Raw genomic sequence first — 144,179 nt, forward strand, 5'->3', positions numbered from 1 at the left:
GACCGTGGTTGTCTGTCGTTTCTCACGAGGTGTCTCAGCTATCGTTGTTGTTCTTCAAGCCACTGCTTGTATTCGACTTTACGACATTATCGATACTAGCCTTATCTGAATCGTAATTCAAGGTTCGATTTTGGTACTTTCTAGTGAGTTTGTGGGTTTTCCTCAAGAAGTTTTGAGTACCCATTAAGTTTCGTCTTGATTTTCACGTTTACCCATTATATTCCAATGCTAGATTTGAGTCTTAAAGGAGTTCGAACCACTATCCAGTTGTTCGGAAGCTCAAATTTAGGCATTTTGGTACAACTTGGGTAAGATTTTAAGTTTTTTTTTCTTGGAGTCGTTCTTGAGTACCCATCTAATTTTAGTGATAACCTTGAATAACTCATGATGTTGGATGTTTGATCCTTGAATTTAGAAGGTGGTTTGGTGTCATCATTTGAAGTTTAGATTACTTTGCTAAGTTCTTGGAAAGTTTGGGAAATTTCGTTGAGTTTTTCTAGAATTCTTGAATGCTCATTAAGTTTAAGTGTTAAAATTGAATTACTCATTTAGTTCTAGCATGAACTTAATATTATTTGGATTGTTATGTATGAAGAATTGAAGATTGGAGGACTTAGAAATATTGATCAACGTTTAAGGTCGTTTTAGACAAGTTTGGGTAAGTCCTTAAGTTTTGACTCGCTAGTGGTATTGAGTTGTTAATGGATCTAAACCTCTTAGGTACGTATATGGGATATAAGAGCATGCAGTTTTAAAATACGACTTAAGTTTGGGTGCTTGTGGCGTAAGAGTTTAAGTTGAAGTTAAGGGTTCAAAAGTGAAATTTTAGCCTAAATTAAAGCATGTGGTGAATGATACAAAGTTAATAAGAAAAGTGGAGTTTGACCCATTTAACCTTAAATAGTTTGAGTTATCACGATGAAGTATTTTAGAAATAGTTGCGATATTTTGATATGCAAAGATCACTGAGGGTCATTGGTCGTTGTTTCAGGCCAAATTGAAGTGAGAAAAGCCTATAACCCCGGGAGATCGAGTTACTGACTGTGAGTGGCTTATTTTCAAGCATTCTTTATATTTATACATGTTATCTCATGTTATGGCTTGGAAACTACTACGACTTAAGCTTAATATGACTTGTTTTCATTTATGTTCAAACAGTGTGTATACGCATCACGTTTTTTTTAAGAATGTGTATGGCTTGAATCTTATAAAATCGTGTTTCAAGTTTTGAGTATACTTAGTTTTGAAATATGTTGAATCAATGTTTATGGTAAACGAGAAGGTGATTTCCCTAAGTCAACGTGAATCTATTTTCGTAGTGCCACCTATGGTTGTTAGGGGGTTCCGGGGCTGAAAGAGGCAGTGACTGAAGATCTGAGAACCTGAACCAAGGTGAGGATGTGGATGGAGGATGGTGATGTGGCTTTGGGCGTAGCTTAACCCTTGGTGGGTGGCTCTATATGCACATATGAGCGGTATGTGTTACTGTGGTAGGTGCTAAGTATGTGTAAGCTCTATTTGGCCACGTGTTTCCTTGTGGATATGGAGCACGTATGAGCTATTCCAGGGCCGTATACTTAGTATGCTATCGTGGTTGGATTGGATTGGTTGGAGGTTGCTATCGTAGCGGGTACTAAAGATACGTGAGCTAGTATTGGTTGCATGATTTTTTATCACGTGCGAGCTATTTTTGGTCGTATTTTTAGATGCCTTGCCATGGTTGGATTGACTATAGGTTTGTTGGTGGATTGATGGCTATGAGTTAATGACTTTTTTATCTAATATTTCATTACTAATGCATAATTACAGTTTTTCTCTTTAAGCATGTTTTACGAGTTTTACTTCTAAGAAACTTGCCACTCACTAGTTTTCGACTTACATTTTTAATGTTTCTTCCTCCCCCTTAGGTAGCAATCAAGGGTCAAGCGTTGGTTGAATTCTCGTAATCGATTATAGATCTCCATTATTCTTTTTGTATATATATATAGTTACATTTTGTAATGCATCATGGAGTGGTTAGATGTAGTGAGAGTAAGGCTAAGAACTTGTGATTGGGAGAGATCCCTCATTAGATTGAAACTATTTTGTACGATATATCTAGTTGAATATGATTTTCTGCCTGAAACTCTGAAATTGTCTGGATAAGTGTGTGATGAGACACACTTGATGTGTTGTGAAGTTCTAAAGTTACATATACATATATAGAAGTGCAAAATCTCTCTCCTTTACAGGTTTGGCTAACCCATATTTTAGGGGAGGTGCTGCCGAAAGTTTTATAGAAATTACGTTTGAAAAGGATTGTTTTAAGGAGTAGATTCACACTAAGATCTAGGTTAGAAGGAAAAACTTAGAGCGGACTGTGACGATATAACTCAAGGTTTTTTTGTTATTTACTTTTAACCAATAGTAAAAAATCAAACCAAAATTTGAAAAATAAAATATAGTTTTCATAAACTTGTTTTGTTCTTGAAATTTGGGAATTCAACCTTTACTTTTATGAAAGATGTAAGTTAGTTCAAAAAAACAAAAAAAATAAGCTTAATTTCCAAATATAGAAAATAAATAAAATAGTAATGAAATTGGACAACTTTTATAATTTAGTTTACTTTAATTCCACATAACAAATGTAACAAATTGGTAGAGTACAATTATATTTTAAAAAAGATATTTAAAGGGTTTTTTTTAAATATAACAAATCGGTAAATTATTTACACTGTATAGAACAATTTTGAAAATGAAAAATGCCCACAAGCCCACGATGCAAAATACAAAAAATGTCCTAGTAAACACGCGATTAATCGGCCACACGCGCGCATGTAATTCTTTTTCTAAATGATCACGATACATGATCTTTTAGGAAATGATACACAATCGTGTAGTTTTTTTCAATGATGAGAAAAAATGCTTCGTGTAATTATTTTTCGAAACAATCATAATATGTGATCGTATAGGAAATGACACGATCGTTTAGGAAACGATACATGATCGTGTAGTTCGTTTCAATGATGAGAAAAATGATTCGTGTAATTCTTCTTCTAAATGATCACGATACACGATTGTATAGGAAATGATACGCGATCTTGTAGGAAATTATTCACGATCGTGTAGGAAATTATTCATGATAGTGTAGGAAATGATACACGATCATGTAGTTCTTTTCAACAGTGGAAAAAATGCTGTGTAATTCTTCTTCTAAACGATCATGATTCGCGATCATGTAGGAAATGATATGCGATCGTGTAGTTCATTTCAACGATGGGAAAAATGTTTTGTGCAATTTTTCTTCTAAACAATTATGATATACGATTGTGTAGAAAATGATATACAATTGTGTAGTTCTTCTCAACGATGGAAAAAATGCTTCGTGTAATTGTTTTTCTAAATAATCATGATAGACAATCGTGTAGTAAATGATACACGATCATGTAGAAAAATGCTTCAAATCTAAACGATGGTTTAGATAATATCAAAGATCATATCAAAGTGATATTTAAACAATTTTGATATTCTATATTCTAGAATATGAACTGTAAGAAAGAAAGAGAAGATGGAGAAAGTAAGAACGAAAGAAAAAGAAGATGAATAAAAATAGAAGAAAAAAAATCTTGGAAGAAACCTGTATTTTAGTTACCCAAAAGAAGATGAACGGAGAAGCTGAAGAAATCTAGAATAAATATAAAAAAAAGAAAAAGAAAGAGCTAAAGAAATCTGAAAGAGAAGATGACAAATCGTATGCGATATCATAGACAAATCTAGAATTTATGAAAAATTTCAATATGTTTCATGTGTTTTTTTTATTTTGTTACAAAAATCATAAATATTTTTAATATTTTTGTTATATTTATGAAAATTAACATTATTTAAATGGAAATCAAATGTGTGTGTGGGTAGGAATATATATGAAAGAAAATATGAAAGTTTTCGTTTAATGGGTTGTTTTAATATTTAATTTTCTACAAAGAAACACTCGTTAAATAATTTAAGAATGAAGAATGGGTAGTTGATATTGATTAGGAGTAGGGAGCGTCGGGTAAAAGTAGACATCGGAAATAATCCTACAATCCCAATCTAAAAATAACCACAATTTGAATTCCAAAGTTGATGTGATTTGATTTGATTTCCCCATTTATTTTTAATAAGTTATTTTCAATTTTTGCTTTGTAATGATGGGATGTAAAAGAAAAAGAAAGAAAAAAAAGAAAAGAATTTGGCAGGCAAAGCCAAAGAACAATCCTGTGATCTCTGTCACAGTTTTGACGTGTTGGTGTTTCCAACCTGAAATAGACGGCTGAGATTTTGTCACCGGACGGTGGAGGGGATCGGGTTAGTTTGTCTTCTTTAGCCTCTGTTTCGTTGACTTTTCTTGTTTATTTATTTTTCTTGAAAATGTAAAAATGAAGATTTGAAAATGAAATTCCACACGTAACGTTAGGGGGGGGAATAATTGCATGGCCTAAACAGTGAAATCCAAGAAATGGGACAAACTGAATGTCCAATCCCCCCAATCCCCTGTCCCTATTCCTATCACTCCTTACTCTTCTTCTTTCCCTTCCCTTCATTTTGACTTTTCTTTCTCCTTACACTTTACCAACAAAATCCATTACTCAAAATTCATATTTACAATTAACCCCCCGTTAAATTATATAAAATATCCTTCAACTTATACTCTTTTATAAAAGTTTCCGATGTGTATTTGGGAGAAAGATTATGTGAGAAGATTACGAGGAGGTTTATAATAAGATGTGTTTTGGAGATGATTATATAGAAAACATTACGAGGTGGTCACTAAAATCTGTTTGAAGGAATAGTTATGTATGAAGGATTATAAAAAATTATTTATTTATTATTATTATTTTAAATTTAATACATAAATATTCGTATATTTAATTTACCAAAACATTATATTTTTGTAAAACATGTTCCAATCGTTTTCTTAAATACGATGTCCATTTTTAACGTCTTTTACGCAAATGTTTCATGCCAATAAATTATTAATTTCTTTTTTAAAAATCGTATTCTAACACCAATACATAAATTATATATATTTAATTTACCAAATTGTTTTAGTTTTCGTAAAAAAATTTCCATAATTTCTTCAAAGACGACATCCATTTTCAACCTTTTTTAACGTTGGGTCATTACATGCGAATAAATTATACTTTTGTTTTTTAATTGATATTCTAAATGTAATACATAAATTGCATATATTTAACAATTGATTTAAACCAATGATTTACAACATAATTTCATTTAAACGGAATGATATACAAAGAACAAAATAGTTTCTAAGAATGGAATTATAAACTGAAGTCAATTACATGAAACACAATACAGGAGCAAAAATTATTAATTTTTTTAAATTATATTCTAACTCCAATACACAAATTTCATATATTTAACTTATCAAATCGTCGAATTTTTCGTAAAACAATTTGCCTAATTTCTTTAAATACAACGTCCATTTGCAACCTTATTTAAGTAATCATTAAGTTTGAATAAATTTGTTTTATGAATATGACACATAACCCATCAACAAGTAAATACATGCAAATAAGAATTGTTTTATATGAAGTATTGGAAATAGAATTTCGTTCAAAACCAAACGACATCGTTGAGCAAAATAGTTTATTGCAAGAGAGTTATAAACTGAAATCAAATGCAGGAAACATAATGTAGGAGCCAAAAAAAAGAAAGAAAGAGAAAAATGCGGGTCAAGTGGTGGAATCACAATAAATTAACTAATTCAAGAGTAGAAGAAGAAATGAAAATTTTAAATTCATGTAATTGTGCCAAATTCATAACTTAAAAACAAGTTATGTTTTTTAAATAAAAAGATTAAAATTAACAAAACTCATGAGTATAGAAATTATAAATGAAAAAATTAAATAGTATTTAAACTTAAATAGATTAATTATAAATAAGGAACGATTGAGGAAGAATTATGATAACCCTTCCTCCAAACGTTGGTTGGGTTTATATAACCCTTTCCTCCAAATGTTGGTTGGGTTTATATAACCCTTTTCTCCAAACGTTGGTTGGATTTATATAACCCTTTCCTCCCTAACCCTCTTCTTCCCCCAAACACCCCATAAAAGTAAACAAAAAAAAAAAAAACAAAAATCTTTTGAATTTCTAAATCGAGTTAAAAAAACACCTTTTAGAACATCTTTACTCTTGGTTTAGATAGAAATAACTATTGTTTTGTGTCAAAAATACGTTTGAACAAAAAATGTTTTAAAATTAAAAAATGAATTTAAAAAATACACTTATTAATATATGATTAGAAATTACTAGTATTGTCGTACCTTTACTTTTATCTTTTTCTTCCCTCTCTTCTTCAATACCCTCTTATTCCCTCTTTTTATTAGGAAAATTTTCATAAATATAACAAACTATTAAAATATTTACGGCCCGTGTAACAAAGAAGTTAGTTATTTTTTAATATTTCAAGTTTATCCTTTCATCTTTCTTCTCCTCTTCGCTGCGATTTCTTTTTATCATCTTTCTTTCTTCCTTTCCACTTCTTTTTTCTTTCTTTTTCGCTGTGATTTTTTTCCAGTCTTTCTTCATTTCCTCTTTTTTTTTTTTACGTCGTTTAGATTTGGGTAATCAAATATGATTTCTTTTTATCGTCTTTCTTCTTTTCCTCTTCTTTTTTTTATATTGTTAATATTTAGGCAACCAAATTTAAATGATCATGTATAAAGAATCTTAAAAAAATCATTTAGATTGGAGTAGCCAAATCTAAACGATCGTGTAAAAGAAAAATAAATGATCGCATAGACAAATTTAAAGTACCAAAAGAATTGAAAAAAATCGTTTAGCTAAATTTAAACGATCGTGTACCAAAGAATCTTAAAAAAATAAACAATCATGTACAAAAAAAAATCTTAAAAAAAATTGTTTAGCCAAATCTAAATGATCATGTACCAAAATAAGAAAAAAAATCGTTTAGATTTGGCCAAATGTAAACAAATCTAAATAATCGTGTAGTCAAATGTAAACGACCAAATCTAAATAATTGAGCCAAATCTAGACAATTGTGTAACTAAATTAAATAATAGAATTGAAAAAGTAAATTATTTAGATTTGGCTATCCAAATCTAAACGACTGTATACAAAAAAATAGCCAAATCTAAACGATGGTGTACCAAATATATTACGTACATTGTTGACGGCGTGGTTGACGGGACATGTTTAGTATTTTCCATTGTGGACCTGTGAGTTTTTTCTATTTTTGGAATTGTTTTATACAGTGTAAATATTTTACCAATTTTGTTATATTTTTGAAAAGACCTCCTCTATTAACTATTTGAAACAATTTGTTTATCTAAAATAAATACATAAATAAATTTGCACACTTTTATTTAGGTATACTATGTATAAACTATTAATAAGAAGAAAGATAATAAATAAAGCATCAAGTTTTTAAGAGTTAAGATACTTAGCTTGGACAAATTTGTATGTTTGTAGTTCAGTCTTGAGAGTGCATTGATTGCCAAATATTCCTTTTATTTAACTATTTATCGTTTTGAAATGTTTTAAAATGATATTTTGATTTTGGAGTTTTATGAAATTTTATGTCTTAATTCAAAATTTTGGTTTTTATATATTTTAGTTGTTGAGAAAATGAGTGTAAACATTTAGAGAAATATGAGATTATCCATATAAAAAATGATGATATTTATATAATTTGTTTTAATTTTTTTTTACTTTTTTTCAACATAATGTTACATTTTTTTACCATAAATTCTATTTAGTTTCTTTTAAAGAATTATTTTCGAAAATATCATCCCAAGTTTGTAGGGACTTTTGTTGTTCTCTTGACTTTTTCTTGCACTTAAATATTTTTGAAGAAGATATTTTTAATTACTTCATCAAGAAGATTCATCAAGAAGATTCTTCAAGATTTTTGACTAGAATCTTTAAAGACTTACTGTAATTGTAAAATCTTTGAAGATTACTTTTCCAATTCCGGTTTCAAGTTCATCAAACTCTATCTATAAAAGGGGACTTTCGCTATCTTTTGAAGCATCGAATCAAATGTATTAAAAAAAGAGCTATAGAAGAATCTTAATTGAAAGGTAAGTCTTTACCTTCAAAACAAATATTTTAATGGAGAATATATGATTTCTTCAAGACCAATTTGAGTGATACGAAGATAAGAGATTAAAAGAAGATCTTAATATTGAATGTTTTCAATTATCTAATTCAAGTGGAGGCTAATAATCTTTGTAGGTTCAAACATCAAAATCAGGGGGAGCCTTATTTGTTTTAGTAAATAACAGTTACTAAAAGAGTACCAATCTGGAGGGAGTGTCATCTAGATAAACATAACTAGAAATAAGATGATCATTGTACCCTACCTAATATTTCACCTTATCCTTACTGTATGACCCCGAGATAAGATGCTCTATTCATGTTGTGTTATCTTAAATAGAATGCCCTATTCATGCTGTGTGATCTTGAATGAGATGCCTCATACTTGTTGTATGATCTGGTATGAGATGCCTTTTGCTTTATGTGTGATCTGACATTAGAAGACACATTATGCATGATGGAATTGATGGACTTACTAAATGCGTTGAGATTATCTGTATAACTGCAACTCAGCGAAAATGTGTGGTAAACGCTTGAGCTGAGGAAGGGTACAAAAATGTAATTAATTGTAAAGAAGGATTTTGTATGACGACAATATGATGTTTTAATTGCATGTGATCTTCTTGCAATTCGCTTCATTTCTTCTTTTCGCCATTCTGCATGTAAAAACACTTAAAAGTATAGTTAATCAAACATGATGACTTATGTAAGGTGCATTCTCTTAACATTATAAATTTACAATAAAAGCAACGCGTTTTGGTCCTTTATCCTGCGTTTTGACTCCATTCTTTTACCTAAAAGGCCATAATAACTTGTATTTGTACAAGTTATCAAGACTGGAGGTTCCATCAAATGCACACAGTCATAAATCTGGGAAAGATGGTGATTACGAGAGACATGATAACTTGTAGAAATACAAGTTATTATAGCCTTTTAGGTAGAATGATGGAGTCAGAATGCGGGATAAAAGTGTTAAAGCGTGTAGCTTTCATCACAAATTCATAAAGAAAAGAGAATGTAACTTACGTAAGTCTTCATGCCTATTTTACCATGCTTTTAGTGTTTGTATCACAGGATAATCAGTGAATCACAAGAGGAGTAGGTGTAAGTACCAAGCGATAGAAAGCTACCTGACGATTAACATCACTAGGCAAGATACCACACCATCACGCGAAGAAATTTACGAGAAGACAAGAATGGAAGTTAGAGTTGATATGACTTGACGCTGTTGCATTCGACACTCTCATGCATAGAAAAATAAAAGTTTCTCACCTAAAGCAACCTATATAAAGCCTCCATTACTACCAAGAAGAAAATAGGTTAGACCTCTGAATAGACAAGGCCAGAGGTCTTGATGGACCAAGAACCTAGAGAGCTCCATGAGAGTTGGTGGAAGAGACTCACTCCTCCGCCTTTTGTAGAAATTCATCCTTTCCTCTTCTGCATTGGTCGAACTCTAAGAGAGAGCTTAGAGAGAGGCCAAAGAAAAGAAACCTCCACCATTTCCACCTAACTTATATAAGAGCTAAAAAATTCTACCTAATGCATTATGCGGCTCGACACATATCTTTCCCTTCCATTTTTATACTTCATAATATATGGTATGAATGTTCTTCATGTCATGGTTGGAAGGCCTACATTGTCAATATAATACATTTTCATCCACAATCTTTTTTTCATTCTTTTACTATTAATTGTGTTAATGTATTTTAAGTCTCCTTATGTTGATGACTAATGCTTGATAAGGACTCTTTAGTTAAAAGGCTCATTGTAATTAGCTCAGCTTAACTCAAAGCACTTGGCTAGCGTTGGTTACTAACTATTTGAGAGGGTAAGTAGCAAAGACATGGCTAAACAAGCACGGGAAGGAGTTTGGAAACAAGCCATGGCTGGTGTTTTGGCTCTTACACATTTGTATCTTAAAAGGAGAACAAGTGTGGTGTTTAGGCGCTGAAAGGCTGCTTACCTTAAATAAGAGAGTCAACGTGATGCTTATAAATAAGGATGTCCAGGTGTATATCCCTTGACTTATTGTCAGCATTTGTGTTTTGAAAGGAGAACAAGTGTGGCCATCAGGTGTCAAGAGGCTGCTAGCCTTAAGAATACGATGGTCGGGAGATTTGTATCGCATCAAGGATAGTAGTATAGTTTAGAGCATATAGAATACTAAGACCTTCCTTCATCTTTCATCATGCAAGTTAGTCCATTTTCCATAATCACACTATTTTCTGTTACCTTCTACAAAATCTCTAGTGTAAATAGTAACACTGTACATACATACATACATACATATATCATTTTATAAATATTGTATACCACTTGGATGAGAAATAGAACTTATAACTAGGTTTGGTAGAAATTTCCCGTGTTCGACCTTGGCTTACCAAGGAAACTTCTCGTTTCGCTTACACTTGGGCAAGCGAGAGAAAAACTTGTCCACATGCATATCATTAAGGAAATGAGAAAACCATAGATAGGAATTGATCTTGTTTTAGCCACCTACTAAGCCGCTCACTTAGAGCTTAATATGACACATCTACGAATGAACGTTGCATTCATAACGAACAAGCAATACTTAATGCAGATGAGGTAGTTACGCGTGGAAAGAATGTGTATCTTTTTTTGCACAATCCTCGCCCATAGACATAGTGAACATGTTGCATGTGATGATCATGTCTTATCGCATAGCGTAGTCGCAGATATAAAGCCTCAATGACATTATTAATTTATCATCAATCAAGTTTTTGGTGCCGTTGCCAGAAAATTTCATTTTTTTTCACAACTACAGATAAGGTTCTACTTTGACTTTAGTCAAATACTCAATTGATGTTGTATCACGCGTTTAACTGAAGAAGGCACGAACAAGTCTGTGGTACTATAGAGATTTGTGATGCATGCACTTGGCTCAATGATTAAGTGTATATTTTGGGGATGAGAAGAGGAACCTTGGTTAATGCAATTAAAAGCAAGATATAAGAGGTCCCTCAGACGCCTGGAGTCAAAAAAATTTCTATCCTCTTATGTGGAGGATTTTCAATTAAAGTGTCATTTAAAAAGGTCCATGGTATTGACATGGTGAAACACTTGATTTTCACTATGCAATGAAAGGACCAAGAAATTATTTATAACATTGCAATGAATGATTGCAAAGCAAAGACTCATTGCGATGAGCAATCATGGAGAATAGAGTCATGTAGCAATTAAGTAAAGTCGTTTAGAAAGAAACAACACATTTAGGGTGATTATGCAGGGTATTGATCGCGACAAAGCTCCAATTATCCACATTTGAGAATCTAGACGTATGGATGCTTTTGTAACGTATCATTTTCCTTAACCATTTTACAAATGCATAATTTTTATATTTATTGCTTTCTTTTATTTATGTATGTTACTCCTTACTTTATTGCTTTTTAGCTTAGAAATTTTTGATAAGTTATGAAAGAGTTTGTAAGATTTATAGCGTGCAAGTTAGGCAAAAAAAGAATAGGATTGTAAATGATAAGACTATTGTGGAAGCTAGGTTTAAGATTAAAACGCGTCATGATTTATGTTTGTACCAGCTCAAGAAATCTTGGAACAAAACATGCAAGTTAGGTTATTGCATTATGTTTATTGATTAGTCGTTGCCTAGAAATACCAAAAGACGATGTCAGATGTCTCATCATAATTAAAATGCAATAACCTAATAGACGTGGCAACCACTAGTTAACCATAATTGATCCTCTCTTTAAAAACGTACACAAAACCCTATTTCCCATTTTTCAATGCTAGTTTATTCCTGAAAAAACTCGAAAATCTCCATCATTTCTTATCACTGTTTTCAACGTTCCTTTAGTGAATTTCTACCCTCTCCCAACGTGTCCTTTGTTTATTAACCCTTATCTACATGACCTATAAGAAAATAAGATCAAAACCTACTTCTATGACCAAGTCGCTTCGATGGTCCTGTGTTAGATCGAGCCCAACCCAGTCACAACCTCACTGCCAGAAATTTGAAAGATACTTTTGGGAATGTAAATAATTTGGAAGGCTTTTCAATAAAAAGGGCAGAGGAAAAAGGACAAGCTAGTGTTGTACTAAAGTCATTGATAATTAATGGGGTGGAGATAAAGGTACATGACTCAGACTTAGTTGCACTATTAATAATAGACGAAGCAAGGAATAAAGCCTGGGAGGATGAAGAAGAAGGATAGGAAAGAAAAAGAAGGAAACGAGGAAAATCAAGGAAGGCTAAGGGAGGAACTAAAAAGCAAGGTGAGACAGAACAAGAAAAATCCTCCTCCCCCATTGCCCCAACTAAATTCAAAAGGGTCACAAGAAAGGCCAAGAAAAAGAAGAAGAGGGTGGCATCTGGCCACCTCAAACTTAAGATGAAAGCACAAGGTGTTAAGGATTTGGCGCAAGTAAAGAAAGAAACCAAATTGAGAAGGTCGGAAGAGCTCCCTATCATAGTAGATAACACACCCTTCACAGTGGAAAAGGACAAGGAGAAAAGAACAATGAGCTAGGAGTACTACGAGGAGCTCGAAAAAGAATTAAAAGATCTGAAGTCTTGTGGACGACGAGGTGGCAAAATTTTCCAAACAGAAAGGGAAGGTTACTATCAAGAAGAAGGTGTTGAAGGAACACTTCTCTAAGAGACGAGAAGAAAAAGAGAAGAAGAAAGCTCTTATGAGCGAATTAACTCAAAAAGAAGAAGAAGATGGAGATATAGGGCTCATCGACGAGAATGCAAATTTCTTCGCCGATTATATGAGTAAAAACTTTAAGGTTAAAAAGGGTCTCTTCCCTTTCAAGGGAGGGTTGCCATCATTTTTTAGACACCCTATTTGTACTTTCAAATGGGAGAAACTTTTTGAAGGAGTTTTCGAAGTTAGGGTAGACGTAGTTAACCGATTCTACAAAGGTTTCATAAATGATGATGAAGACTACGTCATAGTAAAAGGAAAATGAGTTTACTTTGGGGTAAAGTACATCAATGCACCCTTTCAACTGGATTAAAACGTGATTGGGCAAGGCATATTGAAAAAGCCAATGTCGAAGGACATGAAAGAAACGTTGGAAACAATTGCATGGGAAGGGACAAGTTGGGACAAAATGCTAATTGAAAAGTACTAGCTTTTTTCGCATAACTTCAATCACAGACCAACATCTAGTTATTTTTTTTGTAAAGAAGAAGTTAATGCAATGCATCATGATAGCATGACCTCTCTAGACAAACCAATGTTGCTATACTGCACAATATAAGAGATCCCCATTGACATTGGTGAAATTATTTGCGAACACATCCACGCATGGGTGAAACATCCTCGTGGTGCAAGACCCTTCTTGCACCTGATAGAGGAATTGTGTTTCCAAGCTATGCTTGAATGGGCTTCAAAGCACAAGGCAAGGAAGCGTGTCCTGAAGCCAACAAGATGGAGGTTGATGAAATTGAAGAAGAAGAGGTTGAAAAACAAAGTCCCTTTGTCCGCTAGAGGAACATTAAGGATGAGGCTTCTAGGTCGAGAAAGTAAGAGAAACGACCTAAAGTCAATGAATCTAAGGATATTGATCGCGACAAAGCCCCAAGCATCCATATTTAAGAATCTAAATGCGTGGATGCTTTTGTAACGTATCACTTTCCTTAACCATTTTGCAAATGCATCATTTTTATATCTATTGCTTTCTTTAATCTATGTCTGTTATTGCTTTTTAGCTTAGAAATTTTTGACAAGTTAGGAAAGAGTTTGTGAACTTTATCACGTGCAAGTTAGGTGAAGAAAGAATAAGGTTTTACGTGATAAGACTACTGTGCGAGCTAGGTTTAAGGTTAAAATGCGTCATGATTTATGTTTGTACCAGCTCGAGAAAACTTGAAACAAAACATGTGATTGAACGGAGTCGTTGCCAGTGATCAGAGAAGAAGGTGCACTTGCAAGACGATCGTCAGAGGGTGCTATGCGGCGACACTTAGGCTTTAAGAGGGAGGAAGAAGATAAGTTGGGTTTGCATGTTGTACGAGGAGTCATTTATAAAAACAAAAACAAAAACAAAAACAATTATTATTGTAACAATAAAAATAATTATTATTGTAACAATAAAAATAATTATTATTGTAACAATAAAAATAATTATTATTGTAACAATAAAAATAATTATTATTGTAATTATTATTATTATTATTTCTTTTTCCTTTTTTAAATAATAAAATCCAATCTTTTGTTTCCTCATTAACTCCCATTACATCAAACTTTTCTCTTCCTCAAAATAATTAATTATCTTTTTCTTAAATAATTATATTTTCACCAATATAATTATTTTACCTAGTCCCTTCTGAGAGACATCATTGTAAATAAAAAAAACTTTCAAATCCATTTGACATTGTAAGGACTAGTGGAGTAACAAGCTTTTGCTTAAGATCCTGGAAATTGATCTCACAAGCTTGACTCCAAACAAAAGGAGTCTCTTTCTTGGTTAACTTAGTCAATGAACTGGCTATACGAGAAAATCCTTCGACGAACCGTCTGTAATAGCCTGCTAAACCCAAAAACTATGAACTTTACTAACTATGGATGGTCGAGACCGAATGGTAGCAACTTCAATCTTTGTTGGACCCATAGAAACTCCCTCAGTAAACACTACATGGTTAAGAAAAGACACATCTTCAGCCATAACTAACACTTCAAAAACTTGGCGTACAACTTATTTGCTTCAAGAGACTTCAAAATCTGGTGTAAATGCTACTCATGCTCAGCTTTTGTCTTGGAGTAAACCAAGATATCATCAATGAAAACTATCACAAAAGTGTCTAAGAAATCCTTAAATACTTTGTTCATCAAACTAAAAGACATCAAAGTGAACTCATAATGACTATATCTGGAATGGAAGGCAGTCTTGAAATGTCATTGTCTTTAATCCTCAACTGGTGGTAGCCTGAGCATAAATCAATCTTAGAGAATATAGTGGCTCCTTGCAGTTGGTCAAACAAATCATCAATTATGGACAACTGATACTTGTTCTTGACTATCACCTTGTTCAGCTCTCTATAGCCAATGCACAGGCGCATCGACCCATCTTTCTTCTTGACAAACAATATTGGTGTTCCTCAAGGTGACACACTAGGTCAGATGAAGCCTTTGTCCAATAATTTCTATAATCGAACCTTCATCTCTTTCAGCTCGACAGGGGCCATTCTATACGAAGCTCTTAATATAGGAACAATATTTAGCTCTAACTCAATGGTAGAATCATTTCTCTATGAGGTGATAACCCTAGATGCTCTTTTAAAAAACATTGAGATGTTCTCTCACCACTACTCCAAATAACAAAGAAACCTCAGTCTCCTGAGTGTCTACAACATTGGCCAAGATACTCTATGTACTGTGGTCGAGCAACTTACTAGCCTTCATAGCTGAAATGACTTTGGGTAGGACCACAGTCCAAACCCTCTCGTACTTGAAACTTGTCTTTGCAGGATGATTAAAAACTACTTCCTTAACGAAAACAGTCTATGCTTGCATAGTTAGCAGGTAACCAATAGATGCCTAGGATTATATCAAAATCTCGCATGTCTAGAACTAACAGGGTTACATCTAAAACATGATTTGTTATTTCTATCTAACATGCTTTTATCTTTTCTTTTGAAAACCTAAGTTCTTTTGATGTAGTAGACACTGATAACACATAACCCAGAGGCTCTACTTCTAGACACAAATGGTGAACAAAGACTAAAGATATAAAAGAATGAGAAGATTCAGAGTTAAACAGTACTAGTGCATAATGTTCTAGGATTGGAAGTGTACATGTCACCACTCTGTAGCTTTCTCAGACTCTTGTCGATTAGTGGCAAAAAACACTCCTCTGTTGAGATGTGGAACCCTGGTTCGAAACGCCCCAAACAGTTTCTTAGGGCATTTGTTAGCTATGTGCCCCACTTGCTTGCATCTGTAGCAAACTCTGCTCCTAGCCAGACAACGATCTGAATGAGGATTTCCACTGCTACGACAAGTAGGTATCTCTTTCATGATTCCATCTGCCTCAGCGATTTCCTGCTGGTGATGACAAAAAGTGCCACAATCTAATGCATGTAGCAAACAACATATACATGACATGAAATATCAATCATAAAGTCCACAATAATGTAATCCATATAACATGCATAATCATCATCATATATCAACCATCATCAACTATAGAATCACATAATGTAATCCATATTACATGTCCCTATGGTACATTTGCATTTTGCCACATGCCTTTCGACTTATGCAATGCGCTAAGGACATTCTAGAGGTGCATGATGGCTATTCTCAGACTTCCTGGACAGATCAGATCACTTCTCAGTTTTTAGGGACTCCTTCAAAGAATGTTTGGGCACTCTGGAACAAATATTAAAGAGATGTGAAGAGACATGCCTCATACTTAACTAGGAGAAGTGTCACTTCATGGTCACAGAGGGAATTGTGCTTAGACACAAGATCTTTAGTGCAGAATTAGAAGTGCACCCCGCAAAGATTGATGTGGTTAGTAAGTTGTCACCACCTTCAAATGTCAAGCCTCTGAGGATCTTTTTGGGACATGGATTTTATAAAAGGTTCATTAAAGGATTTTTTTCCCAATCACCAACTCTCTTAGTAACTTACTATGTGTCATTCAACCCTATAACTTTAATGAGAAACGCAACCATGCATTCCAGACTTTAAAAGACGTGTTGGCCTAATTGCATATCCTCATCACTCCTGATTAGTCACAACCCTTTGAACTCATGTGTGATGCAAGTGATGTGGTGGTAGGGGCTATGTTGGGTCAAAAGAAGGATAAAGTAATCTACCTCATATACTACGTGAGCAAAACTCTCAATGATGCCCAAGAGAATTATACAACTACTGAGAAGGAATTGCTCATTGTCGTCTTCGCAATAGAAAAATTTAGGAGTTACATTGTTATAGGCTCCAAAGTTATGGTACACTCTGGTTATTCTACGATTAGATATCTCATGGCAAAAAAAGTCACCAAACTGCGGTTGATCAGATGGGTGTTATTGCTCCAAGAGTTTGATCTAGAGATTGTAAATCACAATGGTATCGAGAACCAAGTGGCAAATCACTTATCACGTCTGAACAATGAACCATTCCAATGTGAGAAGAAAAAGATTGAAGATGGTTTTTCTGATGAACAACTTTTCCACGTTGAAGTAGATGAGCCCTAGTATGCAGACATAATCAATTACCTAGTTGCAAAGCATGAATGCAAGACTTCAACAACCAACAAAGAAAGAAGTTGTTTCATGAATGTTGTTTCTATAGACGGGATAAACCATTCCTTTAAAAGTTGGAGTCAAACCAGATACTGAGAAGGTGTGTCCCTGAATATGAAACAACTGAATAATCGTCAATTGTCGTGAAGCACCTTATGAAGGATATTTTGACAGACAAAAGACGACTGTGAAGGTCTTGCAAGAGTGAGTACTTTTGGCCTACTTTATTTCAAGCTACATGGAACTTTGTGGTCAACTATGACTGGTGCCAGAGAATGGGAAACATTTTCATTGCGATGCAATGCCTCGACAGCCCATCATGTAGATTGAACTCCTTGATATGTAGGGAATTGACTTTATGGGACCGTTTCCTCAATCTGGTGGCCATTTGTACATCTTATTGGTTGTGGACTATGTCTCAAAGTGGGTTAAAGCTATCTTCTGCATGAAGAACGATGTGTTAATTGTCAGCAAATTTTTAAAGAAGAATATCTTCACGCGATTTAGAGCCCTTATTAGCGATAAAGGTTCTCATTTCATTAATCGCATCGTGGCTAAACTGCTAGCGAAATACAATATTAACCATAATGTCGCTACTGCCTACCACCTTCAAATAAATGGTCAGGTGGAGGTCTCCAACAGAGAAATCAAGAAGATACTAGAAAAAGTGGTAAATTTATCCCGTAAAGACTGGGTCGATCACCTAAATCAACATTATGGGCATATTGCACCGCGTACAAGATGCCTACATGAATTTCAAGAGTGGCGTTTTCAAGCCTATGAGAACACCAAGATTTATAAGGAAATGACAATGGCCAGGCATGATAGCCGCATTCGTAAACATGAATTGCATATTGGGTAGAAAGTATTACTCTTCAATTCATGTTTACGTCTATTTTTGGGTAAGCTTCGTTCCAGATGGTTTGGACCATTTTTGGTAAAAACGATCTTCCTACATGGTGCTGTAGAGATTTTTTCACAGGATGAAAAGAATGTGTTTATGGTAAATGGCCAAAGACTCAAGGCATATCATGAAAATGAAGACCTTGCCAAATTCTCTTTGGATTTAATGTAAAATTGCCTTCATAAACATTACCATAAACGTATTGATGCATTTGTACTTATCGCACGATTATTCTCAATGCAAATGCATCGCTTTTTTTTTTTTTTGCACTAGTTTTACCGCTTTGTTTTATTTATTTCTTTTCACGTTGTTGTTTCTTTTATTTTGTTATTGCTTTCCTTTATTGATTTCTTTATTGCTTTTTAGTTAGCTTAGAATAGTTGTTTTGTGCCTAAGGGGAATCTAAGGAAAAATTTCACGTGAGTAAAAACTGGACAGTAAAAGGCACGCGACGTATAATTAGGCGATAGCTTACTAACTTTCCCGCCCAAAATTTGGTATCACGTAGGAAGTTGTGCCTCGTATGGTGGAATTCGAAGCATCACATTAAATGCAATGATCACTTCCACTTTCGAAGGGATGCACCGACTTTGTGTCAAATTACATTAAATGGCCTGAACTCGTAATGATGACACTTGCGTCACTCTTCGTCTATAAATAGCGAAGAAAAAGCCCATTCAAACCTTTACTTGTCTTTTGAGCTCTCGCAAAAAAACCAACTTTTCTCTCAAAGTTCCCAAACCGTAGCCAAAAAACTCATCACTTTGGTCAAAAACCTCATCCTTTCAATGCAAACCTTATCCTTTCATTGGAAAACTCATCCTAATATTTATCCCTAAGCGATAACATGACAGATCAACAAAAGAAAAGTTCCAAACGCCTTTAAAGGAATGAGGAATCCACCAAATCCTCACCCGCCAAGAAACCCACTTCCAGCCACACTTGCAAATCCCAAGAGTTCTTCTTGTAGAATCCCAGACTTGAGGGCCTTGCGAGGAAAATCACCTTCAAACCTAGAACCTAAGAACACCCTTCCCGCAGGCGATCTGTTAGACTTGATTAGGAGCAAGCGCAAAAACCTAAGGAAAAAGCCACTGATTCCGTTCTGGACGTGAACGAATGGATGAGGCAGGAAGAGGCAATATATAGGTATTTAACTGACCTGAAGCCTGGATTTTAAGCGTTAGGGGATCGCGGGCAATACCAAAGGTTGAAGTGGCTGAAGAAGATTCAAAGAAAGTTTTGAGGTTCATATAAGAACCAACTAGGATAAGTAGGAGAATAGGTGAGAAAAATAAAGAATGAAAAGGGCTAGATAAAATGAAGGAAGAAAGGGGAATAGACGTCTAAGGCGCGAATGATGGAAGAAAGAAAAAGAAGAGTGGAGGTGGAGACTAAAAGAAAAATAAAAGAACTCGAGAAAGATGAGTGTCTTCGCCAAACATTTAAGGAAAAGAAGAGAAATGTGAAGTCCCTAGTGGGGGCAAAAGCAAAACTGGGGGAAGCCCAAAATGATAAAAAGGGTAAGAATGGGGAGCTTTGCTAAGTTAAGTGAGAGAGTTAAGGATGTGGCAGCAAAGAACAAGGCCACCGAAAAATAAGAAGTAGACTGCCTTGAGGTTGTGGCGAAAGAATTCACAGAAGAAATTGAGAATATGAGTCTATTAGAGACAAAGCTATCGCCTGAAGAACCTAAACTAAGAGAAGCCGCCCAACCTAAGAAAATCAAAAGCAAGTCTGGGACATCAAGACCTAGGGATGCCTAGCAAGGTAGGGCAATGAGTGCCCAAGAATTGGACAAATTGATCAAGACTGAGAGGAAATTATTCTTGTTCAAGAGCGCACTGCCTAAATTTCTTCGCAAGCACATCAAGGCATTTGAATGAGAGAAATTTTTCGAAGGGGAGACTAAGGTTCCCTAGATGTTGTCAACATGTTCTATGTGGCAAAATTCCACCTCATAGACATGTACGCAATGGTGGATAGGGAAAAGGTCTCTTTTAGCGTAGAGACTATTAACAAAATACATGGACTCCCAAACGATGAGGTGGAAGCATACCTTGGCCACCAACTGATCAACGCGCCTACTCAAGGTTTCGCAAGGAGAATGTTAAAAAAGATCGTGTGGCTAGACGCTGAGTGGAAGAAGATACCTATGGGGAGGTTGTAACTCTACCCGCATCAACTCACAACTGAATCCAACGTTTGGCTTTTCTTTATAAAGAAGAAAATTCTTCCCACAAGGCATGATAGTGCGATGCCGTTTGACTACGCGATGCTTCTCTACTCCATCCTCATGAAGCAAGCGTTCAACTTAGGCTATTTAATGCAAGGGGCACTCTTCGCTTAGATGGAGAACCCTAAAGGTGCTAAACCCTTCCCCACAATCGTTGAGAAGTTATGCTTAAAGTCCATCCCCTCCCTCGCACGATTTTAATAGACTACTATGTCTGGAGGGCGATGTAACTTGGCGAGACTCAACAGAGTGATAAACCTCTGCCAAAATAAAGAGGAAGAACGTCGTATCAAAACTTTGAGGAAGAACAAAGTGGAAGAAGAAGAAAATGAGAATACTTCCCCACCATCTCTGCTGCTAAAGAGGAAAGCTAAATCAACCTCAAGTCTACTTGTGAAGAAAGTAACGATTGATGAGGCCAATGAAGACGCATTTGAAAATAACCCTCCATGAAGAAAAAGAAGAAAATTAACCACCAACAAGGTCATTGAACAAGAAACCCCCTCCCCATCAAAATCCAAAAACCTTCAAGATTGTTCCTCCCTGCTTACCAATGATCAGCATGCCCTTCCTTCTCATGAAAAACACCACCTCTTTCCAGCGATAACATCATCTCTCCATCCTCGCCTAAAAAAACCTCTCAATCATCCCGCCTCTTCTACCATCACCACTAACACCAAAACCACCCATCACCCTCAGTCAGTGAAAGCCTCACCTGGTTGTGACTGCTAAAATTACTCTTCCCTACCTTTCATTTAGCCTATCCTCATCACCTTCTTATTCCTCATCCATCTCTAACAATGACCTCTCTCTCATTCTAGAAAACCAAACTCCCCAAGTCTCTCATTCTTGACGAAATTATGTGTCGTATAGCCAATCCTCATCTTTCCACTGCCAACCAAATCAAGAAGATTTACCATGACCAAACCTTAACATCTCAGTAAATCAATTATCTAAAGGGGATGAGGTGATAACAAACGCGATAGAGATTGATATTTTGTGTAACTTGGAAAAATGAATTATTGTTTATAACCCAAGCATCGAGGGAAGACAGCCTGTCCTTCATGACGTTGGTGAGATTAGTGCGGCATAGAGGGATCCAAATGAAGTTAAAGTTTCTTCCGAAACCGAAGGGGATCTTCGTGACTATATCAAAAGCCATGTCGTGGAGCCCTTGTACGAAATCTTTTAGAATATATTCAAACGGCAATACTTCCTCGTAGAGGACAATAATGAAATCACCATTAAGCTCCTAAGAAACTTCAAGGAGAATGTGGTGATGCAAGAACAAATTGCTGAATTAAACACCATGGTTTCCCAGCTATCCTCCATAGTTACACAACTATCGTTCGCGGTCTCCAACCTTAGCAACATGGTCATCACGCATCCTGAACTATCTCGACAATGGGGGAACGTATTAACAGGTAGCTTCGAGCTCAGATGGAATACACCCACGCAGTCTTCTTGCAGCGTGTCTCACAACCTTTGATCTCGTCTAACTTGGTAGCACCTTTCCTGCTAATTCACCAAGCCCTTGACGCACCTAAGCCCCGTAAGGAAGACTAAATTTGGGGTACTATCTTTTGTAATTGTTTTTAGTTTTCCTTTTTAATCATTGTGTTCTTTTTAAATATGTATATACTTTTAGTTAATCAAATATTTATAAGTCCATGTTTCTTCTATATTACACGTTATGCTTTTCATGGCGTGAGTATCATACCTACATTCTTCGCGTTATATCTTTTGTTCTTTGCAAGGATAGCTTTCATGATGAGAATTATGCCAACTTTAATTTAATTTGTACCTAACAATTATACTTTCTTTAGCAAAATGAAGTTAGTAAATATTTTTGGTAGCCTTTAGGCAAGCAAGCTTTACCTCAAACCTCTTTTTTATAAATTTTTCTAAGTTCATCTTATCATTTACTTTTTCGCTATGAGGACCTTGTTGCCTTCTAAATTTAGGGGTGTGCGAAGTCTGAGCTAAAATGTTTGAAAATTCAAAAGAACTTTTCGTTTTCAAGCGATTGAAACTTGAAATTTGAAAAAAAAAACAAGAAAAACTAACTTATATTTGTATTCTAAACAATTGAAATAAGAACTCTTATATTGCCGCCTCTCACAAAAAATAAGAAGCAAAAACTTCCACTAAATCTAAGAGTAAGTAAATAAGTGGCGATAAGAGTTATAGTTGAGAAGAACGGACTCATAGAGTACCTATGATTTTTCACTCAATGACTAACACAAATAAACAGTAATAAGAGTTGTTGCAAGAAATGAAAAGAACCAAGAATTTTCGGAACAACCATTTCGTAAAAATTGAAAATAAGATTTTCTGAAAATGAACAAGGAAACTTTTAGACTTAAGCTTGCCGTGTTTAGAATCTAGAAATATTTTCAAGTTTAGAGTATGCAAGGAAAGGATGAAATGTTGGAATGCGAGATGAATTAGAAACCCATTCTGAGAAGCTTAGTGAAGTTCGTAAAAGAAATCATGCCTAGGATCTTGAAATGATGCTTGAGAAAAAATATTATTTTAAATTTGAGGTGTGATAACTTATAGAAATACAAGTTCTTATGGCCTTTTATGCAAAATAATGAAGTCTTATCGCATAGCAGGAGAAGAAAACAAAGGCAAAAGTAAGTGATTTGATTAACTTGTGTATCGCATCTTGTAAAAGAACTATATCCCTGTTTTACCACATTTTACATGTTTTATTGCAGGATAATAGGCAAAAAGAAGTAGGGCTTGGCGATAGAACGTTATGCGAGGAGACCTGTCCAACCAACACGACGACAAGTAATCAAGCTAGGTGATTTGATGCACTAGTAGACAAATTTGGTTGGCGCTAATGTTAGAGGAAGGACAAAAGGACGTCTACGCGACGCCGATGCAGATTTTTAAGAGCATCAATGGCGCGTGGATGTCCTATCAACATCACTCCTCACATACAAATAGAAGTCTCTACTTCATAATCAAGTGTAAAATCTTTGGCCGGAGAGAATAGAACCCACTCTTTCTTCTTCCCCTCTATTTTTTCCTCAAGAAAAGGAAAAAATTAGAGCTAAGGAGTATAAGAAATCATATTCTGAGGCTTGACACATTTCTTTGTATTCCATTTTTTGTTTATATTGTATTTCTTTGTAAAATGTACTCTATGGCCAAGAGGCCTAAGTTAAGTTTATAATACTAATGCATTTCTTCTACCATTCTTCCATTTCTTTTTTACTATCCATGTTCAATCTGATTGATTAGTTCATGAGTAATGGAATGTGTTTTTAATATTAGAGAATCTTATTGTTTGTTTTATAAGTTTTGTTTAGTTAAATGTGGATGTCAACACATTGTGTATTTGAGAGGAAGACAATGATATTAATCGTAATCACCTGACAAATGAAAGCACGTAACTAAGTAAGGGATGGGGAGATTATAGTAATGCAATCTTTTTGCCGACTTCATCCTTTGCATAAGTTACAAAGATGTTAATGTGTGCAGCAAAAGCACCGAAAAGTTGTCCGCCTTAATTAAAGATAAATTACTGATAATGCAAACAAGACGATTAGATATAAATCATAGTTTAACTTTAAATATTTGAATCCCGAGAGGTGAGCAAGTATGGCAAAGGCGCCGAAAGGTCGCTCGCCTTAATTCTAAAGTTAATACATGCTTTGTATCGCCTTGATTTATTAATGTACAACCCATTGCGATTAGTTAATTAAGCAAGTTGTCCTTCCACCTTGCACTGCTAAAGGCACCTTAGTGTAAATAATTAGGTAAAATTATACTGCTCATATTAATATATTGTATAGATTATACTACATGAGTTTAGCTGCGGATAAGATCATTTAGGATCATTAATTCCCTATGTTCGACCCTGGACTTACCAGAAACCTCTCTTTACTTACATTTGGGCAATAGAAAGGAAACTTTGTATTACATGCATATCATTGAAAGTTTCATAACGCATGAATAGGACTGCACCTTTTATCGCATAATCATATTTTAGTCGCCTGATAGTCGCTCAATTAGAGCCTTAATCTAACATATCCACGAGCTATGCATATGCACAAAAATTAACAAGCAATGCATCATTATATATTTGAATGACAGTCCTTTATTTCATCATCCATCTTTGTACAGAAGTATCGTTGGTGCTTTTCAGTACTGTATTTTGACTAGGCCTGATTTGTGTTTTCCTGTTAACAAAATTTTTTAGCTCTACATGCTTCTACTGTGAATCATTCGACTATTATTAAACGAATATTGCATTAACTACAAAGCACTAGTTCTCTGGATTTGTCCTTTACTAAACCTAGAGATTTATCTCTGACATGTTACTCAAATGCTGGTTGCGTGAATTGCCCTAATGACAGAAGAAGTACCAATGATTTATGCATGTTTCTTGGTTCTAATTTAATCACTTTGTACTCCTTTAAGTAGATGGTTGTTTTCGATCAAGCGTTGAGTCTGAATATAGAGGTTTGTTTAATGCCATTGCTGAAATCATTTAGTTACAATCTTTACTTTATGAGATTGGCAATTTTTCTTCCTTAATTCCACTGTTTTTTGTCATAATAAAACTGCCACACATTTGGCAGCAAATCCAATTTTCCATAATCGTTCCAAGCACATAGAAATTGATCATCATTTTATACGTGAGTGTGTGGCCCACCTTTAGCTTCTTGTTCGTTTTATGCCTTCAAAAGATCAATTAGACGATATTATGACTAAGACCCTTGCTAGCATCCATTTTTGTTGTCTTAGAAACAAGCTCCTTGCTCGACATCAACCAATTTATCTTGTGAGGGCATGAAAGATTATATGTTTTGCTATTTTTCCTGTTGGTTTATGGTATTTTATTTGGTTTTGGTTTGTTATGTTTTCTGTTATTTTCTCAGTCACTCTCTATCCTACGTGTAGTTTGGACATTCTCTATTTAGTCATGGACCTTTGGTCTTCTCTTCTCAGTAAGAAATACAAAACTTACTTAATGAATTGAAAAAACTTGATAAACCAAAATCAATTAGATTAGGTTTGATTTGGTAACTTTTTTATTTTCTTATTTTTGAAAATTAAGTTTATAAAATCTTTTAGTTTCTTTTTTGTTATGTTTATAATACTCTAGTTGTTGGGTTATCATAGGGGCGTTATTATCATTCTTTCATTATGCTTGATGCTCCTTTCGGTTTTAATCCATCTTATATTTGGAGAAAACTTGTATCGGGGTGGGAGTTATTGAAGTTGGGAATTCGAAAGCGTATTAGGTTGGGCAATGAAACACTTGTTTTTTCATTCTTATTAGATCCTGTGAGAATCTCTCTTTAAGCCCATTACTTCTAAACCGACTGAATGGGAGAACTTATTGGTCAACTCTTTGATTCATGTGGATGTGTATTGAGACATTCTTAAGTTGGAGTAGATCTTTATGGAGGAGAATATTAAACCTATTTCAGGCTATTCCCGTTTGCAAATCCTCTTCATGGATTCTTTGGATTTGGCACTATTCAAAAAACGATATGTTTTCCCCTAAGAGTGCTTATAAACTTTTTATCATTCATTCCAATTATGTTTTTTACTCTTCAGCTAGTCAATTGATTGCTTGGTGGAAAAATCATACGGTGTTTAAACGCTTCAAATAAAATTAAGGTTTTTATGTGGAGATTATGCGATAATATTTTGCCCAAATTTTCAATCTATATCTCAAAAAGGTGCAAATTTCTCCTTTGTGTGTATTGTGTAAGAGACAGAAAGTGTCACACCCCACTCCGAGCACCTCCTTGCTTGGCTCGAGATGTGGCGTGAAGTCAACTGATATCGCCTTTTTCAAGAACGACAATAGCTAACCCTTAACTTAAACCCTTAAACAATAAACAACAGTGGAAGCTAACACACAAATTTTAAACACAATTGGGTAAGACCCTTTTCATTAAACAAACTTTATATAAGTTTTACAGACAGAACGTAACCTTATAACCCAAAACTGACCTTTCTAAGACCCAAGTCTGATATAACAAAAGACCAACTAAACATAAATACATACAACAAGATACATACAATAGTAAAACAAAATCCTTCAGCAGACAAATAGCAACGATTCAGGCTCCGAGGGCACTATCTCTACCTAGAAAGTGGAAAAACATTTGAAGAGCATGAGTTAAACGAGCCCAATGAATGATAGTTTTCCTAAACACTTTTCATAAACTTTTCAAAAACAATGATTCGTAAATCCTTTGAAACAATAAATGATAAACAATAACATGAAAGCTTAAACATCAAGGCATTTAAGAAACAGTAACATAAATCCTTGTTTTTCCTACTCGAAACCCAAGTATCTACTCCTAGGAGGTGGTAAAGATTACTCAATACCAACTCCTACCCTTCAAAGATGGGTATCCTCAATCCCTGTTCTTGGAAGATTGACGTCTCTAGCTCCAGTCGTAGAGATAAATGTCTTGACCTCAATTCCTCGACGCCACTTAATCCTAGCCCATTAAGGGATAATTTGAGACATCTTAAATCCAAGAAAAATATTTATAAAACTATAAACTTTTAAACTTCCTTTAAGCATCTTTTTTGCATAAAGAACCTTCAAATCACATAATACCTTAATAACATGTACATTTCCAGTAATCCTAAACATTCCTTAGTAAACAAGATTCTTGAATAAATACTTTAAACAATAACATGCTTGAAAAATTATGTAGAAAACATCTTAAACATTCAATAAAAATCATTCATAAATCATAGCCTAAGAATATGCTTGAAATCACTTTAATAAATCCATTTTTCACTACTGGATACAAGCTCAAGTCCTTGGTCTATAAATTCACAAAAAATTGCCCAAAACACGTTATGACACTGTCTGACGTGCATGGCTGGGCAGTAGAGCCTTGGCCGCGTGCATTGGTCGCACGCGTCGCTTACCTCACACGCCTTGCGCGTTGCCTACCTTATGCGTAGGCTATGCATCTAGCACATGCCATAATGCATCACTAACCTCTAACAACTCAACATGCATACCCATCTTTCCTTGCATAGTCCGTCACTCTCCCAGCCACCAACTTGCCCAAAAACTCATTTCTCGTTTAGAAACAAAACCCAACTTTGATAATTCCTAACTAAAAATTCCTTCTACAAAATTGCTTATAAACGTCTTTTCTTACCTCAAAATTTCAGCTTTGAATTCCAAGGGATGAGCTTTGTAGTCTTCCAGAAGTTCACCTTGCTCAGATTCATCCATAAATTGACATTTTGCGCTTTCTTCAACTCAAACTCAGCCCTTGCTCAAATTCGTCCTGCAGGCATGGCTTAAAATCTAGACTCAATTTTTTTTTTTTTTTTTATCTTTTTCAAGGTAATTTTCAACAAACAAACACAAGTGTTTTGGAAGAAATGTCCATCTGAAGTGACTTATTTATATTGAACCTTGCATGAGCCTTTATTAACACATCCTACTAGCCAAAATTTGACTTAAGCATACAAATGTCACTTGTAAAGTACTTCATTGACTCCACATCTTCATCATCTTTGCCTAACCAAAATGCCCAATGCTCAACAATAGGCCAAAACACCTTGTGCCAAACCGTTGCTAACCTCAAAGCCTTTTTCGCCTACAATGCTTCTCGCTCAACTTTATGCTGTCAGCCTTCTCACCTAGCCCATCAATACCTTAAATAACCTCTAAGTGACAGGCCTTCCTCGCCTAGACAAGCACAAATGCAAGCTTAGCTACCTATGACACCCATTTAGAGGTTCTCTTCTTGCCTAACACACAACTATCAAGCCTTGGCCGCCTAGACATGCTCTAAACGCCTAAAAACCTCATTAGAGGTTATTTTCTTTCCCTTGGCCACCTAATTCACAAGAAAAATAACCTCCAAATACATAAGACTTCCTCCCTTGACACTAAACAAAAATTTCTCTTTTTCAACAACCATGACACACCTTTAATGACACTTTTTAATCTTAACTCCCTTCAACACTTAAACTTCTAATCACTTCCAAGGATGTAGGTTTCCCCAAGACTAGGGATTACAAAAAGAGACCTCTAATCATGTGTTTTTCCATTGTAAACGAGCTAAAAATGTTTGGAAGATGCTTTTGGCTAACTTGAAATTATTTTGATGATATTGGTCGGCTTTCCCTAGCTAATTGGTTCCTTAGACTCCTTCCAATAATATTGATATGATTGGAAAATTTTATCAATTTGGTGCTGGGCTATGTGGTTGGATCACAATAGTTTGACTCACTCCTCTAAGGTTGGTGATGTGCACATTAGAGCAAAATGAGTTTTAAATTACTGTTTGGAGTTTCTTTAGGTTAATTCCTCTCGAAAAAATTCATCACCTTCGATGGTGACGGTTCAACATAGCCTTGTTGGGATGGTTGATCAGTTGATTCCTCCACCAGTGGGTTTCATAAGTTTAACACTAATGTGGCTTGTCGTTCTTAATCTTCTTCTACTGGTGTGGGTATTGTTCTTCATGAGGAGGATGAAGTTCTTATTCACGCGATTGTTGAATGGCTTCTGATGGGGATTGATGCTTTGAAGTTAGAGGCGCTTGCTCTTCTTTGTGGACTTAAAATGGTGGTGAAGTATGGTACGACTCAAGTGGTGGTGGCAAGCGACACCCTTGCGTTGGTATGTGCCATTAATGATAGATCTTTGAGTTTCTTCCCCACTGGTGTGGTGTTGAAAGAAATATGTTGTCAATTTTGTCGGGGTTTTTTTTTAATATAACAATTTAGTAAAATATTTACATTGTATAAAACATCCTAATAGTTCAACAACAAGCCAGACTTAATTATTTATAATTAAAAGAATGTGTTTTCTTTAAATGATTAAACCGTGATTATTATCCAAACTATAGATCTATTTTTGGGATAGGCAGTGATAGTGGACTATCTCTGTCTATCACTTTCTTATCCCAAACTATCACAATTGTATATCAAGTTTTCTAAAGTTCTTACTTTCCATTATATGCTTGCAGATTGATGAAGTTGGAGATGAAGAAGATGAAGATAATTTGGAAAAAATTGAAACCATAAATTTAGAAACACCGAAAACACAATTGTTGGTTGAGGTTTGAATCTTTTTCAAACTATATATCTATCATTATCTATTTGGATAGATAGTGGTCTATCTTTGTCTAGGATAGACGGTGGTAGTCCTCTATTTCTGTCTAACTAGGATATATAGAGAAGATAGATCATTTTCTATCCAAGATAGCAAAGTAGATAGTGATAAAATATACAAAAGGTAATCGAACTAAGAAAACAATAATAGTCTATAGAAGTAGATAGTTGAAATTGTCACACTCGATCCTCATGCATCCTAACTAGCCATGCGAGACATGGTGTGACTTTAAGTATCTCCAACGTTCTAAATGCCAAAGACACTCAGTCTTAAGGTCCTTAAGCTGTGCTTAATCGCCTACTCTTTCCTTTCTTAACTACAATCATAAATTAGGCGATACAATAACCTAACAAGAGGAATAAGACAAACAAATACTTTTATTAACTTGAACCAAACATTCTACAAGTACTCTTTATATAAATTACATAAGTACAACACTTAAGTTTAATCTAAACGCCTTGACAACCTCTTCCCACTTAGGAAGCTCTTCCATCTTTCCTCTACTTGGTCTTAACACAAGGAACCTAGAAGGTAAAACTTTAAAACATAAGTCTAAAAGACTTAGTGAGGTTTTCTGAAATCTTTTTCGCGAAATACCTTTTGTAAACATCATTATTTCGCCAAGCATTTAATCGCATAAATTCATCATTTCATGTATACATACATTTTATATAAGCACACATTAGTCAACAATCATTTCTTTCGTTAGGAATTCTGAATCATTATTTACGCTAAGTCTCATTACTTCGCATTTAGACTACTGTAACAACAACATCCAAGAATATTCTCATTCGATCTTGTTATCCAGGCCACTAAACACAATGCATCCCTTTTCTACATTAACCAGCTTCACTCCACCACGCAGTTCTTTTCTACATGGCTGCCTTTAATCCTTATGTGCACACAACAGTTAGCTCATTAATAGGAAAATAGACTATTGGTTTAAACACCATTTCATAATCATTGAAATACATAAACATGCTTGAAATCATAACATGAAATTTTCATATAATTCTTTTTAGAAAACTTCGTATTGAAATCATCAAAGAATTAATAAATAAAGCTTGATATCATAAAAATACTTTGAAGAAAATGCTGATCACACTACTTGATTACTTAAACCCTATATCTTATTCTTCTTCTCACGTAGACCCTTTGGCAGCACTTCAACACTTGTATTTTCTTTTCAAAATTTCTAAATAAAGTCCTCAATAGTCTGCTTGAAGACTTCTATTTATACTACTTCACAAACAAGCTTAGTCACATTTAGTCTCTTATCAGTTTGCCAGCTTTTAGACTTAGTAGTGCGTGTAAGCTTAAGGTTAATCATGCTTAACCTGAGCTCTACACATGACCCATTAAGCAAACATCAATAATTTATGGGAGTTTCTTTATTTCTTCTCGCCTAGTCCTTCATCTCGCGAAATCCCTTAATCGCATAAAAAAAAATACAACTTTAAAAAATCTTGTCGTATAATCTTTCTTGTGAACTAACCAACCTCTTCTCATGTAGACCACCTAAAACACCTATTTCAGGATACTTAGTTAAATTTTTACTTTTTATCTTTACTACAGGTCTTACAGAAATAGATCGTAGAAATAAATAATGATAAAGTACAATTGGATAGAGATAGATAGAAAATAGAATAAATCAGAAATTTTCATTCATATACTGTAATGTCAATCTATTTGTATATACATGTATTATAACGCAAAAAGAATGATTACATCTTTTGTCTAATTGTTCTAACTTTGCAAGTCCTACTATTGTGACCTTTACGATTACAATCAGAACATCTTGATGAACTTTTAAATTCTCCTACAGATGGAATTCTTTGTTTGACATTGAGTTGTAATATTTTCATAACATCATCTTCAACTCTCCAATCCAAATGAACTCCAATAAGCCGAACACAACCACCATATATTGCTGATAACGCTTTTCTATAATAAAACTCGCCTATATAAGAATAGGTATCTAAATTAAGCATTTGTAGAACAACGAGGACACGTGCACATGGAATTTTCTTAAAATCTTATATTCGACAACAATAAGATCCCAAGTCTAGCTTCACTATGAATTGTTCATTCATTAACTTGTATTCAATGTTGCTAAGTGGATCAACCTAAAAGATAAGATAAGATAAGTAAGAAAAAGTAACTAGTATAAATAAATACATCTTAATATCTATGTTTATCCGAGATAGACATAGGTAGAATTCTCTCTCTATCTATCTCGAATAAACACAAATAGGTTAATATCTGTGTCTATTCGAGATAGACATAAATAGAATTCTATCTCTATCTATCTTGGATAGGTACAAATAGATGCTATTTGTGTCTATTGGAGATACATGCCCATAAACCAAAAAAATAAACAAGAGTTGCCAACAGTCCCTTGTATTACAAATGGCGCAATCAAAGCCATCGAAGCTACATTTGGTTCGACCCCAAAAGCGATCGAACCATCCAGTCGACACTTGAAAAGATCTCGAACTTCCCTTTCGAAACTAAAAACCAAGGGTGTCAATCTTTAAGCTACTGGTATTAGAGAGAATTTTCGATCAAACTGTAAAATCGAACTTGTTGACAAATGTAAATTTAACTCCAAAAGCACGTGACCGCCACACGATGCAACTAGCCAACCATGACGAGTGAATGCAAACATATTTTATCAATATGTTAGTTCTTCTCAAACACCTAATAAAACATGGAGTAAGTATCGGTGGTTAACTACTCAAGAGGGTAAGTAATTAAGATCTCATTAAAGGAGCGAAGAAATGATTTTAGAAATAAAGTTAGTTCTTTGGTTTGAACCATATCATGCATATCATAAATGCAAGTATGTGTGGCATTTAGGCGTCAAAAGGTTGCTTGCCTTAAATAAGGGTCTGTTTGGCAACATTTCTCTTTTTTGTTTTGTTTTCTGTTTCTTGTTCCATGTTTCTCGTTCTTTATTTCTTCTAATTTTTTGAGAACTTGTTTCTTCTAATTCTTTGAGAACAAGAACTGGTACTGTGTTTGATAACTATTCTTATTTCTTGTTTCTTGAAAAAAAAAATAGAAACATAAATTTGTTTGATAATCATTTTTTTCCCTTTCTTTTGTTATTTTTTATTTTCAGTTATCTTTTAGTTTAAATTTTTAATTATGTAAAAGAATAATATATATATATATATATATATATATTATAAAATATATACTTTTAATGAATTATATATATTCATTAAAATATGAAAAGAAAACTAATTATAAAACATTAACATTATCAAATACATATAATCCCGTTGTAAAATTAATAACTATAATACAATAATTTTTATTAATCATATGTTAAAATTTGATTTGAAATATTTCATTCATTTCGCTTAAATGATGTTGATTTAAATTCAACTCAATTATATTATTATGTAAATGTTGTGGCTGTAAAATATTAAAGATGATCTAAATGATTATCTTAGTAAAAGAAATTATATAATATAAAATTCTAACTAATTTCGATGATACCAAAAACAATAAATTTTAATTTAAAATAACATATAAACATGTATATTGCACAATTTGAAATTTAAAAATTTTGAAAAATTGAAAATATTTAAATAAATATATTTACAATTTAAATTTGAAAGATTAAATAATATATAAATTTAAATATTGAATAGTTTAAATTTTAAAATTAAATTAAATATATAAATATAAAATAAATATAGCTAAAAAGAAAAAAAAAAGATAATTTAAAAATCAAACGATACATTAATCTAAATACAAAAATTTAAAATTTAAAAGTAAATTAACATAGAGTTATGAAATTAAGAGAAGAAAAAAAATAAAAACAAAATAAAAAATATTAAACTTATATATGAAAGATTGATAAAGAAAGGAAAAAAATTGATTAAAAATATCAAGCATATAAATACGAGAGATTAATAAAGGAAGAAAAAAAAAGCTAATATATATATATATATATAACAAATTCGTAAAATTAACCATTTTTAAATATTTCCCTTTTTTTCTTTATTTTCCTCCTTTTTTTACATCGTTTAAATTAGGATAACAAAATCTAAAAGATTATGTATAAAGAATTTTGAAAAAATCGTCTAGATTAAAGTAGTCAAATATAAACGATTGTATAAAAAAAAATTAAAAGATTGTATACGAAAAGAATAAAAAAATTTGTTTAGCAAAATCTAAACGATCGTGTATTAAAGAATCTTGAAAAAATAATCGTATAAATAAATCGTTTAGATTTGACTATCCAAATCTAAACGACCAAATCTAAATGATCGTGTACCAAACAATAGTCAAATCTAAACGATCTTGTACCAAATATATTACGTGCGTTGTTGACGAGACATTTTTTGTATTTTTCATAATGGATATGTGGATTTTTTATGTTTTCATAATTGCTTAAGGTGAACGACTTTAATATTCTATTTTTCACAATAGTTTTTCTCCCGTCTTATTTATGAGATTGTTTTTGAGAAGAATATTATTTAAAAAAAATTATATATATATATAATTTCCTTATGTAAGATAACAAGAGGAATAAGGGAGAGAGGAAGAGCAGAGTAAGGATCTTATCCATTCAGGGAAGTGAAGGAAGGGCAAAACCGTCATTTGACAAAGTGATGGAGAGACGAAGGGAGTGTTTAATTCTAGTACTGAGGCGAGCGTTCCAAGATAAAATAATAATAAATAATAATAACAGTACTCTTTTGGAAGGAGAATAATAAATCCCACCCTTTCACAAATTCAAAAAACAAAAATAAAAAATGATGGAAACTTTTGTGATCATGACGACGTTGGCGTATATATTGTAATAGTATTTAATAAAGACAATAATAATAATAATAATAATAATAAAACTCCAATTCCAATAAACAAAGAGAGTCAAAGTGAAGCAGTTGGTATATTTAGATGTAATGATTTCAAAAAGCAAAAAAGAAAAAAAAAAAAAAACAAAAAAAAACAAAAAACAAAAAGACTCGGTTTCTGTTTCTGTTTCTCTCTCTATTATTTTGATATTTGTGTTATGGTAATGATACTTTGTATTTGTTGGTTAGTACACAGAAAAAAAGCAGAAATCAGAAGCAGCACCCTCACCCTCCTATTTCCTCAGAAATCTCTTTAAGGAATTTTCAGAACTCTCCTTCGTCTTTTCCCTTTCTCGTGATCTTTCTTTTTTTCTTTTTTCTTTTTTTTTTCTTCTCTATATAAACCCCCTCTTCCTTCTTCTACGCTAATATCATTTTTTTAGAATTTAGAGAGAAAAAGAAAATGAGTAGTAATAGTTGTGGAAGAAATGGAAGTGTAAGACAATACATTAGATCCAAAGTCCCAAGATTAAGATGGACTCCTGATCTTCATCATTCCTTTGTTCTTGCCATTGAAAGACTCGGTGGCCATCAAAGTATGCCCTTTTTTTCTTTCTTTTTTTCGTTCTTTTTTTTTTTTTTTTTTTATTAAGATAAGATTTATGTTTCTTATTTTTTATTTTTTTGGAATTGTTAGAGGCAACCCCTAAGCTTGTTCTACAGCTCATGGATGTGAAAGGACTCACCATTTCACACGTAAAGAGCCATCTTCAGGTCTTCTTTTTTCTTTTAATTTTTTCCACCATTTATAATTATTTCTTTTGTCTTTTTTTTTCGTTAATATTATTTATGAATTTAATATTATATCTTGCGTTACGCATTTCTCATTTTAATTCATTGTTTCTCGTTTTGTTTGTTTGTGACAGATGTATAGAAGTATGAGGGCAGATATGGGAAGACAAGGTACTAATAGTTTCAATTTCTTTTTTGGTAATTAGATTAAATTAATTTCTTTAAATCTCTGAAATCCTATCTTTTATTACTAACCAAAATTAAACCACTCCATTTATTATATTACCCCACTGTTTCTATTTTTGTTATTTTTAGAAACAAAAAAGCCTTCCCTCCCTTTAATCTCCTAATATTGACAAATTTCCTATACACACAATCACACATTTTCTCTATGTAATAATAATTGATTTTTTTTTTTTTTTTTGATAAATAGATAGAAGTTGCTCTTCAACCCTTCAAAGAAAGGTAAGTAATTTGGACGATGACGAGGGCGAAGACGGGTGTGTAGAGGAAGAAGTGGTAAAGGGAGGTAGAATAATTTATAGATCAAGAACAATTCAAAGTCCAGCTTCAAAAAGGTGGGTATAACTATCAAAGTTGAACATTATTAGCACTACTTTTATATATGTAATTGATGTTTTAAACTAATATTTTATGTTTGAATTTTAGAGTAAAAATAGGGTGGGAAGAAAGAATAATATCAAGAAATGAAGCATATTATGGTAATGGTAATAATGGAGAAAGAGAGAATATAAGGAGAAAGAAAACGTGTGATTCTGAATCAGACGGCTATGCAATCAACCAATCTGCTACGGCTAATCATGCTTTCAAGGTATTTTTAATTTTTATTTTCTTTCGTACGTACTATAACAACAGCTTTATTAAGAAGGGATGTGTGGTAAAGTTTTCCATAATTTCCTTTGTAGTATTTTGTCTTATTTACTGTGGTTTTTTTAGTTTTGTAAAAGTAGAAATTCCCAATCTGAATATATAGTTCAAGCGATTGAAGAAGTTTAGTTTAGAACTTCTCGGATTATTTAGGTTTAGGAGTCTTTGTTGTCAATATAATGTTGGATTTGGTGGTGATACTTAAAAAATGTTGGTAGCTTCTGCAATGTTAACTATTTTAGTTAGATTTAAAAACAGTCCTTACCTGCAGCAAATAAAACTTAAAAACCAAGGGATGAAAGTGAAATTTGTAGGCTTAATCTCTAAATTTCAAAACCAATGGACAAACAATTACGGAATGACATCTTAGTTCTTGGATTTTTGTTTTTAAAAAAATTAGCCGCAAAGACATATATTGTACCTCTACCATTTTTGTTTTGTTATTTAGTTTTCTCTTTCACCTGTAATGTTTTAAATAAACCAAGCAAAAATTTGAAAATCTGTAAATGCAGGTCCTTTGACGCTTGTTTTTTCAATTTTAAAATTAAGTTTATTTTTCCTCAATTTCATTTGCCTTTCAATTAGACATTAAAGTTTACTCTTATTCTTGGTCAAATTCCAAAAGCATAAACAAACTTTTAAAAATAAAGTTTTGAAAATTTCACTTAGTTTCTGAAATATTGATAAAAATAGATAAAACAAATGAGTTATAAATTTAGAAGTGAATAGGGATGTCAAAAATAAAACTATTATTAACTTGGACTCAATTTTTAAAACCGAGTTATTTTTAAAATTTAATTACGGTAGAAATGAAGCGAAAAGATGACTAAATTTAAATAAACATGAGTGATTTAAAAAAGAAAAATAATCAAACGATTAATAAAAGGGTTTAATTTTAGTAAAAAAAAAAAAAAGGAATGTGGAAATGAAGAAATTGGGATTAGGGTTTATGACCAACTACTTGTTTAGGTAAGTAATTACAACCTCACTTCCTTTTTTATTATCTTGTCGGAAAACTGCTGCATTTGTTATGAACAAAAGAAATAAAATATGGTAGGTTTTGAAAATAAAAAGTCAGCTAATCTTTTCTCTTTTATCTGAAACAATTTTTTTCTATATTTTGAAAATTTATTGTGTGGGGTCTGGGAGCTTTCTTTTTCTTCTCTTCTTAAATTTTTTTTATTATTATTATTAGAATATTATCAATATCTTTGGTTCACACTATAACTTTGTACGTATTCATACTAATGGATGATACCATGTTTATATTAATTTTAGGGTGTTAACCATAGTGGAAGTATCTTCGTCTTTTCATTTTCTCGTGGTACTAATATTCATACTCATTTTACTTACTGTAGAAATTATTGTTTTGATAAATATCTTTTCAGTGCAGATATAGCTACACTATACTAATCATTACTATTCTTTTACGAACCCTACAATACTTTTCTTACCAGATTAAACTTCTAAAGCACAATAAATGGGTGAAGAGTGGGTCAAATTTAAGTTAATTGAAATGAGTAATAAATTTTTAAAAAAATTTATTAATATATCATAGTGTATAAATAATAAACCGATTTTTGTTAGTGATATAGTCAACTCTAAAATTTGTACTTTTGACGTGATTTGTATGTGTATATATTGAGAAAGTTTGACCAATTTTAAGATGGGCACCGGGAAGAAAAAAGGTTGAGTTGGGTAATGTCTAAACGTAAGTTCATGCATGAAAAACTGCCTCTGATTACTCCACTCTCGAGGCAAAGTTGGAACAAAGGGACATCTTTGTAACTCGACAGAATCCCCATTTACCTAAGACAATAACTATAATAATAATAATAATATGTATTTTTAAACTAATTTTGGAAGGCTTTATTTTTTACTATTTAATTAAACTTTTTGTTTCACGTCACAGATGATGAAACAAGAGGGCCACGAAAGAGCAGAGAAGATTAAAGAAAGCAAATGTTTTGAACTAACTTTGTCCCTATCTTTACAACACCATTATCATCATTCAAGCAGTGAAATGAGTGAAGCAATTTCATCTTCAAGTTCAAAGTTGGATAATAATAATAATAATAATAATAATAATAACAATAATAATAATAATAATGACAATAATAATAACAATAATAATAACAATGATGATTACAGAGATTGTTGGAGTTGGTCCTATGGAAGGGAACAGCAGAAAATTGGTGTTAATCTTGACTTGACAATGGCACTTTGTGGTAGCCAATGATAATTTTGTATGTAATTAATTTACATTTCCTAGTTTTTCTTTTTCGATGAATATAATGTTGGAAAAGAAAAACTTCATTGTTAGGATCACTCGAATGCAGCTGTGATTTTGTTGGATATAATGTTGTAAAAGAAAAACATCATTTTGTAGTTTGTCCAATTAGATTTTTTTATTTTAAATTAAACTAATCATGTTTGGAAAATGCATGATGTGATTTTTTTAAGATATCAATTAATGAAATGTATTAATTACTTAAATGTTATGTTCTTAATTTACTTTGAAAAAGAAAAAATGGGAGGTGGGAAAGTTTGTAGGGGTTGGATTTATTTTGCATGGGAAATGTGTAATGCTGGAAAATGTTAAGTCTGATTATAGACAACCTAATTGGTATTAGTACTCTATTATGCGTGAATTTAAACCTCAAAATATATATGTCAAAAATTGGAAAAGACAAGAAACATGAGTACAAGATAAACTACGTTTTAAATTGGAAGAAGGATAATCTAAAAAAAAAAAACTCCAACAATTGAAAGAACGAACGGTGAAGTATAGATAAAATACAAAAACACTTCTCAGATGGCTTGAAAACCTAGTTCACTACAACACCAGCTATGCTTCTGCTTTGAGTTTGAAATTATGATATGAGAAAATTGACTAATTATTTGATTCTCTCTCTGGGATACCTGCTCTGGAGGACCTCAGGCCTCCTTTCTTCTTTGAGTTATATGTCGAGATGATATAATGGATATAGAGTTTCCTAAAGATGATTGTTCTCTGGAACTCCAACTCAGTATCGTATCCTAGCTTTAATTTTCCCCCCGATCCTAGTCAATTTTTAATTCTGAGACTTGGTTTCAACAAGAATCTTTTATTGTTCTCAATTTCAAACGAAAACCATTTTACTTGTGATACTTAGACTCTTCCCGTGAGAATTTCTTTGGAAGATGTTGATCACAACAGATCTACTTTAGAAAACACTTCACAATCACAGAAGCTTCAGTCTCGCTGACCAAATTTCAAGCAAAACTCCCCAACCACTACAGAAGCGAATCCACATCCACATTCACTACTTGCCAATATTTTTCTCGAGTTTGTCGTTAATGAGATATCTGAGGGCTGTTCTAATGGGAATGGTCACAAAAAGAGGTGGAAAGTATGATTAATCACTTAAAATTTGATTATCCAAATTGATTATCAATCTTCATGAATTTGGTTGGGTATACCACCATCATTATTTGACTATTGGTTGAAGGTTATCGATGATATTAGTGATACAAGTGATAGAAAGCCGATATATTAGTAGTTTCGGTCTATTATATTAATAATGATATATCATTTAGTGGCGATATTAGTGTGATATTCTATATCAATAATACAAATCTATCACTTATTCATTTTATTACTTTTATTGATGATAGACTTTTATTTCTTACTTGAAATCTATCGCATTACATTGATAAAGTTGAAATAACACAAAATAAATAAACAATGATAGACATCTATTCTTAGTTAATCAGTGTATGGTAGACTTCAATTGTCTTTTTGGCCTCAAATTATCAAGTGGCTACATGTAAAGACAAGTTATCACTTTATTACTTAACACAACCCGTAAACAAATAAAATGTCAAATGAGTATATATCAATGCTAGACTTTTAAAGCTTTCTATCATTGTCCATTAGTGATAAAAATATTATTAGCGGTAAATCTCTATTATTATCTATCACCACTAAACAGCAATAAAACTCTATCATTGATATTATTAGTGACATAAAGTGATAAATATTATCACCAATACTCTTCTTCATTATAATCACTTTAATTGTTGATAAAATTTGTTTTTTACTTCAAGTCTAATAATGATAGAATACAAACCACAAACAAATAAAATATATGATAGGTCTAGTCTACTATATTAGTGATACATCGATAAAAGTCTATCATTATCTATACGAAATCTAGAATTTTAGGTTTTCAATATTTTTTTACCTCAATGGACATTTGGACATTTTCTTTCTATTGAAGAATTTTATTATATTTACCATTAACTTGAAATTTGACTATTTTTAAAATATGTTAGATCATCTTCGTTATGCTAAGCCCTAACTATAATAAATAATTTTAAATGTCAATTTAAGAAGGATCTAAAATCTCTATTTATTTATTACAATTAAATATTTAAAAAATCCAAGATTTCTAAGCAGAACACAAACTTGCCAAACCCCAAATTAGATGTAATGAGATATCTGAGGGCTGTCCTAAATGTCATATTTGATGACAAAAGTTTAGGCCCCATATGTTAAATGAAATAATTAAGTAATACGTCTTTCCACCAAGAACCTGGAGGAAAAGAAAAGGCGTGCAATTCTCTCTTTTTCACCTGCCCCTTTCCCTTGGACCTTCCTCACAGAGTGCTTCCTAGGGCTCGAACATGCTGCAATGCGCCAACTTCTCCTTGAGTGGACTTTACTGAGCTTTTTTTATTCTTTGTTTTCAAAATTCGTCATCAGTTTCCAATTTTTATATAAAAAATCATATATATTTGGTTATTAATTTTGATTTTCTATTTTTGAAGAATAAAGAACATGCTTTTAACTCCCTTTGTTAATCATTACATTCTTTTATTATAGTTTCAGTTTTAAAATTTTTGTCCATTTTATTTTAATTTGCTTCAATTTTAAGTAAAATAGTTATATTGTTAGCTAAATTCTAAAAACAAAAATAAGTCTTTAAAGTCTCATCGGATAACCATTTTAAAATAAGTTATACAGTTGAGTTAAAAAATCAAACCAAAATTTGAAAACTAAAAACAAAATATTCAATAAAAAATTAAAATTAAAAATAAATAAAATATCAAACGTACTTTGCTTAACACTTTAAAACTTGATCAAATAAAAACTACCCAATGTCAAGAGACCAATAAAGGTACTTTTTTTTCTTAAAATTTAATTCAATAAAGTAATAAACGTAGTACTCTTAGTCTCATTTAATACCTTCAATTTGTGAAATTATATCGGAAGTTTTAAAGTCACTTTATCGGTTTAGTTCCATTTCATTTAACATTATCAATAATACTATGTCTGAAATTGTCCCAGGAAGCTGACACATTGTCAAAAAGTTATTGGTTAATCAATATTAAGGGTTTTGATATACCCTTCACCCACTCACCCATCCACTTAAACTTCTCTAGTCAATTGGTGATTTTGACATGGTATCAAAATAGTATGATAGTCATGTTTTCCAACAATAATGTAATTAATTTCACTTCTTGAAATTTTTACAACTTAAAACTTTTTGAGTCAACCGTGATTTACATTATTAAAATACATAGTAATTCAGATGATTATGAAGAGCATATAGATATCCAAAATTCGAGACATTTTGGCAAAGTCCACAAAGCAAAATGATATTCAGGATAATAGTACACATCGACATAAACGTTATTTAATCAAAGAAAACAAAGGATGAAGTTTACACTTCTTTGCTTAAGGGGTAACTTTATTCCAAATCCCGAATCAAGGATTCTGACCAGATTTAAAAAGCTCGGAAAACTATTGAGTTTTTTCAATCGACCAAACAGTATCAAATGCCTTCCCATTGCTCTTGCCGGAAAAGGATGAACCTTCACATATCTCAGCAATTTAATGCTTCCTGTCAGCTTTACCAAAAAAACAATCAACATTTAACTCGTATGCGAAGAAAATCAAGAAACTCTTATAATTTGACACCTAGAAATCTTGAAACTTCAAATTAATGCCAAAATAAGTTCTTTCCTTTTAAGAGACTTTAGTGCAAAACTGCAAGTCCATTTAAGCAACAAGGTTGACAGATCATTTTCTAATCTTCAATGAACTCTGATATAGGCAAACATATGAAAGCTAAGAGAGCAAATGTAGCATTCATGTTCCAATGAGCTTATAAAAAATAATTAAAGGAACATAAAACCATTGGAAACACTTGCAAAATGAATTCCAAGAAGAAGACCACTAGAATCGACTAGTTAGACATGTGGCTATGGTCAGAAAAAATATGGATACAGCTTAATATATTTTTTTCAATATATGTTCTGGAGAACAAAGAAGTGAACTTGTCTAAAAGCTACAAAATTCCTACCCACAAATCTTTCCACAGCCGAATGCAAGCCCCATTATCCACCAAGAATTTGATAGATCACCGATTCTGTTGAAATATGATAAATATCATAGGAGGGATAAAATGGGAATGGCCAATGTAATGGAGAGTGTTTCAGCAGCCAATGTATGCTAGAGTGGTCCCCATGGTTAGTTAGAGGGACAGAGTCTATGTATGGAAAGAGTGAGTCGTGGAGGGTATGTTGTTAGGCCCCAATTATGCATACCTACCGAAGGAGGAAGCAACGGGTGGGTATGTTGGAAAATAAACAGAAAACAGGTGGAGGGGAAGATTTTGGTGGGACCCACTAGGGAGGAATATATAAAGAATGTTTCTGTATTGTCTTTGTCCCTATTTTATGGTTACTCATTGCTTGTAAACATTGAGGTGTTTTCTATTAATATAGGTATAGCAGAGTATATTTTCTCCGTTGTTCGGATTTTGCTATGTTTCAGGGAGGGGTTCTAACAAATCGGTATCATATCCCACAACAATCCTAAGGTAACGAACCATGGCGCAAAAACTAACGGAGGAAAAACTCAAATCAACCGAGAGAGAGATCGAAGAATTGAAGGAAATGATCATGGGCCTAACGAAGAGTGTCAAGAGGTTGGCAGAAGTGTTGGACAACAATGCAAGTAATAAGGAAGAGTCAGGAACATTAGCCGCTTGGTGTCGGAGATGAAAGGAAAACTCAGGGCAACGGATGCGACGACTAATGTGGGGCAAGGGTCTTCGGACAAGAGTAAATATAAGAAGCTGGAAATGCAGATTTTCACCGATGAGGATCCAGAATCATGGGTCTATCACGCGAAGCACTTCTTTGAGATAGATGATCTAGCCAAAGCTGAAGGTCATGGTGGCCGTGGTGAGATTCGCTCAAGACGAGATCTACTGGTTTCACTAGAGCAATAACCGAAAAAAGGTAACATCATGGGATGACCTCAAGAATCATATGTTCGAGCACTTTCAAGCAACGGGAGAAAGGAGCTTGAGGGCAAGGTTGATTCGAATCACAGGATGAATCATATGCAGATTATTTGATGAAATTCTTGAAATACTCGATACCGTTGCCGGAAATGGCGGAGAATGTCCGGATGGATGCTTTTGTGATCGGCCTGGAAGCAAAGCTGCATGCCGAAGTGGTAAGCCATCATCCAAGGACGTTGGAAGAATGTATGAGGGGAGCCCAATTGGTAAAAGATCGTAATATAACGTTGAAGTTGGCTATAACGAAGGAGGAGCCCATGGCCCTGATAAGAAGCCCAAACCAGTAAAAGGCCTTATCGTCAAACACGAATCAGACTGGGTCAAAGAATGGAAGTAACCAAACTCATCAGATTACCATACCTATTAAGGTCAATTACATGAAGAGGGAACCACCAATGAAAAGACTTTCAGATAGTAAGTCTAGGGCAAGATTGGATAAAGGATTGTGTTGCCATTGCAATGATAAATGATCCCATGGTCACCGATGCAAGGTAGAGGAAAATTGCAAACTCATGCTTTTCATCATGAAAGAGGAAGAAGAATCAAAAGTTTTTGTGAAGTTAGGGGAAGAAGTTGCAGCGATGGGGAGGAAAAGCAGTGGGTGGAATTATCACCATTGGAAGTACCAAGGGAGACGAAAGTGGCCTAACAGCGCATTTTGGGATTTTCAGCAAAAGGAACGATGAAATTACGGGGGCGAGTAAAGGGGTAGAATGTAGTGGTACTGAATGATAGTGAAGTCACGCATAAATTCATCCATTTGTTTAGTGGATTAGTTGCAATTGCCCATAGATGAGGAATCAAGATTCGGGGTAACGATAGGGGACGGGATCGCATGGGCAGGAATGTGCATTTGTAAGAGAATTGAAGTAGTGTTGACAGAGTTAACAATTGTGGCCGATTTTCTTGCAAATTGAGTTAGGTAATATAGATGTGATTTTAGGGATGAAGTGGTTACTCACGATGAGGTTCATAAGGGTGTAGTGGCCGTCTATGACGATTTATTAGGCAGGTGGGAAACAAGTGATTCTGAAGGGGGACCCATCCCTAACCAGGGCTGAATGTTCTTTGAAAACACTGACCAAGACTTGGGAACAAGAGGATTAGGGACTCTTAGTAAAATTCCACAATCTAAAAATTGAAACGTAAGAGGAAGATATGGAGGATATCAATGAAATGAGACAGTGGGAGAGCTACCATTAATCAGAAAGCTGTTAGAGCAAATCGCATTGGTGTTGGAGTTGCCAAGACCCACCTAAAAAAACCATCGACCATCACATCCAAATCGTGGAAGGATAGCAACCAGTGACTGTAAGACCATACAAATACAGGTATGAGAAGGCCAAAATTGAGAAATTAGTAATCGAGATGCTGCAAGCTGGGATCATCCAGCCGAGTCGAAGCCCTTAGTTGAGCCCAGTCCTATTGGTAAAGAAAGAAGATGGGGGTGGAGCATTGACTATCGCAAACTCAACCAAGTTACAATGGCAGATAAATTTCTGATACCGATAATTGAAGAGCTATTGGATGAATTCAACGGGGCTGTTCTGTTTTCTAAATTGGATCTGTGTTTGGGCTACCACCAAATACAAATGAAAGAGAGCGATAGAGAAAAAACAACCTTTAGAACTCACAAAGGACATTACAAGTTCATGGTTATGCCATTTGGATTGACAAACGCACCCGCCACTTCTCAATCACTGATAAATCAGGTTTGAACAGGCCATTCCTAAGACGATTTGGGCTGGTGTTCTTTGACAATATATTGATCTACTGTCAGATATAATCGAGCATGAAAAACATCCGGGGTAGTCTTTAACATATCTCAAGAACAAAAAACTTTTTGCAAAGAGAAAAAAGTGTGTTTTTGGGCATTCAAGGATTTAGTACTTTAGTCATTGGATATCATAAAAAGGAGTGGAAGCTGACGGTGAAAAAGTGAACGGTATGGTGAATTGGCCACAGCCGAAAAATGTTACAGAATTGCATGGATTTCTTGGTTTGACGGGGTATCATAGGAGGTTCGTCAAGGGGTTTGGAGATATTACAGCTCCATTGACGAAATTGCTACAAGAAAATGCCTTCAACTAGAAGGAAGAGGCCTTAGAGGCTTTCGAGCAGTTAAAATGCACCATGGTGATAGTCTCAGATTCGACTCTACTAGACTTCGTACTTCCTTTCACCATAGAAAGGGACGCTTCAGAAGTGGGACCGGGGGTAGTGCTTAGTCATAATACTAAACCAGTCACGTATTATAGCCAAAAGTTAGCACCTGGAGCTCAAATGAAGTTAGTCTATGAAAGGAAGCTATAATTGTGGTAATGCCAATGCAAAAACGGTGGCACTATCTGTTAGGCCAAAAATTCACAGTGATACCCAAACATTGAAGTTCCTCATTGAGCAGAGAGAGGTGCAACCACAATTCCAAAATGGTTGACTAAGCTATTGGTATACGACTTTGAGATCTTATATCAACCTGGGTTGCTAAACAAGGCGACAGACGCACTCTCCCAAGTGTCTCATCCTATTGAACTGACAATCATGACTGCCTCGAGAATTATGGGTGTCATTCTTGAGGAAGTGCAGAAAGATGAGGAGCTATGGAGGATAATGAGAAAATTGGAAGAAGATCCAAAGAGAGCTAAATTACCAACTATTGAATCAACGTCTATTATATAAAAGGAGGTTAGTACTTTTGAATAAATCCGCTTTAATTCTCTCTTTTACACAGCTTCCATAACTCGATATTAGGGGGACATTCGGGCTTTATTCGAACTTACAAGAGAATGATCAGTGAACTACACTAGACAGGAATGAAAAGTGATGTTAAGAAGTATGTCGAGCAATGTGAAATTTGCAAAGAAACAAAACTGAGGCGACATCTCCTACAGGATTACTACAACCATTACCCATTTTGGAGTTGAGATTGGAAGACTGGACCATGAATTTTGTGAAAGGGCTCCCAAAGGCTAGAGGATCTGATTCCATAATGGTTGTAGTGGATAGACTCGGTAAGTACGCTTACTTCATTGTACTGATCCATCATCGTGGATTGTGATAAGCTATTCTTGAGTAACTTTTGGACATCTATGGGTACTCTTCTCAAGAGAAGCACAACATTTCACCCCCAAACAAACGGCCAAACGACGAGAGTCAACTTACTTCCACTGTTTCTACAACAAACAACCGACAAAGTGGAACAAGTATATTCCTTGGGTTAGGTTATGGTATAACACCACCTTCCACGTTGCGTCGAAAACAAGCCCGTTTCAAAGTGTATTCGGAAGACCCCCACCTCCACTGGTATCCTATGGGAGCAGAAAAGCCACCAACAATAGTGCAGAGCAGCTTTTAATGGATCAAGATTTGGTGGTACAAGCCTTGAAGGAAAACTTGACTATGGTTCAAAACCGAACGAAGAAGCAAGTCGATCTACATAGGAGGGAGATGAAGTTTGAAATGGGTGATGAAGTTTTCTTGAAACCGAGACCATATTGGCAAAAATTGGCTCCAAAATTCTATGGCCCTTGTATAGTGCCTGAAACCATCGATGAAGTGGCATACAAGTGTTAGACCCCTAATATTACACATATAAGAGAAGGGGTAGAAAAGGGAATTGACATGGGATTTGGTAATCGGGGAGCTGAAGAGAGAGAAAGCAACGCTTGAGGGCCCACTACGGGATTTGGTATTTATATGGATTGTTTTGGGATTGATGTTTCAGGGCTTTTATGTTTTCTTTTGGTGAAAGTTGTTGTAGGCTTCATTAGGAGAGGTTTCCAACCTTCTCAAAGGAGCTGGTTGTTTGTTTTGTTCTTTCCCTAGTATTGTAGGGATCTTATATATATTTTGTGATACATTTTGGTTATTATCATCAATATATTGTAACAGAGTACTGTCTCTGTTTAGTCTTATTGGGATTTTTCTAGTTTTCAAGCTAGGAATCTTAACAAATTGGTATCAAAACCTTAACATCCTTGAAAAATCAAGGTCCATGGCTCAGAAGCAACTGAAAGAGAGGATGAAATTCGGTGAATAAGAGATTAAAGAATTGAGAGAGATATTAACCGGACTGAAAAGAGGGGTGGAAAAAACTTGTCGAAGACATAAGGAAGAATACAGCCAATAGAAGGAAGGAGGAGTCTAGTACTTCTGACGTTTCAGTGTTAAAACAAGAAAGGAAAAATGGATGAAATGGAATCTGAGACGGTGACTGAGCAAGTGGCGTCGAATAAAAGCAAATATAAGAAGTTGGAAATGCCGATCTTTAACGGAGTGAATCCGTAGTCATGGCTGTATCAGGCAGAGCACTACTTCAAAATAAACGACTTAGCCAACAGTGAGTAAGTCAAGGTAGTAGTGGTAAGCTTCGTGCAAGATGAAGTCAACTGGTTCCTTGGACCAATAATCGAAAGGTCATGTCCTGGGTAGATTTAAAACAAAGAATGTTTGATCATTTTCAACCGACGAGGGAAGGTAGTTTAGGAGCGAGGCTGATCAGAATTCATCAAGAGGGCTCGCACGGGGATTATCTAAATAACTCTGAACTATTCAACTCCATTGTCAGAAATGGTAGAGAGCGTTCTGATGGACGCCTTTTAGACAGGGTTGGAGCTGGAACCAAAGGCGGAAGTGATGAGTTGCCACCCTAAAGATTTAGATGAATGTATGAGGGAAGTCCAACAAGTGAATGGCCCTTCCCCAACAGGGAAGCCCAATCGGGGAAGGGCCACATGGCCCAAATGGAAAAGGTTGAAATAAAAGAGAAAGGGACCCAAACGAAGCAAATAACCCTACCTACACGTGGTAATTTTATAAAATAGGAACCAGGTAATTTTGAGAAAAGATAACTGCTGACCAAGAGACTTTCAGATAGTGAATTGATAATACGGCTTGACAAAGGGCTTTGCTTTCGTTGCAATGATAAGTGGTCGCACAGACATCAATGCAAGGTGAGGGAGAACAAAGAGTTCATGTTGTGTATTACAAACAACGAAGTGGAAACTGAAGAAGAGGGAGAGATCGAGCCGGAAGAAAACGAGATTGTGGAGCTAAAAACTACGGAGTTGGGAGATGACGCAGAGATTTCTTTGAGATCATTAAATGGGTTTCTTGAAAAAGGGACCATTAAACTGAAGGGAAAAATCATGGGGAGAGAAGTGGTGATCTTGATTGATAGTGGAGCAACACATAACTTCATATATCAGAAAATCGTTCAGGACTAGACCGGCCGGTGGTGGAAGGAACCAAGTTTGGAGTAACCACAGGAGACGAAACGACCATATGGGCAAGCATGTGTAGAAGAGTAGAGTTGGTGCTGATCAAAGTGACTATCGAGGCTAACTTCTTGGCCACTAATTTTGGGTCGTTGGATGTAGTTCTGGGCATCCCTTGGCAATGTTCAATAGGCTTCATGGGGATACATTGGCCATCGAGATCCATTGCGTTTATGATCGGAAGTCAAACAATCATCCTCCATGGGATCCATCACTAATCACAATTGAATGTTCCTTGAAGACTTTGACTAAATCATGGGAAGAAGGGGACTCAGGATATTGGGTCGAAGTTTAAAACAGGGAGAATGAAGAAGTGATGTGACCGAAAGTGGAACGAGTTAAAGAGGGTAAGAGGAAGGACCGCCAACGATTCAAGCATTGTTGCATCGTTATAAGGATATTTTTGATGCTTCTGTAAAACTACCACTAAAACGCGAAATCGATCACAAAATATTGACATTAGAAGGGCATAAGCTAATTAACGTTAGACACTACAAATATGGACACGCATAGAAAGAAGAAATTGAAAATGGTCATCAGAGTGCTAAAAGCAAACATAATCAGACCAAGTCGGACAAGTCCGTTCCTCTTAGTTAAAAAGAAGGATAGAGGTTGGAGGTTTTGTGTTGATTAACGCAAATTGAACCGAGTCATTGTGGCCGCAAATTTCCAATACAAATAATTAAAGAGTTACTGGATGAATTACACAGCACGACAGTTTTTTTCAAATTAGACCTCAAATCTGGATATCATTAGAAAAGAATAAGATAAGAAGACATTGGAAAGACAACCTTCTGCACTCAAAAGGGACATTACAAATTTTTGGTAATACTGTTTGGGCTCACGAACGCATCTGCCACCTTTCAATCATTGATGAATAAGATATTTCGAACTTTTCTCTGCCACTTCGTACTTGTTTTCTTTGATGACATTTGGCATTTGGGGGTGGTATTCAAAATCCCAAGGGATAACAAATTGTATGCCAATCGAGAAAATGTGTCATAGGACACCCCAGGATTCAATATCTGGTCACTGCATATCAAGTAAGGGAGTGGAAGCCGATTGGGAGAAAATTCGAGCTATGGTGAATGTGAGACCCGAATCCGGAATAGAAGGGTTTTTTTTAGGAAGGATTTTGAAGTAGGCGTTCTGATGATTTGCGTTGAAGCTAGACAACGCGACGAAGGAAGTTGCGTTCAAGAGTGACTAGGAGTTTTAAGGTCTTCATGAGATGAAGGTAGGTGTTAAGAGTTGGGAAAATTAGGAAAAATTTCCTAATTGTGTTTATTTAGTGGGCTACGTGTCAAGGTTAAGCATAAGCATAACTAAGAGAAATGTTAAACCTACACGTGTAACACTACAAGTAAGAGCTAGCGAACTAAGGAAGCTTAAGGAGTAACCAATCCAATTTAGGATTAGTATAAATAGGAGTGAAAGGTCAGAAGGAAGGAATGTTATGCTGAAATTTCTTAAAGTTATTCTTCTGAAAGAGGTCACTAGGCGAGAAGACAAGAATCTCTGGAGTTAGGCGTTTAGAAGAAGGGAACTTAGTTTGTGAGTAATTTTCTAAAGATGAAAAGAGATTTTAAAGCTTTCCTTCTAGAGTGTCATGTTGTCTTAGTAATGTTGTTATACATGTTGATGTTCAATAGAAAACATGATTTCTAAATAAAGCCCTTGAGTTAAAGTTTCATGTTTAATGATTGTATTGTACGTTATGTATGCGTGTAAACCATTAGCTTTATTTAGTCAGAACTTTTGCCCCGAGCTCAAACTAAATCTATCTTTGAAAGAGAACTCATGACAGTGGTTTTATCAGTGTAGAAGTGGAGGCACTACCTATTAGGAAGGAAGTTTACAGCAATCTCTGATCAAAAGGCACTCAAATTCCTAATATAACAACGGGAAGTGCAACCCTAATTCCAAAAATGGTTAACGAAACTGTTGAGATACAACTTTGAGATATTGTATCAGTCCGAACTTCAGAACAAAGCTGTTGATACCTTGTTTTGAATCCCCTATTCAACCAAACTCTATGTAATGACAATTCTAGGGATCGTGGATGTGGAAACAGTAATGAAAGAAGTAGATGAGAATGAGGAACTACAAAAAATCATAGCAGTACTAAAGTTGGAAAGGGAAAACCAAGGTATGAATGGAAGAATGACAAACTGAGATACAAAGGAAGGTTAGTATTACCTTGTTCATAATCTCTCATACCATCTCTTTTACACACCTTTCATGACTCAATCATGGGAGGTCATTCTGGTTTTCTAAGAACATATTAACAAATGAGCTGCAAACTATATTGGGTGGGGATGAAGTTGGATGTAAAAAAATATGTTGAGAGTAGTGAGGTTTGTCAAAGAAATAAAACATAATCTCTTTTGCCAGCCAAACTACTTCAACCCCTACCCATGCTAGAAATGATTTTAGAATATTGGACAATGGACTTCATAAAGGGGCTGCCCAGGGCCAGGGATTTTTACTCTATCATGGTGGTGGTGGATAGGTTGAGTAAGTTTGGCCATTTCATCCATCTAAAGCATCCTTTTACTGCTAAGCAAGTGGCGGAGGTTTTCACCGAAACGATTGTAAGTAAACACGGAACACCAAGATCACTCATTACCAATAGGGATAAAATATTTTTAAGTCACTCATGGAAGGCTTTGTTCACGGCGATGGGGACTGTTGAAGAGAAGCACCGCATTTCATTCACAAACCGAGGGGCAAACCGAACAAGTTAATAGTTGTTTGGAAACTTTTCTAAGATGTTTTTACAATGAACAACCGATAAAATGGAACAAGTGTATTTTGTGGGCGGAACTTTGGTTCCTTAAAAACACCACCATTCCAAGTTGTCTACGGAAGACTTCCACCATTGCTCAACTCATATAGAGAGGAAAACAGTGAATAACGGTGCTGATCAATTGTTGATGGAGAGAGATTTAATAATCAATGCGTTGAAAAAAAACTTGGTGGTGGCCCAAAATAGGACGAAAAAGCAAGTTGATTTACATTGGAGGGAACTTATTTTCCAAGTGGGAGATGAGGTATACATGAAATTAAGGCCATATCAACAAGATCTTTAGCAAAAAAGAAAAGAAGTGAGAAACTTTCACCTAACTTCTATGGACCCTACCGAGTAATGGAAAGAATTGGGGAAGTGGCGTATCACTTAGAATTACCACCGGAAGCATGTATCCACAACGTCTTTCATGTATCCCAACTAAAACTAAAGTTGGGTCAAACAAAAGAGGTCCAACACTTCCCTCCCATACTGATTGAAGAGTTTGAATTGCAGCTGAGGTCGGAAACTGTTATAGGAATCAGATGGAATAGAGAAATAGTCGCAAACGAGTGGCTAGTCAAGTGGAAAGGGCTGCCGAATGGCGAAGCTACATGGGAGACAGCAACAATTTCATGCATTCAACCTTGAGGACAAGTTGAGTTTCGAGCCGAGCGGTAATGTTAGACTCAGGATACAAGAGAAGGGGCAAAAAAGGGAACTGACATGGAATTTGGTAATTCGGGGAGCTAAAGAGACAGAAAGCAACACCTAAGGGCCCACCGCAGGATTTGGTATTTATATGGAATGTTTATAGATTGATGTTTTAGGTCTTATATTTTCTTTTGGTAAAAGCTGTTGTAGGCTTCATTAGGAGAGGTTTCCAGCCTTCGCAAAGGGGCTGGTTGTTTGTTTTGTTCTTTCCCTACTGTTATCTGGATCTTATATGTATTTTATGATACATTTTGGTTATTATCATCAACATAGTGTAACAGAGTACTGTCTTTGTTTAGTCTTGTTGAGATTTTTCTGGTTTTCAGGTTAGGAATCTTAATAATAAGTTGGAGTTACTCCCAAAAGCTGCAATTCATAATGTATCCCACGTTTCTAAGTTGAAACTTAAATTGGGACAATCTCAGAGGGTGCAACACATACCACCGTCCTTGACTAAAGATTTCGAACCGCAGGTGACCCTGGAGTCAGTCTTGGGAATTCGTTGGAACAGTGAGCTGGGAGAAAATGAGTGGCACGTGAAATGGAAGGGTTCCCTAAACAGTGAAACGACTTGGAAGTCCGTCTATTAGATGAACAAGCAGTTTCCTCTGTTCCACTTGAGGACAAAGTGCACTTTGAAGCGAGTGGCATTGTTAGGCCCCCAATTACTCATACCTACAGAAGGAGGAAGATAGGGGAGGGTATGTCGGAAATAAACGGAAAACAGGTGGAGGGGAAGATTTGGGTGGGACCCACTAGAGAGGAATATGTAAGGAATGCTTTTGGGGATTAGAGAGGTAAGTCATCTTTTGGGAAAGTTGTTAAGGGCTTTATGTGGAGAAGAATCTGGCCTTCTCGAAGGAGCCGACAAGCGACAACTAGTCTTTATTTTCCTGTTTCCTTATTTCTATTTCTGTCTTTGTCCCTATCTTATGGTTATTTGTTGTTCGTCGTTTTCTATCTATATAAGTGTAGCAGAGTACTGTCTCTGTTTTCTCCATTGTTGTTGAAATTTTTCTGCATTTCAGGGAGGGCTCCTAACATATGTTTTGTTTTCGCGAAGTCAACTTCTTGTGAGGGAGAGGGCTCTGTTCTCCGAGCAAGAGCCTTGCTTTAGGGAAATCTTCTATAATTGAATAAGACTCCTTTATACCATTTGATACCCATCAGAATTTAGTAATTAATAAAGCAAGGTAAACGATGTGCGACTTTCTAAGGACTTCTACCTGTGCATTAGGAGACCAGAGGTGCAATCAACGTAAAAACTTATGACAATCACGTGACACACAAGATCTAGATCTAAGAGGTGAACCATCCTAAACTCTGGTTAGCTCTTCTGGATTCCCCAAAATAATTTAGACGATTCTGCTCTAATATCTCTACTTCGAATGAATCTATAAAATTACTAACCTACCATAAAAAATCAAAAGTAAATTTCTAAAACAAACGAACCACTTACATGTTAGAAAATACTCCAATTTGAGCTCAGAGCTAGAAGTGCTGCCTGTTAGAGTAAAAAAATTCATGGCTAACTTTGGTAAAATTGTGGTACTGCTGCCATAAAGAGCTCATCATCACGTTGTACACATATTTTGAAATGGTTTAGAAATTTGAAATTTTTAGTTTTAATTATTTCATAGGCGTTATAAAAGTAATAAACAATGTAATTAAACTCTTCATTTTCCTTGTGCTCTTAATAGGCCTAGTTTGATAAAATGCAATTTATTGGTAACACAAAAATGTAAATAAGAATCTGAGAGAGATTTCAAGAACTCCTGTTTCTCCTATTTCCTACCACAAAAAGGTACTTCACTATAAAATGTATATTGACACTGCTAATCGATGAGTTAGGTTCGGAGGAGATTTGGGTGGAGCCCGCAAGTGGTTGGCAACAAAGCCGTTTCATTAAATTTTACTCTCTCACAGTGGGGTTTATTATGCTGAAGTTGTTCATTTAATTGGTGGACTTCAAATATTAGGCCTCAAATATATTCCAAGAGAACTGTAATAGGATGGATCATAATGTGGCAGTCCATGTTTTCTGAGTTCTCATTCTTCTCGTTTATGGACCCATAACTGTCCTAGCTGGCTAAACAGGCTAATTGAGGATGATAAAAGGATGTATGGGCCTTTGGCTTCTTGCTAGTGTTGGAAAAAAATTTCTTTTAAAAAAAATAAATAAAAATAGAAGAAGCTCTATCCTTAAAGAGTGGCTCTGTTAGGTACCAAAGTATATTCCTGCACACAGTAAGACCCAACAAGCATATAAATATAACGCCCCAGTGATATGCTATTATTGATAAAGTCCAAGCTAAAAACAACGATCAATGTCCAGAGCAAGTAAAAACGGAGAAATGACAATGAAAAAGATGGACAAAGGATGAAATTCAAGAGCACCTTCATCTCCTTTGAAGCTTCTAACCTCAAACACTCCAAACCTTTTTCTTTCCTTTAAAACCGAATAAACCCTCCTCCCAGTCACCACAATCGTCACACAAAATCCTCCACGTCTCTTTACTCCAATGGCCCTACTGGCCTAAGAAGCAAGGACATAACGATACATTAATTTCTAAAATACTAGGACAATGATAGGTCCTTTTGGATAGTGAGAAGATTCTTTGATGTGTACAAGATTGAGTTACCTGACCACCTACACATCGATCCTATTTTTAACGTAGCTGATATTTATGAGTATTTTCCACCCAACAGCAGCAAATTCCAACCCAAACTCGAGGACGAGTTTTCTTTAAGGGGAGGGAGTCTGATGTACTTAGCTGCTATGGTTTGACCGAATTAACTGAATATAGTTCAAGAAACAAGGAGTCCAGCAGGTTATTCAAATGTGTAGACCGGTTGTAAAGGTGGTCAATCACCTTTTGTCCTTTTGTATAAATGTTTTTGGGCTGTACAAATTTTAACAGAAATTAACCTTCCAGACTTAGTTTTGTTTTCAAAACCTTTCCCACAATTCATCATTTACTTTTATGCAAATTTACTTTATGTGCATTTTAATTACAAGCAGTGCCAAACCAAACCTCACCTCTCTTGCCTAAGGCTCATAAGCATTACTTCCACTACTTCATAATTCAGAAGGAAATGGGACTATTTAATCTTGGAGAATTTGGAACCCTCCGGTGTGCCAATCACGTCACACCCGTCGTTAAATCACTGGAAGTCGTTGCACCTACCATCGATTCACCCTACGTTGCCACACACATTGTCGATCCGCCGAAGAACTTGCTACCAATTTGCCAAAGGTTGCTAGCTCGTTCGATTTTGTTATTCATGGTTGTCAAGGGCTTGAACAGATCTATGTAATAGATCGAACACAGATCTGGTTGGAAACCTATAATCAATTGTTTGATATTTAATCTCGGTTCAGTTCAACCTCCAAAGTTCAAAAAAGGGTGAAGATCCCATTGGACAAAAGGATTTTTGCCTAAGCATTTAATTTTGGACCCGTAACAAAACTAATCTAAAGCATTCTTAGTCCAACACAACACCACTTTGTTTTGAACAAGTTAAACATTTTTACCAGCAAAGCGACCAAAGACTCCTCATTGTTTTATATAGAAAATTCCAGTTGGGAAAGAGAAAAGAACCAATTATGAAAGAGAGCATAATTTTGAAGGATTCTTTGGATTCTACGGCCAGTATTCTAAAGAGCCTACTCGAGCGCGCACCTAGGCTAAAGGCCCAGATTTGGCACTTACAAATAAGGCATACCTTTTGTGAAGCCCCAAAGCTCAAAGCCCTAAGTCTTGGCCCTTCATTATTATTTTTAAAAATAGAAATAATTAAGGGTTTTCCTTCTTTATTAACTAAAAATGTAAAATTACCTAAGCCTAAATGCAAAATTTATTGAGTTTAGAGGTATGTTTTTTCATATTTCCACTTCAACCATGCTTTTTTTTCTTAATATAGTACTTTTCTATATAGTGCACCACACAAAAAAGGTCCGCACTTTTGTTTGCTCATTGTGCTTAAGCCCAAGAAGACTATTGGGTCTTGAGCTTTGAAAACATTGTCTACGACAAGTGTTTAACCTTTCAAGAGAGAAGATTCACAAAAAAACCTCAACTTTTTTAAGGCAGATGGCCTTCCAAATAAGATCAGATATTTTAATTTCTTTGTTTGATAACGAGGTTGGGAGAGAACAATCTAACCGAAAAGAAGCCACCATTTTCAAACAATCACACAAACATGGCATTGCTATTACCCGATCTAAAAAGCTTAAGCTTGTTCAAAAGAGCAATCACTCCATGTCTTTTTCCTTCGAGTTTTGTCGTCACTTGTCCAACAAGGAAGTGATGGAGTGGCCTCTCTTCTTTCTTTACTGGAGGTGTGTACTTTTTAGGGAGAGGAGAAAGGATGTTCGCATTTGGAGTATGAATCCTAGTGAAGGATTTTCTTGTAAATCCTTCTATAGATTGTTGTTGGATCCCTCTCCCATTGGGGAGTTTGCGTTTAATGTCGTTTGGAGGATTAAGATTCCTAAGCAAGTCAGGTACTTTATTTGGCAAGTCTTGCTTGGTCGTGTGAACACTGTTGGTAGGCTTGCTTCTTATTTTGGTATCTATGAATGTCTGGACCAGCTTACACGCACCTCGACTAATTTCATGAAACAACTACCTGACCCTACAACATTTGAGTGTCAAGAAAACTCGTAGAAAATTAATTCCTAAGTAGGTAGCCGCCATGGATTGAACCCATGATCTCTTAGATATTGAAACTACGTCTCCCTTTTACCACTATGCTTGTTAGGAGAAGAACTTCGCTTGTGGGGCCCTTCTGCTTTATCGTTTGTTCGAAGGCGAAGAAAGACCTAGCTCCTAGGAAGCATGGACACGTCAATTTTGGTGGGTGTTGGTGTCTCACATGTGTCGGACACCGACACACGTTCAACACACTTCTGACACGTATCACGATGTCAGACACGCAAAAACCTGTCCCTTTTTTTGTTATTTTCTTTTTAAATGGGACACGTGATGACATGCATAAGATAGGCCAGGGACACGCATAGGAAAAATCCGAACCTTAATGAATCGAGGACATTGGGAAGAGTGGTAGCAAAAAAAAGGGGGGGCAGGGGTGGAAAGAAGCGTTGACATCGGCAGCAAAGGTAGAGTAGAATCGGTGAGGGAAAAGGGCAAAATCAATGAGGGAGAAGGGCAGAATCGAAGAGGGAGAAGGTGGGTGTGCATGTAGAGGGTGGGTGTACATGAAAAGGGTGGCTGAGAAGAGAATAGTATGTAGGGTTAAAGTTTTTTATTTCTAATTGGGCTTTTGGGCCTTATTTCATCCTATCGCAAGTTTCATTCCCAAGGATATGTAAATAATTAAAAGAATAAAGTGTCCCCAACGTGTCGTGTCTTACATTTTTCAGAAATTGGTGTATCGACATATCATGTCGTGTCGTGTGTCTATGTCCGTGCTTCCTAGCCTAGAGCATCTCTTTTGGGGTTGTCAGTATGCAAGAACGGTGTGGCTTCTTTTCTTGCAAGAGTTCAACTTTAGTTTTGTTGGGTAGAGAGATGTTCGTGCAATGGTCGGGGAGTTCCTCCTCCATCCACCTTTAAGAGAGCAAGGTTGTTTCTTGTGGCTTGTTGGAGTGTTTTCGGTGGTTTGAGATATTTGGGGGGAGAAGAATGATAGGGTGTTTAGAGGGAGGGAAAGGGAACATCAGGAGGTTTGGTCTTTGGCGAGATTTCACATGTCTCTTTGGGCTTCGGTTTCAAAGCTTTTTTGAAATTATTCTTTAGGAAACATTCCCCTTAGTTAGGCCTCCTTTCTTTCCTTTCTTTAGTAGGGGTGGTTTGTTGGGTTGGTTGCTTTTTGTATGCCCTTATATTCTTTTCATTTTTTTCTCAATGAAAGTAGTTTAAAAAAAAAAAAAACGTAAGCCAATCATCAAATTTAGCATCAATGAAATTTCTTCTAAACTTAAATCCTACACATAAAGGGAACAAGACCATCACTAAGAAACCAAATAATCCTCGGAAATCACAAGTCTTCTATTTCTTATAAGTCTTGAAGTTGCTTTATTATTTTAAGCTAAGGAAGATAGTTAAAGACCATTCCCTTTCAATTTGGCACATATAAGTAAGTTGTTTGTATTCGATAAAGGCCTAAGAAGCACGAATACGGACACAGGACACGAACACGGATACGACAAGACACGACGATATGTCAATTTCTAAAATAATAGGACATAAACACGTTGGGATACGCTATTTTTTAAAATTAATTTTTTTATAAGATATGTAAATTTGTCACAAAATACTAAATGTTCTCAATTTCCTCAACAAAAGAAGTACTAAATGTTCTTCACTAAAAAAAAAGCATAAAATGTCATTGTGTCATTGTCAATTGTCAAGTTAATATTTAACCATTGTAGTTTGTGTGAGTACAAAACGTATTATGTATATCCAACATTCAAGCTATACCTAAGTTAGCAATTTAACCTAACAATAGAAAATGGAAAATGATTTTCCATTTAAAGGAATAAAATATTGAAGACTAATAAAAGTCAGTCATTGGAGTTTCTTCCTCCTCTCATCAAAGTTCTTCATCCACGATGAAAGATTCGACATTGAAAAGTCAGTCTAGCGTGAACGCATCAAAGGAAGCTGAAGAACCACAATTAATGAGGAAAGAGAAGGAGATGGTTGTGACCCTTTCAATTTCCAATGAGAATTCAAGAATGAATTTTTCCAATGAAGAGCAACAGTCTCCTCCCTCTCCTATCGTTTTCTTTTCCTCTGATATTTATGTTATGATAAGCCATAGAGAGCAGGAGAGAGAAAGCAAAGAGGTTGGATTTTTAATGTTATGTCATAATGGAGATGAAAGAAGTGAACGTGTCCAGTCATGTCCGAAAAAGAAAAAAAAGAAAAGACAGAATTCAGCATATCAGACACATGTCCCAAACGTGTCCAGACGAATCCGTGTCCCCCATGCATCTGACACCGATATCACCTTTAATACGAAGTGTATGTGCTTCTTAGGTAAGGGCTAATCAATGAATAAGACTTGAAACTTGAGACATAGATTGCATCAAATATGCTTTTTAGGGAAGACAGATAAAAAAGGAACGTCCTTTCCCCAGAGAAAAACTCATGAAGGATGAAGGGAAGCTTCCCAACTCACAACCAACCAAATTAGCCCACCTTTTCAATTTGAAAGAGTCACATTTCATGCCCAAAATTTGACATTTGCCTTTATTAGTCCTAAGGGATGAGACTATTTCAAAAAAGATTGATTTTTTTTATAAGAACAACTGTTTTCCGGGAGAAAAAATTGAAAAAGAAATTGAAATTTGACTGAAATTGGATTCAGATTGAGAAAGGACTCCTCTCTTTCAAAGCAAAAGTGTACAATATCTTCTGCAAACTAGAGGTGCAAGAGGTGAACTTTATCTTTTAACTCTTTCTTCTCCATCTTTTCTTCTATTTTTCCTAACCCTTCCTCTTCCCCCTCTTCTTCTTTTTCCTAACTCTTCCCCATCCTCCTTGGCCCTCTCTTCTTCATTATTTGACTCTCCTCCCTCTTCTCTTTAACTTGCCCCTCCTCCCACTCTTCTTTTTCTAATTTTTCCCCTCCTCTCTCCTTTTCTTCTTTATTTAACTCTTCTTCTGCTTTCATGAGTCAAAGGGAGTGCCCTATTGAACATAATCAAATAGGACACCACTCTAGCAATTAACATGTGCCTCACAACGCCTCTTGCCATATGCAATCACAACAGTGTTCCTTGAAAACACAATGAGAGTCTTGATACGATGAATAGAAACTGAATTTTTAATGTGTGGATAGAGTTGCTTTTTCTACTCTGTTTTAGCAAGAAACTGAATTTTGCAACTCTTTGGGTTTTCTTGGGGGTTTCATCATTCTTTAATAAAAAATATGAAACAATTGTTATGGAAACAAATTGTTCAAAGGAATATAGTCAAGAAGATTTCATTCAATAAGGCCGATTGACCGTATCCTTGAGATGGTATAATGTTGCATAGAAAATTGTTCGATTTTGGGTTACTTGAGAAATAGAGCTCTGTTATTATTTCTCAGTACTACAAAGATTGAACAAGTAGACAAGTCAAATTCATCATTTCCTATTTGGTATACCAAGCACTCTTTTGACCCATATGAGGGAGTACTTAGCAATTTCCTGATATGCAATAGGAATAAGCACTGTGAGCATAGGTTAAATAATGAGAAAGCTCATGCACACTGTGATAAATGATAATAATCCTTTGTCCATAGAAAGACCTATGTAAGTCGTAAGTTTTGAGCATCATTTACACTTAGGACGGACCATCATACCATGAAAGTTTCTAATATTGAAATGGTAGAATAGGAAAATATATTATACTTCTGGGATGAATCATAAGAGCATATACTCTATTAAGTCTCACAAGTAAACACAAAAAGTCCCACCAGAAATTTATTATATACCTATTAGTTTTCATCAAAACACTTCGCCAATTTTAATACTGTTTTCAATAATGAGTAGCTTATACTTTCAGAGCCCAAGCTTGGGACATAATGACCTTATTCGATTTAATTTTAGGTAGCAGAACAGCGCTTCCTTTGACTTAATTGTCAAATTGTTTCACTCCTCGGATTCTAGCTTATATTGCACACAAATGGGTACGTGTAAGTCATTGAAGTATTTCATAGAACGCCGCCATCCACAAGTTTCGGCGTTTTATTATCCGTACCAACATAGTTCAAGCAAGAAATAAATCCTAATCATGCTACGGATCAAATCATGAACCCGAAAGGTTATAGCCCTAAAACAAAAGGAAAAGCAAAACAAAACATGGAATTTTAAACATTCGGACCAAGATTATGAGAAGCCGATGACAAGGTAAAAAGAATAATGCAATAGAATCAAATAATAATGTTTACGAAGATGAGACAGAGATAGAGACGAACCTAATTGAAGAATGAGGTCATACATTGGCAGGTTTGGGAATGAGATGAATACCCTCCTTCAACTTGGCCTGTTCCTCACGGATCTTTTGCATCTGAAGCATCCTCTCCATAACCAGCTCATATTCACACTTCTCGTAGGAATGGCGCTCGTCTTCGCATTTCCATGGGAGGTAGAACTCGGATTGGCGACATTTATTAAGAGGGATCAGCAAGTGAGCGCACTGATCTCTGTAAGGAATTGGAACCCTAGCCTCGACCATCTCAGCCTGGGTGGCTATCATCTTCTTGGAGGAGCCCTGAAATTCCATGATTGATCTGCTGTGCTCTCTCTTCGGCTGTCGACTCCGGTTGCTGAGCTTCACTCGAAATCAAATTATCAATTGCTGTCGTCCTCTCGGAAATTTTGCTAAGCAAACAAATATGAAACAAATAGGAGACTTGGTGCGGTAGCAAATTTTTTAATAAAATCGAGTGATTGTCACCTTTTTTTTTTATATTTCAAATATAACCAAAAAAAAAATCAATAAAATTAAGGGTAATTATAATAGGTAGCAATTTTTAGAATAATTATTAAGTATGTAGCAATATTTTAAAAAAATTGCAAATATAGCAAAATCTATCAGTGATACACTTCTATCGTTGATAGACTCTTATGGTTTATCAGTGATAGACCAACATTTGCTACATGGTCTATCGGTGATAGACTCCTATCATTGATATATTTTGACAGATTTTGCTATATTTGCAATTTTTTTAAAATGTTGCTAGATAATTAATTATTTTGAATATAATTGCTAAATTTGCAACTATCCCTAAAATTAAGCCTATCTCTAGCCAGGTTAACTTATTCCTTCCCAAATTACACCATTTCTTTTTGTTTTCGCGGGCGTCCTCTTCCCTTTTCGTAAGCTACTGCAAAATCAACCTTTAAAAAATATTCCCAATCAAGTGTTTCAATTCTATTTCCATTTAATTTGTTTGTTTCACTCCTCTCCTTTTTTTGGGTTTTTTCTTTCGAATTCAATTTTGTTAAGAAAGTTATTTGTGGCCCACTTCCTTTAGATTGTTACTATATTGTTAGCATTTGATAGTTGGTTAGAATCTTCTTAATTTGAGGATAGTTTGAATGCGACTAATTACTTAGTATTTAAGGTAATGATGAGTATGGAAAAAAGGGGGTTTACCTAGAAAAAGAAATCAACCAAATTAAAAGAGAGGTAAGGAAAAGTTTAATGGTGTTCTGTAATTTGTCGTTCTCAGTTAGAAATCAGATGAAGATTTCACAGATCTGAAGAATATCGAAGGAGTCCGAAACCAGTGATTCAAGGGGAGTACTTCCTCTCATGTTATAACTACATCATTATCTGATTTATTATATCAATTCAAGTTAGAAACAGGACAATATGTAGAGTGTCATAACTTAAATCATGACATTGTAATCATTATGTTTTACTGAAGTAATAGAAATAACTCTTCTCATGGGTTCAATACCCCCAGATGTAGATGGTGCTTCATCTAACTAGGTTACCAAAGCTGATTGTGTTGTTTCTTTATACATAATAAGTCTCCGTACTTAAGTCGTCTGTTTTAACTCGTGGTTCAACAAATTATATACTCAAAATTGAACATTCGTTTTCTCAATTAGTATTAGAGTGGGTTCGAGGTTCACTGTAGCGAGTAATGGAAAGTTAATGTGAAGGATGTGCAACTAACAGGCCACCTCTCCTTGATGGAACCAACTACGGATACTGGAAGGTTGGATGATGGCCTTCTTGAAATCACTAGATCTAAATTGCTGGAGGGCTGTGATGGCCAGATGGCAACAACCTACAGAGATCAGTGAAGATGGAGTGGTTACCCTAAAAAAATGAGCTAAAATGGTAAAAAGCTGATGATGAGGTTGCTCTAGGAAATTGTCAAGCTCTTAATGCACTATTCAATGCAGTAGACTCACATGTGTTTAAGTTAATCAACACGTGTACTTCGGCCAAGGAAGCATAAGACATATTAGAGGTTGCGTAAGAAGGAACTTCCAAGGTCAAAACTTCTCGATTACAGATTCTAACATCTCAGTTTAAGGGAATGAAGATGAGGGAAGATCAAACAATCTCATAATATAATGTCAAAATTCGAGACATTGGAAATGAATAATTTCTCTTAGGAGAAAGAATACTTGAATCAAAGCTTGTAAGAAAGATCTTGCGCTCCTTTACCGCAACGTTTCAACATGAAAGTGACAACCATAAAGGAAGCCAATGACATTACCAAGATGAAACTGAACGAATTGATCAAATCATTGAAAAAGTTCGAACTAACATTAAGTGATGGAGAATCCAGGCGAAAAAATGGAATTGCTCTATCAATAGTCAACGAAGATAATATATCGTCCTTGAAAGAAACTGTGAATGAAGAATCACTTGCTGAGTCAATTACTCGCTTGACTAAGTAGGTGTCGAAACTCAGAAATCATTTCTACAAGCATGTTGGAGTGAACAAGAGTCAGAACTTTCGTGACAACCAGTGCTCAACAAATTCATCTGGATATAACAGCCCAATCTAAACAAACGCAAGGATTATGACAAAGAAGGGTCGTCTTCAAGATCAGACAGAAGTAATCGAAGCATACGATGTCATGAGTGTGATGGGCATGGACATTTCCAGGCATAATGCCCAATATATCTAAAAAGGAAAAAGAAAAGTTTGAAGGTTACCTTATTGGATAATGACTCATCTTTTGAAAGTGACGTAGAAGAATGTGGAAAGGTGCTCATTAGTATAACAACAGCACCTGAGTCTATACCAGAAGAAACATAAGAAAAATCAGAAGTACACACTCCATCTACTGATCACAACAGCACTATCGATGGGACAATAAAAAAATGGAAAGAGGACAAGCTGGCTCTCACTAAATTAAATGAGAATACGAGTGCTAGTTGAAGACAATCACAGATATCTACTGTTCATAGCTACCCTGAAAGTCGAGTTGGAAGAAGTCCGAGGGGAATTTGAAAACTTATCAAAGAATGTCAAAATGTTGACATTAGGAACATAGCAACTCGAAGATATTCTCAAGGAAGGATGATCACTGGCAAATCGAATGGGGTTGGGATTCTTAAAGAATCATCAAGCTAGCACGTCCAACACAGTATTTGTGAAAGCATCAGGAAACTCGGATATTAATACTGAAAAATAAGATAGGTCTCATCAACCACCATAACAAAAGAAGGCACTGGGTATGTCATTTTTATGGAAGACTCGGTCACATTCATCCGTTCTATTTCCAACTATACAGGTTCCGTACTCGGTTCAGAACTGATTCCAGAACAAAAAACAAGGTAGTATGGAGGCGAAAGCAATAATGTGAGAACTATAACGTAGCACTGACCTTATTTTGCGAAACAAGTAAATTTGACTGGTATTTTAACAATGGATGCTCGCATCACATGATAGGTAATGCGACTTTCTAATAGACTTTAAAGAGTGTTTTACAGGTCATGTCATGTTCGGTGATGATGAAAAAGGAAAATTCTTGGCAAAGGGTCCATAAATAAACCTGGTCTTCCATGTCTCCAAGATGTTCGACTAGTTAAAGGCCTCTCAGCAAACCTTATCAGCATCAACCAGTTGGTGATCAAGGTTTTTCTGTAAAGTTTGGAAGGGACACCTGCGAAGTGATCAATCGAGAGAATAATGTGATTCTCAAAGGTACCCGATTATCAGATAATTGTTATCATTGGGATCCAGAGGTGTCCGTTTTTCATCTATCGAAGACTGATGAAACAACCTTATGGCATTGGGAGTTAGGCCACATTAGCCTATCAACTCTTTGCAAGGCCATTAATGCAGATGTTATCCTTGGCGTTTCCATGCTGAAAGCTTATGATGATTCATGCTTTGACTGTCCAACTGGGAAATAAACGAAAGCACCTTATTACTCCCTTGGGCGTCGTACCACCTTTAAAGTCCTGGAACTCATACACTTGGACCTCATGGGCGCAATGCAGGTAGAGAGTCTCTGCGGGGAAAAGGTATGTGTATGTGTGCGTAAATGACTTTTCTAGGTACACATGGGTAAAATTTCTGTGTGAAAAATTAGAAGCCTTCAAAGTCTGTCGAGCATTATTTATTCAGCTTCAAAGAGAGCAGAATACTGGTATCATTCGAATACGGGGTGTTCACAGGCATGAATTTGGAAATAGCAACTTCAATGAATTCTGTGTCGAAGAGAGGATTTTTCATGAGTTTTCTGCGCCTATTACTCCTCGAAAAAATGGAGTTGTAGAGCGTAAAAACAGGACGTTGCTGGAGATGACCAAAGCTACGATGCATGCCAAGTCTGTTCCTCTTTAGTTCTAGGGAAAAACACTCAATACTGCGTGTCACATACACAATAGAGTGTCATTACGTCTAGGTACCTCAAAAACAAATTATGAAATTTGGAAGGGTCAAAAGCCAAACGTGAAATACTTTCACATATTTGGAAGTAAGTGTCACATCCTTGGAGATAGAGAAACTCATTGTAAATGGGACTCAAAGTTAAGCAGCAGTATCTTTCTAGGGTACTCTATAAATAATCGGGCATGTCGTGTGTTTGATCAACGAACTAAAGATGTAATGGAATCTATCAATGTTATTGTCCATGATTTAATTCAGAAAAGAGAAGATGATAATGAGACAAGTGTTAGACGTTCAGTTCGACTGAACATCCACAACCGACTAGCATAAATGGGTTAACTCCATCAGATGACTCACAGGTTAGTAACTCAAACTCTCTTACACTGACTCTAATACTGACTCTTTTGAGATTCTCTTAAGTGACACCTCAGTATATACCTCATCTGGTGAGAACCTCAGATAGACACCATCAGTAGATGCCTCAACTGTATCTAGAGTCACTGCCTCAAGTGCTCCACCACAGCAGTTCTACCTAGTGTCCCCAAGTCATCAATTTTGGCACTGTCTTCGCATGTATCCAAGAATCATCCCATCAGTTTAGTAATTGGCGATGTACACAATGGAGTAACCACAAGAATAAAAGGACGAAAAGACTACGTAAGATGATTACGAATGTGTGCTTCACCTCTCAGATTGAGCCTACAAGTGTGAAAGAAGCATTAATTGATGAGAAGTGGATCCTAGCTATGCAAGAGAAATTGTTACAGTTTGAAAGAAATGCTGTCTGGAAACTAGTTCCTAGACCTACAAATGCTAATGTTATTGGGACAAAGTGGATTTTTAAGAACAAGACCGATGAATACAGAGTCATAACTCGAAACAAGGCTCGTTTAGTGGCACAAGGATACATACAGATCGAAGGGTTTGACTTTGGTGAGACTTTTGCTCACATAGCTAGACTAAGAGCCATTTGTCGTCTTCTTAACTTTGCTTGTCTTTGTCACATCAAGCTGTTTCAAGTGGACGTCAAAAGTACATTCTTAAACGGTTCTCTCTCTAGAAAAGTGTATGTGGCCCAACCCAAGAGGTTTATTGATCCTGCACACCCTGATCATGTCTTCAAACTTCGAAAAGCATTATATGGCCTCAAGCAGGCACCTTGAGCTTGGTATGAGCGGTTCACAATATTCCTGGTTTAACAAAGATACAACCAGGAAAAAGCTGACAAGACAATGTTCATCAAAACATCAGGTTCTGACTTTCTAATTGCTCAAATTTATATGGATGATATTATCTTTGGAGGATCTTCTAATGCTTCGGTCTATGTTTTGTGGAACAGATGAAGTTAGATTTGAAACGAGCATGGTGGGTGAGCTCACTTTCTTCCTAGGCTTCCAGATCCAACAATGTGCGTCTGGGATCTTCTTATCCCAAGGTAAGTACGCTCGTACTCTTATTACTAAATTTGAACTCAATAAAGCAAAATCAAAGCGCATTTCGGCTGCACTTCACCTTAAACTTTTGAAAGATGATTCTGGAGAAAAGATTGATGAAGGTTTGTATAGAAGCATCATTGGGAGTCTACTTTACTTCACTACCAGTCGTCCTGACATAGGTTTTGCAGTAGGCGTTTATGCACGATATCAGGCATCCCCCCGTGTTTCTCACCTTCATTCTGCAAAATATATATTGAAATATGTACTAGGCACTGTAGACTATGGGTTGTGGTATACATATGATACTTCATTATTACTGGTAGGTTATTGTGATGCTAACTAGGCAGGACGCTCTGATGATAGGAAGAGTACCCCAGGCGGCTACTTCTTCTTGGGAAATAATCTCACTATGTGTTTAGAAAAAAGTAGAGCAGTGTTTTGTTGTCCACTGTCGAAGTCGAAATACATTGCAGTTAGCAGTAGCTGAACATAACTTCTCTTGATGAAACAAATGCTCGCAATGTATGAAACTTTTCAAACCTCAATGCTCTTATACTGTGACAACTTAAGTGCAATTAACATCTCAAAGAACCCAGTCCAACATAGACACACGAAGCACTTTGACATTTGACACCATTTCATTCGCGAACTTGTTGACGCCAAGGTTATTACTCTTCAACATGTGAGAAGCTCCGTTCAACTTGCAGACATTTTTACCAAACCTTTGAAAGCAACAATCTTTGAAAGTCTTCGGGCCTCCCTTAGAGTTAGTGCCTAGAATAACAATTATAGATATGGGTTTAGATCGAGATCTTTGTGGTTAATTTAAATCTTTGGGTTGTATCTATATTTCCCGATCCACAAGGAATCAATTTCAAATTTATTGTTATTTATTGGGTATTTAACCAACTGATTCGTCTTCTTCGTTTCTCCTGGCACTCAGTTCAGTCGTTTTAGCTACCATCTCCAACCTATTTCATTTCACACGTTTCAACTATGGTTTCAACTCGCACTACATCTTATCACACGCCATAGAAAATCTCCATGGATTCTCTATCTTCTAATATTGGTCTATCTATTCGTGACCGTCGTATCAAGAGTATTCCCCAACATCACTCTTATCAACGTTTTCGACTAGTAAGGGAGACTGAAGATCTAACCCATCCAGAAAGCTCTTCGCAACAATCTGTCCCTACTAGAAGCACTCTGGGTTTCGAAAGTCATTCAGCTACTCAGAGTTCTCTCAGGTCACTTCTATTCCCTAGACAACTTCTGTTTCTCGACATATATAGTTTGAGATGTGGAATTCATCAGAAATATATAGTTTGAGATGTGGAATTCATCAGAAATAAATATACGATAACAATTAGATAACACAACTAATATCAAATAGAAATTAGACATGTCAAAGAATAAATGTCACACCCTCTCTTAGATCACCTACTCTCGACTCGAGAGACAGCGTGAAGTCAACCGACATCGTTCCTCTCTGAACGACACCAGCTGACCTTTAACCTTTAACATTAAACAATTTGCAAGCAGAAGACAATTAACAGTTATACTAATCAAAACTCATATGCAACCTATTTAATAAAATGATTTTTATAAATCACAATAACTTTACATAAAAATTTAACATATATATTCATGACAGTCATAAAATTACCCACACTTTCTCCTAATTCTTGTAAAGTGATTCAATTTATCTTAACAATTCTTTTTAACAATCAAAATCTGATTGGTCTGACTATAATAAGTCCAACATTTCAAGCCACCCAATCTATACCTGGAATATGAGAAAACATTTTGAAATGGTAAGTCAAAAGGCTTAGTAAGTGACGGTTTTATTAAACATGTTTTCAGAAATAGTTAGCACAAATCTTTGGCTTTATGAATCATTTAGCAATAGAAAATCATTTTTCATAACATTGCATTTGTAAACATTTACTATTAATAACATTCGATAGATACTTTAAGAGACATGATATACAACTTCAAGCAGTATTTAAACATCTTCATCTTAAGACAGAACAGTCAACATGATACAGTTTTCACTATTATCCTCCTTCTTTAAGGTATAATATAATATACCATTGTCAACCCTACCATTAGTATGTAGTTAACCACATATGCACAATAGATCTGTAGTATTCGAGCTAGAATAAAATGTATTTGAAAATCAGCAGGGGCTTGATGCGTGCGCATGGCTTGGGCAGGCGTTGTTACATGCTAACCTCGCAATGAGATGCCTTGTTCATTCTAGTTGTGTGCCTTGTGCGCATCATGGTCATGTGCCTTGTGCGTGTTGTTTTATGCGTGTTAACCTTTGGGCACATGGCCATGCACCCAACCTGAGCGCGTTCTTGTCGCACGACTGTGTTATGGTTGTGCTGCGTACCCTCGAAAACATAGAATAACATTCATACCTTTCTTGCATTGTATATGACCAACCCTTCCACGCGGTGATGCTCGATGATTCAACCCTTGACCGAAAATTAAGAAATTTCCCAAATTTAACAATCAACTTTCAACACCTATAACGTTTGATCCAGACCTTAAAATGGAAAATTTCCTTCTACGAATGTGCTTATAATTGTCTTATTTCAAAATGTCAACTTAAAAATCCAAAGGATGCATTTGAAGGACTCAGAGAAGTGCAGTCTGCTAAGTTTCTCTTTAAAAACAACCTTTCCGCCTTGAACGCAATCCTCCTTGCCTCCAATCTGACCAATCCGCCTTGAACGCAATCCTCCTTGCCTTTAAAATCTCACCATAGGTTAACATGTTCATGCATTAAAAGTATGTTATAATGGTTATAATGTATAGTATGCATGTTAATTAATAATATGGACATTAATTAATATGATTAATTACTTGTTTAATTAATTAAATTAAATTAATTTTGATTAAATATGATTAAATTAATTAATTATTAATTAAATTAAATATAATTTAATTAAAAATTAAATAAACTAAAATTCATATTAATTAATTTCTTTTATATAAAAATGGTTATATAATGTTGAATGTATGTTATAGGTTAGTCTATAAGTTTATAAGTGTTATAAAATCAAGAAGACTTTTAAAATCTATAACAAAGATAACTTGCATGCTCACCTAAGTTAAACATATCGACCCTTTTTTTTATAGAGTTAGGTCGATATTTTGTAAAACTGGTTACAAGAGGCTCACCTGATTTGATCTTGTCAACAAGTCAGATAAGATGACTAAGGTTGGAGGTTCTTAAGTTGACGGTTTACGGAACACCTGATACTTGGAGATCATAATCAGTTCTTAAGTCTAGTTAACCTAGTTTTATAAGCATGCACGTGAGATGTGAGGTAATAAAATTGGTTTATCACCTAGACATCGTAGGTAAAAATCTAGTATAATGGTTATGATCAGATATTTCACATAGACTTAGGATATGTATAAGTTAGCCTAAATATGATCCATATTTATGAGTATCCTTTAAAACTATCTTAGAACACTTTAGCTATAGAAACGTAGCATACTTTAAAATCATCTTAGAACACTTAAGCTTTTTCGAATGCATATTGCATATATTTTTGTTTTTTTTTGTGTTTTTTTTAGCTTTTGATTGCCTCACTTTTTTTTTGTTTTGCATTTGCAAGCCTCCATTTTATTTCTCTGGTAGATAATGTGGTAACTAGACATTACTAGAACTAGTGGGCTAACCTTTCTATGGTTCTAAACTTAGTTTCTAAGTTTGACTACTCCCTTCAGAGTGATAATAAGCTTTATCAATGCCTAATCTTTTCTAAAGGAATCTAGATCATTATGAAGAGGTTTCTAACTCATGTTTGACAAGACAAAAGTGTTAAAACCGTCTCAACTTTTAAAGAGTAGCTTCTATTCTTTTTTAACTCTATTTAGGCTAGATTTGGACTAAGTATATCATAGGTATTTCCTAATAACGCAACAAAGAAGACAAGGCTAGAAAAGCATCCATGCACTTATGATACATGCAATCAAACATTCACAACATACATACCATTTTCCTAATCAAACATTCACATTCGATATATGGTATGGCTAAAAAAGGGCTTAAAGGAGATAGCAACTTATTCTTAACATATTTAGTGCACAAATTTGAAATACTCAGAATCACAAACATATCCAGAATATCACAATTCACAAATTCGAGCTCCGTGCTCAAATTTTTATGCTATATCTAATCAAGATAAATCTAATCTTTTGAAATTTTTTTAGGACCCCATTATACATGCAAGCTAAGTACCAAGAAACATGCTACCCATTCCCCACTTAGAAAATTGCTTTTTCCTCGAAGCTTTTGAAAAGCAAAGTAAAGTGAAAGAGAAATGAAAGGAGAACATAATACTCCCCTCGGTGTTAATTTCTTGATCTTTGCTTGGTAGGAAGCTTGCATGTAGAAAGCATTTGAAATCCTTATTTGTTTGCAAATATGCGTTTTGAGCCAAGTTTATTCCTGTAAGAAGAAAGTAAACCTTCTTAGTTTTATTAGAAAGTAAAATCTAAAGACGCTTAAAATTTGACGCTTGGTTGTCACTAGGAAGTGCAAATTTTTAAAGTTCGTTGCTCGACCATTTATTCTTGTGATCTCAAGTGTAGATGGAGGAGAAGCGAGATCTTGCACACTTGAGATGATGTGGATTCCCCTTCAATGAAGATTTTAAGCTTATGCCCATTTACTTTAAGAACTTTTCCTATTTTCTCACTTATAATCTCAACTGCACCATAGTCAAAGATATGAGAAACAACAAATGTGCCAATCCACTTGGATTTTAGTTTGACTGACATAAAAGATAGAGATGAGTTGTAAAGAAGCACTTTGTCTCCTACTTTGAACTCTTTTCTAAAAATCTTTCTATTATAGTAGATTTTGGTTTTTTCTTTATAGATCTTAGTGTTCTCATAAGAGTCTAGTCTATGTTCCTCTAACTCACTAAGCTCTAATAATCTATTCTTGTCGGCTTCATCGAGAGATAGGTTACACTTTTTAATAGTCCAAAAGGTCTTGTGTTCTAATTCTATGGGGAGATGACATGCTTTACCAAACACTAATTTAAATGGTGTTGTGCATATGGGTGTTTTGTAAACTGTCCTATAAGCTTAAAGTGCATCATTCAATCTAATGATCTAATCTTTCCTATTGAGATTAACAATTTTTTGAAGAATGGACTTTACCTCTCGATTAGAAATTTCTGCTCGATCATTTGTTTGAGGGTGATACGAAGTTGAGACCCGATGTTGCACTATGTATTTCTTCATTAGTGTCTTGATGGTCCAGTTGCAAAAGTGAGTTCCTTGGTCACTTACTATGGCTTTAGGAATTCCAAATCTAGAGAAGATGTTAGCTATCAAGTAAGAAGACACAATGAAAGAACAATTAGTCTTAGTGGGGATTGCTTCGACCCACTTAGAAACATCGTCGACTACTAGAAGTATATAAAGATTTCAAAAAGAAGGAAAAGGTTCCATGAAATCAATTCCTCAAATGTCGAAAACTTCACAAGGGAGAATTGGTTTTAATGGAATTTCATTCCTTTTGAAAATAGAACCAAACTTTTGACGTTTTTGACATGTGCAATATGCATAAGAGTCAGCAAATAATATTTTCTAATAAAATCTTGAATCTAAAATCTTCTTAGTAGTATGTTTGGGAACAAAATATCCTCCACATGCTCTTTCATGGCAAAAAGACTATAGATTCATGCTCATTTTTAGCAACACATCTTCTAACTATTTGGTCTAAGCCTATTTTGCATAAGTAAGGAGATTCCGAAACATAGTACTTAGACTCACTTTTCAACTTGCATTTTTGATTATAAGAGAAATGAGTACGAGGTTTACCTGTTACAAGGTAATTTAACATGTCGACATACCATGGAATGTGCAAGTTTAACTTGAAAAAGTACTCATGGTATGTTTAACTTGAAAAGGTACTCATCGAAAAAGTCCTTTCATACTGGATTGTCCTTTTGCTTTTGGATGATCCTACTAAAATGATTGGCTATGGGTTTATCGAGGCATTTCTTATCTTTGATGGCGACATTGAACTCTTGAAGTAGAAGAATCCACCTCGATATCCTTGGTTTGGTTTCTTTCTTGTTTGCAAGATATTTGATAGCTGCATGATCAAAATAAATAGTTATTTTTGATCCTATGATGTAATTACAAAATTTATCAAGTGTAAAAATTATAGAAAGAAACTTTTTTTAATTATTGAATCGTTAGCTTGAGCTGAATTTAAAGTTCTAGATGCATAGTAAATTGCATGAAGTTTTTTATTAACTCTTTTCCCTAAAATTGCAAATTCCAATTAGGTGAATGCAAAATAAGGGTTGAAGTAAATTTTTCTTTCAAAGTGTCAAATGTAACTTTATAGTTATCATCAATTATGAAAGGGATATGCTTTTGAAGCAAAGTAGTCAAAGGCAAAGCTAATTTTGAAAAATCTTTTATAAAGCGTTTGTAAAATCTAACACTTCCTAAGAATGATTTAACATCTTTCAAACAAGTTGGATTCCCTTTTGTGATACTAAATGACCTAGTACTATGCCACAAGAGGTCATAAAGTCTTTTTCGAAATTGAGTACTAAGTTTGTATCTATGAATCTCTTTAAAATCAATTCTAAACTATTTAGACAAGTTTCAAAATCATTAACACAGATTGTAAAGTCATCCATATACAGTTCTGTGCATTTACCAACAAAATAAGAGAATATGCTAAGCATGCATCTTTCAAGTGTAACAGGAGCATTACATAGTCCAAAAGACATTCTTCTAAAGGCAAATGTTCCAAAATCACTTGTGAAAGTGGTTTTATTTTGGTCGTTGCATGCAATAGGCATTTGGTAAAAACTAGAAAAACCGTCAAGAAAGCAAAAATATGAATTTTCAACTAGTTATTCTATCGTTTGATCTAAATAAGTGACAAAGGCGATTTTGTATGCATAGAGAATTATGCAAGGTAGGTAAGATTGTTATTAAACACAAGTATGTTCGAAAATTAAAATTGTTGAAAAAGGGTACTTACCTAGATTCGCTTTGAATTTTTTTTTTTTGTAGTTTACCCTTATTCTTACCATAGATAGGTGCAAGCACTCGTGTCGAACACAAGAGAGTGAGACTAAGTAAAAACTTCTTAAATAAAAGCTTCAAAGAGATGAGATTAGTAAAAAAAAAACATTGAAAATAATTTGGGGGAAATTAATAAGAACCAAGAATTAAGGGAAACTTTAAATTGCAAGTCAATTCACAAGAAAAAGAAATTTAAGATTAGAACTCAATAAGAAAAGTGAGGAATGAGCTTAGGCTGTTAGTCTATTCTTATCATTAAATCAAAGATAATTAATAATTGAATCATGCTTAATTAAGAGGGGTTCTTGATTCAAGATTCTTCACAAGATCAACTTGCTTGATCTTGGAAGAATTATGATCAAGACAAGAAAAGAAATGATTTCCATAGGGAACTAGTTTAATTCTTGCAATATTAATTAAAACCTTTAACTTGTTCTTTCAAGAAAAATAAAATTTTCTTCACAATTATGACAAATCAAGAATTAATTGGGAATTAATTGTGCACTCAAATTAAATATGCAATTAACTTCAAAGAAAAATGCCAAGAACAAGGAAAATTCATCAAGCATCATTCAATTTCAAGAATTGGTGAGAAACAATTAAGAATCTAATAGATTTTTATGAGTAATCCAATTAATCTTGCATTAATTATCATACCTAAGTATCTTGCATACAAAGATTGAATCAAAATTGAAATCAAGAATGAATTTGACAAGAATTATTGAAATTGAGACATGGGTTTAATTCTTGATACAAAAAAAAAAAATTAGGGATTCCAACAAAAATTTACATCTAAATCAAGATTGAGTTAAACCCTAATTACATGAAAAATTAAAGAAGAGAAATTCTCAAAGAAAGAATTAAACCTAAGCCCACTTACCTCAAGAATTTACCCCTCCATCATTAAGAAATCTAGAATTTAATTTGAAGAGAGAAAAAGGATAGAATGATGGATAGAATTTTGGAATTGGAAGAGTTTTGAGAGAATTTCGAGAAAGAGTCTAATCGATTAAGGCTCCTCCTGATACAACATCAATTGAATTTCTATTGGATGGTGGTGAACCCAAATAAAAGTATTGAATTATGTCCTTATCGATTATTTGATGATAAGGTAATTTGGCATATCATTCATTGTATCTCTCTTAGTACTCAAACAAAGTTTCATTTGGGAATTATTTAGCACTAAAAATTTCTTTTAAAATCGATTGTGCTCTGGTGATTTGAAAAACATTATCTAAAATTTTTTCCTTTAATTGATCTCAAGATGTTATAGTTACAGGCTCTAGATTTATCAACCATCTCTTTGCACTATTTGCGGGAGAGAAATGGAAGGCTCTTAGGTTCAATTGTTCTTCAGTTACCCCCTGTGGCTTAAGTAAGAGAAATCCTTTAGATGTTTGTGTAGGTCCTCCCCGTTGCTACCCCTAAGAGAAATTAAATCTAACCTAAGATGAAAGTTTGTGGTAGGTACAACAATAAAAACTAGCTTTTGGTGGGCATTGGGTTCATACAACTCTTTCAATATTTTTTTAGGTGTCTCTTCTCCTATCCTATTATGTATAAGATTCTCTATGTTTGGCTCTAACGGTTGTTCTAAATGTGGGTGTTCAAAAATATGAATGTGAGATTCTAAATGTGATGAACTAACTTGTTTTCTCTTTTCTTTCCTTAGTCTTCTTTCATGCAAAGTTATGTCTTCAATAAAATATAGATTAGAAGCAAGAGAAGACCTAGTCATGCATAACTAAACAAGACAAGGAAATAATTAACATGCTTTTTTTAGAAGCTAAAAAGAATGTAGAATACTTTCTAAAGAGGTCTAACATAATTATGCAAGCAAGAATTCAAGAAAGTACTATGCTGTGCCACTCCCCAACGACACCATTTTTGACAAGAGTAAAGAATATGAGTGACGACAATATATTGGTAAGGTCGCTTTAATGATATTAGAAAATGAAATGAAGGTTGTTATTGGAAATAATATAGATAAGAGTAGATGGCTTACCAAGTTTTACCTTATCAGAAAGTAATTTGTAAAACCCTTACTAATATGGTAGTATAGTGGCAAGTTGGGGTATTGAACCTAAGGGAATAGATGGGAAGAACTAATCTTGATTCTCACTTGAAAGAAATTGTTATAAACACTTGAGAGGGCATGAAAGGAATTTGAAAGAAATTTAAGCAATTGTATTGAAGCAAAAAAGAGAAAAAGCAATTTGTATCTGTTTTCCACTTAAAGTAATGAATATGTAAAGAATTACTCAAATGATTAAAAAGTGGTAAGAGAGATTGGAAATTTAGGGATTTCTTCATCATTGGAAAAAAAAAATTGCAAAGCAAAGATTGATGGGATTTAAGTGTTCTTGGTATATATTTAATTTTGAGATTTAAATTGCTTGAACCAACAAAATTAAATTGATCAAGATTCATACCACATTAATACCAAGAATAAAAAAATGCATATGAGAAATTGCTTTGATCATGCATTAATTTTTCAACAAAAGAAAATAAGGCATTGACTTTTATCCAAGAATTTGGCAAAATAAAAGATTGCGAAATTTTGATGCCAAGGAATTGATGCTAGAATTAGAAAGAAGATCAATCTTTAAGATTACTTTAATTTCCCAAAAAAGAGGGACATATTGCATGTGTCATGCCCTGCCCCAAAGTCACTCTCTGCGACTTAGGGGAGGCATATCATCTAGACCCTCAACGCGTAACTCTCTTGAGGTAATCGTTGAGTGTCTAGTAAGAGGAGATAAGTACAACCAATAAAGTTCATTGATTTTCAAAATAAGAGTACGTTTGGTATTTAATACAAAGTTTCTCTTTAGAGAACAAAATGCAACTTAGCAATGTTTAAACTCTTCTCGTTTAACTTCTATACTAATTGCGAGATGACAGTGGCAACTACCAAAATAATGCAATTAAGGAGGCACAATAGGCGATCAAAATAGCAAGCTCAAAGCCAGATGTCCTTCTCTACCTTGGGGTGAGGGGGGATAAGACATACACTGAAAAGGTTAGACAAAATTGTCTAGTGAGTGGAGTCTTTTATCTAATAAATTCAGACTATTCAAATGGAGGCAATATAATAACATGTAATTCAAAACATAGTCATTCTTTGATTTCATCATCACGAGTCATCTCGTGTCATGGGTCTTCTCGCCTACTACATAGTCAACCTGCAAAATCATTTCATAAGTTGAATTAAGTCTTTGTACCCTCGTCTTGGCTCAAGCGTTTACCACACTCTTTTACCAAGTTGCAGCAATGTGGAGTAAACTAAACGCCTTTAGCACTTATCAATTTCTCTAGCCATTGTCGATATTCCATTGCTAGATCCCACAACAAGCAAAAGGCATCCCATACCAGTTTATACAGCAAGTATGAGGCATCTCATTCAAGATCACACAATATGGATGAGGCATCCATCCAAGATCACACAACATGGATGAGATATTCCATTCTAGATCACATAACAAGAATGGAGTATCATAACATGTAGTGTACCAAAGTCATTCTATTTTAGTTTTACTAGGTTTATGTATTCCTTAGGACTCAATTGTTGCTCCCATTCAAGTAAGCATAAGAGTACCATGATATATGCATACACATTTTGTATATGTACACACAATGCTTTAGACATATCCACATATTCAAAGAGATATCTCCAAATATATTTTCTTCAAGAAGATCATTCGCAAGACATTCTTTTATTTGTAAGGGTTACCACCATATGCAACTTTTAAGTTATTAGTTGTCACTTCTCATGTATGGTATGATCATTTCATTTTTACACAACTAAGTTTAGTTCATGCATAAGATAATGAATTTTAAAATTGCAAAACATAAGGGAGAAGACATATAATCCTAATCTCTCAAAGTAGCACATTTATAGATTCATTCAAGCCAAAATTTCAAAATTCTTTTTACGAAGAATACCCATTCATAATCATAAACAACTAGCTTCTCTATCTGGCCTTCAATAGAAGTTCCCCTTTTGCACTCGCTTTTAGGCCCTTGTTGGAATCCGGTTGATTTTGATTCCCTAAGGCTTTAGGATTCTTTAAAATTTTCTCCTAGGGGAAACTTATGGTCGGTAGAACAACCTTAAAATGGCTAAAATTCCACCGTTTATAGCCTTTTCTAGGTGGAGTCTACTCAAGTCGGAATGACTACTATAGTCGATGACGGGAAGAGGTCCAATACTAAAATACCATGTGTCTCTACCATATCCTTTTCTTGGATTCGGATTGGACGACAATGTCAACTTGTTCGCCAAATTCCTTATGTGGCAATGATGTCATTACTTTTTAGAAAAGTGAGCCTATCTCGTGGTAGGGGTTCTTTGTTTAACCTTTTATCGTCTAGTGCCTCTTCTCACCTGGACCACCTTTGTCATGTGTAGTTTTATTGCATAAGGTAGTTTGCGATCTAGGCCTCATAGCTACTACCTCCTTAGTGAAATTTCGTCCTTGAAATTCGTTAGCTAAGGGAAAAGTTGGGGATACTTCAGTTTCATTTGTTTTTCATTTTCTGAAGTGGCCTATTCCATACCATGTTTAGTCCATAATATCTTAACCATGTGAATCACCTTTGTTCTTAATACTCGCTCTTTCCAATCTAAGATGCGTTGAGGCTTTTGTTCATAGATCAAGTTTTCTTGTACTTCTAGGGGTTGTTCTTGGAGCATATGTGGGGAATTTGGTATATACTTTCTCAACATGGAAATATGGAAGACATTATGGATTTTAGACAATTCCGCGAGTAACTTTAGCTTATTAGGCCATTGGCCTCACACGTTCTAGGATTTCATAAGGTCCTGTGTATTGTGGGCTTAATTTTTCCTTCCTTTTGAATCTAACTACTCCTTTCCAGGGTGATAGTTCAAGAAAACTTTTTCTCCCACCTCAAATGCTAGTGCTTTGCGTCGGTTGTTGTGTAACTCTTTTATCTAACATGGGCAATTTTCAAATTCTCCTTGATTATTTTTATGTTCTCTGTAGTTGCCTGAACTAACTCTGGTCCGTATAATTTTCTTTCACCAACTTCTTCCTAGCAAACTGACGTTCTATAACCCTTCCCGTATAACGCTTTGAAGAGGGCCATTTCAATACTGGAATGATAATTATTGTTATAGGAAAATTCAATCAAGGACGAACATTCGTCCCAACTTTCTTTAAATCGTAGAACGCAGGCTCTCAACATATCTTCTAGTGTCTAAATGATTATTTTAGATTGACCATCCGTATGTGTGTGAAATGTGGTACTAAAATACAACTTAGTTATAAATGCATTTTGTAATTTAGGTCAAAATTTGGAAGTAAAACGCGGGTCTCGATCCGAAACTATAAATATTGGCGTCACATATGAACTTACGATTCTATTTATATACAACTTAGCAAGTTTGTCTTGAAAGAAGGTTTGTTTGACAGGAATGAAACGAGCGGTCTTGGTGAACCTATCCACGAGTATCCATAATCCATCAGAGCCAATTGGCATTTTAAGTAGTCCAAATAGGAAGTCCATTGTAATGTGCTCCCATTTCCATTATGGACTTGGCAAAGGACACAACAACCCATTAGGTTTTTATGGTTGCGGTTTGACTTGTTGATATATCAAAAATTTCTCCATGAACTCGGCTATCTATCTCTCACCACATTCCTGGCCACTAATAGTATGCTTTCAAAGTTCTATACATTTTGGTGCTTCTAGGGTGCATTGTGCAAGCAGAGCTATGCACTTCTTCCCGAATGCTTTCTTTTAATGCCCTGTTGTTTGTGACAAATAGTCTTTTCTCTTTCATCAGTGCACCATCACCTCTAAATGTGTAATCAACTCGTTTAACGTTTCTCACTTTTTCCACAAAGCTTCTTAATACATGATCTTCTGGTTGAGCTTTGACAATCTGATCTTCTAAGGTGGGTCTAATTTGAAATTTCACACTTAGGTTTTCCTTTAACCCTAAAATCAAGGCAACCCTTTGGGTTTTTAGTTCTCGTAGCAAGGTTATTTTTCCTCGATTTTCCTTAAAAAGATTCTTCCTACTTAATGCATCGGCTACCACGTTAGCCTTTCCAGGATGGTAAACGATAGTACAATCATAATCTTTAATCAATTCCATCTTACCATCTTACATCTTTGTTTCAAGTTCAATTCTCTCTAGTCAAAGATGTATTTTAGGCTTTTGTGGTTAGTGAATATGTTACATCTTTCCTCGATGAGGTAATATCTCCAAATCTTTAACACGTGCAATGGCTGCCAACTCTAGGTCATGCGTTGGGTAATTACGCTCGTGTATCTTCAGGTGTCAAGATGGTAAGTGATTATCCTTCGCTCCTGCATTAGAATGCACCCTAAGCCTTGATGAGACACATCGCAGAAGATTTTGTATTCTTTTTCGGGTGTAGGTAACATGAGAATGGGTGCCAAAGTAAGCCTGCATTTCAATTCTTGGAAATTTCGTTCACAGTCATATGACCATTCGAATTTCGTTGCTTTCTTGGTAATTAAGTGTTATCAAAGGGAGGGCTAATTTAGAGAATCCTTCTACAAATCACCTATAGTAATCAGTTAAGCCAAGAAAACTTCTAACTTTAGAAATCATTTTGGGGCGTTCCTAAGTTTCAATTGCGTCCACTTTTTACGAGTCTACCTTCAATCCTTTTAAGGATATAATGTGTCCAAGAAACACTATCGGATTTAGCCAGAACTCACACTTACTGAATGTTGCGAATAACTTTTCTTCTCGCAAGGTTTGTAATACAATTCTCAAATGTTCTGCGTGTCTTTCCCTAGTTGGGGAGTAAACCAAAATATCATCGGTGAAAATAATGACAAACTGATCTAAGTAGTGATGAAACACACTGTTCATTAGATCCATGAAAGATGTTGGGGAATTGGTTAGTCCAAAGGGTATTACCAAAAACTCATAATGCCCATAACATGTTCTGAAGGTTGTTTTAGTCACATCTGAGTACTTAATCCTTAATTGGTGGTATCCCGATCTCAATTCTATTTTAGAGAATATTGAAGCTCCTTTCAATTGGTCGAAGAGGTCGTCTATTTGCCACAAAAGGTACTTATTCTTTATCATCACTTTGTTTAATTGGCGATAATTAATACATGGCCTCATAAACCCATATTTCTTCTTCACAAACATGACAGGGGCTCCACATGATGAGGTGTTGCTTGTTTGTTTCGAACTTAGAGAGTGCTCAATGTTGTGTTGTGTATTGTGTATCTTGTTCTATGTGTTGAGACAAGGTCATGGCATATGGTATGCTCTCTATGTCTCGTGTTCTTATGTAACTACTAAGTCCTCGTTGAGTACAAGTTTTCCTACTACTTACCCAAGTATAAGCGAAGCAATAGATTTTCCTAGATGATCCAGGATCGAACACAAGGAATCGATATCATAGCTTAGTTCTAGGGTTCACTCTTCAATTAGGCAGTATAAAATAATAAACTATACAATATAGAGAAGTGTAAGTTTGAACTATATCTACTTATCTACGCTAGAAAATCTGTAAAGCGGGGTTAAGAAGAATGCAAGATGAAATTGTGAACGTTGCATAAAAGAAGGGGTGAAGGAAAGTCTATGTATTACTAGGCGATTAAGCAATCAAAGAACCTTGATGCGATATAGTTCAATTAACTAGCTTATAATTAAGGCGAGCACCTTTTGGTGTCTTTAAATGCAACACTTGCTTACCTCTCGAGATCCAAATGACTAAGTTGAGTTAAGCAAGATATATCTAGAACGCTTCACTTACAAGACTTATAAAGCTTATCTTTTTAGGGTAACAACCAATCGGCACCATATACCCACACTTGTTCTCCTTTTGGGATACAAATGATGGAAGTTTTCTCGCAAAGGTAAAGTTTGTCTCCAAAGTTCTCCTTGCGTTAGCAATATCCTTGCTACTTGCCCTCTCAGGTAGTTGGCGGTAAACACTAGCCACGTGATGACTATAGCTCAGCTAACGCGATAAGGATTATAAGCTAACTTTCTTATCAAGAACTTATCATAGATCTTAAACTACAAATAACATAAAGATAGATGAACAATAAAGAGATGAAGGATTGAAAGTGGTATAAATATGCAATTTATTAAAGAATGAAGTCCTTCGGCCACTGTACGATATGAACAAATACAATACAAAATAAATACAAACAATGGAAAGAATAGAAATTACATTACAAGTTAGGGGAAATGGGGAACAAGATCTTCTTCACTAAAACCTCAAGCTTTCACTCTTAGAGTAAGCAGAGAAGATGAAGAAATGCTTTACAGAAGGTGGAAAGGCTATTCCTTTCCACCATTCTCTAGTTTTTGGCCAGTTCACAGACATTTGTCTCTTCATATAAATGACCTTCAGGTCCATTCAAACCTCTCTTGGCCTATTCATGCCCCATTTTCTTGATGGAGATGAAGTTCTTTATATAAGCAGATTTAGGCAGGAAATCTAATCTTCTAAACATGTCAGTATCTGAAGCTGCCTTTGAGTCAAGTCACATAAACTCCAACTACCACTTTTATCTTCTAGCAAACCTCTTCTCGCCTACTGATGTGGTCTTCTCGCCTAGTCTTCGCGTAAGCTTCTCTGCAATTCGCTACCTTTTTCTTTTGTTCATAATCCTGTGTTAAGACACTAACAATAGGGTGAACATGCATATACGCTTATGTAAAGTGTATTTCTAAATCTTTATGGGTTTACAACATAAGTTACTTGTTTTGACACATTTATCATGTTATTTGATCACATTATTCTATTTAAAAGACTATAATAACTTGTATTTCTACAAGTTATCTACCCCAAAATTTAGAATAATGCTTGTCCTCAAGCATCACTCCGTATCATGCTTGTCCTCAATTACAATTCCTTCTTAAGGACTCGCCTTCCTTATTGCATTTATAAACTTCCCAAAATGCGAGCTAGTTTTATTTGTTATTTAGAGTCTATTCTCATCGCGTACTTCTCACCATTGAAACATTTATCAGTTCAAAACGTGAGAAGCTTAATACTCATAATATCCTTGTTCATTCCCCACAAAAATATTATTTTCAATTTTCAGAAATGGCTAAGAAGAATTTTGAATCCTTTTATTTGGCAATAGATTTTATTTACTTATTTACGGAATGTTTGGCTTAAGTGGGAAATCATAGGCACTCTATGAGTCCGTTTCTCATCTCAACTATATCTCTTATTGCCTCTTATTACTCAAATCTCTAATTTTTACTTTTGAATCTTTGCTTCTTATTTTTGACCAGAGGAGGTAACATTGGAGTTGTTATTTCAATTAAATAAAAGAATGACAAAAAATTTTAAAAACTTTACACTTTTTGGCTTTGCTTTAACTTTTGTTAATACGCCTTATTTTTAAACGCATTGATAGGATTTTCAAAAAGTTTCAAAAGCTTTAGCTCGAATCTCGTACAACTCCAAATTTAGGGGATAGTAATTTCCTCATTGCTAAAAATGAATGATAAGATCATTCGGAGAAAAATCTTACAAAAGAGGTTTGAGGTAAAGCTTGCTCGCCTAATAAAGTTTAGAATGGTTTCCTAAGTAAGTTTCCTTAACAAGTTAAATGCCTAAATGACAAATGAAACTTTATTTCACATTGTTTATTTTACTGAAATTATCATTGAGACACAAGAAAAAATTAAAGTACAAAAACGCGGGGAGCGAAACTTGTGATAAGATAAACTAAACGCAAAATAAATTTGTCAAAGTATGTACTTGTATTGAAAAATCATAAATACAAGGAATATAAATTACATAAGTGAAGATTTAAAAAAGTCGCAAAAATAAGAAATATTCAAAAATACAGAACAATCCGCTTTTAAAGCTACACGGTGGTGGTGGTGGCGGAGGTTGTTGATTCCTCCTTGCTCCAATCGTCGGGTCAAAACCCGTTAGGGGTCTTACTATGTTCTGTGGAACCTGAGGCACTGGAATGGTGCTACCATTAATAAATGTTGATATCTTAATAACGTGGTGAATTGTGTGTCTCACCTCGCAGCCGGCTTCTCTACAAACCAGTCAGGTTTCATTACGTTAAATTAGTAAGGCTTTGCCCTTAGAGTATTTTTGGAAAGAATAATATATAAGATTTTGTTTCCTAAATCTTTCCTAGATCTTTTCCTTTCTTACTCCTATTGTACTCTATTTATTCTCTCCCTTTGTACGTATTGTATTCGTTGATAAGAAAAATAATAAAAATAAAAATATCGTGGTTTTTCTCCTAGTTCTTGGGTTTCCACGTAAGTCTTGGGTTGTTGTTAATTGTTTTCAATATGGTATCAAAGCAAAACAATAACGAAATCCTAGAAAACAACTTGGGAGAAACCCAGATCGAAACTGAACCCGTCACTATCGCCGTCGCCGAGATCGTCGCCACCGTGGACGCCGCCGCCGCCGCTATGGAGAAACTACTCTAGAACCTATAGAAACCGCCCAACCCATTCCCTTCTACGCACCGTTGGACGTCCAATCGTCAAACCCTTTCGGCCATCCGCATTCTCACGCGTCACCTATGAGCTCCAGATAACAACCCTCAACCGTAAATCTATCAAATTTATATAGTAAGCATCCGTTGTACGTTAACTCTTTACAGAAATCGATGTTTTTTGGTAACAAAATTAATCAACCCTAGAACAGATCAGACATTGAAGCGGGTGAGTCTTCGACACATTCCAAACCAACCGAGTTGCTGTTGTATTCCAAGAATCTGGTAATTTCGTTCCCTAAGTTACCGTCAAATTATATAACTGGCTCTTTGGGTTCGTCTACAGGAAATTTTTCAGGTGAAAAATTAAATGGGCAAAATTATTTTTCGTGGTCCCAATCAATAAAGATGTTCCTCGAAGGTCGCCACCAGTTCGACTTCTTAATTGGAGAGATTGTACGTCCTCTACCAGGAGACGCCTTGGAATAACTTTAGAAAGGGGAGGACTCACTTATTTGGTCCATGCTGATTAATAGTATGGAACCATAGATCGGCAAGCCTCTACTATATGCAGCCACAACAAAAGATTTGTGGGATATAACCCAGACCCTTTACTCGAAACGATAGAATGCGCCTCGGTTGTATACACTGCGAAAACAGGTCCATAATTACAAACAAGGGGCCCTGGACGTTCACCTGTTTAACAAGCTCTCTCTCCTCTGGAAAGAGATGGATTTGTGCAGAGAGAGTTTAGGACACACCAAATGACGGTACACAATATGCTAAACTTGAAGAGGCTGACCGTGTTTATGACTTTCTTGCAGGACTTAATCCCAAATTTGATACTGTTTGTGGTCGTGTACTCGGACAAAGACCTCTTCCCTCCTTAATGGAAGTTTGTTTTGATGTCCACTTGGAAGAAGATCGCACTAATGCCATAGGTGTACTGACTACCCCTACCATTGACTCCACTGTCTTTAACACTCGGTCCTCAAACCATGACGGTGACAAGAATAATGGAAAGTCAATTCCTATGTGTGAGCACTGCAAGAAACATTGGCACACTAAGGATCAGTGTTGGAAACTCCACGGTTGTCCCCAGGATGTAAGAAACGGTCCTCCCACGAGAAACAGAACTCAAGACGTGCCTACATTAGTGAGACTATCCTTGCCAGCACTTCTCAATCAACTGATCCTACTGCGAGCCAAACTAAGACTCCTACTCTGGGTGCCATTGCTCAGTCAGGTATGCCTCAGTCCCTTGGGCTTATTAGCGTTGATGGAAAGAATCCCTGGATCTTAGACTCGGGGGCTACAGATCACTTGACAGGTTCTTCGGAACACTTTATCTCGTATGCCCCGTGTGTCGGTAATGAAAAAAATCCAAATAACCGATGGCTCTCTAGCTCCGATCGCTGGTAAAGGACAAATAGTTTCCTTTGATTGTTTTACTCTCCAGAATATTTTACATGTCCCTAAACTGTCTTGCAATTTATTATCTATAAGCAAGATCACTTGTGAGTTGCATTATAAAGTTATCTTCTTACTTGAATCGATTTATTTTCAGGACATGAGCTCGGGGAGGATGATTGGCACTACCCGACATAGCAGGGAACTCTACATCCTTGATGATGATACCTCATGTAGTAGTTTGTCTAAGGTTAGTTTACTGTCATCCTACTTTTTCACTTCTGAATAAGACTGTATCTTGTGGCATTTTCGACTGGGCCACCCAAACTTTACATATATGCAATATTTATTTCCCTACCTTTTTTCTAAACTTGATGTCTCTTCTCTATCTTGTGATGTGTGTATCCAGGCTAAACAACATCGGGTCTCTTTTCCCTCACAACCATATAGACCTACACAACCGTTTACCTTCATTCATAGTGACATTTGGGGTCCTTCCAAGGTCACCGCCTCCTCGGGAAAGCGATGGTTTGTAACTTTCATCGATGACCATACCCGTCTTACCTAGGTCTACCTTATCATAGATAAATCTGAGGTTCTATCCATTTTCCAAAACTTCTATCATACTATCAAAATAAAATTTCATACAAAAATTGCAATTCTTCGGAGTGATAATGGTTGTGAATTCCAAAACCATAACCTTAGTAAATTTCTAACCTCAAAAGGGATTGTTCACCAAACCTCGTGTGCCTACACTCCTCAACAAAATGGGGTGGCTGAAAGAAAAAATCGTCACCTTGTGGAAGTAGCCCGTTCACTTACGCTTTCCACTTCCCTTCTATCATACCTGTGAGGAGATGCTATTCTTACAGCCGCTCATTTAATCAATAGAATGCCTTCTCGTATCCTCCACCTTTAGACTCCTTTAGATTGTCTTAAGGAGTCTTACCCCTCTACTCGCCTTGTCTCTGAGATTCCTCTTCGTGTGTTCGGGTGTATCGCTTTTGTCCATAATTTTGTCCCTAATCAAACCAAATTTACCCCTCGGGCTCAGGCTTGTGTGTTTGTTGGGTATCCCCCTCACCAGCGTGGTTATAAATGTTTTCACCCGCCGTCTAGGAAATATTTTGTCACAATGGATGTTACTTTCTGTGAAAACCGACCCTACTTTCCCGTTAGCCATCTTCAGGGAGAGAGTGTGAGTGAAGAGTCTAACAACACCTTTGAATTTATTGAACCTACTCCTAGTACCGTATCTGACGTTGATCCTCATCCCATAATCTTACCCACAAACCAAGTTCCCTGGAAAAACATATTATAAGAGGAATCTCAGAAAGGAAGTTGGGTCCCTTACTAGTCAACCGCCGACTCCAGTCCAAGATTTCGAACCTCTTCGAGACCAAGGTATGGAAAACCCTACAGAACCTTGTACTAATAATACGATGAGTGAGAATGACAGGTCTGATGTTGCTGTTCTTGAAAATATGGAAGAAAAGAACCATGGTGATGAGATTGAGGTTAGAATAAAAACCAGTAACGATGAAGCTGAACAAGGTCATACAAGGAAACATGATGAGTATGATCCCTCTCTTGACATTCCAATTGCATTGAGAAAAGGTACTAAATCCTGCACTAAACATCCCATTTGCAACTATGTTTCCTATGATAATCTCTCTCCACAATTTAGAGTGTTTACAGCAAGCCTTGACTCTACCATAATACCGAAAAATATCTACACTACTCTAGAGTGTCCTGAATGGAAGAATGTTGTTATGGAAAAGATGAAGACTCTTGAAAAGAATAGAACTTAGGAAATCTGTGCTCTACTCAAGGGACATAAAACTGTAGGATGCAAATGAGTGTTCTCTCTCAAATACAAAGCAGATGGTACGCTTAATAGACACAAGGCAAGGTTAGTTGTAAAGGGATTTACTCAGACATATGGTATTGACTATTCAGAAACCTTTTCTCCAGTTGCTAAGTTGAATACTGTTAGAGTCCTGCTATCTGTTGCTGTGAACAAAGATTGGCCTCTATACCAGCTGGATGTTAAGAATGCTTTTTTGAATGGAGACCTTGTGGAGGAAGTCTACATGAGCCCCCCGCCAGAATTTGAAGCCCAATTTGGTCAGCAGGTGTGTAAACTCCAAAAATCCCTATATGGTCTGAAACAGTCTCCCAAAGCATGGTTTGACAGATTCACTACCTTTGTCAAGTCCCAAGAGTACAGTCAAGGGCACTTTGACCATACTTTATTTACAAAGGTTTCCAAGACAGGAAAGATTGCTATTCTAATAGTTTATATGGATGACATTGTTTTGACTGTAGATGATCAAACAGAAATCAGTCAACTAAAGCAGAGAATGGGTGATGAATTTGAAATCAAGGATTTGGAAAATCTGAAATATTTCCTTGGAATGGAGGTGGCCAGATCTAAAGAAGGTATCTCTGTGTCTTAGAGAAAATACACCTTTGATTTGCTAACCGAGACAGATATGTTAGGATGTCGTCCTGCTGATACTCCTATTGAATTTAACTGTAAACTAGGAAACTCTGATGATCAAGTTTCAGTTGATAAAGAACAATATCAGCGCCTTGTAGGTAAATTAATTTACTTATCTCATACTCGTCCTGATATTTCCTTTGCTGTGAGTGTTGTCAGCCAGTTTATGCAGGCTCCCTATGAGAAACATATGGAAGCTGTTAACAGAATCCTAAGATACTTGAAAAATACACCTGGTAAAAGGTTGATGTTTAGAAAAAAAAAATAGAAAGACCATTGAGACATATACTGACTCAGATTGGGCAGGATCTGTTATTGACAGAAAGTCTACCTCCGGTTATTGTACCTTTGTTTGGGGCAATCTTGTAACTTGAAGGAGTAAAAAGCAAAGTGTTGTGGCCAGGAGCAGTGTTGAGGCTGAATATAAAGCTATGAGTTTGAGAATATGTGAGGAAATTTGGCTCCAGAAAGTCCTATCAGATCTTCATCAGGAATGTGAGACACCATTAAAGCTTTTTTGTGATAATAAAGCCGCTATTAGTATTGCTAACAACCTAGTTCAACATGATCGAACTAAACATGTTGAGATTGATCGACATTTCATCAAAGAAAAACTTGACAGTGGAAGCATATGCATTCCGTACATTCCTTCAAGCCAACAGGTTGCTGATGTTCTCACCAAGGAGCTTCTCAGACCACACTTCGACCTTTGTGTCAGCAAGTTGGGACTCATTGATATTTACGTCCCAACTTGAGGGGGAGTGTTAGAATTAGTAGGGCTTTGCCCTTAGAGTATTTTTGGAAAGAATAATATATAAGATTTTGTTTCCCAAATCTTTCCTAGATCTTTTCCTTTCTTACTCCTATTGTACTCTATTTATTTTGTACCTATTGTATTCGTTCATAAGAAAAATAATAAAAATAAAAGTATCGTAGTTTTTCTCCTGGTTCTCGGGTTTCCACGTAAGTCTTGGGTTGTTGGTAATTGCTTTCAATACATTATATTCCCTTATCGCCTCATTTTATGCCCTCATTGCAATAAGTTGTGTTTGGAACTCCTGATTCTGCGCTTTGAGCTCTGTTATTTCACCCTTGAGTTGACTATGTAAAGAATGAGTTTAGATCATAAATTATAACATATAAAAAGTGAAAGTAGGAACTTACAAGGCTAGTAATAGGAGTATTAGAATTATATAATATCTCTTGTATGTACTTTTGCACATAGAACCCCCACCCTGCAAAATCCAATTAATGAGAGCACTGCATGTATATAAATTGAATACAAATTATTCTTATGTTTCATCGAAAATAATTATTTGTCAATGCAAATTACCTTTACAGGTTTCCATTTTGGAGTTGACCGATAGCGTTGTAGATCGTGTTCAGCTTGCCATGTCTTCAACCCTCTAAATTTTTTGAAACATTAGAAACTAATAAAGTGAAATAAGAAGTAATAAAGTGAATACACTTACACATTTATGAATCCATGAATGTCTTCATTGACTTTACTCCAAAGAGAGTCTAAGACATAAACATAAATTTCTTGAAGATCAATGACATGCAACATCCAATGAAAACTAAAATAAGCAACATCTTCAATGTCAGTACACATTTAAGCTCAATGGAAAAAAGATTAATGTGTTGCTCTTCTTTATTTACCTGGTATTATATGGAATTAGAACTATTTGTTCCAAGTTAGCCACTTCTAACTGGTTGGTTAGATTTCTGGATCGAAGATCACGATCCTTGATATGTAACGATATTTTTGATTGGTCAACAACAAAAAACTTCCTTGCACAGTCACATTCATCCCAAAGATATCTAAGTAAAAGCAACTATAGTTAAAATATGAGCAAAATATCTATAACGATGGTATTGTAGATAAAGATGAGGAAACGATGTCTTATACTTACGTAATGTATGCTAGTATACACATATAACCTATTTCAACCATGCTGTAGTAATGCAACAAGTCTTCACGAGCTAAATAAATAAATTTGTCTCTTCCAAATATTAGCTCGTTCATTGGGATGCAAATATTGTCTACATCCTTTATGTTGTTCACAACATGTCTATTTAAGAGCTTACTAGCCTTGTTAACGTCCGTGTAATTTGAAGAATACATGACATCCCTTCATGATTGAATGCTCCTACCACAACCAAGATTCTAAATTCAAAATACATCCATAAATAAAATCAAAACTTAAATAGTGAAAAAGAGATACACTTGTTTGTCATTGATCATAGAAATAAGCCGACAAGGTCATTCAATAATGTTACCCAAAGCTTGATTTAAGGTCTCTATCCTATCCTTCACTGGATTTGGTATAATCAAAATTTCTCCCCTAACCACCTCTACTAAAACTTTAACATTGGGACAATCAATGTTATCATTGACTATCGTGGCTACTGCAACGATATTATTAAAGGATCCTATAACCAACTGACATGGTGTTCCCTTTACAAGTATTAAAAGCATTGTTAAGAAAAAGTGATCCTATATTGTTAAAAAATTAAAAGTGACAACAAAGTCAATTACCTCAATTTCTTAGTTGCTAGGTGTGTTGCCCATATCCTTATCAGCACCAAGATCTATGTTAATAGTTCCAATGGATGACCTCGAGTGATTACTTCTCTTCTTGTAATTTTTGCATCTCGAGTCATCCTCTTCTTCATGATATATTGCAACTTCAGGAGTTAACATTTTCTCCTTCCCTTTTACTGTGTTAAAATATTGTGATTGAGAGACAAAATCACCCACGCCTCTTACACGTCTACTGTGCTCCTTGGAACCCAATGATTCAGTCAAGATGTCCTCATCTTTATGTGTTGCAACTAATTCATCCTATAAAACGATACAAGTATTTTCATCATCAATTCGGTTAACAAAAGATTATGTATTGTAATTATAAGTATACTTACAATCTGAGAAGCATAATCTCGAGTAGCATCATCAAAATAATAATTATTTCTTTCTTTTCGTGCTTCTTTTCAAAGATAATGCTCTTTCTACGTTTGAATCCTTTTTTTATTACATATTAGTTAAGTCCAATAGAACTAACTACGGCAATAAATTCATAATAGATTTCTATAGCCTCTTCAACAATATAATTTTCTACCATACATCCTTCTAGTCGATTTCTGTTTCGCACAATAAGTTTTCAAGACTTTCATATATTGTTCAAAAGGATACATCCACCTTAGATGAATAGGTCCACAAAACTCAATTTCTCTTATGAGATGCACTATAAGGTGTACCATTATAGTGAAAAATGATGGTAAAAAATATTTCTCTAATAGGCATAAAGTGACAACTACATCTTCTTATATTCCTTTTAAGTATGATGAATCAATTGTCTTCTTATATATAACATTAAAGAAGATGCATAGCCCGAATAATTGCAAGTCTTACATGTTTCGGTAGCATACCATGAATTTCCACAGGTAGCAATTGTTGCATAAGAACGTGATGGTCATGCGACTTAAGTCCGTATAGTTTCAAATCTATGAGTGACACTAAACTTTAAATGTTCAATGAATAGCTTTCAGGTACTTTATGTTCAAATAGTATCTTACAAAAACTCAACTTCTTCGCTTGAGATAATGTATAACATGCTAGGGGTAAAAAGATCCTTTTATCTCCTACTTGAGGGGCTAACTCTGATTTAAAGTTTAGTTCCACCAAATCTAATCGACTTTTTACTCCATCTTTTATTTTATCAAGAAATCAAGCAATGTGCCAATGAGATTTATACCCACATCCTTTTCAATGTGCATCACATCTAAACAATGCTGCACATCAAGGCACTTCCAATATTATAACTAAAAAAATAGATTTTTTCTTCTGATAAGCTCCTGAAGAACTCGCTTCACTGTTCTTTTCCTTGATAGTTATCTTACCAAATGTGTGTTCATACTTACTTGTTTGTTTAAGAACTTTTTGCCCACTTAATGGTTATGGAGCACATTCTAATTCTTGTGCACCATTGAAAACTTTCTTCTATTTCCTATATGGACGATGACGTGGTAGAAACTTGCAATGCCCAATATATGTCATCTTTCTTCCTTTTGGAAAATAAATGGATGAAGTTTGCTCCCCATAAATTGGACATGCATGATATCCTTTAACTGTACAACCACAAAAGTTGCCATACGTAGGAAAATCATTAATGGTCCATAATAAAATAGCTTTGAGCCTGAAACATTGATCTTGATATGCATCGTAACATTCCACCCCATCATGCCAATATTTTTTCAAATCATCAACTAATAGAGCTAAATAAACATATAATTCATTTTCCGATTATTTGGGACCAAATATTTGTGCAGCCAACATAAATTGTTTTTGCTTCATACACAACATGAAGGTAGGTTGTATGTCACTAACATCACTGGCCAATAACTATATCTATTGCTAAGATTTCCGTGAGAATTTACCCTATATATGGAAAGAACAGGAGATAGATTTCTAGGTTCCGACCTAAACTCTGGCCACAAACTATCTATTTTTTTCCATGATAATGCATCTTTTAGATGTTGTAATAAATCATTCACTTCTCTTTTTCTGACATGCGACATCAATAATCTTGATATTTCTTTGCTTCAAAACATTCTATCAAATCTTGGAATTGGGGAGAAATACCACATGACTTTTACTGGAACGTTCTTAACCTCCTCCTTTAAATCTTTAGGAATCTTCCATCTTGACATACCATAAGAAGGGCATATATTTGCATTAGAGAGTTCTTTCCTAAACAAGCAACAATAATTCCTACATGCATGAATCTTCTTGTACTTCATTCCAAGAGTACACAAAATCTTTTTTGCTTCATAAGTAGAAGTATGACATTCATTTGGAGTAGGTAAGATGTCACATATTAATTCTAACAACTCTGTGAAGCTCTTATCACTCCATCCAAATTTAGCTTTAAAATTATATAACTTTATCAATGTAGATATTTTGGTAAAATTCTTACAATTAGGACATAATGGTTTCTTGGCGTCCTCTACTAGTTCCTAAAAATTTTCTGACTTGTCATTAAAATAATTGTGTGCAGCTCCAAACATTCCAATTGTGTATTTAACATTATCCTCATCAATTTATTCTCTTGCACTACTAAAGTCACTTTCATTGTTTCTCTTTATTGGTAGTGATTCACCATAAAAGATTCATACTTGATAACTCTGATTGATGCCATTAAAAAACAAGTGATCTCTAATTGTATTCACATCTAAAGTCTTTGCATTCATGCACAATTTAAACAAGGACATGTTATGACGTTTGATATCTTTGAATGTTCCAACCTATTTTTAGTAAACATCTCAATCCTAAAAGCACAATCAATTGTCATTCTATTATTTTTCATCCACAACTTATCCATATTATATAAGATGCAACTTAATCTATAAAAAGATGTCAAAAAACAACAAGGAATTAAGTAAACTTAAACTTGTGAACTTTACTATAATCAACAATAATACCTAAAACGCTGAAGACTAAATATAATTAATAAAAAGTTCTACACCCAAATAACCAGACAATTAGAACAAAGCAAGACTATCAAATAAGTATGTATGTAAAAAAAATCAAATTCTTACCCACATTCCAAAAACTAACAAGTTCTATATAACCCATACAACAAAAAAGTTCTATATTATACACTAAAACAACTATAAAACTCACAATTGTATCAATCAATCAACTAACAAGCAAATCTCAAATTAAAACCATCCATAAAGACCAAACACAAACTTCTAACTATCCTTATGTCATATAATTCCAAATGAATGAAGTGAAACAAGACTTTAGCATGCTATGATAAATAAATAAAAGAAGAAAAAAGAATTAAATAAATAAAAATGCTATATATATATATATATATATATATATATATATATATATATATATATATATATATATATATATATATATAAAGTAAAGAAACAATATATAGAAAATAAAGCTTAAGAATAAATTTATAAAGGAAAGACATAATAATAAATAAATACTAGATAACAACAAGGCATGAAGAAATATGTAATAAATAAATAAAAAAACTATAAAAGAGAAGCTCACAAATAATAAATAAATAATTATAAGAGAAATAAAAGTAGAGAAATAAGAACAATAATAATAAGCAAATATTTAATCATTTAGTTTTTCTTTTTCTTTTTCATCTTTTTTTTTTACATTTTTTTTTATGGAAGATTGAAGAAAGATAAATAAAATAACTAAAATAGTAAGAATGATGAAAAATAAAGAACTTTGAAGGAAAATAAACAAAATAATAAGAAGAAGAAGAGGAAAAAGAAAATAAAGAAAAGTTGAAATCTCAACACACTAAACTCACTTGTTGTTGAGGTGTGGATCATTGGGACCAAAACCCTACCATACACCTTCAATTAAGTTAAAGTTTTTTGTGTATTGGATTCTTGGCATTGTAGGGAGAAAGATGAAGATTTAGAGGTTGCTAGAAGAGAAGATAAAATGGATGTTGTATATTTTTTTTTTTTTTTTAAGAAGGTATGAAGGTTAAAAGAAGTAGGGGTATTGAAGTTAGAGATTTAAATGAAGAAGAGAGGATATGAAGGTTGTAAAGATTTCTAGAGTTTTTTGTGTGACCTTTTCTTTATGTTGTGTTGTGTCTATGAAGAAGAAGAGATTTCTTCAAATGGCTAAAAATTCAAAATGGTGGGACTGTTTACATTTGAAAATAATACCAACTTTAGCATTCGTATCAAAATAGCATGGAGTCTTTAATAACCAAAATCAAATTAAAAAAAGTTACCATATTTGGTATTTCTCCACCTACTTTAGTTAGACTAACTAATTGATTTAGTTACTCTAACCAAATTACCCACAAAACTTTAAAAGTAATTAAAAAAACTATTTTTTTAATAAAAAGGTAGTTAATCACAAAATTAAAAATAAGCTAAATTAAGGCAAAAATTAATCTAGCAATTAAATTGATTTTAAATAAGGCCAGACAAAATTAGGTGGCCACAAAAATGATTCTTGTTTTTGTTTTGAAACTGTTTACAACAACTATTATCAGGTAGCTCGATTAAACAAACAAGTAAAAACTACAATCACAAGTCCAAATGTTTACACGGTAGCCTTCACAAAAACAAACAAGAGAAAATAACTTCTAAAAAGCACTAACTTGTGCATGCTTACTTCTGTTATGTTTTTGTTATGAAAGCATGAAACTATTTATGAACATTGTCTCAATTTAGGCTATTTTGGCTTTCTATGTAGTTAATTCATTTGAAAATTGGCAGTCGTATGATATATTATGGACCATTGGGACATGATTCAAATAAGGTCATAGAATATTTTGAGGTCAATCTACTCTGGAACTAGCAATGCTGCTTGTGACTGACTATATATATTCCATTTTCTTTGTTTCTAAACACCTCAGTCTTCTTAATACAACATATATTCCAAAAGAATGAAGTGAAACAAGACTTTAGTATATAACAAGCAAACCTCAATCTTCTGAACCATCCTTATGACATATATTCCATTTTCCAGTGACTCACTATCATCCGACCTTAACATAGCTTTGGGGAAATTTTTGAAGGGGGAGGTTTTCTAGGAAAACACATATAGTTTTACGTGGTATACTACACATAGTTTTATGTGGTATACTTATTTTGTAGAAGAATATTTAATCAACAGTTTTTAGAAAGGGGAAAAAAGTATAAAATGCAAAACATTATTTTCTTTTCCTTGTTTCTATACATTGAGGGCTGGCACTATCCTAAACAAAGATGTCTAATAGAAACTTGAGCAAAGTTGAGAAGAAAAAGAGGTTAGGGCACCTTGCGAATTTTTAGAATGAAATGATTATAGGTACAGAAAGTTTGAAGGTCAAAATTGTCCCTATATAAGAATGTTTCAACCTCCACCACTTGGTTGAAGAAGAAGAGTTTTCCCATGCAGGGTGTGAGGTTGTAGAGTTTGACTTGCAAATGGTAGTTTCTTTATCATAGTGTGATAGAAGTAGTTCTTTCTCCTTTTCTCTCTACAAATCTTCCCCTACATGATACCTGATTATGCAATTATTTTACAGAGAGTTTTCTTCGTATTCCTTGAGGAAATAAGTTTTAGTGGGTCAAAGTGCAAAGCTTATGTTCTTAAGGTTGACTGAATTAGTTGAATGAAATACAATCAATACCAATAATCAAAATGAAATGCCCAAAATCAAAATCAGAATTAGTTGAATGAAATACAATCAATAACAATAATCAAAATAAAATACCCAGAATCAAAATCAGAATTAGTTGAATGAATTAAGTAATACAATCAATACCTAGAATCAGAAAAAACTTGGCCTTGTATGTTTTGCTCATTGATGCAAGTTTTATGTACTCTCTTAACATCAAGTGACTAGAGAAAAAGTGTACACTATTGTATTAATTGCAACCAAACATTCAATTCCTTGTATTGGAGACCAAAGGTAAGAGAAGAATGGAGATACCTGAGATGGAAGAAGTTTCCGAGAGGATCTGAGAGAAAGTTAAGGCGTTCAACGTTGCTTCGGATGCTGATCTAGCCACAAGTAGACCTGAGCTTCTGAGACAGACACGACTGGGCATGATAGTGGCGATGGCTGAGCACGGTGGTGGCGACAATGAGCACAATGTAAATGATGACTAAGAACAATGTAAACGACAACTAAGCATAACAAAGTATAACAAAAATTGGATGTCCAAACAATTGGGCACAGGCAAGGACGATGACAGGGCGCACCTGACGACAGAGATGGAAGAAAGTGATGAATGCTGGTGGCGGTGGCGGCAGCTGTCAGAGAAGAGAGGGAAGAAAATGATGAGATTGAGAAGAGTGAAAGAACTTTGAGAAAGATGAAAAATCTGTGTAGGTGGGTTTGAGAAAAGAGTAAAAGTAAGAGAGAGAAAGTTGATTTTTTTTACAAAATTTAAAAAAATAAAAAAGGAGGTTTAATTTTGGTTATCAAAAAGCAGTGTGTTTAATGTCGGTTTTAAATTGACATTGAACATCCGCCTTTTGAAAGCTGACATTGAAGCCCATTTTTCATTTTTCACCCGACATTAAAAACTAGATTTCTTCTAGTGTAAGACTTTTAAGCATGTTAACTTCTAAATTAGTTTAGATGCATTTAGAGTAGAATTTCGATCTGTTTCCGCTGTACATGTCTCGTTTTCTATCACGTTCAACATTCGAATTTCTCCTTGACTTCTTTGTTTTAAAAATCTAATACTTTCGAAAAATCTTTTCCTTTTAGGATTTGGCCCTATTTATAGTGGTCTCCCATACTTAAGGGTCACCTTACTTAATTCGTCGTACCATGCAGCCAACCTAAACTCCACATGTAAACTATCAGTCAACAACGATTGGACATTCCTTTGAGATGCACATATTATCTCTTTGAAAAGCTAAATTCTTTAATTGCCAGACCCTCTTATCTTCTTGGGAAGCAACAGACATTCATTTCTCCTCAGCGAGTGGTCAAATCATCATGAGAAGATACTTCCTCGCCTTTGCTTCCTTAGGCTTAGACTCTTCTCCAACATTATCATGTAGAACACCTAACTCTTGGCGTTTGGCACGTGCTTCTTCTTATCGTCCATTCTTATCTTGTCGCTTGCCTTCTCGCTATAAAACTTAGGCTTGAATGTCTCTTTTCATGCCGTTTTTCCTCACAGAATGTCCCATTCTTTCCCTAAACAACTTTTCAGCTAGGATCATCTTTGGCAGAACGTCCTTTCTCCGGATTAGGGCCACACATGCTAAGGTGTGAATTTTGAACATATTAATTTTGGTGCTCAAGACATTTGATCCTAAAATTAATTTGACCAAGAACCTATAAAATTCTCTTAATTTTTACTTTTTTTTTCTTTTCCAATGATAAAGAAAACCCTCAAGTGCGCAATTACTCTTGCCTCACTTTCATTAATTGAGTAGTTTTGTTTACACATTCCTTTATCTTGAGTTGAAACAACTTTGTATTTGCTTTTGTACTTGTCACAACACGGTTCTTTAAATTTCTTGCTTGATCTTTTAATGCTTTCTTAGTTTATCTAAAAATCTTTCTTAGTTTAAATTCAAGATAGGATCCCCTCCATTCCTTTGGGTTCAACACCTTCGCTTGCTATCACACCACGATAATAGGTAAGGCTTTGTACAAATAATCTTTTGTTAAGGCAATTTGGTAAGTCTTTACCCTTTTCCTAATACTTTTTCACTTACATCTAGTGTTGCATTTTTCATTATAATTAGCATATATTGTTTCCATGTCACTAATGGTTTAAAACAAGCATCACACAAAAATCCATAGTTTTCTCTTTTCAAATAACAACATCAACAACACAACAATATATAGATATACAAAACGAGTTATCCATAATTACAGACTCGAAAGAAATAATTCCAAATAAATCTTTTCTTCAAGAAGATTATTCACAAAAGCTTATTTTATGAATAAAAGTCACTCACGAAAACACTTAATTCCTTTCTTCTCAGAATGCCTAGCTTCACTTCTCTTTTTGTCTAGCTTCCATAGCAAAAGCTCAGCACTTAGCACTTTCTTGGCAACTTCTCAAAACGTCAATACTTCCTTTGATTCTTTCAATCTTATTTATACTAATTCTTTTAATTGATTCTTCTCTTTATATGCCAGTTCCTACTTATAACTTTACACATGTCAACTTACTGTTCGTCGGGCCATGCAACTAACTAAAGCTCGATATGTCGCCAGAGATCACCGAATGATAAAACACTTCCCTTGGAACATTAAACTTATCTTCTTGGAATTCTCAACTCTATATTAGTCATTTTCCTAGAAATACTAGGCATATCTCGCCAGACTTAACCTCACGTTGCTATGCAGAACGCCTAACTCAAACATCTAATTCACACCAACAACTTTTAGATGCAAGCACATCTCCTCGTGTCGCCTTTCCTTGAAATGCAACCTTCTTCACAATTAAAGCCTTCTTTAGAATAATCATTCCTTCATATTTAGAATAACCATTCCTTTCTCAAAGGTGCCTTTTCAATAGGATTTCCTTTTCCTGATCTGAGCCTTACAATATATATGTTGAGCTTACCGATTTATAGGAGATTTGCCAAGCATGTGTTTAAAATGTTTGAAAGTTGAAAGCATGGATTTAAGCTTGATTTCCAAAGTTAATATTATGTTAAAAGCATGTTTATGACTATGTGTCACACCCTGCCCTAAATGTCACTTTATGTGACTAATTGGAGGTGTGCCACCTAGACACCTAGTGCGTATCATGCCGCGTGCGCCTAGTAAGTGGAACAACTTAACCCAACACGTTTTAAAACATGAATGGAACAAGAATACTTCATGGATATTTCAAAATAGTATAATACATTCGGTACTTAATACAAGGTCTATTTTGAAATGACAAAATACATTACAATAACAATTAGACTCTTCTCACCTAGTCTCTATTTGTTATGCAAGTTGATAGTGGCTACTACCAAAATAAAGCCATCTCAAGGTACAATAGATGATCAAGGCTGCAAGTTCAACACTGGATGTCCTTCTCTACTTGGTGGGAGGAGTAAAACAAAAAATTGGAAGGTTTAGACAAAAGCGTCTAGTGTGGGATCTTTTATAATCACCTTCATTAAATCAAGCTTGCATTGACAAAATATAGACGAGTTGCCAAATTAAGAAATAAAATAATATGTAAGTTAGTCACAATATCTTTGAGTTTAAATACTCATTCAAGGTGTTAAGCATTTATTAACATCTAAGATTATCATTAGTTCATAAATTTCAAAGAAAAATCACTTCCTTTATCATTCATCAAATCGTATAGGGTGTGTTTCGCATAACATAGTCTTTTTTGCAGAGACTCTGCAGGTTTAATTACATCCTTGTACCCTCTCCTCAGCTCAAGCTTTTACCACTCTTTTGCCAAGTTGCAGCTATGTAGCGTAATCTCAATGCATTTAGCAAGTTCCATCAATTCCACTACGCGGTCCGCATCTTCCCATGTCAGATCACACAGCAAGTAAGAGGCATCCCATACCCAATCACACAGCATGTATAAGGTATCCTACTCAATATGACACAACATGAATAGGGACTTCTATTCCAGAACACACAGCAAGAATGAAGCATCTTATCCTAGATCACACAACAAAGATAAGGCCTTTAAATCGAATGTGGTTTAAAAGATCATGATTTCAATTCATCATTACAAGTTCTTATCAAATCTTCTGCATTTCTCAACTACACATCATTTTATCGCGTACCTTAGCTCATATGTATGTCAACTTCATCTATAACCATGCACATTTTAAGATATGGAAAACATATGAGAAATCATGTCATTCTTAGTTTCAATATATGGAAATGTAGTAAGGATTTAAATGTACTTTAGAAATCTCTTTCATTTTGGAAAACATTTTAAACAAGAACCACTCACAGACACAAAAGTGTGTTGCTACCCACAAGCTCTTTTGCACCTTTCGATCAAGTTTAAGCTTGATTGAAATATCCGGGGGACCTTGGAATTTCTCTCTAATTTCGCATAAGTAAGCCCAGGGTAAAAAGCAGCCTCAAAAGGACTAGAATCCATCTATTTATAGGATTTTCTGGTGAAAGTTTCCATGCCAAAATGATTCTTCTATCGGCGGTGAAAAGTAGTTCAATCCTAAAGCACCATGTGTTTCTACCCATTCCTTATCCTCAACTTAGATTAGGCAGCAAGGTTAAATCAATCCTTGGCTTATTGACGCAAGGGTCATGCCACTACTTCTTGGTGAAGTATTCTCAAATCACTTAACTATTTGCCACATTGCATCTTCCAAGTGAAGACTTTCTATCGCGAAAAAACATTGGAACGCCTGCTTTCTCCTACGTGATCGTTTGGTTTTCTACATGATCGCTTAACTTTTTATACGATTGCCTAACTCTTCATGAGTCTCTTTTCACGATATCCTTACTGTAGGGCCTTCATCGCATAGATAGTGCGCGATCAGGGTTTCACAACTACTACCTTCTTATTGGAATTTTGTCCTCGAAATTGAATAAGTTGATGTGAACAGTTGGGGGGTACTTGGCTTTCATTAGTTCTTCATTTTCCAAGTTGACTTTCTTAATGCCATGGTTGTTCCATAAAATTTTGACCATGGGAATCACCTTTGTTATCAATACTTATTCCTTTCTGTCAACCACACTTAAGGGCCTTTCTTCATAGGTCAAGTTTAGTTTAACTTCTAAGGGATGCTCTTAAAGTAAATGTGAGGGGTCTATAACATACTTCCTTAACATAGGACATGAAAAACATTGTGAGTCCTAGATAGTTCCGCATGCAACCTTACTTTATAGGCCACCAGTCCTACACACGGTGAAATCTCAAACCAAATTACTCATTTCCATGGTGATAATTTTAGGAAGACACTGTCTCCAACTTTGAATTCTAGTATTCTGTGACGATTATCTGTGTAGCTTTTTTGCCTATCGTGGACTGTTTTTAAATTTTCCTTGATTACCTTTATGCTTTTTGTTGTTGCCTGGACTAACTCTGATCCATATAGTTTTCTTTTGCCAACTTCTTCCCAGCAAATTGGCGTTCTGCAACGCCTCCCAAATAATACTTTAAAAGGGGTCATTCCAATGTCAGAATGATAAATGTTGCTATAAGAAAATTTAATCAAGGACAGATGTTCATCCCAACTTTCTTTGAATTACAAAACACAGGCTCTGAACATATCCTCTAATGTTTGAATGATTCTTTTAGATTGACCATCCGTCTGAGGATGGAACGCAGTGCTGAAGTGTAACTTAGTTCTTAACATGTACCTTGGCCAAAACTTAAAAGTCAAACATAAATGTCCGTTCGAAACTATAGATAGGGGTCCCAAACTGGTTTATAATTCTTTCAATGTATATCTTGGCCAATTTGTCAAAAATGAAAGTTTGCTTGATTGGGACGAAACATTCAATCTTGGTGAATTTGTCTATGACAACCCAAATCCCATCGTAGCCACTTGGCATTATGGGCAATCCAAACAAAAAGTCCATTGTTATGTGTTCCCATTTCCATTCAGGAGTTGGCAAAGGCCCCGACAATCCACCAGTTTGTTGTTAAGATTTTGCTTGTTCACAAATCAAACATTTGGCTACAAACTCGGCTATCTCTTGCCGCATACTTGGACACCAGTAATAGGCTTTCAAAGTTCTGTACATCTTAGTACTTTCAGGATGCATCACATAAGGGGAACAATGAGCTTGATCTAAGATACTATCCTTCAACGCCTTCTTAGGTGGAACGCATAATCTTCTATCTTTTATGAATGTGCCATAATTTCTAAATGCATAGTCTGACCGTCTCCTACATCTCACTTCCTCCGCCAACTTTCTCAACACAGGATCTTCAGGTTGCAATTTAATATTTTCTTCTTCAAGCGTAAGCTTAACCTGAAAGCATGCCATCAAGTTCCCAATTGACCCTGCTCTTAGAATTGCCTTGAAGCATCTCAATTCTCTTAGTAAGGCCACTCTTCCTCCATTCCTTGGTTGGAGCTCTTCCTACTCAACCCGTCAGCTATGACTTTGGCTTTTCAAAGATGATATGTGATGGTGCAGTAATAATCTTTAATAAGTTCCATCTAATACATTTGTCTCAAATTTAGTTTCTTTTAGTCAAATATATATTTCAGGCTCTCGTGGTCAGTAAAGATGCTACATTTTTCTCTAATTAGGTAGTGTCGCCAAATTTTCAATGCATAGGCAATGACTGTTAATTTTAAGCCATGCGTTGGATGCTTGTGCCCATGCAATTTTAGTTATTGCCTTCCTTTCTTGCATCAAAATGCATCCTAGGCCTTCGTGGGATGCTTCACAAAAAAGTTCAAATTCCTTTCTGGTTGTGGGCGAGGTAAGAAATGGAGCAGTAGTAAGTTCGAGTTTTAACTCATGGAAAATCATCTTGCAATTATACGACCATTATAATCTCATTGTTTTCTTTGTAAGTGCTGTCAGAGGAAGGGCAAGTTTGGATAATCCTTTTACAAAATGCCTATAGTACCTCGCCAAACCAAGAAAAGTTATAACCTTAGAAACTGTTTTGGGGCCTTCCCAAGTGTCAATAGCCTCAACTTTTTGCAAGCTCACCTTCAACCCTTCTGAAGATATAATGTGTTTAAGGTACACTACTTGGTTCAACTAAAACTCACATTTACTTAACTTTGCGAATAACTTCTCTTCTTGCAAGGTTTGTAACACGATGCTTAGTGTTTCGCATATCTTCTCGTGTTTGGGGAGTAAATTAAAAGGTAATCAATGAAAACAAGGAAGAACTGGTCAATTAGTGATGAAAGACTCCATTCATTAAATCCATGAAAGATGTTGGGGCATTGGTCGATCTAAAAGGCATTACCAAGAACTTGTAGTGTCCATAATGTGTTTAGAAGGCTGTCTTAGGCAGGTCTGACTCCTTTATCCTCAATTGATGGTAGCTTGAATGCAAATCTATCTTGGAGAATACTAAGGCTCCCTTTAGTTTATAAAAAAAGATCATCTATTCCCAGCAAATGATACATATTTTTAATTGTTACTTTATTTAATTGCCGGTAATCAATATACAATGTTGTTGATTCATCTTTCTTCTTTACAAATAGGACAGGGGCTCCCCATGGTTAAGTACTGGGTCGAATGTAACCTTTCTCTAGCAATTCTTCCAATTGGTTTTTCAATTCTTTCAATTCATTTGGTACTATGCGATAAAGGGTTTGGGAAATAGTTGTGGTTCCAAGTATAACTTCAATAGTAAATTTAATCTCTCTCTTTAGAGGTAAACTGCTCATTTCTTTTGGGAATACATTCAAATACTCGCGGACTATAGACACTCTGCTTGAATCACTTCTTGGTGCCTAAGTATCTACCACGCATGCCAGGTAGGCGGTATGCTATTTCTTTATTAATGTCATGCCCCGCCTTAAATGTCACTTCATGCAACCAGATGGAGACATGCCGCCAAGACATCCATTGCGTACCTCACCGGGAGATGACACATTGAATGCCTAGTAAGCAGAACTTTTTTCACCTGTCTCATCGCGAAGCTCTTACTTTGAACTTTAGAAAATTTCATAACTTATCACAACAGAAACAACTCTGAGACTTAGCTTCGTCGCTTAGTCTTTAATACTTAGCTAAACTAACTTTAGCTTCTAAGTGATGAGCTCAAATAAATAATAATGCAGCGAAATAAATAACATAGCTTCTTCTCTTTATTAGCTTAACACTTTACAAAGTTCATACTTTACAATTGCATTCCTTTTCTCGCAATGCACAAATTTTAAAACCTAAGTTCTAATCCACACACCTTCACTAAGGTGTTACTCTTCGCATCAAGGTGTTTAGCAGGAAAAGAACCCTATTTTCATCCTTCTCCTTGATTGTCCAACAACCCATCTTAAGGACAACCTTTAGGGCTCTCCATGTAAACCCGAGATTCTCTTTGGATTTATTTTAAAATATAAAAGGAATAAAATAAAATAGAAATTAATTGTATAATATTTTTATATAATTAAAGGTTTTATTAAAAAAAAAAGAGAAAATAAAGGATAAAAAGGGAAGAAAGAGGAAAAGAGAAAAGAGAAATTCATTTTTTTTCTTCTCCTCTTTCCCTCTACGGCCAAGCAACTCCTTGCCATTTTCATCCAAATTTTAGAGATTTATTTTGAGAGAAGAATTGGAGAGTACCTAAGGAAGAAGAAGAAGATTTCTTAGATCTAAAATTGAGGAAGAAGGGGATAAACTCAAAGGAAGTTTCAATCATGGCAGATTTTGACCCACTCTGCACACTTTTAGTTTTTATTTCAGTTTAAGCTTCTCAAGAAGAACTAAGAGGTAAGGTTTATATTTCTTGAAATCTAATTCATTTTTAAACAATTTTTGTGAAGGATGTTTGAGTCAATTTTTGCTGTTAATGGGTGATATTTGACAGTGAAGACAAAGCAAGAGTTTTCCACGCGAAATCAGAGATCCTCTATTTTGTTTGAGTTTTTTGGTGTGTACACATTGTGTTAAAATCTTTAATTGATATGGTTAGAAAGATTATTAAATTTCTTATAACTTTTATGAAGATGCTCAGAGGCAATTATGACTGAAAATGTGTTAAATTACAGGGACAAGTTAAAGGTCTGTAGAGTGCGCGATTTTGGAGTGGTTTTGTTTCGTGGTGTTTTTGAGCTTTTTGACTGGGAATTTGGGTTACATACAAGGTAAATTATAGAGCACATCAAAAAGAAGATTTTGACATAAAGAACACTCATTTTGGTTTAGTATTGAGGAAGTTATGGCCATTTGAAGTTTGTGTTAGAAATCTGGAAAATGCAGAGAGTTGTTCGAATAAGATTTTATTTCTTAAGCTTTGATTTCGTGAGTGTCATCTTTAGTACGACATGTTAAGCATATATTTAGGGTTCTAATACTCGGTTTGGCTGTTGACAGGATGAGAAGATTTGAATCAAGCTTACAGACCAAGGACCTAACCCAAGATTGTGAGTGACAAAACTAATTTTCAAAATATTTTCCATAACTGTGATTTATGATTGAATGCGTTACATGTTTATTAACGAAGCTATGAAAATTATTTTAATTCCATAACTATTTTCAAGTATAAGTTTCGAGACTAGATTTCTTAATGAAAATTTATACTAGCATGTGAATATTAAATCTATGGAAAGTATTTGAACCACAATGTTTCAAGCAAAGCATGAATTAGCAATTTTTGTTTTAAGTAATACAGTCTTTCATGAATGAGCTGAGTAAATATTGAGCTTTGTGCAAGATAATGATAAGCAGACATGTTTTAATATTTTTAGACGATTTATGAAATTTTCATTAACTACATGATTGAGATCTTGAGTTTGAGGCTAGAGAATATCGTGTGCACACAGTTGTTTTTCCATTGTTGACGTTGAGTGTACTCTGTAACAATGATGCTGTCGTACGTGCTGGGCAAGCCCCACTACGACAAAGACGATGGGAGTACTAGGCAACCCCATTACATTGTAAAGCTTGTAAACGTTGGTTGTACTGGGCGTACCCTACACAACGTAGATTTGTCATGTTAGTTAAAATATTTTGATATACTTGATATGCCTTGCTAGATTTCAATGACATACATGCTGAGTATTTGAGAAAGTTATTCTTACTATTATACGTTTATATTTACGACTTGTATAAACAGATTTATATGTATAAAGTTTTCATGTGCTCTTATTTTTAAATTTATAATTTGAAACTGAATCACTCACTGAGCTTTATAGCTTACCCTTCCTAAATCTTTTACCCACTTTCTAGGTAGAGATCGAGTTTTCGGTGCCTGATAGACTGCCTTAGTTTGTTGAAGCTATAATATTGATTGCCAATATGTGGTTAGAATTATACATAGAGTCTGTTATGTTATGTAGTATATTTCTTTGTACGATATAGATACTCTATAGTTTGTGTAAGCTCTAGGAGTTGCGGTTGTGTAAACCCTTGCTGGTTATGTTTTGGTTAAGGTGTCTCTAGGTTTACTTGCGAAATGAGTTATTTCCGGGCTACACTTCATGTATGTATATGATTAGTCTATGTTCTAATGTGTTGTGTTGCATGTATAATAGTTTATATAGTAGATTAGCAAGTTTATCACTATTAAGAGTTCAGTAGAGTCGATAGATATGATTAAAGGAGAGCGATGTCGGTCGGCTTCATGGCGTCTTTCAAGCTAAGCTAGCAGGTACTTCGGAAGGGAGTGTGACACTCCATGCCTCGCTCAATTCTTTCACTCATTGTCTTTGGTGACGCAGTGCTCAACCTCTCTTCAAAACTCAATTGTAGCTCTTAAAATTAAGGAGTGAAGTTCTTACCTACGGACTCTTTAAATGTGATATGGAAAGACATGGCTTGCTCGTCGCACAAGTTTACATAACAATCCATTTTACCCTTTTTTACTTGGCTTCCATGCCTGACATCCTTTCTTACTTAACTTCAACATCTGAAAACCTAGGGAAGGGAAAATTAAAACATATGTCAAAGACTTTATGAATTATAGGTTTAGAAAATACCTTTTTAAGAAATACAACATTTAGATATAACGATAACAATTTTATTTCACACACACACATAAAAATCTCATCGCATCAATTCATAATCACAACAAACAAAATAAATTCCACGCATTTCATTCATCAGGACATTCATCACTTGCCGCCAAAACCTAGAATTCTCTCATCCTTGTCTTATCGCCTAGACATAAGATTCACTTCACCAGCATCTCGTGATAGACTTGGGATTTCTACCATCGTCGTCTCACAATAATCATTCTTTCATCAAACTTGGGATTGAGTTCACCAGTGTCTTAATGCTTAGACTTGGGATTCATATTCACAAGTGTCTCGCAATCCATTCCTCGCTTAGACCTAGAATTCTCTTTCACCAGCATTTACCTGCCTAGACCTTGGATTCACTTCCACTAGCGTCTCGTGTTAAACCTGGGATTTCCACCAGTGTCTTGCGACAGATCACACCACATCATACAATCATCATGATCAACAACAAGGAAGTATTAGCTCAAAAGCTTATCATACAGCTCAATGTAACACATTAGTAATAGCTTTAAGTACTCAACAACAAGCATAAGATTATAAGAATTAAAATTGTTCATAAACTATTTCTTTCATTGATAAAAAAGCATTCATTTGTTTACAAAGATTACTCACAGAAATGCTTGTTTTTAGTATGAAAATAACTCACAGAAATGTTTGGCCTCAACCCTTTCTTCCTTTGCCTTCGACTTTCCCTTCTCGACTAGCAGCTCCCCAACCTGCCTTTTCAACACTCAAAACCTTCTCTTAACAATTTATTAGAATGATTTTCATCTCATGCCCATTTCTTTCAGTCTTTGGTCCTATCTATAATGACCTTTCACATCAATGGATCATTTTCTTGCTTTACACGTGTTATCTTACCGCTTTGCCGTATTATGCAGCCAAACCATGCTCGACACATAAGTCAATTGTCACTTCACGATTAGAAATTCCCCTTGAAATGCTAAGCTTATTTGTTTGGAATGCTCAGTTCACTTGGCTCTTTTCTCGAGAAACGACAAACATTCAATTTCCCTTAGGTCGTCTAGTCCTTTCAATAGAACACATACTTCATCGCACCATACTTAGGCATAGGTACCTCTTCTCGCATTACCATTCCAACGCCCAGTTCTTAGCACTAAACACATGCTTCTTCTTCTCCAATTATCCTCATTGTGTCGCTTATTCTAACGCGATAGCAATTGCATTCAAATATTTCTCTTCACATCACCTTTTCTCCTATCGCATCCTTTCCTGTAAAATGCCTCTTATCTACACTGAGTCAAATAATCCTATCCAATGAGGCTCCTCTTCAACATGATACCCTTTTCTGGATTAAGGCCTCACAATTAACTTCCTTGCCTTCAGTATAGATATTTCTTATCGGCTATGGATTTGACATCATACTTTTCAGGATCTCTCAGTACTATCTCCTTTTTTGAGCAATTCAGTACCACATGGTACTTGGCAAGAAAATTCATTCCTAAGATCACATCCAATTCATCAAGCTCAAACAGAATTAAAACAACCTTCATCATTACGTTCTCAATCTTTACTTCACAATCTCTACATATTAGTTTGACTAAGAACACCTCAGTTAGAGGTGGGCTAATCCTTAATCCACTCTCTAAAGATTCTATGTTATGACTCAAGGTCTTAACATGCGATACATAAATAAAAGAATGTGTACCTTCCAAATCAAATAACACAAGAGTAGGAAATTACAAATTATCAACGAACCTGTGATCACGTGAGGGCTATTTCTAGCCTCAATCTGGTCATCATGCACACCTTAACTTGGGACTTGGGCCTCTCACCTCCTTTAGTTCAACTCGATCCTTCCCCAGCTTTTCTTGGTTGGTAAGTTGATCGACAGATTGAGACACCGTTCCTTGGGTGTTCTGGCCCCTAAGTTAGAATAATACGTCACAAAATGTTATGGTTGGCCGCAATTAAAGCACTTCTTAAGGAAGCCAATCCTTTCCTCAAAATTTGAACCCTATCCAATTATTTATCTATCTTAAGACATATTTTCTATCCATACTGAGGTATTTCCCATTCCTTGGTCTCTTTCTGCCTCTGAAAACCTCCTTCGTAACTTATCCTAGATTCAGATAGGTTATGATGATGGGTTTTAAAATTTCCTCGCTGATGGATGTCCATTACTACAAAATCTACTTTACTTGACACTAGGCACTTTTACATACTTGACGCTTTTGTTAAAAAAATGTCAAGTATTGACAATTTTAAAGGAAAAACGTCAAGTATAGTCACAAAAAAGCGGAGTTTTCACGAAGTTTTTTGGATAATTTTACGCTAATCTTTACTTAACGTTTTTTTTCGCGTCAAGTATAAAGGACATTTTACTTGACGTTGTATTCGTGTCAAGTATTGCGAAACTTTACTTGACGCGAAAACAACGTCAAGTATAGTTTAAAGAAGACAAAATTTTCACCAAAATTTTCGAATTATTTTTTACTTGACGTTTTGTGTCACGTTAAGTATAGTGGAGATTTTTACATGCAAAAACGTCAAATATATGTTTACTTGACACGTAAAAAGCGTCAACTATACAACCTTACTTGACACATAAAAGGTAAACTGCGATGGATTACTTGACGTTAATACAGTGTCAAGTAAACGTATACTTGATGCTTTTTTAGTGTCAAGTACACGGATACTTGACGGTGTTTTAGTGTCAAGTAAACGTATACTTGACGGTGTATTAGTGTCAAGTAAACGTATACTTGACAGTGTTTAAGTGTCAAGTATACGTATACTTGACGGTTTTTTAGTGTCAAGTAATCGGACTATACTTGACAGTCGATTACTTGACGCTTTTAAAAACGTCAAGTAAATGTTTACTTGACACTGTCTTAACGTCAAGTAATCCGATTTTTGTAGTAGTAGTCTAGCGCATAAAGCCTACTCTCACTATGTCATCTGCCACTCGGTATGCCACTAAAACCTTAACTTCCTTGGTTTTCCTTTATGATTTACATGATCGTGTATCATGATCTACATGTTCACTTACTAAGGCTATTCAAAACCATCTATCATGAACTACACGATCGTGTACCATAAACTACACACGATTATATATCATGATTTACATGATCTTTTACTAGGACTTTTCAAAACCATCGTTTATCATGAACTAACAATCATGTATCATGAACTACGAGATAATGTATCATAAAACTACACGATCGTGTATCATAATCTACACGGTCATTTACTAGAGCTTTTCAAAACCATTGTTTATCATGAACTACACGATTGTGTATCATGAACTATACGATCATTTGAAACAAATGCATGCATGTGGTCAAGTAATCATGTGTTGACTGGGGTACTTTTGGTATTTCACATTATGGGACAGTGGGCTTTTTTGTTTTTCAAAATTGTTTTATACAGTATGAATATTTTACAGGTTTGTTATATTTTTAAAAAGACACCATATATATATATACATACACTACAACAAAAAAGACTTTTAATAGCATTCAACCATAGCAAGTATAATAACACGTTATAAAAAAGAAAAAAAAAAGCTGGAGACAAAAAGTTTTAAGGTGCGAATTGTTTTTTCTAGGTTTCCTCCAGCATTGTGGTTTCTCTCTTTTACAGAACATTTTGATTTTTTCCTTCACTTTCATTCATATCTTGACCCTCTTCTCCCCTACACTATACGTTTTGGCTCCTTTTTCTTGTTGAAGGTTTAAAGTCAAAGGTCAAAGAGGTCAGAAATTGCTTTACGAAGGTCGAAAAGGTTGGAAATCCTTGTTGAAGGCCATCCTCTTGTGGAAGGTCTGAAACCTAAATTTCTCCATTTTTTTACTTTTTTTTGTTTGCCTTCCATGTTCCTTTCTCTCTCTCTCTTTCTTAGCAAATCGAAGCTCCCGTAGAGGAGTTATCTTGTAACACGCTGATCATGTGCCACCAACGCCATGAAGGTCCTACGGTAAGAATAACATGCAAAGAGACTTTTGTTGGTAAAATGCATCCTGTGAAAAGAGTTAACCGGTGAACGAAAGAGTAGTCTGATCTACTTCACCTAAAAATAGTGATGTGACCTTGATGTCAGTAGGCCGATGATTGATTGGACCTTGCCACCCAATTAGAGTTCAAAATAAGGGTTAGATAGAGACACGTGGCATTTTGAGATTGGACCACTCCCTTGCTGCTGGAAAAGGCAATCATTTAGTCTTGAAAAATTTCATCGGGGAAGATCTATAAATAGAAGGAATTTAGATTAGTTTGAAGTCGCTTATGTCCTGAGCTTACCTAAGAAAGGATTGAACGAAATACCTGAGATTTTACAAATGCAGAACGAGCTTGATTCTGGCAGAGAATTCAAGAGGTGCATCGAGACTCTTGGCCGGGGAAACTAGGTGAAAGAGCAAGTGGATTGTAACTGTGAGTGGTTTTCTTTATAAAATGTTGCAAAATGAAAAATATTTCTAAAATATGAATTCCTTAAATCTATTTCTGTCGAATTCATGATCTGTGTGATTTCTCTTATACTTCCAAACCATTAAAATACCCATGGCTTATCTATATATCTATTTTGAACTTGTTATTGAAATGATGTACTGTGAGATTTGATAAACTGAAAACATAATGGTCTTTTGTACCCAATGCGATGAGAATACCATATTCATGTTGTGTGATCTTAAATGGGATGTCATATCCTTGTGTGATCTTGGATAAGATGCTCTATTCTTGCTTTGTGATCTAGAATAGAATGTCTTGTTCATGCTGTGTGATTTTGAATAGGATGCCTCATACTTGCTATGTGATCTCGTATGAAATGCTTTTTGTGTGCTGCGTGATTTGGCATCGAAAGATGCATGATGCATAATGGAATTGATGGAACGTGCTAAATGCATTGAGATTGCTTCGCATAGCTGCAACTTGGTAAAAGAGTTTGATAAATGATTGAGCTAAGGAAGGGGTACAAAGACACAATTAACTTAGAAGAATGATTCTACGAAAGGACGATATGATAATTTGAGAATAATTGCCTAATGCATTGAAATGATTGATTTTCGATTCAATAGTTTGCTTTTGAAACTCATACTACTGGTATTACATGATTTAGCAAAGTGAATTATAACACGTTAGTGCGAGATTGAAGTATTAAAGATGTCGATAAAAGACCCCACTCACTAGACATTTTGTCTAATCTTTCAAATGATTTGTTTTATCCCCCCAGGTAGCGAAGGACATCTAGTGTTGGACTAGCAGACTTGATCGCATCAATTTTGTAGTGGCCACTATCAGCTCGCATAACATGTAGAGTTATTCGAACAGATTCTAGTTGTTGTTAAGACGTGTTTTGTTCTCTCGAGATAAACTTGTATTAAGCACCCATGTGTACTCACTTATTTTGAAATGAAATCGTCTCATTCCATTCATGTTCATATTTCGGATTTAGAATCGTTAGTTGTAATCCTCATTGCTCACTAGGTGTTCAGTGTTAACCTCACTGGAGTTACGCGTTGAGTGCCTTGGCGGCACACCTCCATTTGATTGCATAAAGTGACAGTTGGGGTGGGGTGGGGTGTGACATGTCTTCTCCGTTGTTCAATCGGGCCTTATTCGCAAATAGCCTTAATCAAAGAAATCCTTAGTTCTTTTCTTCTTTGGTCTTTTCCTATGTCAAAAGTTACTGAAAGATTGAATGAGCACTTTCTGACTCTTTAAGTTCTTACTCTCTTTTCAAGGTGCGGTCCAATAGAAAGAACTTCTAGGCTTTTTCTTTATTTATCTTTCACTTTCTTCTGTATACCTCTGAATTCGATCATAAAATAACCTTAATGGCCACAAAGTTTTCCCCCAATTCCATTGAACTAGTGCCTCTCTTCCATTCAGTATAGAAGTTCCTTCCATTTCTCTGTTCACCTCTCTTTTGGTCGCTTTTCCCTCTATAAAACAATTTGCCATTACAATATTTTTTTCTTTTGCATACAGATGACCAACTACTGCACCAAAATATTAGGCTTTGTTAGATGATGCTATAATGGTTGGGTCTTCTTCCTCTTTTCGACAATTTTCTACATCTAGTATGGTCATTGTTCAAACTTTGAGGTTTTTTTATTTATTATGATCAAATGGTGACCCTCATGATCTTGGCAAGGGTAATGTCTCAAAGCATTTGTTGTTTAATAGTCATTTGAACTTCTTTTGATAGTATTTACTATATTTTGTCTATCTGAGACCAAACGAAGATTATTATCAAATAGTTTGGAAGGTTGTACCATTTGAAGTGTTTATTTCTTGGGACATCTTAGGGTGATTATATTTGCACTCCTGTTTATTTCACCTCTGCAGAGCTCATCGACATGCTTATAGAACATGAGATGAAGTAATTATATAATAGAGTTCAAATGATAAACAACTAAAGCTTATAAGGAAATGGTAATGGTAATTGTATTTGGCTGAAGAGTTGTTAAGACCTTCTAGCCATGTTCTTTATATTAATACAAGTAGTGTATATCAATAATTCTTGATTTGTCACTTATTTTCTTGGACCACATGCGTTTGGTATTTCTTGTAAATTGAATTTTGTTGGTCCGCAAACTTCATGTTAAAAAATTAAAAGTTTATAATCATATTAAGGATGCTTTTGGTTGTTGGAGAATCTTTTGTTCAATTTGCCCATCAATTTATATCCTTTTTCATCCTTTTATTTATGATAATTTGTTTGATATCAACCTTGAAATTTAACATTGGCTCAAGTTTTATTATGATGGAGGAACGATTTGTTAAAAGAAGATGGTTTCTTTTAGGCCCAAATTCGTCGACATTAAAGGTTCATATTTGTTAAAAAGTGATATGTTTTGCTGATGTGGTGGTTGTCTTGCTATTTCAGTTATTTTTATATGCACTGCCAGTATTCTTTTCATCTAAAAAGAGTGACTTGGTGAAGAGTCATTTCAAACATATTATCGATTAGTTTAACTTCCAAAGTTTTCTTTTATACTTACAGTTCTATTAAAGATCCTTAATTTCCAGCTCTAATTGTAGTTTATAATCCATGATAATTCACTAATTGTAGTTTGAGACCGATTTAAAGTGTTTGAATTGAGTTTTAAGGCTATTTTGAAGGTATGGCCATACTCGAACAAGATTTGTTCCGTAAGTTTAGGGTACTAAGGCTAAGGCTACTTTGAAGGTAAGAACCTGTTCATTGGGAATTTTTGTAGTTTGATTAAGGTTTTCTAACTAAGTATTGCCTTTTAAACTTGGTTCTTATTGTTTAGGTGTTTTAGTAGTACAACGAGTCGAATTCTAATCATATAATAACATAGAAAAAAGTAACACTTCTTTTCCTTGACTGTAGACGTAGACTAATGGCTCTGTATCATAGGTTTCCAAGCATTTTTTTCTCCTTGTCTTTGTTTTGTTTTAATTTCTCTTTTTCCTCGCTTTGTATAATTGTGGATGAAGGTATTCTAAATAGTTTATTTAGTCCACTAAAAAAGCTAATCACATTGTGGAAGTTCTTTTTAAATGCCCTTTTTATGTTCTTACTGTTTGCTGGCATGACAACTTTGCATTCTTGATCCTTTGGTGACTTTTATATCTATTCTTTCAGTTTCTTATTTTTGGAGACAAAACAAAAAGTCACAACAAATATATCATATAGTGGGTTGCAGCTTTATTTTAAGCATTTGTGATGTGAAATGGACTGGGGTTATTTAATATTAAGCAATTGTATGATTTATACTTTGGTATGTAAGATAAAATTTCTTCTCCCTTTAATTCCATTGACTTAAGTTCCTTTGTGAAACTTAACCCCCCAATTTGAGCCTCAACTGTCCTTGTGTTTGTGTGTTGTTGGATTTTGTTTTTATTTTGTACTGGTTTCTTATTTCTTAATGGTTTTGGTTCCTTATACTAATAGTTTCATGGCATTCCATTGTTGATTTCTTCTATCTTTTGGAATGAATATGTTGTTTTAGCTTCATTAGGAGTAAGATTCTCGATTGTGTCCTATTATGTAATGTTGTTATAACTTTCTATTAGGCATCACTATTTTTTGGCCAAGTGATAAAGTCAAGTTATGTATATAAGTAACTTTTTTCAAACTTGGTTGAAGTTTCTTATGTGAATAATATTTATATAGTTTATTATTGATGTATTCTTAGGTTTAATGATCATGATGTTTTTGTTTTTTGTTCGGTGATTGAAGTGACGATATAAACATTGGAGGAACACATATATATGTGGGAGAGTTTTGGTATCGCTACAATTTAAACTTATTTTTTTATCCTATCAAATTTTGGGAATTATATATATGTAGTCATTTTTTTTAATTAAGAATTTACAACTTGTTCTAATAGTTAAGGACTTTGTTGGAACATAGTATGGGTGATTATTACAAACCTTTGGAATGAATATAATACTTTTTTTGTATGTTATAAATTTGAATATTTTGGTTATAACTATGATTCTCGATGGATGTGAATTACACTTCTCTAATATGGAAAACAACATGATCTATAAAGATCTATATTATTATAATTTGATTTTACAATAGTAATATTTGCGAAACAAATTGTAAAAAAAAAAAAAAGAAATTGTTATTGGATAGGTGCTATTCGATCAATTATAGTTATGTTTGTTTTATTACAAAAAATACTATAGAAGGTTCATCAACATTAAAATTCATGCGTGAAAATGGGGTATTTACAACTTTTTTCCATTACGATGAATAATGCTAATAAAAATAAGAGACTTTCAAGAAAATATCCAAAATCACTATATAGTCTTTTATAATATATTTTTTTGCTCTAAATTTTTTTGATGGTACTTGTTCAATACCATGAAACGTTTCCATATCATTGAATTAAAGTTATCATATATCAACTTTTATAGCTTTACACAAACCGCTATAAAAAGTCAAGGACTTTCTGCTACGACAACATTCATAAAAATGCTAGAAAAAAATATTTTATCTCGTTTTTCAATAATATTAAAAAAGCTATTGAAACATTCTAATAACGCTTTCTGAACGCAATAAAAAACACTACAAAAAGTCTTTTATAGCATTTTTCTTGATAGAGATTAAATATGCATGTGGAAAAGATCGAGATTTTACCTTAATTACATTTAAAAAACAAGAACACTAAATTAAATTAGTTTGAAATTAGAGTTTTTTTTTTTAAGAAAACTTACATTCGAAGCTTCGATTGTTGCTTAAACCACCACTAGGGTTGACCTACTATCATCCGGATTTAGAACTGGGCTGTAGGATTTATTGGATGAAGGAAACAAGGAGAGAGAACGAAGATGGAAAACGTACTAAGGAATAGGGTTGGGCTTTTAGTTTTCTCTTAGAAAAATAAAGGAAAAAATAAGCAATCCAATTTTTTGGTCTTCAAAAGTCCAACCTATTCCAAAAGACCCAAGAGCCCAATTTACAGTGAATTCATATGCAAAGTTGCATGTACGCATGCAAGCTCATGGGCCAACAACACATAACCCACTAACAATTAGTGGGCTTAATATTTTTATAGTGTGGTAACATCTAGCTCATGATAGTTAGTGGGATTATTCAACAAAATGTTGGATTTTTCAACTAACTTTTGTCAAAGGACAAAATTGTCATTTGGTCAAAGTCATACTTTGACTTTTCAAACCAAAAAGTCAACATTTTGACTTTTTACAATTTTATTTGTCTTGACTAATTTGAACATCCCAAGCATGAATCCGCATTAATTTTCTCAAGATTCAAATCACATTTGAATATATTGTTTATCAAAGTTTGACTTTTCAAAGTCAAAAGTCAACATTTTGACTTTTTTACAACTTTCACTATTTCCATCATTTCCGAGCTTTCAAGCATGAATCTGCATTCATATCATTAATATTTAAATCTCATTTAAACATAAAGCTCTATCTGTAATCTAAAATTCTATGCCTATATCACATATACTTGTCAGTTTCTCTCTCCTTGCTTAATTTGAACAATTCGACTCATTCCATCATATTGTTCTATGTTTATTCCATACGAGCTAGCAGAGGACTCTAATGGACTGATATATCATGAGCTCTAACGATCCAAGATTAACTAATTAAACTCTTTTAGATCGAGCTAATCAATATTCATTAAATAACAAACAATTTCATTAAAGTCTCGTAGTTGTACTACCTTACTGTAGATATATTTCTATCAATCTGATATAACCATGATCAGTAAGTTAATCCTTCAGAGGTTGTTTGTAAGCTCGACTGGATCATAATATAGTTTTACCCGTAAGACTACATCTTGTTTTATAAGTCCTATTGATCCACTATTGAACAATTGATTTAAGTTCCAACCTATAAACCGAATCCCTTTTGGGCTAATGAAAGGGTGTGGCTCGTTGTTCAAGACCTGGATTCATTCCTTAAGGGAACAACCTATCTACTAACCTTAAAGCGAGTAAGAGTGAATTTTGTCTTGCACCCTATGTCTCCAACTATCCACTTGGTCTTACCCCTAAAATGGGAGGCTTATTGGGCCAACGCTAATGAGTTGCCCTCACCTATTAAAATCTAATGATAATCTCGTATGAACAAGAGCTCATAGTTAGCTTAGGATTAAGAATAAGTTACCTAGGTCATCAAAAAACAAAATAGTCAGTTTTAGACAATAAACGGCGTCATAACGTAAAAGTGACTATTTCATAGTTCAATCTTATGTAAACTCTTTACATAGGATGTTCTAACTTTCATGTCTTTACATGAATGATTCAAGATCACATTGTTCGTACTAACTATATAGCGGGCCACGTCCATAGTGTCTTTGAATAAGGCGCCCAACCTTTTTTCATATGCTATAGACCGTTTTAGGTTATACACTCGAGCTTGATCCATGTTTACGTCTCTACATAAAGTTCAAGTTTATTCAAAATAGCCTCATGACCTTAATTTATTGGATTTAAGATTATAGTATTCAATTTCTCAAAAACAACTTTATTGAATAGAATATGATTACAAACTACGAGTTTTGAGACATAAATTCCAACAAACTCCCACTTGGACTAAAACTCATAGTAGGATAAAATAACGTTGAATTTAACCATGAGAGAGAAAATACATATGAGTACAATAAAGTAGGGCACATGCCCAATAAGTCTCCCATTTGTCCTAGTTTACAAACATGGTATACCTAAACTCTGTAGGTGACCCTCAAACACTTTAGTCGTGAGGGCTTTTATAAAAAGATTAGCAATGTTTTGCTCAGAAGATATATGGGTCACTACAACGTCACCACGATTTACAATTTCCCTGATAAGATGGTACTTGCATTCAATAAGCTTTTCCTGTTTATGGCTTCTAGGTTCTCTTGAATTTGCAACTACACCATTGTTGTCAAAGTATAAAGTGATTGGAAAATGCATATTTGAAACAAGTTCTAGATCTATCAAGAATTTTCTTAGTCACACTGCATCCTTTGTTGCTTCACAAGCTGCTATGTATTCAGCTTCCATTGTGAAGTCGACTATACAAGTTTGCTTTACGCTTCTCCATACTACTACTCCATTTAGAGTGAATACTGATCCTAATGTAAACTTTCTAGCATCTTTATCAGTTTGGAAATAAGAATCAGTATATCCAGTAAGGATCAGATTTTTAATACCATACACAAGCATGTAGTCTTTTGTTCTTGTAAGATATTTTACAATATTCTTAACGGTTGTCCAATGATCACATTTGAGATTGGACTAATGCCTACTGACCTTTCCTACTAAGTAGCTAGGTTTAGTACATAACATTGCGTATATAAAATTCCCAACAACGATAGCATAGGGAATATTTCTTATATCCTAAACCTCTTGAGGTGTCTTAGGACATTGTTCCTTTTACAGATGAATTTCATATAAGTACGGCAATAGACCCTTTTTGGAATTCTGGATTTTACATATGGACAATATTTTGTCTATATAAGATGCTTAAGAGATGACTAATGTTTTGTTCTTACGGCTTCGAACAATTTTAATTTCGAGAACGTCTTGTGCATCTCCTAAATATTTCATTTGAAATTGTGTAGCTAGCCATTTCTTGATATCAGTAAGATAACCTATGTCACTCCCGATGAGTAGAATATTATCTACATACAAAACTAAGAATGCTACAATGGAATTGACAACCTTTTTATAAACACAAGGGTTGTCAACATTTTGTTTAAAGCCATAAGATTTGCTACTGCTAAATCTTATATTCAAGGATCTAGATGTATGTTGTAATCCATAAATGAAAGTTTTAAGCTTACAAACCTTTTGTTCTTGACCCTGTTCTATATACCTTCTGGTTTAATGACATAGATAGTCTCCTCAAGATTCCATTCAAAAGAGTTGTCTTGACATCCATCGGCTAAATTTCATAATCATAAAAAGTGGATATAGATAAGAGTATTCTAGTCGAATTAAGCATTGCAACGGGAGAGAAAGTTTCTTTATAGTCCACTCCCTCTCTTTTGGTATAACCCTTTGCTACAAGTCGAGCCTTAAAAGTCCGCACTTTATTGGTTTGGTATCATTTTCTCTTGTAGATCCATTTACAACCAATAGGTTTTACGTTATTTGGTTGATCTACTAGAGTCCAAACAGAATTGAAGTACATAGACTCCATTTTGAGATCCATGGCTTTGATCCATTCGTCACAGTCCATATCATTCATTGCATGTTTGTAGGTTAATGTATCCTCTACATCATCATCGAGTATGACAACTTTAGTTCCAGTTAAACCCAAGTAGTGATCAGGCTGATGAACAATCCTCCCACTACGTTGAGGCTCTTTCAACTCTTGAGAAGGATGTGATTGACCAAATTTCTTAGTTTTATCAACTACTTTAGTGGATGAACTAGGTATATCTGTAACATATTTAGAAATCTCATTTAGTACTAGTTTACTGTGAGGTTGATGATTTTAGATGTGGTCTTCTTCTAAGAATGTGGCATTTGTCGATATAAATACTTTATTATCTTAAGGATTGTAAAATAAACCACCTCTTGATTCTTTCGATAACCTACGAATAGACATAATTTTGAATGATTTTTTCAATTTCTTAGGATTTTGCACCAACACGTTTGTCGAACATTCCCAAATTCTAAAGTGACAAAAACTTCCTTTGCATCCTTCCCATAACTTATGAGGTGTTTCCGAAACACTTTTAGAGGGAACATTATTCAAAATATAGATAGTTGTTTCTAAAGCATATCTTTAAAAAGAATCTGGTAACTAAGCAAAAATGATCATAGAGCGAACCATGTCGAACAGGCTTTGGTTTCTTCTTTTTGATATACCGTTTTGCTGAGGCGTACTAGGTGCAAAGAGTTGTGACTTGATTTCTTGTTCTATCAAATAGTCTTGGAATCGTAAGTCCATATACCCTCTACTTCAATCTAATCAATGTATCTTTATTGTTTTATCTAATTCATTCTCAACTTTAGTCTTATATTCTTTGAACGTTTCAAGAGAATTAGACTTATGATGTATTAGGTAAATATGATCGTATCTTGAATAATCATCAATGAAGCTGATGAAATAGTCATACTCACCTCGTGCTTTGACATTCATTGGTCCACAGAGGTTCGAATGTACCAGCTCTAAAAACTTTTCCAATAAAAGATCTCTTAGTCATTTTTTCTTAAAGACAAAATTCAGAAGGAGGTAAAGAGTTATCTTCTAACTAACTTAGAAGCTCACTCTTAACCAATCTTCAAATCCTATTGAGATTTATGTGACTAAGTCTCAAGTGTCATAAATAGGCGTCAGAAGAAACTTTTTGTCTTTTATTATGAGTTTTAGTTGTTCTAAACATTTCAGACATAATTTGCTCATGTTGGTCATAACTTATATAAGTTGTTTTCGAGTATAGCAGAACAGATTTGAATACCTTTATAGAAAATAAATGCTTCATTAATTTCAAAAGCTATTTTATACATTCCAAAATACAAGAGATAGGTATTAAATTTCTTCTTATTTAAGGTACATGCAAGACATTCTTAAGTATGACATATCTATCTTCAAATTACAACTTTAAATCTCCCACTCCTATAGTTAAGACCATCTCTCCTGTTCGAACCTTGAGTGTGATCTCGCCTTCTGAAAGCCTTTTCCAAGAACTATTTTCCTAAAATGAGAAGCAAATATGGTTAGACTCCTGAATCTAGTATCCAAGTTGAATTTTCATATTCCACTAAACATGTTTCAACAACTAGTAAATCATATTTACCTTGCGTTTCCTTCTCTGCGTTTTTCCCTACAAGGTACTTTTGGTAGTTCCTTAACCAGTGCCCATTATGGCCACAGTGGTAAAACCTACCTTTTTCTATAGCTTTCTTTCCCTTATTCTGTTTGGAAGTTTTCTCCTTTCCCTTTTTCTTTATTTGAGCATTAGGTTTTGAGGGTCCACCTTGGGTTTTAGAGGACAATCCTCTTCAAAACTTCCTTTTTGTGGCAGCAACATTTGCTTCCACTTGCTTCCCCTTACCAATGGTTAGTTTCTGGAATCACTAAAGTTCGTTCAAAAGGTTCGTCAGATTAAACTCTATCTTGTTTAGAAATGCATTTGTTTAGAAACAAAAGTGCTTATTGTTTTGGTATATTGGGGACCATAGCTCTAAGTCTTTTTATATACTAGTTCAATTAGGATTCCCATTAAATCCTAATCAATCTATGAATAGACTTCTATCCATTTAGTCCATACTCAATTAGGCCTAATTTGATAAAATAACCCAATGTGATAAATTATTAATTCCACATATAGCCTACACTTTAACTATACGTATTATTTAAATATGTCTAACAATCTCACTAGGGCTATATTTGTATTCTCGATATAATTAAATCACATAAGCCTTAAGCGTGTATAAACAGGTTATTTCAATAATAGAATTCCTCTTTAGTTCAATTTGGTCAATTTCCTACATCAGCATGAAATCAAGGTGGCTTTTGTCATTATCATTGTCATTAAACGTTCCTTGATCACCAATTCCAATACATTCAATGACATAGATTAAGTATGGATTGATAGCATGGAAACTACAGACAAAGTGATTTAGATCATGCATGTTTCCAACATATCCAATTTCTTTAGTGATTTTGTTCTTAAAAAAACTTTATGTTAAACTGTATTTGCAAAACTGCATGCACTATCGTGTATCTTTTCCTCGACAATCGTATATCATTTCCTATACAATCGTGTATCATGATTGTTTAAAAGAAAAGTTACATGAAGCATTTTTTCCATCATTAAAAAGAACTACACGATCATGTATTATTTTTTAGACGATTATGTATCATTTTCTACACGACCGTGTATCATGATCGTTTAGAAGAAGAATTATACGTGCATGTATGGCCAATTAATCACGTGTTGACTGGAGCATTTTTGGTATTTTCCATCATGGGCTTATGGGCTTTTTTCATTCTTAAAATTGTTTAATACAGTGTAATTTTTTTTTATTTGTTATATTTTTTAAAAAATCCCATTAAAATCTAAGTTTATTACCGTTCCTTTATATGTGAGCTCGAAAATCAAAGTTTGTGTCTTCAAAAGTATTTTTTATTACAACATTATATAAGGTATTGCACATTCAAACTTTTGTAATCTCATGAGACGAAAGAGTTGAACAACAAATTTTTGATTGACCACAAACCAAATTAATGACGCAAATACAAATAATTGAATTTGGGACTAATTAAAAGTTGACATGTGCCTTACATTGAAATTAAAGACATAATATGTAAATCTTAATGGGGCCACATGTGTTCATCATGACTGTTAGATCAAGTTAATTATTTTGGTCAAATTAAATATTATTTATTTAGACTAAAGTTCAATTGAGCCTAAAAATAAGTTGAGATAATTGTAGGAATAACAACATGAAAAATAGAAAAAGGCGGCAGGAATAAGAAAAATAGCAAAAGCAAGGTGCATCCATTTATTTAATCATATTAATCTCGAATCTACCCCTTAGTATAGGATAACTCATAGATTCAAAATACAATGCATTTTAATGCCCAACATAAGGCAGAATATTGCACATTTTAGAAAGACAGTGTATTTTACAAACAACCTTCAACTTTAGTAAATCCTGTATAAATATAGGATTTTGTTGTTGGACGAGATTGCAGCAACCTTTTCCTATAATAATACAAATATATCTTCTAGATTCTCAGTTTGTTATATTATAAACAACTTATTAAAAATTTTGATAATTATAATTAAATAATATATAATATATATTATTAATAACAATTTGAAATTATATTTTAGATTAGATTCCGAAAAAATCAGCACAAATTTCATATCCAGCCTGCATTTATCTCTATTTTATATTATTTTTTATTTTCAAATATATATATGTAGAATATGTTCATTATTTTAAGATTTATTATTTTAAAATGTATGTTATCTATCTTTAAAAAATATTCAGAAAAAACATGTACTTTCTTTATAATATTTTGAAATATCATTATTCATGTTATTTTGCTTTTATGATTCTAAATTCCAAAAATGTGTATTTTTAAAACTTGTAATCTTTATCTTATTTGTTCAACATTTTTTTGTCCGTTAATTACAATCTTTACCGTACATCCTTTAGCATTAGTTTTCAAAGACAATAGTAGGATGGTAACAAGTTTTTGTTATGGCTTTAAAACAAATAAAGACTATTTTCGATGGTAGATGGATTGAATCTTCTCGGTATCTCGATTATCGTATTGTTGAGGTATATGTTCCATTGTCATATTTGTTTCAAGGATTTCTAGAGTGCATTTAAGGTAGACTTTTTCCATCTTCAAATCATTTTGTGTCTCGGTTGACTGTTTATTGGGATGGTTGCAACAATTCCAACCACATTCAAATTGTTGAGGATAAGGATGTATCTTGGCTTATGTTAGTTTTGTCGAAATTTCTTGATAATGATTTACTCGTGGTTGTTCACTTTGTATCGACTGTTGACTTTCTTGATAATGATTTACTTGTGGTTGTTGAACTGTGAAGTATCCTGTAACGCCTTAAAATTTTGAGGTAAGTTTTAACATTTTTATGTTAATTTTCGAGGATTTAAAATTTTTGGTGTTAAATTTTATTTGGTTTAGAAGAGAAAAGAAAAAGAAAAGGAAGGGTATAAATTTTAATGAGATAATATAATATAATAATAATAATAATAATAATAATATAAATCATATTATATTATATTTTATTATTATTATTATTATTATTTAATATATATATATATTCATATTTTTTTTAAAAGAAAACCCTAAGCAATACCCACGTGCGCCCCTCTCCCGATTTCTTCTTCTTCTTCTTCTTCTTCTTCTACAGTTCCTTCACCCGACGAGCAGTGGCTGCCTTCCCACCTTCCTAAATCTTCTTCTTCTTTTTTGTTCAATGCTGGCCTGCAGCCACCGCACGTTGAAGCCTCACATCGTCGTTGCCTCGTTCGTCTGCGATAGTTGAAGCCCAGCGACCCGCCGCCATCTGCAGCCCTTCTTTCTCCCTCTTTCAGCCGTAGATCCGGTGCCGTTAGCGTCTCCGGCGTCGTTTTCATCACAGTCGTGTGTGACTGCGTGCGAGCCACCGCATTCTGCCGATGCAAGCACTCCGCAAAACCAAGTCGAGCCGCGACCGAGCCGAGTCGAGCTGCGAGCTGAACCAAACCGAGCCGTGAACTGAGCCGAGTCGAGCTGCGAACCGAACCAAGCTGAGTCGAGCTGAGCCAAGTCGAATTGAGTCGAGTCGAGCTGCCTCCCAAGCTAAGCCGATTTTCTAAGCCACTTTCCTTCCACGTCGGGTCACGGTGAGTCTTTGGTAAGGATTACTTAATGAGTTCCTAACGTTGTTATAGTCGATTCAAGTATAGAATGTCGAACTTATTGGTTGGGTTACCTTTCGTTCCTTGAAGGTGTTAGAGGAGTGGCGTTCGAGTTCTAGGGTTTCACGACAGGCTTAGCTGGAGATAGCTCTCCTTTACTCAAGTAAGTCGGAGGATGTTGCTTTGGAACGTTTTAAATGTGAATTTTGGTGATGTCATCATTGAACACTTATGTTTGTGTTTAGGTGGATTCGTGTGGACGTCAGATTGAACAAGGATTTTAGCAACATTTCAAGTAAGGGACTTCTACTACTGGACTCAATTTTAGATTGGCTTGTATTGACTGATATGAGAATTATAATATAATGACTGTACTGTTCGACTATTTGTATAAACCAAAAAGTATTGCCAAGTTATGCTTTCGACTGAGTATAAGCATACGACTGCTATGTGTAGTCTAGTTATAATGATGGGTTGTGCTGTCGATTGAGCTTAGATGTTTGGACCATTATGAGTGGTTTATATATATATATATATATATATATATATATATATATATATATATATATATATATATATATATATATATATATATATATATATATATATATCATCATCTATATTGATGGGTTATATTATTGGTATAGTGTAAATGACTTGCCTGTTATATGCAGTTATACATACTGATGAGTTGTACTGTTAATGGAGTAGTGATGTTTGAGCGGTTATGTGTAGTCTATGCATACGATCGGGTTGTGTTGTTAATGGAGTATGGGTTATGGACTATAGTGTGTTGTATATACTGATGAACTGTGTTGCACACTGAACATAGGCGTGATGCATAGTTTACTTATCTTCTTCGAGATAAGTTGTTAAAGGAATAAGTAGTAACTCAAATGAGGGTTGCACAATAGCGACTGCACTTAATTGACCGATGCACGTATGCGTAGAAACATCACTAGTCTGCACTTGGTGACATGATCGTTAGTTGTAGCTTATATATATATATGTTGATGAGTTGTTCTACTGATGGAGTACGGACGCTCGGATGTCTCGTGTGATATAGTTATATTGATGGGTCGTGCTGTTAACCAATATAGTAATGTCGTTGGATTATGAAAATCTTGATGTTATGTGTAGTTGAAGAATGTTGTTGGCTGCTCATTATTGAGTTATGTAGTTGATTGAATAAGGCTCAGAAACCTCATATGTAGACTGTGTATTCACTGATGGACTACACTGTAGATTGAATGGGAACGTTAAGCATAATAGGGACGTTATGCATAATATAGTTTATTTGTAATTGTGCTAGCGTTTGGACTAAGACGAAATGATTGTCAAGTGTAATTACCTAGAGATGATTGATTCGTTGACTGGATTTAGATAAGGTGATGGTATTGCATGGATTGGATTTATGTATAGCGACTGATGAGACTATTGACACTGAACTGTTTATGAACTGAACTTATCTGACTAACTAAGCTTATGAACTGAACTGTTAGCTTGAACGATGTTGTAATGTGACTATTGTAGACGGTTAAGAATGGACTGACGGGTAGCGATTAGCTTTATCTATGGGCATGTCTAGTTTTTTTATGCTTCCTCTGAACGTATTTATTGTTTCTGTTTCTTTTTACTTATTAAATGGAGTCATGGTTAGAATAATTGTTTTCCTGTCTTATTTTGATGACTTCATGGATTATGTGTTGGAACTTTTGGAAAGTTATTTAAAATAGGGCCCAAAACTGTTTTTCTTATTTATTGAAGGATTATAATGAATCGTAAACAAGTCTTTTTATGAGTTTGTGTGTTTTACTGTAAGTCTAGCAGTAAGTAATGATCTCAGCTTAGTTCGAAAAGATGGGTCATTACAGTTGGTATCAGAGCCTAAGTTTTAGGTTCTGTAGACTGACTTATGATGTGAGTCTGTGTTTTGTGTCCCTATGGCTAAAACGGTCCTTCATCACTCGCCAGGTATGTTTCTAAGATACAAGTTTATGTATATAGACATGACTTTGCCTGTATTAAAGTAGAACTACACAAATGTTATGATTTGATTGCGAAGGATTTGACGGTGAAATTTAGGAAAAATATCACTACTTAGAGGTGCTCGAATGGATGGTCGAGTAGGCAGGGAGGTAGAACATAATCAGCCTAATTGAATGTTTTACGGTTGAAAATCTAGGAAAAAGTTGTATTGGTGGTTTTAAAAGGAACTAAGTACGTGGCTAAGATCAAATTAGCAAGTGCATTGGATTATGCTTAGAATTGAGGCATTTGAGCAGAAACAAAGAAATCTTTGGTGCATAGTTGTTTTGATGCAACTTTAAGAAACTATTTTGAGTTTACCATGAATAAAAGTTACTAGTTTGAAGTTTGAAAATGAAATGTGGTTTTAACCATGAAAGCTTAGACTGTTAAGCAAGCAAGTAGCTTTGATAAAGGCTAGTTTCAAGTACAACAATGCAGGACCTATATACCTACTAAAAGTTATCTCAATTATGAAGGCTATTAAGTTGTTGGACCAAGGTACCTGGAGTATCTTGGCTAACGTGGTAGATGCTAGAGGGGCCAAGGTTTATTTGTTATCTGAAGCGGTGGTGAGAGAGTATTCTAATGTCTCTTCAGAAGAGCTTCTAAGATTACCGCCTCAAAAGAAGATCGATTCCTTAATTGAGTTGGAGCCTGGTGTTGTTCCTATATCTAGCGCTCCATTCAGAATGGGCCCAACAGAGTTGATGGAGCTGCAAGTGCAGTTACAGGAGTTAGTTGACAGGCTTCATTCGACCGAGTGTGTCACCTTGGGGTGCACCAGTTTTGTTTGTTAAAAAGAAGGACAGATTGATGTGCTTATGTATTGACTACAAAGAGTTGAATAAGGTAACTGTTAAGAACAAATATCCCTTGCCCAAAATCGACGATCTGTTTGACCAGTTACAGGCAGCTACAGTGTTCTCTAAGATCGACCTTCGGTCAGGATATCATCAGTTGAGGATTAAGGATGGTGATGTATCGAAGACAGCCTTTCATTCCAGATATTGATGCTATGAGTTTATTTTGATGTCCTTTAGGTTGACGAATGCTCCGGTAGCGTTCATGGATTTGATGAACAGAGTGTTTAGGGAGTTCTTAGACACTTTTGTGATTGTGTTTATTAACGACATTTTGTTATATTCTAAGACAGAGGCAAAACATGAGGAGCATTTACGCATGGTTCTAGAAACCCTTCGAGCTAGTAGATAGTATGAAAAGTTCTCAAAATGTGAGTTTTGGTTGAAGCAAGAATCCTTTCTAGGCCATGTGGTTTCTAAAGCTGGTGGTTCTGTGGATCCAACTAAGACGGAGGCAGTCACCAGTTGGCCCCGACCTTCCACAGTCAGTGAAGTTCATAGCCTTCTAGGTTTAGCAGGCTATTACTGATGGTTTATGGAGAACTTTTCACGTATAGCTACTCCTCTTACTCAGTTGACCAGGAAGGAAGCTCCTTTTGTTTGGAGCAAGGCCTGTGAGGACAGTTTTTAGAACCTTAAACAGAAACTCATTACTACATCGGTACTTACTGTACCTGATGGTTCAGGGGTTTTCTGATTTACAGTGATGTTTCTAAGAAAGGTTTGGGTTGTGTTCAGATGCAACAAGGTAAGGTAGTCACTTATGCTTCTCGTCAGTTGAAGAGTCATGAGCAGAATTACCCTACCCATGGTTTAGATTTGGCAGCAGTAGTCTTTGCACTAAAGATATTGTCACACCCCCTCCCGGACTATCTGCTACTTTAGACCGAAAGATGGCGTGAAGCCGACGTACAACGTTATTCTGTACCTGTATCTGTCGACTCTGCTTAAAACTTTCATGTGATGAACTTGCCAATCTAGTATATAAACTATTGTACATGCCACAAAACACATCGGATCCTTGGCTAGTCAAACACAGCTAGTCAAACACATACATGAAGTGTACCTCAAAATTTACCAATTTCACGAGTAAACCTAAAGACACCTTAATCAAAATATAACCAACAAAATTTACACAACTACAGCTCCTAAAGCTTATACAAACTGTGGAGTATCTATAACATACAAGGGTGTGAATACATCACAACACAACAGACTTTATGCTCAACTCAAAACACGTACTGGCAATCGATAATGAAGCTTTCGCAGACTAAGGCAGTCTATCAGGCACCGGGAAGTCGATCTCTACCTGGAAAATGGGTAAAACATTTTGGAAAGGGTGAGCTATGGAGTTCAGTGAGTGACTCAGTTTAAAACTATGAATTTAAAGATAAGAGCACGTGAAAACTTTACACATATAAATCTGTTTATACAAGTCGTAAATGTAAATGTGTAATAGTAAGAATAGCTTCCTTAAATACTCAGCATGTTCATCATTGAAATCTAGCAAGGCATATCAAGTATATCGAAGCATTTTAACTAACATGACGAATCTACGTTGTGTAGGGTACACCTAGTACAACAACGTTTACAAGCACTACGATGTAGTGGGGCCCGCCCAGCACTCCCATCGTCTTTGTTGTAGTGGGGCCCGCCCAGCACTCACGACAGCATCGTTGTTACGGAGTACACTCAACGTCAACAACGAAATCTAACCAGTGTGCACACGGTAATCTCTAGCCTCAGGCTCAAGATCTCAGTCATGTAGTTAATGAAAATTTCATAAATCATCATAAAATATTAAAACATGCCTGCTTATAAATTTTACACAAAGCTCGAACTTTACTCAGCTCTTTCGTGGAAAATTGTAGTTCTTAAAACAAAACTTCATACTAATTCATGCTTTGCTTAAAATATTGTGGTTTAAATACTTTCCAAACATTTAATATCTACGTGCTAGCATAAATTTCTTTAAGAAATCTAGTCTCCAAATGTATACTTGAAAATAGTCATGAAATTCAAATACCTTTCATGGCTTCGTAAATAAACATTTATCGCATTCAATCATAATAACAATTATGGAAAATATTTCAAAGTTGGTTTTATCACTCACCGTCTTGGGCTAGATCCTTGGTCTATAAGCTCGGTTTAATTCTTCTCGGCCTGCCAACAACCCAACCGAGTATTAAAACCTTAAACATTCTGGTTTCCTAAAGATATACATAACATGTCGCACCAAAGATGACGCTCGAAAACAAAGCTTAAGAAATAAAATCCTATTTCAACAATTCTCTAAAATTTCCAGATTTCTAACATAAACTTCAAAGAACTATAACTTTCTCAATACTAAACAAAAATGAGTGTTCTTTATATCAAACTCTTCATTTTGAGATCCTCTAAAACTTACCTGAAGACATATAAATCTGATTCCCCGTGCATAAACACATATAACCCTCAAAACAGAACCACTTCCAGAATCGCGCGCACACGACCTCTTTAACTTGTTCCTACAATTTAACCAATTTTTAGTCGTTTTTGGTTTACAATTTCTTCATGAAAGTTGTAGTAAATTGAATAAGCTTTCCAACCATACCAAATATAAATTTTAACTCCACCGATACACTCTGAAATACAAGAAAAACCAGAGACCTCCTGATTTCGAGTGAAAACCAACTGCCCTGTTTTCTTCATCAAAAGCACCAAATGAAAATCCGAATTTGCTCCAACGTTCTTCATAAAGTTTGTTTAAAAATGAGTTAACTTTCAGTAAATGTAAATCTCACCTCTTAATTCCTTTTGAAGAGTTCAAACCGAATTAAAAACCAGTGATGTGCAGAATGAACTAAAATTCAGCCATTGATACACTTTGCTTGAGTTCTCCTCCTCTTCTTCAACCTAAAAATTCTAGTAAAATTTCTCTTCTTCTTCCAAACTCTCTCTTAGAAGTTCTCTGCAAATTGAAGAAGGAAAAAGAACAAAAAAATAAAGGGAACTTGGATGTCTTCAAACTTGGCGGTGAAGGGAAGAGAAGAAGAAGAAGAAAAGAGAAAATGAAATTTTCTTCTCCTTTTCTTCTTTTTGTCCTTTCTTTTCTTTCTTTTCTTTAATTAATTTAATAAAACTATTTAATATATAAATATATATATTTATATTTACACTTAATTTCCATTTTTTTTCTTTTTTTTTCCAGATTTAAAGAAATTAAACCAAGAAAATATCGGGTTTACAGATATGAAGACATTACTTGTATGGTGAAAAGATACAGATCTTCGCGGATCATAAAAGCTTGAAATACTTCTTCACTCAGAAGGAGTTGAATATGAGACAGCGAAGATGGCTTGAATTAGTAAAGGATTACGATTGTGAGATATTGTATCACCCAGGCAAGACAAATGTGATAGTTGATGCTCTTAGCAGAAAGGTATCACAAGCAGAAAGGTATCACATTCAGCAACACTTATTACTCGACAGGCTCCGTTGTATCGAGTTTTTGAGAGGGCTGAGATTGTAGTGTCAGTAGAGGTAGTCTCTTCGCAGTTAGTTTAGTTGTCGGTGTAGCCGACTTTGAGACAGAAAATCATTGTTGCTCAGAGTAACGATCCTTACTTGATTGAGAAGCGTTTCCTAGCAGAAGCAGGACAAGCTGTTGAGTTCTCCATATCCTCTGTTGGTGGACTTTTATTTGAAAGGCACCTTTGTGTGCCAGCAGACATTACGGTTAAAACATAATTATTGACTGAGGCTCATAGTTCCCCATTTTCCATGCACCCAGGTAATATAAAGATGTATCAGGACCTGAAACGAGTCTACTGGTGGCCTAATATGAAGAGAGAGGTGGTAGAATTTGTTAGTAAATGCTTGGTGTGCCAACAAGTTAAAGCATCAAGGCAGAAACCACCAGGTTTATCACAACCCTTGAGCGTACAGGAATGGAAGTGGGAAAACGTGTTCATAGATTTCATTACAGGACTGCCTAGAACCTTCAGGGGTTTTACAGTGATTTAGGTTGTTGTTTCCAGGCTTACCAAATCAACACACTTCATCCCGGGAAAATCCACTTATACTGTCAGTAAGTGGGCACAGTTGTACTTGACTAAGATGGGGAGACGACATGAAGTGTCAGTGTCGATTGTTTTTGATAGAAATGCCCATTTCACTTCTAAGTTCTGGAAGGGTTTACAAACTGCTATGGGCACGAGGTTAGACTTTAGTATAGCTTTCCACCCACAGGTTGATGGTCAGATTGAGCGTCTGAATCAAGTTTTAGAGGATATGTTACAAGCTTGTGCATTAGAATTCCCAGATAGTTGGTGTCCTCACTTGCATTTGATGGAATTTGCTTATAACAACAACTTTCAGGCTACCATTGGCATGGCACTGTTCGAGGCTTTGTATGGCAAGTGTTGTAGATCCCCTGTTTGCTGGGATGAGGTTGGTAAGCAGATATTGATGGGTCCTTAGTCTAGTAACGAAGCGATACAGAAAATTAGATCACGTATGCAGACTGCCCAGAGTAGACAGAAGAGTTATGCTGATGTGAGACGAAAGGATCTTGAGTTTGATGTAGAAGGCAAAGTGTTCTTGAAAGTAGCAACTATGACAGCTGTCCTACGATTTGAAAGGAAAGAAAAGTTGAGTCCCCGTTTTGTTGGACCATTTAAGATTCTAGAGCGAATTGGCCCTGTGGCATATCGCTTGGCGTTGCCGCCATCACTCTCAGCAATTCATGACGTGTTCCATGTTTCTATGTTGAGGAAGTATGTGTCAGATCCATCCCATGTAGTAGATTGCAAGCCATTGAAGATTGATGAAAATTTGAGCTATACAGAACAACTAGTTGAGGTGTTGGCTAGAGAGGTAAAGATGTTGAGAAACAGGGAGATCCCGTTGGTTAAAGTTTTATGGCGGAATCACAAGGTTGAAGAGGCTACATGGGAGAGAGAAGATGGCATGAAAGCTCGTTATCCAGAATTATTCGAGGAATCGAACTTTTGAGGACGAAAGTTCCTTAAGGAGGGAAGAATGTATATATATATATATATATATATATATATATATATATATATATATATATTTGTTTTAAAAGAAAACCCTGAGCAAAACCCCCGCGCCCCCCGCACGCCGCCCACCCTTCTTCTGCCTCGTTCGTCCGCGGTAGTTGAAGCCCAACCACCCGCCGCTATCTTCCAGCCGTAGATTCGATCCCGTTAGCGTCTCTTGCGTCGTTTTCGTCGCAACCGTGTGCGACTGCGTGTGAGCCACCGCCGTTCGTCACATAGTGTCGCCAAGCGATCGTCGACGAGCCCCAAAAAATCGTGGATCTCCGATGCAAGCACCTCGCAAAAGCAAGCCGAGCCGCGAGCTGAACCAAGTCGAGTTGTAAACCAAGTCGAGCCGAGCCACGAGCCGAACCAAGCCGAGTCAAGCCGAGCCGAATCGCCTTCCAAGCTAAGCCGATTTTCTAAGCCACTTTCCTTCCTCGTCGGGTCACGGCGAGTCTTAGTTATAATGATGGGCTGAGTTATAGTTTAGGTGGATTCGTGTGGACGTCGGATTGAACAAGGATTTTAGCAACATTTTAGGCAAGGGACTTCTACTACTGGACTCAAGTTTAGATTGGCTCGTATTGACGGATATGAGAATTATAATATAATGACTGTACTGTTCAACTGTTTGTATAAACCAAAAAGTATTGCCAAGTTATGCTTTCGACTGAGTATAAGTATATGACTGCTATGTGTCGTCTAGTTATAATGATGGGCTGTGTCGTCGATTGAGTTTAGATGTTTAGACCGTTATGAGTGGTTTATATATATATATATATATATATATATATATATATATATATATCATCTATATTGATGGGTTATATTATTGGTAGAGTGTAAATGACTTGGCTGTTATATGCAGTTATACATACTGATGAGTTGTACTGTTAATGGGGTAGTGATGTTTGAGCGGTTATGTGTAGTTTGTGCATACGGTCGGGCTGTGTTGTTGATGGAGTATGGGTTCTGGAATATAGTGTGTTGGATATACTGATGAACTGTGTTGCACACTGAACATAGGCGTGATGCATAGTTTACTTATCTTCTTCGAGATAAGCTGTTAAAGGAATAAGTAGTAACTCAAATGAGGGTTGCACAATAGCGACTACACTTAATTGACCGATGCACGTATGCGTAGAAACATCACTAGTCTGCACTTGGTGACATGATCGTTAGTTGTAGCTTATATATATATGTCGATGAGTTGTTCTGCTGATGAAGTGTGGACACTCGGATGTCTGGTGTGATATCGTTATATTGATGGGTCGTGTTGTTAACCGATATAGTAATGTCGTTGGATTATGAAAATCTTGATGTTATGTGTAGTTGAAGAATGTTGTTGACTGCTCATTATTGAGTTATGTAGTTGATGGACTAAGGTTCGGGAACCTCATGTGTAGACTGTTTATCTATGGGGTAGTGTACCTTACAGGCACGGTGTCCTTCGAGATATGTGCATCCTTCGGGATCACTCGACTGATATGTGCATCCTTCGGGATCACTCGACTGATGTGTGCATCATTCGGGTTCACTAGACTGATATGTATATTCTTCAGGATCACTCGACTGATATGTGCATCCTTCGGGATCACCCGACTGATACATGTATCCTTGGGGATCACTAGACTGATTGATGTATGTGTTCTACGGAACCACTAGACTGTTTATGTAGGGTACCCCTTAATAGGAAGCTAACCGTTATTACCCTAGCAGGCCCAGTAATGGGTTCCTTACTGGGTATATTTTTATACTTACCCTTTACTCTTTAACTTTTTTAGGCAAAACGTAACGCGAGGGGTAGACCGGCGAGAGACAAGAAGGATACGTGAAGGCCATATGGACATGTCTAGTTTTTTTATGGTTCCGCTGAACGTATTTATTGTTTCTGTTTCTTTTTACTTATTAAATGGAGTCATGGTTAGAACAATTATTTTCATGTCTTATTTTGATGACTTCATGGATTATGTGTTGGGTCGTTACATACCCAGATCTCAACATTTAATTGATCATACGAAGATTATTGACGTTGATGCCTTTGAATCACTACATGCTGGAATACCTATTAAAGTGGGATCAATGTTTAAAAGTAAATTAGTATTGAAGAAAGCTATTTATGTGCTTATTGTAAACAATAGTTTTGAACTTGTTACTATTAGGTCTAATTGTACCTCATTTGATATTCGTTGTAAGGATTTGTCTTGTCCTTGGTATTTACATGCTTCTATATTAAAAAAAGAAGTGATATTTGGATAGTTCTTAAATTCCTAGATACGCACTAGTGTGTTGTTGACATCGTTAAAAATGATCATAGATGCGCAACATCTTGGATTGTTTCTAAGTGTACTAAGTCATTTTTTTAAAATGAATGACAAGGCTTCATGTTGTCCTTTTGTCGTTATTAATTATATGAAAATTCATCATGATTTGAATGTAAGCTATAACAAGGCTTTGGGGAGGGTGTGAAATTCCATTGAATTCCATTAGGGATACTCCGAAGGCCTCATATGCCATGTTGCAGCATTCTCAGTTGCATTAATTCGAAACAACCCAAGTATATTAATCACAAATACACTGTATTTCCATTATTTCAAAAAAATTTAATTGGTCAATATGTAGAAATACACTATAATTTACATAAACTTCTGTCAACTTTTAATAATATCTTATTTTTTGTTTCACTGTTTGCAGGAACGTATACAGTTGAAGAAGCAGACGATGAAGGTAGACTTAGGTATTATTTCATCATACTTACTGCTTCAATCGATGCATGAAATTATTGTGTACCAGTAATTTATGTTGATGGTACAACCATAAAGAATAAAATACCTTGGTATGCTCATTTCTGCCAGTACTATTGGTGGTAATTCTCAAATTGTGCCTCTTGCTTTCGCTGTTGTTGATTCTGAGAACAACTTATCCTGGGCATGGTTTTTTCATAATCTTAATTAAAGCTGTTTTGGAGAACGTTATGAATTGGTAATTGTGTTTGATGCTCATAAAAGCATAGAAAATGGGTCCAATGTTGTGTATGAAACAGGTGGACATGGATTATGTGCATTCGTCCAGTCTATTTGTACAAGAACTAGAAAACGAATCATAAGTCGCTTCTGATTGAGGATTCCTTTGTGCTACAGCATATACACCCTTGGAGTTTGAGTACTACATGAGACTACTTGATCATCTTTCTACATCAATTAGGCATGACTTGGAAGGGGTTGGAAGACATAGGTGGGTTAAGGCATTTTTCAGGAGAAAAAGATACTCGGTTATTACAACCAACATATCTCTGAAAGTATGAATTTCACCCTAAAAGAAGAACGAGAATTGCACTTAATTAGACTCATAGAATCAATTCGTAGTTTGGTTCAAAAATGGTTCTATGAACGTCGTACCAAATGGAATTTTCAATACACTGAATTTTCAATATATGCAGAAGATATGATTCGAGAAGCTTTAAGGGAAATTCACTCAATGAATGTAAGTTTTTTGATATTTGAATAATAAATGCTATAATTATTAACTCACTTATTTATACATGACATTTATTTTAATGATTTGATAGATATATATCCTGTAAATCGACATGAATTAGAAGTTCCCATTGGAAGGAATAATATGCTGTCAATATTTTATACCATATATGCTGCTTATGTAGTTAATGGGACCTCTATATGATCCCTTGTTCCCATGCATGTATTGCTTTGTTTACAAGGAATCTTCATCTACATATGTACATTGATAAGTTCTAATATGTTTCAAATTTGATAAATCTGTAACAGAAGGGAACACATTCTATTGGTAGTGTAGACCAAATTAGGAACATGCACCAAGTTGGCAACAACGGACTCCTTCCATCGCAAGTTAAACATCTAACTGGGAGGCCTAAAAAACGAGGTTTACTTCATTTTTAGAGAACAAAACTATTTTCAATGCAACAAGTGTGGTCAAACAGGTCACAATTGTAGATTTTGTAAAGAACTCATACAACATTAAGTTAATGTTTTAGCATTTCCCTTAGTTCTTAGTTATCATTTGTAAGTACATGATTTTGTTATGAAATTCTTTATTCTAAAAAGTGTTCTCTATCATCAATGGAGTTGCTTGATTGTTTGGAAATAAATGGAGCTTATGTTTATTTAAATACAGTGTATTAATTATATTTTACAACCACATAAGTATATTGACTTTGCAAGTATACTCTATTGTAGGTTATTCGTATTAAATTCAAGTATCGTTATTTTTACACAAGATACATTTTCGGTTGTCATAATAAAAAATCCATGTCATATATTATCATATAGGAGCAAGATACATTATATATAGTTTGTAATCATAGTTTTCTTACGGAGTATTTCACTTTTTGTAAATCTAACATATTGGCTATTTTGAATGGACAGATTATAAGTTGGTATTTAAACAATGTGTTGAAATTTAACACTATTAAATACATCCTTGTTATTTGAATAAGTTGGGATATGCTCTTGATAACAATTATATAGTTCGTATAGTAAAAAATATAACTTACATAGGATAATTAATCTTTTTCAGTACGGAATATTCTTAGTTATTTTAGTATAAACCTCGTGGCACGATTATTCTCTTCTATATTTGAAAGCATGTCCTCATTTGGCAACCTTCCTTTAACCTATAGGTTTTTAGCAATAGCAAAAAAAGTTTAACTGTAATATTCGGGGAAGCATGGACCTGAAATTCATATTAATTTAGGGTATTACCTTGGTCTTTTGTGGTCGTTCTTTGATTTTTCCCAAGGTTGGTTGTTTCTTAATTATTTTTGTGGTTGAATTCAATGAAGATTGATCCTACTTTAGTATTTCTCAAGAATTAGTTACAATTATTATAATAAGTGAACGAAGTTATATGCATGCAAGATACACAAATACAATGTAATTGAACACCAATAAATAAGCCTTATCGTACTAAGTAATATGTAAGCAAACTATCAGTCCAACAAGTAAAATTATTCAACATACTATATAAGTGCAGTACTTTAAATATCATACTATTTATTTCACCAACAAACAAGCTAATACCACATAAAATCTTTTATATGTAGGTAGAGTTCACAAATACTTTGTAATTGAACTACACAATTCCTAAAAGTTATTAATGATTGATGATAATAGTGATTACTTTAACAAACAGATGCCAATGATACAGTGTTATATCATTCTTAACCAAGTTTCTTTTTTTCTCTTCATTTCATCATATATTACTTTTTCGTCTATTGACCTTAGGAGCCTGTTTATTTATTTATTGACTTTGTATGGTAAGCCCTTTGTCTTCTTCTTCTTCTTCTTCTTCGTCCTACATAATATCACACATACCTCAATCTTTTCATGAGTCATTAATATTGAAATTTATGTCTAAAAACTCGTAGTTTGTAATTTAAATTATATTCTATTCAATAAAATGGTTATTGAAGATTTATTAGTAAAAATAGAATTCTATAATCTTCAATCCAATAAACTAAGGTCCTAAGGTTATCTAGTGAGACTTGAACTTTACGTAGAGACATAAAAGTGGATAAAGTTGGAGTATATAGCCCAAACGGTCTATGGATGCAACCCCGCTTTGTAGTTAGTACAAATGATGTGATCCTAAACCATTCATATAAAGATAAGGAAGTAAGGGGATCCTACATAAAGAGTTTACATAAAGGCTAGAACCATGAAATAGTCACTTTTAAGTTATAACACCGTTGATACTTTGGTCCGAGAAGAATTTGGTTTATAGATCGAACCTTAAGCCAATTGTTCAATAGTGGATTAGTGGGACTTAAGGAGCAAGATGTAGTCTGGGGGTAAAATGGTAATCTGACCTAGCCAAGGTTACGAACAACCTGTGAAGGATTAACTTACTGATCATGGTTATATCAAATGGACACAAATATATCTATAGTGAGGAGAGTGCGACTACAGAACTTTAGTAGAATGACTCGTTAGTTAACGAATGATGATTTTCTCTATGAAACCCTTATTTTCCTAAGACCATAGGAACTTGTTAAGAATTGTTGAAATTTATGTCCTAAAACTCGTACTTTGTTATTTGATTCAATAAAGTTTATTATTGAATGCTATAATCTTAAAACCAATAAATATTAAGGTCCCGAGGCTATTTTACTATGTTTGTCAATATACTTGAACTTTATGTAGAGACATAAACATGGATTAAGTTTGAGTTAATAGCCTAAATAGTCTATAGTGTATGATTAAGGTTGGGCGCCTTATTTTGGAAAAACACTATGGATACGGCCTGCTCTGTAGTCAGTACAAACGATGTAATCCTGAATCGTTCATGTAGAGACATAGGAGTTGGGGCATCCTATGTAAATGGTTTGCATAAGACCGGAACCACGAATAGTCACTATTAGTTATAACACCGTAAACTATATCAACTAACTATTTGAATTATGATGACCTAGGTAACTTGATCATAAACCTGAACTAACTATGAACTTCTGTTCATTCGGTAGTATCCTTAGATCTGCATAGGTGAGGACAACTCATCATTGTTGGCCCAATAAACTTCCCATTTTAGGGATAAGACTGAGTGGATAGCTAGGGACATAGGGTGCAAGACGAAATTCACTCCTACCCACTTCTGAGAAAGTAGATAAGTTGTTCCCTTAAGGACTGAATCCAAGTCTTGAACAAGGGGCCCCACCTTCTCATTGGTCCGAGAAGGATTCAGGTTTATAGGTTGGACCTTAAACCAATTGTTCAATAGTGGATCAGTGGGTCTTAAGGAGCAAGAAGTAATCTCGAGGGTAAAACGGTATTTTGACCCATGCCAAGATTATGAACAACCTGTAAAGGATCGACTTACTCATCATGGTTATATCAGATTGATAGAAATATATCTATAGTGAGGGGAGTGCACCTATGAGTCTTTAGTGGAATGACTCACTAGTTAACGAATGTTGATTAAGCGTGGTCTAAAATAGTTTAGCCAGTTAATCTCGAATCGTTGGAGCCCATGATCTATAGGTCCATTAGGTTCGCCTACATGCTCATATGGATTCAACTAAGAACAATATGTTGGAATAATTCGAATTGTTCGAATTAGGAAACGAGAGAGAAACCGAAAAGTATATAAGATATAAGTCGGTAGATATAAACTTTAAGCTTTATGTTTAAATATGATTTAAATAAATATGAATGTAGATTCATATTTAAAAGCTTGGAAAGTTTTGAAACGATCAAAGTTGTAAATGTCAACATGTTAACTTTTCACTTTGAAAAACAAAACTTTGACCGAATTTATATTCAAATATGATTTGAATTTTAGAAAAATGAATGCGGATTCATACTCGGGAGGTTAGAATCAGTCAAGACGGGTAAAATAGCAAAAGGTCAAAAAGTTGACTTTTGACTAAGAAAAGTCAAAGTTTGACTTTGACTTAAATCGGTCAAAATGACCAAGTTGTCCTTTGACTAAATATATTTTCTACTAAATGTTAGTGGAAAATGTGGCAGATTGTAATGGAATTAGAAGCCATTAATTCCACTAATAGTTAATGGATTAATTAGGTGTTGAGCTTATTTGAAATAGATTGCATTCAAATTGCATGTATAATTTTTCTATTTAAACTTCTCATTTTAGAACGAGAAAGGATGATGATGAATCATATAAAAACAAGCTAAACAATACACCTACCTCCATCTTTCTCTCAAAAGATTGACTTCACAAAAACAAGTCCCACAACTCGGTTCTTGGTCTTGAGATTAGTAGGTCAATTAGTGGTTGTCCGTTGCTCGTGATCTTCAGGCAGAGAAGTTTTTTTTTGGAATAGATAAGAATTGTGAACTACAAAGGTAATCTCATCGTTTACCTTTTATACTCTTTGTTTAGGTTTATCGTGTAGTAGTTGCATATTAATTTCTAAATCGTTTAGATGCATATAGAGTAAAGCATGATCCTTAGTCTTCTGCTGCATGCTCTTGAGTTTTTTTTTTCCAGCATGTGGTATCAGAGCTTGCTTAGTTTTACTCATATGCATATGGTGGATTCTTACCATTTATATGATAAATTGCTATGGTTAAACTAAAATGGATTAGTTATGGATTTAGCTCTAAATTAAGTTGTTTATTTGCATTAATTATTGTAATTAGCCCTCTTGGTGGCTTAATTTATTTTTTGCAAAGAGTCTGTAATTTGTTGGAGTCATTTAGAGTTGAATTTATGTTGTAATTGCTTCATTCGGGAAGAAGAAGTGTTGTTTTGAAGCTCAAACCCGAGAAGAAATTGTTTCAGACCTATCGTTCACTATCTCAATGATCGCGTATGGTACGCGCATCACTTATGCCAGTGAACGTTGCTCTTACTAGATAAACGATCCCGTATGTTACGCGTATCGTTTGAATAAGACCCCATCGTTTACTTACTAAACGATCGCGTTTGGTACGCGTATCGTTTGCATAAGAATTGATCGTTTACCCGCTAAACGATCGCATAAGGTACGCGTATTGCTAGCGCTTGAATGATCATTTACCAGCTCTACGATTGCGTAAGATACGTGTATTGCTAGCGCTTGAACGATCATTTACTCGCTAGGCGATCGCGTAAGGTACGTGTATTGTTAGGGCTTGAATGATCGTTTACTAGCTCGGCGATCGTGTAAGGTACGTGTAATGCTAGCACTTGAACGATCATTTACATGCTCAACGATTGCGTATGGTACGCGTATTGTTGGCACCTATAAACGACCGCTTACCTTTGTAAACGATCGCTCACCTAAAACCCTGTCGTTCACCCGGTTGGCAATTGCATATGGTATGCGTATCGCTTATGTCCATGAATACCATCTTCCTGCTCAATGATCATGTAAATAATATCAAGCGGTTATTGTACTCCATCAAATTATTATTGTAATAATCTAGTCTTAAATTAATTTAAAGAGCCAAAACCAATCCATTTTAGGGTGTTTTAATTAATCTTGCATGTGATGTATGATTTAATTATTACTAAAATTGTATGTGCATATTGTATGACATATAGTTTTAAAATCCCACCATAGGTTAACATGTTCATGCATGTTGAGAAATTAATATGTAAATTAATTAATATGGTCAATTAATTGTTAAAATTTAAATTAATATGATTAATTTAAATATTAATTGAATTAATTTTATTAAATATGATTTAACAAAATTAATCAATTATTGAGTTATTTAAAAGTTAAATAAATAAAAAATACCATATTAATTGTTGAATTCCTAGATGAATGTTATAGGTTTATGTACGAGTTTTACAAGTGTTATAAAATAAATTAGATTTTAAAATCTATAATAAAGATAAAATGCATGCTCATTTAGGTTAATACCATATCTTCCAAAATTAGATTTAGGTCGATATCTTGTAAAACTAGGTTACAAGAGGCACACCTGATTCGATATCGTCAAAAAGTCAAATAAGATTACTAAGGAGTAGAGGTTTTTAAGTTGATGGTTTACGGAACACCTCCTACCTGGAGACCGTAATCAGTTCTTGAGCCTAGTTAACCTAATTTTATGAACATGTGTGAGAGATGTAAGGTAATAAAATTGGTTTATCATCTAGACATCGTAGGTTAAAATCAAATATAAAAGTTGTGCTTGGATGTTTTACCTAGATTTAGGATTTGTTTAAGTTAGCCTAAATAGAATCCTGAATAATTTACCCAAAATCATTATAGAACACTTCAGTTGGAGAAAAGTATTGTCTTTTAGCTCTAACGTCCCCAAGAGTTCACAACGTGAGGTTCATGCAAGGCTTTGTGTCGTGCATAAGAGCGGATTCCCTTCGGAGAGTGTTTGCATGGGCTATGAACAAGGTGAATGAGGGAAGTAATTCATAGTAAGTGGGTGAGGGATATATGACACTACATCCCACGGTCTCTTCCATTGGGTCGCACCGTGAGATTCTTATAATGCGTCTGCTTGTCTGCCTTGGAGCAACGTACCTTCCGAAGGGTCGTATTATAAGATTCGGAACACCGCGAATTCCATATTTGGATTGGGTCTCTTAAATAAGTTTTCATATTGTCTTTCCACTTTCAGGAGCATAATGATTCTCATCTCTGAGGATCGAAAATGAAGGGTTACACTTACAAGAATTACTAAAATAGTTAGTATATTCTTGACCGAAGTAACAGTAACTAAATGCTAAGTAAATATAATATATTTGTGAGTTAGCATTTGGTTAAGATTGTTTTGATTCAAAGGACGAGTAATCGGCTACCCCTCGGTAGAGGTTATTCTGAACCTTTGAAATATCGTTGCAAAACATAATAAATGGTATATTATTTTTGCTAAAAATATTGGATTATTAGATTATAGTTTCTAAACAAAGTATGTTTGTTTTTCAGCATTAATAGCTCGATAGTTTAATTGTTAGCTTCCGAAAAAACTTAACGGCGATAACTATGCGGCATGGAAATCAAATCTTAACACAATACTAGTGGTTGATGATTTAAGATTTGTCTTAACTGAGAAATGTCCTCAAACCCTTGCCTCAACTGCAAACCGAACTAGTCGGGAAACATATGATCAATGGATAAAGGCCAATGAGAAAGCCCGTGTCTACATCCTTACTAGCATGTCTGATGTTTTAGCAAAGAAACATGAATCCTTAGCCATGACTAAAGAGATAATAGATTCATTAAAGGGAATGTTTGGGCAACCAGAATGGTCCCTAAGACACGAGGCAATCAAATACATTTACACTAAGCGAATGAAGGAGGGGACCTCTGTTAGAGAACATGTCATGGACATGATGATGCACTTCAATATTGCTGAAGTAAATGGTTGTGCCATCGATGAGGCTAATCAGGTTAGCTTTATCTT

At 34.8% G+C, this 144,179-nt stretch overlaps 4 protein-coding genes and 2 long non-coding RNA genes across 22 annotated transcripts; 2 read left to right on the forward strand and 4 right to left on the reverse strand.

Moving 5' to 3' along the window:
* The first annotated feature begins 34,535 nt into the window (after positions 1 to 34,535).
* LOC103499093 (putative Myb family transcription factor At1g14600) lies at positions 34,536 to 38,600 on the forward strand. Its single transcript, XM_051090662.1, has 6 exons — positions 34,536 to 35,024; positions 35,126 to 35,202; positions 35,355 to 35,391; positions 35,654 to 35,798; positions 35,890 to 36,052; positions 38,021 to 38,600. Exons 1-6 carry the CDS (start codon positions 34,892 to 34,894, stop codon positions 38,345 to 38,347), a joined length of 882 nt encoding a protein of 293 aa, XP_050946619.1. The 5' UTR covers positions 34,536 to 34,891; the 3' UTR covers positions 38,348 to 38,600.
* Positions 38,601 to 41,706: 3,106 nt separating this feature from the next.
* LOC103499092 (NADH dehydrogenase [ubiquinone] 1 beta subcomplex subunit 7) lies at positions 41,707 to 61,665 on the reverse strand. 4 transcript variants are annotated; one of them, XR_539675.3, is made up of 3 exons: positions 61,179 to 61,665; positions 53,704 to 53,748; positions 41,707 to 41,996 (listed from the first exon to the last, which is right to left on the reverse strand). XR_539675.3 is itself a non-coding variant. In XM_051090663.1 (2 exons), the coding sequence occupies exon 1, from the start codon at positions 61,484 to 61,486 to the stop codon at positions 61,196 to 61,198; it is 291 nt and encodes a 96-aa protein (XP_050946620.1). In that variant the 5' UTR covers positions 61,487 to 61,664; the 3' UTR covers positions 41,707 to 41,996; positions 61,179 to 61,195. The 4 variants fall into 4 exon arrangements, 2 of the variants coding, with proteins under 2 accessions (XP_050946620.1, XP_008460206.1); XR_539674.3 differs by having other exon boundaries at positions 41,707 to 42,003; XM_051090663.1 differs by lacking the exon at positions 53,704 to 53,748 and having other exon boundaries at positions 61,179 to 61,664.
* Positions 61,666 to 66,935: 5,270 nt separating this feature from the next.
* On the forward strand, positions 66,936 to 67,352 carry LOC127151162 (uncharacterized mitochondrial protein AtMg00810-like). Its single transcript, XM_051090582.1, has one exon. The coding sequence runs from the start codon at positions 66,936 to 66,938 to the stop codon at positions 67,350 to 67,352; it is 417 nt and encodes a 138-aa protein (XP_050946539.1).
* Positions 67,353 to 70,545: 3,193 nt separating this feature from the next.
* LOC127151226 (uncharacterized) lies at positions 70,546 to 73,243 on the reverse strand. Its single transcript, XR_007823987.1, has 3 exons — positions 72,866 to 73,243; positions 72,200 to 72,353; positions 70,546 to 71,480 (listed from the first exon to the last, which is right to left on the reverse strand). It is a non-coding gene; the product is annotated as an uncharacterized LOC127151226 (long non-coding RNA).
* A 3,409-nt stretch (positions 73,244 to 76,652) lies between these two features.
* LOC127151227 (uncharacterized) lies at positions 76,653 to 97,344 on the reverse strand. Of its 13 annotated transcripts, none has more exons than XM_051090668.1 (9): positions 97,222 to 97,328; positions 96,950 to 97,124; positions 91,006 to 91,311; positions 90,380 to 90,616; positions 90,126 to 90,287; positions 89,939 to 90,043; positions 89,800 to 89,872; positions 89,631 to 89,701; positions 76,653 to 77,280 (listed from the first exon to the last, which is right to left on the reverse strand). In XM_051090668.1, the coding sequence occupies exons 4-9, from the start codon at positions 90,589 to 90,591 to the stop codon at positions 77,268 to 77,270; spliced, it is 636 nt and encodes a 211-aa protein (XP_050946625.1). In that variant the 5' UTR covers positions 90,592 to 90,616; positions 91,006 to 91,311; positions 96,950 to 97,124; positions 97,222 to 97,328; the 3' UTR covers positions 76,653 to 77,267. The 13 variants fall into 13 exon arrangements, 7 of the variants coding, with proteins under 7 accessions (XP_050946625.1, XP_050946624.1, XP_050946622.1 ...); XR_007823988.1 differs by lacking the exon at positions 76,653 to 77,280 and adding an exon at positions 82,191 to 82,739 and having other exon boundaries at positions 89,939 to 89,987; XM_051090667.1 differs by lacking the exon at positions 76,653 to 77,280 and adding an exon at positions 82,191 to 82,739.
* Positions 97,345 to 129,179: 31,835 nt separating this feature from the next.
* Positions 129,180 to 131,466, reverse strand: LOC127151228 (uncharacterized). Of its 2 annotated transcripts, XR_007823994.1 has the most exons (5): positions 131,071 to 131,466; positions 130,881 to 130,965; positions 130,695 to 130,794; positions 130,401 to 130,450; positions 129,180 to 129,596 (listed from the first exon to the last, which is right to left on the reverse strand). It is a non-coding gene; the product is annotated as an uncharacterized LOC127151228 (long non-coding RNA). The 2 variants fall into 2 exon arrangements; XR_007823995.1 differs by lacking the exon at positions 130,401 to 130,450.
* Between the last annotated feature and the right edge of the window lie 12,713 nt (positions 131,467 to 144,179).

This window comes from Cucumis melo, chromosome 10 (genome assembly GCF_025177605.1).
Source record: "Cucumis melo cultivar AY chromosome 10, USDA_Cmelo_AY_1.0, whole genome shotgun sequence".
Taxonomy (NCBI): Eukaryota; Viridiplantae; Streptophyta; class Magnoliopsida; order Cucurbitales; family Cucurbitaceae; genus Cucumis; species Cucumis melo.

Bases quoted from the DNA above. Each gene is read 5' to 3' on its own strand.
- LOC103499093 (XM_051090662.1), top strand. From the start codon at position 34,892: ATGAGTAGTAATAGTTGTGGAAGAAATGGAAGTGTAAGACAATACATT. The intron at 35,392-35,653 runs GTACTAATAGTT...TTTGATAAATAG, and splicing joins GGCAGATATGGGAAGACAAG to ATAGAAGTTGCTCTTCAACC. The intron at 35,799-35,889 runs GTGGGTATAACT...TTTGAATTTTAG, and splicing joins CAAAGTCCAGCTTCAAAAAG to AGTAAAAATAGGGTGGGAAG.
- LOC103499092 (XM_051090663.1), bottom strand. From the start codon at position 61,486: ATGGAATTTCAGGGCTCCTCCAAGAAGATGATAGCCACCCAGGCTGAG.
- LOC127151162 (XM_051090582.1), top strand. From the start codon at position 66,936: ATGGTGGGTGAGCTCACTTTCTTCCTAGGCTTCCAGATCCAACAATGT.
- LOC127151227 (XM_051090665.1), bottom strand. From the start codon at position 90,591: ATGTATTCTTCAAATTACACGGACGTTAACAAGGCTAGTAAGCTCTTA. The intron at 89,873-89,938 runs GTAAGTGTATTC...CAAAAAATTTAG, and splicing joins ATTCATGGATTCATAAATGT to AGGGTTGAAGACATGGCAAG. The intron at 89,702-89,799 runs GTAATTTGCATT...TGGATTTTGCAG, and splicing joins CAAAATGGAAACCTGTAAAG to GGTGGGGGTTCTATGTGCAA.